At 36.6% G+C, this 144,179-nt stretch overlaps 11 protein-coding genes across 17 annotated transcripts in view; 7 read left to right on the top strand and 4 right to left on the bottom strand.

Annotated features, from left to right (window-relative positions):
• Positions 1–5,117: 5,117 nt before the first annotated feature.
• LOC133870916 (transcription termination factor MTERF2, chloroplastic-like) lies at positions 5,118–8,046 on the top strand. Of its 2 annotated transcripts, none has more exons than XM_062308192.1 (2): positions 5,118–6,386; positions 6,464–6,582. In XM_062308192.1, the coding sequence occupies exons 1-2, from the start codon at positions 5,493–5,495 to the stop codon at positions 6,467–6,469; spliced, it is 900 nt and encodes a 299-aa protein (XP_062164176.1). In that variant the 5' UTR covers positions 5,118–5,492; the 3' UTR covers positions 6,470–6,582. The 2 variants fall into 2 exon arrangements, with proteins under 2 accessions (XP_062164176.1, XP_062164175.1); XM_062308191.1 differs by adding an exon at positions 7,513–8,046 and having other exon boundaries at positions 5,120–6,816.
• A 4,011-nt stretch (positions 8,047–12,057) lies between these two features.
• LOC133870984 (F-box protein AUF2) lies at positions 12,058–13,375 on the bottom strand. The gene has a single exon (XM_062308305.1). The coding sequence runs from the start codon at positions 13,251–13,253 to the stop codon at positions 12,171–12,173; it is 1,083 nt and encodes a 360-aa protein (XP_062164289.1). The 5' UTR covers positions 13,254–13,375; the 3' UTR covers positions 12,058–12,170.
• Positions 13,376–18,616: 5,241 nt separating this feature from the next.
• On the bottom strand, positions 18,617–20,335 carry LOC133871630 (uncharacterized). The gene is made up of 2 exons (XM_062309058.1): positions 18,812–20,335; positions 18,617–18,715 (listed from the first exon to the last, which is right to left on the bottom strand). Exons 1-2 carry the CDS (start codon positions 20,333–20,335, stop codon positions 18,617–18,619), a joined length of 1,623 nt encoding a protein of 540 aa, XP_062165042.1.
• A 15,786-nt stretch (positions 20,336–36,121) lies between these two features.
• LOC133871629 (NDR1/HIN1-like protein 13) lies at positions 36,122–36,898 on the top strand. Its single transcript, XM_062309057.1, has one exon. The coding sequence runs from the start codon at positions 36,122–36,124 to the stop codon at positions 36,896–36,898; it is 777 nt and encodes a 258-aa protein (XP_062165041.1).
• A 5,855-nt stretch (positions 36,899–42,753) lies between these two features.
• Positions 42,754–45,404, top strand: LOC133870940 (probable trehalose-phosphate phosphatase D). Of its 2 annotated transcripts, XM_062308237.1 has the most exons (12): positions 42,754–42,853; positions 42,937–43,175; positions 43,259–43,399; positions 43,520–43,591; positions 43,691–43,783; positions 43,886–43,942; positions 44,043–44,144; positions 44,288–44,365; positions 44,500–44,569; positions 44,716–44,786; positions 44,911–45,003; positions 45,108–45,404. In XM_062308237.1, exons 2-12 carry the CDS (start codon positions 42,963–42,965, stop codon positions 45,177–45,179), a joined length of 1,062 nt encoding a protein of 353 aa, XP_062164221.1. In that variant the 5' UTR covers positions 42,754–42,853; positions 42,937–42,962; the 3' UTR covers positions 45,180–45,404. The 2 variants fall into 2 exon arrangements, with proteins under 2 accessions (XP_062164221.1, XP_062164220.1); XM_062308236.1 differs by having other exon boundaries at positions 43,691–43,942.
• A 33,468-nt stretch (positions 45,405–78,872) lies between these two features.
• Positions 78,873–98,322, top strand: LOC133870766 (uncharacterized). The gene is made up of 13 exons (XM_062307972.1): positions 78,873–79,279; positions 80,212–80,285; positions 80,604–80,687; positions 80,997–81,077; positions 82,649–82,729; positions 83,478–83,570; positions 92,482–92,661; positions 92,806–92,873; positions 93,010–93,061; positions 97,258–97,311; positions 97,401–97,493; positions 97,653–97,719; positions 97,831–98,322. Exons 1-13 carry the CDS (start codon positions 79,138–79,140, stop codon positions 97,920–97,922), a joined length of 1,161 nt encoding a protein of 386 aa, XP_062163956.1. The 5' UTR covers positions 78,873–79,137; the 3' UTR covers positions 97,923–98,322.
• Positions 98,323–100,684: 2,362 nt separating this feature from the next.
• Positions 100,685–113,025, top strand: LOC133871211 (pentatricopeptide repeat-containing protein At3g18110, chloroplastic). 4 transcript variants are annotated; one of them, XM_062308609.1, is made up of 5 exons: positions 100,685–104,386; positions 104,462–104,662; positions 104,962–105,052; positions 106,885–107,684; positions 112,547–113,025. In XM_062308609.1, the coding sequence occupies exons 1-4, from the start codon at positions 100,731–100,733 to the stop codon at positions 107,446–107,448; spliced, it is 4,512 nt and encodes a 1,503-aa protein (XP_062164593.1). In that variant the 5' UTR covers positions 100,685–100,730; the 3' UTR covers positions 107,449–107,684; positions 112,547–113,025. The 4 variants fall into 4 exon arrangements, with proteins under 4 accessions (XP_062164593.1, XP_062164591.1, XP_062164590.1 ...); XM_062308607.1 differs by having other exon boundaries at positions 106,885–107,689; XM_062308606.1 differs by having other exon boundaries at positions 106,885–107,689; positions 112,542–113,025.
• Positions 113,026–115,171: 2,146 nt separating this feature from the next.
• On the top strand, positions 115,172–118,562 carry LOC133871063 (large ribosomal subunit protein eL13z). 2 transcript variants are annotated; one of them, XM_062308415.1, is made up of 5 exons: positions 115,172–115,327; positions 116,644–116,759; positions 116,932–117,065; positions 117,840–117,998; positions 118,084–118,562. In XM_062308415.1, the coding sequence occupies exons 2-5, from the start codon at positions 116,651–116,653 to the stop codon at positions 118,303–118,305; spliced, it is 624 nt and encodes a 207-aa protein (XP_062164399.1). In that variant the 5' UTR covers positions 115,172–115,327; positions 116,644–116,650; the 3' UTR covers positions 118,306–118,562. The 2 variants fall into 2 exon arrangements, with proteins under 2 accessions (XP_062164399.1, XP_062164400.1); XM_062308416.1 differs by having other exon boundaries at positions 115,181–115,327; positions 116,649–116,759.
• Positions 118,563–120,831: 2,269 nt separating this feature from the next.
• On the bottom strand, positions 120,832–125,080 carry LOC133871002 (protein AGENET DOMAIN (AGD)-CONTAINING P1-like). The gene is made up of 3 exons (XM_062308329.1): positions 124,565–125,080; positions 121,980–122,432; positions 120,832–121,284 (listed from the first exon to the last, which is right to left on the bottom strand). Exons 1-3 carry the CDS (start codon positions 124,994–124,996, stop codon positions 121,270–121,272), a joined length of 900 nt encoding a protein of 299 aa, XP_062164313.1. The 5' UTR covers positions 124,997–125,080; the 3' UTR covers positions 120,832–121,269.
• Positions 125,081–127,398: 2,318 nt separating this feature from the next.
• On the bottom strand, positions 127,399–135,259 carry LOC133870440 (SWR1 complex subunit 2). Its single transcript, XM_062307565.1, has 10 exons — positions 134,867–135,259; positions 134,545–134,616; positions 134,389–134,429; positions 134,061–134,307; positions 131,917–131,992; positions 131,662–131,781; positions 131,464–131,532; positions 130,621–130,663; positions 128,465–128,530; positions 127,399–128,223 (listed from the first exon to the last, which is right to left on the bottom strand). Exons 1-10 carry the CDS (start codon positions 135,005–135,007, stop codon positions 128,025–128,027), a joined length of 1,074 nt encoding a protein of 357 aa, XP_062163549.1. The 5' UTR covers positions 135,008–135,259; the 3' UTR covers positions 127,399–128,024.
• A 1,734-nt stretch (positions 135,260–136,993) lies between these two features.
• The window catches only part of LOC133870441 (uncharacterized), a 13,397-nt gene continuing 6,211 nt past the window's right edge, over positions 136,994–144,179 (top strand). The window contains exons 1-2 of the mRNA XM_062307566.1: positions 136,994–137,472; positions 141,743–141,796. Of these exons, the coding sequence (XP_062163550.1) occupies positions 137,110–137,472; positions 141,743–141,796 (417 nt within the window). The 5' untranslated portion in view covers positions 136,994–137,109. The remainder of the gene's footprint in view (positions 137,473–141,742; positions 141,797–144,179) is intronic.

Below are 144,179 nucleotides of genomic sequence, written 5' to 3'. Positions count from 1 at the left end.
TACAAAAAAAAAAAAAAACATAAAAAAAATTACAATTTAAAAATGATGGAATTTAGAGCAAAGATAGACGTGTTGATCTATGCCGCATAACACGAAAGAAAGGGTAGGGGGTTAAAACCGATGTTCGAATGCTCACAAGAACACAATTTCTTATGTTTAAGCTCATGTTAAGCGGAGCCACTTTAGCAACTACAGAGTGACTTAATTATAAATTTCTTTCTTTACTTGTAGTGGGGCAATTCAAATTTGAATGTCAGGTTCAGATCATGTTGAAACATGTGTATAAAATTATATACGTTAATTTTAACTTGAATCTCTTAACTAAACGAGTCGGACTCTACAATTCTAATCCAATAATTTCATATTGAGTTAGTGTTAAGTTTGCACATCAGGTCCAAAATTACAACCCATACCTTGACCACATATAATGGGTCACCATTAGAACATAATGGGGGTTGCTCAAACTTCTAACATTAGTACTCCTATTATACATATTTGCTTTCTCATAGTAATAGCATCGAATCATCCATCACTAGTGCGTGGCAAGGATTGTGATAGGCTTCTTCCACACTAGGCAAGGTCTATAAGTTGTTAGGCCAACCTTATTGTGGCATGACAATTAACAATTGCAAATTCCGCCGGATCGCTTCCTTTATTTGTGATCGATTGCCTTTTATTTTCTTGTAGCTTTAAGAAAAAGCTAAAAGAAAAGCATGCAGGCCAAGCCAAGCTAACCTCCATCTTGATTGCTCACTCCCATCTGAAATGGACCACTTCGAAGATATCAAGATATGTTAACTCTCGTCCACACTTTATTTAAACGGGTTGTTTCCTCTTAGTATTAGAAAGTAGGATTTGTTGAGCTTTTTCTTCCTGTTGTTAAATACGTGTTAGGCTAAAAGATGTCACACGTGAGGGGGCGTGTAAAAGTATCCCATATCGCTAAAAGATTATTGACCTGGGAAGTTTATAAGTGATGAACACCCCTCCTCTCTCAATACATCTTTTGAGAGTGAATAAGGCCCGGCCTATGGACTTTTACATGGTATTAGAGCGGGTTCTTTGGACGATGTTAGACATTTCCCTCCCTTTGTTGAACATGTGTTTGGCTAAAAGATGTCACACATGAGGGGGTGTGTTAAAGTGTTCCACATCTCTAAGAAATTACTGACCTGAGAAGTTTATAAGTCATGGACACCCTTTTTCTCTCAAGACGTATTTTGAGAGTAAACAGGAACGGAGCCAGAAGTTCTTATGGGCAGGGGCCAATGGCCGAAATTTTTTTTTGGGTAGGGGCCAAGAAAGCTAAATTTTCTTTTTTACCTTAAATTTTTTAGATTATTTTTTTTTCTTACCTTAAAATTTTTTTTTTTAGAAAATTTCGGGGGGGGGGGGGGGGGGGGGCATGGCCCCTGCCAGCCCCCCCCTCCCTCCGTCCCTGAGAGTAAGTTAGGCCTACATATTTTTACAGGATTAAGATCTTCTCAAATTATTTGTCTGAATTTAAAAGAATTCAAACAGATGATTGTGAGAAACTACTTATAGAACCCACCACTTATCCGGTCAGATAGGTTTCATAAGTAGTGTTTCACAATTACTTGTCAGAATTCTTTCAAATTTGAGCAAATAATTTGAGAGGATCATAATCTAAAAAAGTCTTCTCGATTTTTTTTTTTTAATTTTTTCATCAAGGATTAAGAATGTTAAAGATCTCATTATAATCATCATTTTCCTTTCCCCACATCGAATTATAAATAAATAATAGTAATGTACTAGTGCGTGTGTCCAACCCTTCATATAATTGAGAAATGCCCCCCTCATAAAATAAAAATAAAAATCATTGAGACATGTAGAGTGGGGATTGAAGATGCCAGAGGATGGAGAAGTTGAGTTTTAAATTAAGTGTTCATATGTGGGAGCTGAGTAGATGATCAAATCAAAGATAAGTACTCCATTTCTCTACCATGTTGGCAGCAGCCCTATTCCTTAGTCTTTTCATTATTTAGGTCCATAGGACCAATTTGTCAAAAGTATATTTGTGTTCTCACTGGCACTTTAAAAGTAAATGAAACAATGCCTAATAAATTGATTTTCACTCAAAAGTCTTTAACCTGCATATAAAAGAGAATCGAGTCACAATAGCTCCACCTAAAGCCAAAAATAACTGCAGCTCATGAGGAAGTACCATTTAGGGTGGTGGTTGAATAGCTCAAGGAAAATTTTCAAAGTAGTTATGTTCATATTAGGATATAGTTCAAATCCCGTAAAAAAAAAAAATTTATGTTTGATTAGTGTAAATTACCTTAGTTCTCATTGATGTTTTAATGAAGTTGGGTCAGATTATGATTCAGTTACACTTGAGGGAGTGCATGTGGTTCTCACCATATAGATTCCTCCTATGCAGCTCCCACTTGGTAAGTACTGTCATAGTCGCACTCAAGTAGAATAACTACAATTGATCTCTCATGTTTACGTTTTTTTTTTTTTTTAAAAAAAAACTAGAGCGTCCTCAGGGAAGATACATATTTATGAGAAATGCTAGAACTCTTTCTAGTGTCCTTCTGAGATCCTTCCATACTAACATGACACATTATTTCTAATAAAGAAAAACTATAGCTTGATTTCTCTTTGCTTAGAAGGTATATATATATATATATATATATATATATATATATATATATATATATATATATATGCTTAAAATTTTGTACTTAGTGCGCCCTCTATACATCTATATGTACTGCATATCTTCTTGTTCTGCTTTCAGGATCAGTCATTAGGGTCTACATTTCACAATCTAAACCTACTTATTATAAAATAATAATAATTAAATAAAAAAACCTACTTGTTATAAAATAGTAATGCACGCATCATGTTGACATCACATTGTACGATATGCTCATACATGTATATATACACTAATTTTTGTTCTTTGCGGTTTTTTTTAGGAGTGGACGTCGGTTCGGTTAAGTCGGTAAAGTCGGTAAAGTCGGTTTGGTTGAGTTAGTTAAGTGAACTTTGCTGGTAGGCGGTCGATGTCGATTCAGTAAGCGGTCGATATGCGGTAGTCTGATAATTTGCCCACACAACGTTCGGTAGTCGGTTAAGTCGGTTCAATTAAGTCAATTAAGTCAACTTTGCTGGTAGAGCCGGTAGGCGGTCGATGTCGGTTCGGTTGCAGTTCATTAAGCGGTGGGTAGGCGGTAGTTGGATAATTTGCCAACCCTTAGTTCTTTTGATCTAAATATGAACTTCAACATCGCGCTCAACATACTTGTTTTTATAGCGCTGGGAGTGTTATTGTATCCTAACAATCCTTGATCTCATGACTTTTTGATTCTGATATCATTTGTCGGGCCTTGAGCTGCATTTTAATTACCTAAAACCAAATGGTATTAAAAGAGACAAATTCAAATCTTTTATCAACATCGACATCGCGTCTAACCGACCTGTTTTTAGAGTAGTCGCAGAGGCGGCGTTGTGTCCCACCGCCACTTCATATTCTGTGTATTTTTTGGGGCAGTAAGATATATACAGTATACTTTCTCTAGGGCCATTGTTTCTAAAGCAACGCGGCTGGAGACCCTACAAGGAACAACTCAAATGACCCCCACGCAGGAATAGACATGTAGATAAAAAGCAAATAACATAAAAGGCCTATATGGATTGATCATGTCCATATAATTCTCACACGAATATAATCAGTTTTTTAGCCGACAAATAATGTGTTATAATTATTGTGATCCTGATCGTGATCGTGATCATGCTAATGCTGCGATTGATTTTAAATTGGATCCAAATCATTTCGAAATTTATTCTTCCTAAAAAAAAAATAATTAGGAAATTATATGAGCCATAATAAGTCGTTTTTCAAACTTTTTTTAAATTTTTTTTATTTATGTTTGTCCTAGTGTGACTATTTTTTTTATGGGGCAACCTGACTTTAATCGGTTTTGCTTTTATGGTTTGAATCAACAAATGATGTCCATGGTGAATATAATGATTCTCAATGCTTTCACTCTGTTTTGAATTCGAATTAAATGGACAGATACTAATTGCCAGTGATGATTGTAATTTTAAAAATTGTGTTGCAGGTGACCAATACCGTAACGCATTCTCATCTGGTTATCTAAATTTATTTCTTATTTTAACTAAAAAAAATACATTTTTTTTTTTAGCTGCCTACTTCTTTAAAGCACATATATCCAACCCAGCAAACTAGGGATTCGCTTTCACTATTCAATTTAAGTATTAATTTTATAGATTTTTTTATTATTATTTTTCTAACATTCATATATTTAAAAATTGGATTGTGATTCTTACACAACAAGATTTATACAACACACTTACATGGGGTGGAACCCATGTGATGGGTCCCACTCACATAGTCACATGGGTCCCACCTCATATAAATGTGTTGTGTAAATATCATTTCTTTTAAAAATTTGTCTTTTCCTAAACGTCATATTTTTTAAAATTTGTATTTCTGTAATGATCATATTTAAAAAAATAATAATTGTATTTTCCCAACGGTTATATAAATTCAATATAAATAAGAAAATTTTCTCCTCAATTTTTATTTACCTCAACCAAAGTTTCTTTTTAAGAAAAAAAGGAGATAGAGAATGATCAAATTTAATGTTTTTTCAACATTTGTGGAGTGGTTCATGCTCCCCAAAATTTTCACCAAATTAGGGCCGGTAGCTCCAGCCTTTTTGATAGACGAGTGATTAGTGCACAAAAGTTGTGCAACTGTTGTGTACCACTCTAGAGACATAAGAGACATAGGATGGGTCCCATGTGGAACCCATGTGGTGAAACCCACCACATGTTTCTAAAGAGTCATTTTTCTTTTTGATAAGTCAGTCTTTTTGTTTATTTTCCCTTAAAAATTAAAAATTGATAAAGACCATCACTATTTTGTGATTAGAATTTTAAGTAAGTGTGTTTAACTGTATACATATTTTACATTATTTAATTTTTTTAAAAAAATATATCAACAATAATTTTATAAACACTATTAAATCCATCAACTTTAACCAACTTCATCCTGACAACAAATGGAAAGATCATATTCCTTAAAAACAAAGCAATTACAATGAAAAATGGAAACTGGATAGAAGTTTGGGCCGAAGCCTTGTGGGGTGGTCAAATTTTGAACCCGGAACATGTAGCTTTATCAGGGTTTGCTTCAATCTAGGCCTAGCCCAGAACAAGTCAAGTGAGAGTGTCGGCTCCAAAACCCTAAAATCTACACAGGTTTTAGGACATCAAACAGAGAGAGAGGTGCATGTGGGTAATCTCAGCAGGGAGGGAACGACATATTGGAGCCTTGAATTCTGCTTCGCATCACTGTAAAAGGCAAGCTTGGTTTCATTGTTTGAGTAAGACCCAGAATTTCATGTTTTATGCTTTACATTACGCTCGTTTCTCTGTGATTGTTGTTATTCCAAGAGTAGCTTTTTAGTATTTAAAATCCTATAGGATTAGAGATGAAACTAGCACAAATCTGCAAGACCCTCATCTCACTCTCTCACAAAAACCCTCCACATCTCAACAAACCCCCAATTCCCCATTACTCAATCTCTGTCTTATGTTTCTCCTCCTCCTCCATACCCAATGGCAAAAAATCGAAGTCCGCCATAGCTGTCGTGGACTACTTGATCAACCAGCACCAGTTCTCCCCTGAAGCCGCTCTTAAAGCCTCATCAGCAGTAACTTACTTGAAAAAACCCGAAAAGGCAGATTCCATACTTTTGTTCCTCAAGGAGAGCGGTTTCTCCAAAACCCATATCGAGCAAGTTGTTAAGAGCCACCCCAGAGTTCTCTCTTCCAAACTTGCCAGTACCATCCAACCGAAAATCAAGGTTTTCCAGGACTTGGGCTTTACGCCCAATGACATTGCCGAGATCATATCAACTGACCCGTGGGTTCTTAGACGGAGCGCGGATAATCGGCTTGGACCCTCAATCTTGGCGTTGAAGAGTATTCTGGGCTCCAATGCAGGTGTTGTTAAGGTCTTAAAGATTTCTGGGTGGTTTTTGAAGCATGATTTAGAAAAGACTATGATGCCCAATATCGAATTTATGAAGCGTTGTGGAATTAGTTCTTCGCAGATTGTTAAATATTTGTTCAACTTCCCAAGGTTTTTTCTCCTTAAGCCAGAGAGCATTCGGGATTTCGTTAAAACAGTTGAAGAAATGGGTTGTGATAGGAAATCTAAGATGTTTCTTTCTGCTATTCGGACGGTGAGTTCAATGACAGAGGAGAATTGGGAGCTAAAGTTGAAGCTTTTTCGAAGCCTAGGGTTTTCAGAAAGTGATATTCTGTTTGCATTTAGGAGGGTGCCTCAGGTTTTTGCTGTATCTGAGAGGAAAATCAAGAAGGTAACGGAGCTGCTGCTTAGTGCGTGGACCATAGATATGTCTTATATAGTTAACCACCCGGAATTGCTTATTTGCAGCATTGAGCGCAGGTTAAAACCCCGGCTACAAGTGTTGGAGATTCTGGAAAAGAAGAATATGCTTAAGAAGAAACCCTGTTTGACCACAGTCTGCAAAATGACTGATAAGAAGTTCTCAGACAAATATGTGCTTCCTTATTCAAAAGAACTCGGGGAGCCAAATGTGGCTAGAGGGAATTCATAGAAATTTTCTGGGAATTCCTTAGCATCTAAAAGAAGCCGTTATACAAAATCACTGTATAATCTTTGATGTCCCTGGGCAATTCATCAATTAATAATACTTGTAAGTGGAATGCATGAAGGGTTAAGTTTTGGAAGAGCCATGACAGAAATTGGAAACATGGTTATTCAGGGTAATTTTTTTTTTTTTTAAATTAATTTCTCACCTCTATTTTTAGCATTTTATATTTATCTGAAAGACAAGGAGATAACTTTCATGTTACTCTTTTTTTGTCAATTGAGTTATAAATACTTGCTCTGTTTTCTAAATCACTGTTTGAGGAAGCAATTTGCCACTCAAAATTTATACTTACTGGGTGTTTTGGGCATCAGGTACCCAACATAGTTTATTATCTTCTGTTATATGTTCTAGGACTCTAAAGAAGGGCATCTATATGGTTGGTGACTTTAGTTTTAGCACTTTGCATATATGTCTCTATGATTTATATAATATTTTGTTTCGCCAAGTGAACTATATTATAGCATGCAAGAATTTCCTGTTTCTACAATGTCCTACCTGTCAAGAATACAAGTGGTTCCATGACTTGACCTAATTGATTATAGGATAGACAAATGCAATAGCTATAGCTATTATTCAACAAAAGTAGGGCGTATGTAGGTTGAGAAAACTTATTAATTTAACTATGATCTTCTCTGGTTTGATGTATGAATTAGATATTGATAATTGGTTTTGAATAAGGTTGTCGCTTTACTGTAAGAAAACACCCAAGAAATAAGGAAAGAAACATGTCCTGAAATTTTAATTGTCATTTGGACGGTTCTGTGAAAAAAGCAATTTTTAATTGATACTTAATGCTTTTGTTTTATAGGATTATAGAGCAGTATGAGGCAACTAGGCCTTTGGACCAAATGACATCTCCTCCTGACAATTAATAAGAGGTGGAGGGTGAAGTCAGGTACAATCTCCTGTGGGTGGGTGAGTTGTGATACATAGAAAAAAATAATGGTAAAATATGACAACTACATGAGTTTAGATCAATCAATGTTGTATTATGTACAAAATAAGGATGCTGATAAGAACCATGGTGAAAGGAGTAGAATGCTTCTTTTGAAGCTGGATACTTATGGTTGTCGTACTCTATCCTGATGTTATTTCTGTTCAAAGGTTATCCATCTTCAGTCCGAGTGGGGTTTCGTCATTTTCCTCTTTCTCTTTTGTCACTTTCATTTTCCTCTTCAATACTCCCAAGTGTTTACTCTCAAGTGTTCACTCTCTGATGCGGCAGTGAAAATCATTATTGGATGAAATAACAAATGAAAGTACGTGTAGCATCTAATGGTAATTTTTACTGCCACATCAGGGAGTGAGCACTTAGAAGACATGTCAAGAGAGTTGTTTGGTATTCAATATTACAACCTTGAATCTGTATTCACTTAGGATCATGTGCACCAAACTAGTGAGCACCGTCTCAACTGCTGACAGGGTAGATAGAAGTTCAAATGCATACAGAAAGAAACACCTTGTAATGACATGTGCACAAGCTCAGTTGATTTTGATATTGGGTTTAATATGGGAAGCAATATTTATGTTACAAAAATTGCAACTACTTTGGTTATTTGCTTCCTGATTTAAGCCTTAAATCATTGCTGCCTTCGGTTTGGTCTCTTCTGCATGTCATCCCCTAGGCTTCACTGGTAAGAGTACGGTAGCTGAATTCGTCTCTGGGCATTAGCTGCTTATCGGCATTGTCACAGGGTATTTATCCCATGTGACCTTGTCCATGGTAGCTCCCATCTGCATTATCTCTTCTCTATTTAATTGAGAAACCATGCACTCCACAATGGGCATTTGGTATATTAGGCTAGTAGGTGAGTTCATTGGTTTTCTCAACATGGTCCCAAGTTTTTTATTTATTTATTTATTTATTTCTTTAATTATTTCGCCCTCCTTGCTGATGTTAAAAGCGGCAATATTTGAACTAAAGCTCGTGGGATGAGCTCTGAAGTCGATGTATGTACTTCCCATCATTCCCTTAAAGGCCCTTCTTCCTTGGAACATAGTGTCAACTTGTTTGTCTCTAGATTAGTGTCCTTATCTTAGTAATCTTCAGAAAAACAGAACCAGGAACCCAACAATACTGTCCACCTTCCGCTTGTTATGCAGATTAGCTGGTCAGTCGCACTGTTGAGTTCGGGACCGCGTAGAATGATCTAAGGTTGTACTAGCTCACACAGGAATAGCCCCAATCCGGCTGGCCTATCTATTCATTGTACAACATTTGATTCGTTTGGTTCTAATTTATTTCTAGAAATGTTAGGTTTACACTCAACTCTCCACACCCATTTACGTACACCGTAACGTGGCATTACCACATCAGTTTTTTTTTTTTTTTTCTTTGAAAACAATGACCCCAACGCACTCTCTCTCCCTCTCTGGGGTTGGCCGACTTGTTTCGCCAGCGCTGTTTCCACCGGCTGACCTTGACTTCTGATGTCCCAGATTTGGTTCGCCTCTCTTCTTCACCAGTCGAATGTACTTCTCGGCCTCCTCCGAGTCCATGGCCGTTCTGGAAGCATCTCGCTTGCTATAGTCCCGGCGATCATGGCGAATCCTCGTTCCGCTATGAAATGGGATCTAGGTCGGGCTCCATCTTCTTTCTTGGTTTGGCGAATTTGGAGGGTTTGGAGACTAAGAGGCCCTGGGTGTAGACAACCTTGGTGAGTGGAAGCAGGGGCAAGGGAGATACCGGACCTCGAGATTTGGGTTTTGATGGTAGCCGGTGGGTGGTTTCGACTGGAGGTGGGAGAGAGAGGGAAGATGGAGCGCGGGAGAGGTGATGAGGGGGGAAAAAATTTGGAGAATGAAAAATGTTCAAAAACAAAAACAAAAAAACAAAAAAGAAGAAAAAAAAAATGATGCGTAATGCCACATTTGAGTGTAGGCATTTGGGTGTGGAGAGTTTTTTTTTTTTTTTTTTGTAAGTACAAATTTTTCATTCAACTGGAAAAGATACAAACATGAAAGTAGGGGATGGGTTCTCCGACAATAACCCAAATCTGAAAAAAGTAGCACCAATGTGAAGAGTAACAAAGTAACCAAGAGGGAATGGTGAGTTTCCAGATTCCAGAGGAACTGAAAATGTTTCGACCCTATTTACCTTGAACAAAGCCAAGGCTTGGTCCGCACAAGGCGGATTAAAGACCAAATTAGTGGTGAACAGGGGCATGAGCCATGCAGAGGACTTCAACCCGGTCCAAAACAAACCCTTTGAGAGGGTTGGGTAGCCACTAATCTGGATATGAAAGAGGATTGGCACCACAAATAACAGAACAAAACGTCCAGTGAACGGATCTCCAAAAGAGACTATAACCCAGCAAAGATAATTACAGATAAGGAAAAAGATAAAGCAGAAATATATCACAAAGCATCGGAGATGAAGAAACTCTATCGGAAATCGTTCTTGGTAGCAGATAGCGGTGTGAATCAGCGCGCTCAATGTCTAGATCTAGCGCGTGGGCTGCACGCTCTAACGCCGGAGGGCCGGGCGAAGAAACAGCTGACAGTGGGTTGAAGGGGGAAAAGCCGTGGTTCCGATGGAGTAGGTCGCTTGGCGGAGAGGCCTTCTGAAGTTAGAAGATCTAAGGTGAAAAACTTCAGATCTAAGAACTTCAAAATACCGGGGGATCCACGGCCATGAACGGGAGGAGGCACACCAGATCGATCCGGTGGAGGAAAACCCACCAACGATGCTATAGCAACAATTCTGAGGAGGGGTAGCTCTCTTTTATTTTTGGTTTCTTTTTCCTATTTTCAGCTGTGCCTCTCATCCGCCACACAGTTGTCACTATGGAGAAAAGCCCCTTCTAGTAGCTGTAAACAACTATTTTCATTTCTGTTTTTTTGCGCGGTAGTGAAATCATTAGGCCTCGTTTGGTTCACGGAATGTCTATTCCATTAGGAAAATGAATAACTATTCCTGGGAATAGATAAAGGTGGAATGGAATAATTATTCTTATTCTTTTGTTTGGTTGTAACGGTGGAATAAAACATTGCATATTCTTTTGTTTGGTACAGTGCAATACATTGAAGAATGGAATCATATTATAATCAAATTTCCTAAAACACTCTTATAATACAAATATAATTTATATTCTTAAGGACATTTTTTTCCTTTATTTTAGAAACATAAACAATCATACTATGACTTTTTTTTTTTTTCATATACAATTACGTTACAAAATGATTTTTTTTTTTTCATATACAATTACGCTACAAAATGATTTATTAGGAAAAAAAAAACAACACACACATACATAATCATCATATCACCATCATAAAAAAATAAAAAGAAAAAAAATAGATCATCTGCAAAGCCCTTCTTATTTTATTCTTTTTTATTTGTTTTCCAGTAACAAACATTCGTTATTTTGCTTACAAAGTAAAATCATTTATAAGAAGAGAAAAAAAAAAAAAAAAAAAAAAAAAAAAAAAAAAACAGAATCATCATATCACCATCATAAAAAAAAAATAGATCATTTGCAAAGCCATTTTTATTTTATTCTTTTTTATTTGTTTTCCAGCAACAAATATTCATTCTTTGCTTACAAAGTTTTTCCCAAGCCTCCGCAAGGCAATTAGAGTCCCCCTCGATATCAAGAGGTACTCGTTTTACTACGTCTAAGTGCATTCTGTAGGCTACATCACAGGAAAAAAGAAAAAGAAAAAAATAAGTAACCCACAACAAATTAAGTTGGGTTGAGAAACATAGAGATGGAGATGAGAATATAATTGTAGAGATGGAGAGAGATATTGATAGTGCATTTGAGTGTTGAATTTTTGAAATCAGAATTAAATTCTTATTCTGTTTGAGAATTTTGAGGTTTGAATTTTTAGAAATAGTTGAAAAAAAATATGATTTGTTTATAAAAAAGTAGAATAAAATATTATTTGTTTTTTAAAAAGTTGAATAAAATATGATTTATTTTTTAAAAAAGTAGAATCAGAATTATATTTTATTTTTAAAATTTCGTATCCAAACACACCATGAGTTGAGAAACAAAGAGAGAGAGAGGGATAAGAGACTTGGGTGTTGAGAGGGTTGAGGCTTTTGGACAAAAGACGAATTTTATTTATTCTCACAGGAAAGGAATAGGTATTTCACTCATTTTTTAGTGGAATACATATTCATCTTCGTAAGGGAATAGCTATTCCGTGGAAATAACTATTTCCTTAAATAATATACAATCAAACAAAAGAATAGCTATTTCGTAGGAATAACTATTCCTTTCTATGGGTTTAATCCGTGAACCAAACGATGTCTTATTGTTTGTCCGAGGCGTAACTGCAATTCTTTATTTCATTTCAAACCAAAAAAGGAAAAAAGAAAAAGAAAGAAAGAAAAAAAAAAAAAAAAGAAAAAAAAAAGGCGTTTATTTACAACCTTTTAGTCTTAGATAAAGGAAAGCAAAGGCCAATTAGACATACCCAAAACCGGTTCATTTAACCACTTTTATGGTAAAACTAAAATTAAAAGGAGTTCATTTCCAACAGGTAGCCACGAGTCTTCACCAGGGCTCGAACCGCCTCCCCGTACACGCCTCCCCCGAAAGCCTCCAATGCCAACTCAGCGTCCTTCTCCTCGTCCCCCTCCACGTCAGCCTCCATCGCTTGCTGCTGGGGCCCCCTATCGTCGCTCGTACTTGAACTCGTGGGCTTCACGATCACAAGTGTCGCACCGCTCATCCACGCACCCCCTCCCTCCACCTCCAGCTTCAGCACGTGCCTCATTCTCAGCCTCACGCTCGGCACCGTCGTCCTACCGCCCATCTTCCTCTCCCACACCCCCTGACCCTGACCCTGACCCTGACCCTGACCACCCTCGCCTCCGATCACAACGCTTAGGTCGTCGCTAACCTGCAACTCCGCCGTGTCCTCCCTGAACTCCCTGAGGCCGTCTTTGTCCATCACCACCGTTCCCTCCCCGTCCTTGTCCCTCAGAACCAGCCTCTCCAGCTGCGTTTGCTCCTTCACCACCTCCCTCAGCAGATAGTGCCTCGACGAAGCCTCCACCAGCGCGCTTATCGTCCACACCACCCTCAGCTTCAGCCCTCCCGCGAAGCCCACCTCGCCGAAGTCCGCCGGAATCTGCGACGGCGGCGAGCTTCGGAGTTCGCGGAACCCGAATATCACGCAGCTCCTCAGGTTTTTCCCGAACTCCGCTCTCCACTTGACGGCTGTGTTTTTCTCCAGCTTCAGATTGCCAGAGGGCAGCTCGATTTCCAGGTCTCGGATGGCCTGGAAGCCGCGCAGGATTTGGGCGGGCGAGTTTTGGAGGGAGCGGTGGGTCCGGGTCGGGTGGGGCTTGGGCGACACGAGGCTGTGCAGCAAGTTCTTGAGGAACGAGGAGAGGAAGGTGAGGGGGGACGAGTCGGCGTCGCTGGACTCGGGAGAGATGAGACAGTCGACTTTCAGGAGTAGCGATTCGGCTTGAGAGACGAGCGAGTTGAATCGCTTGGAGACGGCCCGGCAGCGAATCAGGGTCTTCACGTCGGAGACGAAGTTGAAGATGAGGAGGACCAGCGAGTCTGGGATTGGATCGAAGCCGTCCATTTCTTGCGCTCTGAAACTGCTTGGAGAGTCGGCAACGATGTGTGTGCTTAATTTCCTTGAGTCGGGATAGAGCTCATGATCTTGAGATGACAAATGAGAGCGTTTGACCGATGACACGAAGAGTGTGGGACTCACACATCTTTCTCGTCATTTATAACTTTTATCATTTTGTATACGGCGATGAGGACTAATTGGGTCTTTAGGTGACTAAAATTTTAAAGAAATTTGTCTTTTTTTGGGGGTCTAATTTGGGTATTGTGTCTACTTTTTGGGTTTAATTTAGAATTTTTTAGCTCTTTAAAAAAAATATTTCAATCTTTTTTGGCTTAATATGTTGGCTTAAATTGAAATGGAAGTAAAAATGTAAAACCTGAAATTTTATTATTTTAATTTTTTAATATATATATTCGGTTACCATTTATAACTGATTTCAATATTTTTTAAAACCTGTAACTGTTCCGGTAGGGTCAGTTATCAGTTATTTTCAATTGGGTATGAAACCGGTTGACCGATTACTCGGTTGGTATCTCGTCATCGCTAACCTGCCGACTTTACACTCCTACCTCTAAGGGGTTTCTTTTTTTAATTATTATTTTAAGATTATTTTGATTATTATTATTATTAAAATTAAAAAATTACTATTTTAATATGATGTTGCAAAAATGCTAACGTAGCAGTAAGGGGTGGTACAAAACTGGCCGAAAAACTCACGAGATGATTCATTTCAAATTCACAACAAACTTAAATAGTAAATAAATAAAAAAAAAAAAAAAAAAAAAGCTCAAATGGCGCGTTGACTCAAATATTTATCTTAAATTTACCATAATTTTAAATTAATAATTATGATTTTTAAATATATATATATATATATATATATATATGATAAAATATTTAAAAATTATGCTTTTGTTTCGTCTTTCCACAATTTCTTTCTTTTTCCTTTATGAGTAGGGGCAGAGGCAGCATTTGGGATTTAGGGGGCAAAACTATAAAAATAAAAACTTTAAGGGTAAAATTGTAATTTTAAGTTTTTTTAGGATTTTTTTTTTATTATTATTTATTTAGGAAAAAACCTTGGTGCATGGAGTGGCCCAAGCCCCCCAAACCCCAAGATAGCTCCGCCCCTGAACATGCATGATACTCACTAATAATCATCAACAGAGAGCTTGTTACTCTCTTAATACAATAGCATAGATACATTTCGGTATCTCATCTAACTACACTTGATCTATGACATGTGTGGTAGTTATTTTGGCTAATCCATGTGCAGTAGAATGAGCTTCCATTTTCACATGGTAAATTTGCCAACGTCGCAATTTATTCAAAACATTTCTTATACCATCCACAATATATATGTTCAAATTTACTTTAATTTATGCTATTTGCCTTCACAGCATTCACTATATGCATTGAATCTCCCTCTAGTATAATTTCTTATAGACCCAAGTTGCAATTGAACTCTGTTGAATGTAAAGTAGCCAATGCTTTCACTAATACTAACTCTATCAATATATTTTTAGTAGTACTTCTTGCTTTTTAATACAAATCATTCAGAGTCCTCTACTTAGGGGTATAAGATGAGCCCAACCGCTCGTGAACTCGGTTCGGTCTCGGTTCGAATAATAAATGAGTCATTCATAAACACAATCATATGTTCGAATATTAAACGAGACATACTTTTATAAACTCGGCTCGACTCGGATAAGCTTGTATATACTCGTATAACTTCATTTTTACAATTTTTTTTGTATTATTTTTATTTGTAATAAGAACATCTTAAATAACATGATAGATATAACTTAAATTATTGTTGTAAGTTTAGTTTTATAGATTTGTGTGTACACGAAAATGTTTGTGAATATGTGTATGTATGCATGCACGTAATTTGTGTATGTGCAATTGTGCGTAATGAATTTATATACGTATATATAAAGTCAAGATTATATTATTTAGGGAAAACTTCAATTTACCCCCATGAAGTTGTCACCAATTTGCAATTCTACCACCAATGTTTCAATTTTGTTAATTGCACCCCATTAAGTATAAAAAATTTTCAATTTAGGGAATCCGTCCAAATCGACCGTCTGAATTAACGAAATTTGTCTCACGTGCTGTTCACGTGCCTGTTAGTGATGTAAACGGACGAGAATGCCCTCATTTTTTTAGCCATTCTTTTTTCTCAAATAACTATAGAACCCAACCCGTTTCCCTCTCGTGCCCTTATTTCATACTGAGAGATTAAGAGAGGAGAGAAGAGAAAATAAGAAGGGAACAAATCGGGGAAAAGGGTAGGGTTTCGCCCTAGCTAGTTGAAGGAGACGATGGATGGCTCGAAGCAGGGCTCGTCCGGCGACCCAATAACCAACTCCAATGGGGATTCAAAGGAGAGGATAGATGCAAGCTCGGAGTCCACCCAGACTGTTGCATTGTTTTCACGGCAACGAATATGCTACTGCGAGCAGCCTATGAACGTGAAAATGGCACACACCAGAAAAAATTTCGGAAGAAGGTTTATGGGTTGTGAAAATTGGAAGGCAAGTGCTAATTATTCTCTTCAATTTTAGGGTTTCATTATACATTTGGGTGATCAAAAAATTGTAGGGTTTTTTGTGTGTTTTTTCCAAGCTTATAGTATGATTTTGTTTAGGGTTTATAAAACTGAGTTAATCACTTTAGGGTTCAAAATTTTAGGGTTTCGTCTTTGTTGAAATTTTTAAAGTGTTTGTAAAAATAATTAAAGAAAAGAATGTGATATGAGTTTTTGATACTGCAATAGTATTGGCTTTGTCATCTCAATTATGTTTCACTTGTGCTGAAATATTGAACCTTGATATGTAGATGAACCTAGTATGTCAACTTTTGAAATTTGATTTGTGTTGTTTTTTAGCAGATTAATAGGGATTGTGGTTTCTTTGAGTGGGTTGATCCCAAAATGTGTGAACATGGTAAGAGAGTTGTTGATCGATTGTTTGAGTGGCATGAAGGTTTGGTGGCAGAAGCTAAACGATGTGAAGGCATGGTTGAAGTAAAAGTTGGGAAGGTGAAGGCCGAAATGGAGAAACAAGTTGAGGTTGTGAAGACTGAAAATCTTCAATATCGTAAAGAAATCGAAATTTTGGATATCAAACATGGAGCAATGAAGAAGAATTACCATACAATGCTTGTGTGTTCATGGATTATGTTTGCACTGTGCTTTTTCTTCAGATATGCAGCCCAAAACCAGCAGGGTAGTACAATTGGTCGTTTGAGGTTGCCATGATGGATGCAAGCGTGGAACAGTGCATTTTTTTTGTTGAAAGTTGTTTTGTGTTGCGGTGTATTAAGTTGGAACATGTTGTGGTATCAAACACTCACAAATTTTTGAAGTAATGTGTCAAGTTGTTTTGTGATCAATATGTATGTCAACTGAATTATTTTGAAAGAAATCCGATTGTGCTGTATTAAACCTGAAATGCACAAATACATTGTTCCACAAATCATTCCAAGCCAAACGTTCCAAGCATGTCACTTTCAAAGCACACAAACTGGGCACATAAATGATATGTGTTACACAAACTACGCGCATAAATGGCTGTACATTCCAAGTGCATGTCAAAATCGCAAACATTCCAACTACATTTAAAGTGCAAAAAACAATCCAACTACATATGTATGTCAAAAGACCAACATTCCAACTACATTTAAAGTGCAAATGCTTGACACAAATGCAAAAACAAATTCAACTACCTAACATGTGCATTAAACAAAAGACCAACTGCACACTAGACCAACATTTAAAGTGTTGTTCATAAAAAAATTTTCAAAGGATTGTCTATGAAATTATATCTTCCAATCTGGCTTCCTTCTCTTCCTTTTCTCTTCAACAATTTCAATTGCTTTTTCAACGGTTACAACTATACGTTTGCCTTTGGTTGCCATATCAGCAGTTGGATTTGCACCACCTCTTGATGCTGCCCCACTAGTTCCACGACCTCTGAATGCATGTCCACCTCGGGTTGCTGCCCCACCTCTAATTGCTTGTCCACCTTGGGTTGCTGCACCTCCTCTTGCTGCTGCCCCACCTCTGATTGCATGTCCACCTTGGGTTGCTGCACCTCCTATTGTTGCTGTCCCACTATCTGACCCACTCCCAGTTAGATCAATATGTATGGTGGGTTTGGATGCAGTGGTCCGAAAAATACTCTTGGTCCTTTCGGACTGTCGAGTCCTTGAACCCTTACACCAATAACAAAACACAATAGCATTTATGTAAGCATAATATACGAAGGAAAAAACTAACAAAAAAAAAAAAAAACACCACAGAAATCAATGATGCCCCCCGATGCTAGTACCTTTAGATTGGCACCACCTCTGGTTTTGGGATGTGTACGAATGCTGGAGCTAGTACTTTGTGTCTGCACAGAATCAATAGCAAAATGTGTGAGCCAATCAGTTTGCATGTACTACACAATAACAACAAGGATAATAAGACCAATAGCAAAACTCACACTTGCTGGAGGTGGGGTAGGCAACTCTTGACTTAATTGACTCATACTCATTGGACATGCCCTTTTATTATGCCATTTTCCCTTGCACTTAGAACATGTCATCCTTGCTCCAAACTTCCTAATTCTGAATTTATTTTGCGGATCTCTACTTTCATTAACTCCTCTTTTTCTTAACTTTTTTGGTCTACCTGGGGTCACTCTAGCCACTGGGGGTTCCAACTCCTCATGCTAGGTTTTTATCCATTGCTCCTCACTGAGCATTGGATATATAACTGGCTCGTATGCTTTCTTGTACATCTCCAAAGAATAGAAGTCATCAACATAGTCTGTTGCATCCTTACAACTATGTCGTATAGTAGCACATGCATGCACACATGGGATTCCAGTCATTTGCCAAACCCTACAGCCACATGTTCTTCTCCTCATGTTCACCACAAATTGTTTGCCAGTTGGACCACTCACTTCAAACATGTCATCACCAGCATATAGGGCAACACAGTCCATTGATTCATACACTGATGCCTCCAACTTCTTTGCAATTTTAGGAGTTATCTTTCCAGTCAGCTTTTGAATGCCCTCCCTTTTAGCTTGATATCTCCGCATCAATTTTCTCCTTATCATCTCCAGCATGGTCAAGATAGGCTTATCACGAGCCTTTAAAATGTATGAGTTAAAACACTCACAAATGTTGTTCTGCAGAAGGTCAGACTTTGTATCCTCAGTAAACCATGCTCTGGACCATACACTTAGGTCAATTTTGTGCAAGTACTCAAAGGCATCATTGTTCATATTCTTCAGCTCATCCATTACACTCATAAAATCTCCTTCAGTGTATGCAGAAGCTGCAGCCCATAACTTCTCTTTCAAGGCCACTCCTCAATGCCCCCCAATGTCCCTGAAGTTGGCATACAAATGCCTGACACAAATCCTATGGTCTACATTTGGGATGACCACCTCAAATGCTGGCATTAGCCCCTACAAAAATTATAACAATATATTACATTAAGATTGTACAACATTGTACATTAACAATAAAAAATGAATGAAGTGTAATCATGTACCATAACTTACTTTCTGTCGATCTGAAATAAATGTTGGCCTGCTATGCTGCTCATGGTTTCCAAGATCGGATACTAAGGTTTCCAAAAACCATATCCAACTGTCCTTGGTCTCAGCTTCGATTACAGCATAGGCAATTGGATACATATTATCATTCCCATCTCGTCCAACCGTAGCTAGGAGTTGCCCCTTAAATGGACCTTTAAGGAAGCACCCATCCACCCCTATAACAGGTCTACATCCTTCTAGAAAGCCTTTCTTCATGGCAGCCAGGGAACAATACATTCTTAGAAACTTTGGATTGACCTCAAGCATTGGCCTATCCACTTTCATCACAACACAACTTCCCGGGTTGGTTGATCTCAATGTCTCACAATAGTCCCACAACTTCACATATTGAAGCTCATGCTTTCCAAAAAATTTTCTATTAGCCTTTGTTCTTGCCCTATACATCATGCTTGGATTTACATCCACCCTCCACCTTTCTTTCACTTCATTCTGAATCGCACCCAAAGGCATGTTGGGCTGAACTCTAAACTTGTCTATGAGTTTGTCAGCAATCCAAGTGGATGTGACAATTGAGTTCTTAAATTGCCTGCAACACAAATGTTCACTTTGCATAGACCTTATCTGAAATGTCTCTTCATCAGGCAGCTTTCTGGCATATACTCTATAATTACAATTTGGTTCCTTACACACAACTATACACTTTTGTCTCTCATTCCTTTTAAATGTGATGTCCTTCCCCCTTTTAAGATTGAACATCCTAATAGCCTCCCTAAATGTCCGTATATCTGGGAATTTCATCTCTAGTTCCAAAACTGGATCTCCCATGTCAACTGAATGGAACTCAGGCCCTGGAGAAGAGGTTATTTCACATTCTTCATCACTAGGTACTGGTGAGACAAGAATGTCACTTCTACCCATATCAGAGTTATAGTCATCATCAACATCTTCATCAACATCTTCATATGTTATTTGGTCAGCTTCAGTGTGGTCCCCATCTTCACTATCATTATCACTACCCTCTTTACTACTCTCTTCACTACTCTCAACCCTATGATTATCAGGTTGTACATTAGATGGTCCAGCACCCGCACCAACATCAACATCAAATAAGTCTTCATCTTCACTTAACTTATCTGCCCACCAAGGATCATCAAAATTAACCCTCCCTCCGTATTCATCATCGTCTTCACTATCCTCTTCACCACCCCCTTCATTCCCAAAAGACACAATGTATAATTCCAATATTACACGCCCAGTATGGCAAGCAGACAATGCAAGTACATCATGGTCTGAAGTAATTAAATACAAGCCATCAACAAGACTCTTCCCAGGATCTTTAAAATACATTAAATCCCCTGGCCTATACCCATATTTCTTACATATACCTTCAATTTCAAAATATGATAATTTATCAAGGTCAACCTTCTCGTGATGCACTTCAACTTCACCACGTACATACACACAACCAAACCTCCGATCGAACCTACCCCCATAATGAACCTCAACCACCAGTTCACTACTTCCCATCCTATGAGGTCAATGATATAAAACACAATAAGTCACATATATAGTGGAATTAAATAAAAGGGAAGAGTCTTGATAACATCAACCAATATATATATGCATATCAAATCCTTTGGGGACCACTTACAGTTTTTACACCCACATGTCACCAACCAACAAAACACAAAGCACTTTAATTTTGAAGCAGCTAAAACAAGAGTCTTGATAACATCAACTAATATATATGCATACAAAATCCTATGGGGACCACCTACGGATTTTACACCCACATGTAACCAACCAAAGCAAAACACAAAGCATCACATGTCTAACAAAAACCAAACACATAGACTCAGTAAAGGCAAAGCACATGGACCCAACACCACAGAAATTCGTAGCTGTATAAACCCTAAACAAAACACACGGACCCACGGACCCAATAAGTGAAACCAACTTTCGACCTTGAAAAAGACACCCAATCATTGAAAGCAAAATCTGCAACTAAAAGAAAGGCATAATAAACTAACTTCAAAAGGAATTTGATATTCCATAACAAAATACGACGGAATCTCAAATTGCACAAAACCCTAATTTGAAAAGAGGAGTCATTTAACATACCTTGGAAAAAAACACCACTTCGATTTAATAACGAAACTTTCCCCAACAGTGTCGATTGTCGTTTTGCTAGTTGAAGAAAACCCACACAGGAAGGCGAAATCACGAAGGTTGAAAGGAACACGGATAAGGTGTGTATAAACCCGAAAGAAGACGACGAACGGGTCTGTGCTTTTCGGCTCCAACTTTTAAAAATGATGACTTTTGTTCATCTTTTTTCATACAAGTGTAAAAGACACATGTGCGTTGAGAAGTAGGGCATTCTCGTCCGTTTACATCACTAACAGACACGTGAATGGCACGTGAAACAAATTTCGTTAATTCAGACGGTCGATTTGAACGGATTCCCTAAATTGAAAATTTTTTATACTTAATGGGGTGCAATTAACAAAATTGAAACATTGGTGGTAGAATTGCAAATTGGTGACAACTTCATGGGGGTAAATTGAAGTTTTTCCTATTATTTAAGATTCAAGTTTATTTATTTAATTAACACAAATGATAAAATTTTAACAATACTTAATTAATTAATGATTAATATAGATTTACAGAAAGGTAAAAAATCATGATATTTATTTTATATAAGAAATGAATAAGTTCGTGATAAGATCGAGCTCGAATCATATTCAAAATAAAATTAAACGAGCCAAGCTTGAACAGAACATCTAGCTCGGTAAAGTTCGAGCTCAACTCGTGTTGAAATAAAATTAAATGAGTCAAGCTTTAACATTCAATACTCAACTCAACTCGACTTGGCTCAAATACAGCCTTACCTCTTCTATAATGCCAATGCCTATGTAACCATTTGTTTTATCTAGTGCAACATGCTACTAAAAAAATGTCTTTTACGAGCGCATATTTTCCCTGAGCTCTAAATAAGTGTCAATATGTGTTGTTTTTATCGGCGCTTTTTCGAATGCTGATATTTTGTGCTGTTAAAGCAAAAGTTGATTTATCAACAAAATTCCTCATAATATATAGTTTTGAAAAAAAGGAAAGGAAGGAAAAGAAACTTAAATCAAATGGTAGAGCCTCCACTCTATCAATCAGTGTTGAAGTTAGGGTTGGCAAAACGGGTTATCATGTTAGGTTTGGGTCAATCCGGTTGGCCTGACAACCCGTTTAGGCCAACTCGAACCCAACACGATTAGCTAAACGGGTTGGGTGGGTTACCCGTTTAGCTAATCGGGTCATAAACGTGTTATAAACGGGTTGGCGGGTCATGAATGGATTAGCGGGTCAACCCGCGTTTGACCCGTTTATAAACGGGCCAACCTGTTTATAACCCGAACCCATTTAGCCCAAATTCAAACCCTATAACTCAGTGTCGTATTCATGTCGGATTCGTAGATTGTGTCAAAAATTACCAACCTTAGCTGAAATGCTAGGGTCTGATGGTGTGACTCAATTAGGTTTATTTTTTAAGTATATATGTTTAGAGTTTTTTAATCAAAGGGGGTGTAGCTCAATTGGTAGAGCCTTTACTTTAAGCTAGGTAAAAGGAACGAGGATCGATACCTTGCATCTCCATACCCTTTTTCTATAATAAATATTGGAATGTGGAGATCGGGCAGAGCCAGCATTGAGGATTTGAGGGGGCAAAATTAAAAACAAAAAATTTATGGGTAAAATTTTATTATTATTATGTTTAAGAATTTTTATTTTTATTTTTATTTTTTAGAAAATCTTGGGGCTAGCTCCGCCCCTGTTTATGAGATGTCTGTCTTTTAGGAGGTGTAGATGTGTACCAATCATGTTCACAGCCCACTTGATCACCATCTGATTTTTTGGTTTCAAGCATTAGTTTAGTGAGCTGGGTCGAACCCACACGAATGGCCACTTTGTTTTTTTTTGTCCTTACTAGATTTAAGCTTCGAGCTAGCTGATGCTAAGAGCATTCCTAGTAACCTCATTAAATTTTCCTATATATATTATTTTTTATTTTTTATTTTGGTGAGCCACTTTTTTAACGCACCCCATAATAACCTTTTTATTTTAACTATTCACTATCACTATTCCATTTAAATAATACGTTTTCAGATTTCTTTATTCTTTCTCTATTTAATCTTTATAAACTTTCGTCATCAAAATCTCTTATATCTCATTCCACTAAAACATAAATTACAGCCAACCAAGTTGAAAACCATACCAAGCCGTATGACCGACCAATAGTTGGAAACCTCTAAACTAATGCATTGAAGAATTGATGAAAAGCCAACCCTAAACCCAAACCCTAAATCCTTGTAGAAAATCGTCGTTGAGGAGAAATCCTTATCCAAAATCATCATTCTAAGAAATACATTATCCAACCCACCATTCAAGACAACCTAAATCATAATAAAAATCCTCAATCCAAGATCACCATACTCTCCCCATTATCGGCCAAACCAGAGAGAAAGGTACCGTGAAGACTCAATGACATGGGACTTGATAGACGAGAAGGTAATGAGGTCCAACCAGCTATGAGTAATTAATTTTTTTCTTTATTTATTTCTTTCTTTTTAATTATTGCAGGTCAAAATGATATTAACCACCAAGATTTTCTCCTTATTTTTAATATTTTTTTTTTCTTTGATTTTGATAGATAACAATATAATGTCAAAATAAACTAAGGGTTCGTTTGGATTTGCATTTTTTAAAAGTATGGTTTAAAAATAGCGATTTTAAAATGTGATATTTGAAAAAATGATTTTTAGAAACACAGTTAAGCGTTTGGTAAAATCACAGTTTAGCATTTTAAAATTGTGCGTATTCAAAAAAGCACACATTACCTGCAATTTGAAAATGCAATTTTTCTGCGTTTTCAAATCGCAATTTCTTAAAAAGACAATTCCAAACGATTCATTTTTTTGTAATTTAGTTTAAAATTGCACTTTTTATTTATGAAATCGTAATTACAAACGCACCCTAAAATAAAAATGATGTTGTAGGCACAAAGATTTTTCTCACAAATCAAAAATTACACCGCTCTCTTTTAAGCAAAGTTGGAAGGCGAGGTAAACTTTATAATAAAAGCATGTTAAAAATAGAAAATCAATAATTTCTAAAATTTAAGGGAAAACTACAAAAAAGTCTCTCAAACTACAAGTCGTTTTTAAAGTAGCCTCATGAACTACCAAGTGTAGCAGTATGACCCCCCCCTAAAAAAAAAAAAAAACCTACCAATCTGTTCCAAAATGGCCACTCCGTTAGGTCTCCCTGTCAAATTGGATGGAAAATGCACCACGTGCCGTGCGCGTGACAATCCCTGACTTGAACTTTCCATAATACCCTTATCTTACACCGTGAAATTCCTAAATGGCCCGTGGAAATAATGCACGTGTAATGCATTACAATCTAACACCAAAGTGAAAGCAAATATTTCCATTCTACCATTCGGGTAAGACATAGCATTTTAAGCAAAGGGCGGACCAACGTTGGTGGATGGGGGGACGAATGTCCCCCTAAAAATTTTAAAGGGAAAAATACAATTTAACCCCCCAAACTACCATCGATTCTCCAGATGGCACTCCAAACTACCAAAGCTTGGATTCCGGTCACTCAAATTACTTAACGCTTGTATTTTGGCCCCATCCATCAGCTTGGGCGGTCTAACTGGACGGAAACCGAGTCACATGCGCGTCACGTGACTTATTTAACCAAAAAACCCGAGATTACCCTCTCTCCACGACTGAAATTCCGAACGTTGTAGCTCTGTTGTCTTGTCTTTTTTCCCAATCTTTTCGCAATACAGGAGAGGAGAGAAGGTTGCACAGGTTAGGGCTCAGATACATCGCAGGTCCTAGATCGAACTCGCGGCAGTGGCTACTGATCGAACTCGCCTTCCGGCGACTCCCATCGTTCCAGCATCCGTTTTCTCCACTGCCGACAAAGCCAAACGAGCTCGGGTTACCAACATTCGATTGCTCCTCTGCCAACAAATCCAGCAACCGTTTTGGCCGCAGATCCCTAGTAACCCCATTTGAAATCTCAGTAAGCCGTTCAATCTTGATTTTGTTTTGTAAAAGTGGATTAATTTGTATTTTTGAATCAAATGCCTATAAGAGATTGAAGATAAAGGGGGGGGGGGGGGGGGGGGGGTTAACTGAATGAAATTTAGAGCAAACCATGTGTTGTACATAGTGGGTGTTTGATGAAATGCCTAAATGGTATATTGTGCAATGTTTTTTTTTTTTGCTTGAATTTATGAGCTTGAAGAGTAAGGGGTAGTTAACCGAATGAAATTTAGAGCAAACCATGTGTTGTGCATAGTGGGTGTTTGATGAAATGCCTAAATGGTATATTGTGTAATAGAAGAAGAATTACCGAGTTGGTGTTCGATGAAATGCCTTAATAGGAAGTGTATTTAGGCTTTATGGTATATTGGTTTTTTTTTTTGGCTTGAATTTATAATCTTAATTGTATGGATCTATTATTGTATTGGGTGGAAATTCGAAACTTAGGTTGCTCTACGTTTGGGCCAAACTTTAGGTTGCTCTAACTTGACCTAGCTATGGAGTAATATGTTATTGTGCTAATATATTACATGGATAATCAGTTAGATTATGCATGCCATTTGTTGGTATGTTATAGAATTCTATTATGAGTGATATAAGATTCTCTTGTCATGTGCTTTCCAATGTAGGAACGCGTAAATGTCTACAATGAGTGACTTATCAAGTGGTCCGCCATTATGTAAATGTGGAGTACCTGCACGAGTGAGGTACTCTTGGACCTCGTCCAATCCCAGCAGAAAGTGGCACGGATGTATTAACTATAAGATAATTTCTTTCTGAAAGTAGCTTTGTGTTATATTTCGTCGTTAGTAGTTTATGACATTTTTTTTTTTTTTTTTAATGCAGAAAGCCAGCGATTGTGATTATTTTGATTGGGCTGATAATAAAATGACCGCATACGATGAGGGATTAATGAAATATTTGAGAGGAATGGAGGAGAGAAGGATTGTTGAGAAGGACAAAGTCGATGAATTGATTGAACAAAAATGAAAGGAACATGCCGATAAACTACGTCGGGAGTTAGGGTTGGGCCAGAATAATGGCCAAAATAACGATAAGATGTTTAGGGCTACGTTGTTAGTTGGCATTTTGGTGTTATGCTTTTATTTATTGGTTATAGTGGACCTAGAAGTACTAAGTTGATGTTAAAATGACAGTTGTGGAAAAAGTTCAATTGTATGTTTTCATTTTGGATGTTATGCATGTATAAAATTACTAAATTGATGCCTCTTTGTTTTGAATGTTAGGTATATTTCTTTGTCATGGTGTTATTAATGAGATTGAGCATTGGCTATATGTATTGACAAGAACATGAGTTGTGTATTTAATTTAGTGAAAAGTGCTCAATTTATACAAATGTGTAAACAACACCTGCTCAATGAAAAGTGCTCATTGTCAATCTCTAATCCATTACAACTCAACATAACAATCACCTAAGTCATAAAAACAGCACCTATTTGTCATAGAATTACTTACATCCAAACATTTAGACATCATCCAAGTCATCAAAACAATTCCATAATAACACATGCTTGTCCAAACATATCCATCACCTAAATCATCAAAACAACACTTACTTTTCATCAAATTACATTCAAATACATCCATCATCTAAGTCATCAACACAATTACATAATTACACATGTTTGTCTAATCAATTACATCCAAACATATCCTTCACTTTAGTCATCAAAATAACACTTGCTTGTCATCAAAACATTTCCACAATAACACATCCATAAATTGTTTATCAATAACACAACAACCCTAATATTTTTGCCATTTCGGCTTCTTCCTCTTTCTCTAATTAGCCTTAAGTACTTCAATTGCCTTCTCCACTGTTGGAACAATCTTTCGACCCCTAGTAACAGGCTTTGATGAAGACCCTATTGGCTGAGAAAATCCTCCTGGTTGAGAAGACCCTATTGGTTGAGTAACTGTCAATGCCTGAGAAGATCCTATTGGTTGAGTAGACTCTCCTGGCTGAGAGTTTCATGATGGTGTAGGGGGTCCATACAATCTAACCTTGTTGACAATACCTTGAAACTGTAAATTCAAATTAAATTAGTGATGTGAGTAAAAAATTTAAATAAAATTCAAAACATAGATAACAAGTGTTTGATTGCTCACAATAGTTGCTGGTTGTGACTGTGATGGTGTATGGGGTCCATACAATCTAACTGTGTTGACATTACCATGAGACTGCGAAATGTTGTTAATTAGGTTATACCAAAACTTACATAAAGCAACATATATAAAAGAATGGTGGATTGAGTGCTTACAAAAGCATTTGTTTGAGGCTGAGGCTGTGACTGAGAATGCAGTTATACCGACGAGGGTCCATACATCCTTACTGTGTTCCCAGTCCCTTGAGACTATAAAGACACAATAATTAGTGTTGAACATAGTGCAATATAAAAGTTTAAAAGTTCTATTATAAAAGAGTGCTCACAATAACATTGGCATGGGTGACTGTGAATGCGGTCCATACCCCCGGACTGTGTTGACGGTACTTAGACACTGTCAAGACAATAAGTTAACAATAAGTTTGGGTGGGGTTAACAATAAATAAACAAGTAAAATATGGGTGTTTCCAGTACTCACCCAAGCATTGGTATGAGGCGAAGGCTGAGTCTAACGATGGGGCAAAGGCTAAGACTGACATTGAGACTGAGGCAAAGTATGTGGCTGTGGCTATGGCTGTGGCTGACCTCTACCTCTACCTCTACCTTTACCCCTACCACTGGTACCCCTACCCCTTTCCCTCACCCCTTCCTCTAGACGATGCAGCAGTGGTCTTTGAGGTGTGATGGGCAATTGAGGGCTGCAAAATGGATGTTCACCTTATGAGGGTTAGTGGCAAATGTAATGTAATTGATGGAAAAGTTATGACATGAAAAAGTTACCAGTTCAAAATCAACTGTAGATTGGGGATTCGATTCAGTGTCAACTGTAGAATGGAAATTCGGTTCAGTAGATTGAACCTACCACATTAAAAAAACAAATGTCAACATAATGATTAAGTATCACACTGAATACCAACAAATAAACCCTAAAATTGTCAAAGGAATTTACCTCACTCCTACGAGGTCCTCTATAATTAACTGCTTCTATTCTTATGCAGGGACATGTTCTTAGGTTGTGTCCAGTACCCCTACATCTGGAACATCTTATAGTAACCCTACCCTTCCTTATCATGTATTGATTTTTTGGCTCCTCCAGTCCTCTAGTCCTCACTACTCTCGGCCTTCCAGGTTGTATTCTAACCATTGGTGGGTCTACATGCACGCCATTTGTCTTAGTCCACTGTTCTTCACCTGGCATGGGATACACAACATGTTCATATGCCTTTTTAAGCATATCCACAGTATACCAATCAGAAACATAGTCAACAAGTTTTGCACTATCTTTCCATATTACACATATTGCGTGTGCACATGGGAATCCCGTCATGTCCCATTGTCTACACCCATATGTTCTTCTAACCAAGTTAACCACATGTTGTTTCTGCTTGTCTGTCACTTCAAAGAACCCATCCCCAGCATACACGCCATTGCAATGACCAGCATCTCGTGAGAGTTCATCTAACCGTTCCAAAATTTTTGGACAAATCCTGCCATCCATTTTTATGATGCCTTCGCACTTCTTTTGGTATCTCTTCATCAATTTTTTTCTCAACATTTCTATCAACGATATTATTGGTAGGTCACGTTGTTTCACAATCCAAGCATTGAAACATTCTGAGAGGTTGTTCACAATTAAATCGCACTTGGGGAAGGTACTGAACCAAGCCTTCGACCAAGTACTTGGGTCAATCTTGGACAAGTAATCATACGCATCCGGGCTTATCCCCTTTAGCTCCTCCATTTCTCTAGACCACTCAGCCTCTGTCTAAGCGGCAGCCGTGCTCCATAGCTTGTCCTTCAATGCCAAACCTCTGTGACCTACATCTCTGTAGTTTGCGTACAAATGCTACAACAAATCCGATGCTCAGCACCAGGAGCCACCACTTCACAACTCGGGACCAGACCCTGCGCAGAGTAAAATTAAAATGTCAGACATAACATTGATTGTATCATAAAAAATAAAAAATATTGATTGACTAAAAGAATATGCAATTGGTACTTCACCTTCTAATGATCAGAAATAAATGTTCATCCCTCCGCCCGCGCACCCGCGCGGGGGGGAGGGGGGGTGTGTGCCAAGATCCAATAGCAAAGTCTCTAAAAACCAAGTCCAATTGTCTTTGACTTCTGCTTCTACCACTGCAAAAGCCACTGGATACATCTGATTATTTGCATCCCTCAAAACGACAGCCAAAAGTTGGCCCTTATGCAGACCTTTCAAGAGGCACCCACCAAGCCAATGATGGGCCTACAACCAGCAAGAAAACCTCTTTTCGTGGCAGCTAAGAAGAAGTACAACCTTTGAAATTTTGCGGGCTTATCAGGTAATGACCTCTCTATTTTCATCATTACACAACTGCCAATATTTGTTCTCCTAATTGTCTCACAAAAGTCCCACAGCTTCTTGTATTGGTCGTTTACTTTGCCACGTATCTTGTCTTTTGCAAGTCTTAGAGCCCGGTACAACCTATGCTCTTTCACATCTACACCCCATCTTTCTTTCATTATCTCTACCATTGCCTTTACTGGCATGTTGGGTTGTGCTCTGAACCTCTCAATCAACTTATCCACAATCCAAGACGATTTCAAAATAGAATTCTTGTGTTTCCTCCTACAATTGTGTACGGACTGAACTGATCAAACTTTAAAGGATTCCTCATCCTTGCATTTGCACCCATAAATCCTATATTTGCAACGCGTAAGGTAATTCCTTCTAAACTTTACATCCTTTCCCCATGTTTACATTAGTCTTTCCAACTTCATTTCTGAAAAACCTAGATCGACGAAAATTTTTGACCCACCACAAACTCTGTGTTACCCATGTCAGCCATTTGGAACTTAGAAAGCTCTATCACATGTCTCCTCCGACTCTGGGAGGTCACCTCATACTCATCATCACTTCTGGGAGGAGATGTAAGAATGTCACTGCCTGGCATGTCTGAGTTTGCATCTTCATCATAATCAGATCCACTGTTAGAATGGTCGACTCTTAACCTACCTACATCTTCATCACCTTCCTCTTCACTCTCATCACTTTCATCGCTTTCTTCACCCTCCCCACCACCATCACTTTCTTCCCTACCCTCCGCACTGATGTATCCAACCTCTCCAATGCCCCCCCCCCCCCCCTCCCCAGTAGATGGCCCAAGAACATCATTATTATCCACAAACAGATCCGGTTCATTTGCCTCATCCCAATATGGATCGTCCCGCTCGATCCTAGAATACCCCCTCTCATCATCATCATCATTATCATCTTCATCTTCATCTTCATCATTACCCTCATCAATGTCAGGTATGGACTCACTAAATGAATTGATGTACAACTCAACAATTGGTAAACCCAAGTGGGCCTGAACCATTTCATTTACATCAAAGTTCGATGTGATTAATTTCAACCCATTTCGAATAGTACACCTCTGCAGTAAGTAATAAATCAAGTCTTTGTACCCATAGCTTTTAGCAATATTTTCTACAACTGAAAATGACACCCTATCATGCTGAATGGCATCCGTGTACACATCAACATCTCCCCCAACATATGAATTCATGAACCTCCTATCTATGTGACCTCCATAATGCACCTCAAACACGAACTCTCGTGTAGCCATCTTCACAACAAAACATAATAAATAAATGAACAAGCAAATTGAATATCAAGTGAAAAGATGTGCGTATATGAGTGACAAGCCATTTTTCAAACTATTCTAAATCAAACACATTGAGTTATTATTATTTTAGTTATTATGATTTTTTTTCCTAAGTCTTTTTTCCTTTTTTCTGTTTTTTTTCCCATGTTTTCATTGTTTTGGTCAAAAACTTCAAATCAGGTATCCTAGACTAGATATCAGCCATTCATCAGGTCTCATAATGTAAATGGAAGGTTTCAACCCAATTTCATAAAATACAAGCAAACTTATCATAACAGATAATCACAACTACATACTATATCCAAATTATAAATTAATACATGTTGCTGTACATCCAAATCATAAACCAATTTAACCGAATTGTTTCCATAAGTTCATTTTGACATCAACTTACTACTTCTAGATCCACTATAACCACTAAGATAAAATAATTAAAGCAAAATGATTACTGCTACCACAGCCCGAAACGTCTTCTCCCTATATTGGTAGAGCTTCCCATTAGTTTGACACAATTCTAACTACCGCCGAAGTTTAACAGACTAATCCATATTCTCCTTGTATTTTGTTTCTATCAATTTCTCAAGTCTATCAATATCGGCCTGTCTTCTCTATTCCATGTCTTTCAGATGTTCCATTAATTTCTTTTCGCAAGCAGTCATTTCGTTATCAACTCACCCAAAAAAATCACAACCACCAACTTTCTGCGTGAAAAAATAGGAAAAAATGTCATAAACTACTAATGAAAAAGTATAATACAAAAGTTAATTTCAAAAATTACATTGTAGTTATCCAGCCATACCATTTTCTACCGCAGTTGGAAGTAGTCCAAGAGTTTCTTACACATGCAAGAACTCCACAGTAACATAACGGACATCCACTTGACGCATCACTATCGCCGACATTTTGTCATACCTACGCAAAAGAGAATTTTGTGGAAATCAAATTTATTATTGATTTCGAGAACTAGTTGATTAATCTTTGGAAAAAATATAATTGAACCCCTCAAACTACTAGTCATTCTTCGAAAAGCCCCTGAACTACCAAGGTTTAGACTTTAACCTCCAAACTACCAAAACTTTTGAAAAAGACCTATTTTTTTATGAAATATGCCCATAATACCCCTACCACATCTCATTTTTCAATTAAAAATTAAAAAAAATTAGGAATTTTTTTTAAAAAAAAAATTAAAAACTAAAAAAAACTAAAATTTTCTTTTTCTTCTTTTTTATTTATTTATTTATTTTACTTTTATAAAAATATTGCGATCAACCGGAAGACGTACTGCTTCTTTCCAGCATTGTCGTTGGGTACGATGCACGCTTGCAATTCGGTGAACTTGTCCTCGCCTCTCCGAACATGGACATGTCTAATTTCCTATCCTTCAATGTCTATGATATTAATCTTTCAAAGGTTATGAACGATTCCAATTTGAATTTTGTTTTGTTACAAACGACGAGCAAGTCTATCATTGTTGTGAAAAACTTTGATCGGTTTTTTACGGAGAAATCAACGGCTGTGAACTTGTTCGTTGATGTTCATATCTATTTTCCTCTCTGTGACTTTTTGGCATTCAAAATGTTGGCCAATAGTTACCTAGGGTCAAGGATCACAAGCTTTTTTTACTTTTTAATTATTAATTTTTTTTTAATTTTTTTAATTGAAAAATGACACGTGGCAGGGGTATTATGGGGATATTTCGTCAAAATTGGCATTTTTCAAAGGTTTTGGTAGTTTGGGGGGCCAGAGTCCAAGTCTTGGTAGTTTGGGGGGTTATCCGAAGAATGACTAGTAGTTTGGGGGGTTAAATTGTATTTTTCCCTTAATCTTTTATAAGTAGTTGGTATTTTGCTAAAACAAAATCCATGCAATTAAAACAAGATTTGTAATTATTATCTAGTACATATTTTTTTCCTTTTTATGTGGGCTTCCAATCTTCTAATATTTTTAGACAAATGGCATGGTGAATCTAAGCTGCAACATTCAACTTCATGAACCACACTGCCTGTCAAAAATTCGACTTGATGTAAAATGAAGTGTTTTGCTTCCCTTAAAAACAATTTGTCTCTTGAAAGTACATATTATCATTGCTAGCTAATAAGAACTTCTAGCTCAACTAAATGAAAAGCCAAAAAATAAAATAAAAAACTCTAAAAATATAATATTAATAGTAATAATGCATTTGTTTTTATATCTGTAATCAACAAAGCTAATGTTGTTCTCAAGTTTTAAACATTCTCTTACATTTATTTCATGTCTTAATGTTTACATTCTGTCAAAATACACGACTTTTCTTAACTAAACTAAGGTACCCCAGAGTTACCCTTATTAAATACGACGTGACAAGCTAACGGAATCTGTTAACTTGGTGAATGGAAAACGGGTTTAGGGAGTGATTCGTAATTATAGTTTACCACAGAGATCTTCTATGAACTTTTTATACCACAGGGAGTGATTTATAATTTAGGCCAACCCCAAAGACCAGTGATGCAATTATCCCTTCTTCTTTTTTTTTCTTAGATCCACATTTTATTTGCCAAGTTGTTTGTAGAAATACAGATAAGAATTTCCTCCCGCCACCAAATCAAAGCAGACAGCATCGTACAACATCGCTGGTTTAAATAAATGAAAGTCATTGTCGATAATTAAGAAGGGAATGGTCACTGGGGCGGAGCTAGCATTTGAAAGTTAGGGGTCAAACTGAAAAAGAAAAATTTTGGGGGGGACAAAACTAAGAAAAAAAAATAAAATTAGGGGTAAAATTTTAATTTTTTTTTCTCTTTTTAAGATATTTTTTCCTTTTTCTTTTTTTGGAAAACCTTTGAGCTTGGGGAGGGGGGAGGCCCTCAAGCCGATTGGTAGCTCTGCCCCCAAATGGCGGTCCAAAGCACAAAACGGCAACGATGCAAAATATGAATGAATTGTTGCAAAGAATGATTCCAAGAGGGATGGTGCATGTTAAATGTCCCCATGTCAGACACATGATTCTGCTCTGTTCAGTCACTTGCCAAACATACCCGTTAATTATCGGACGCCGACAGATGAGTAGAAGTGAAGAAAATAGATGAAATCAATCACTTAACATGGTTTGTTAGCCTGGAGCTCTCAAAGTGAAAAGTCCCCACAGAGTATTTTGTTGTTAATTTCTAGGTATCTCAATTACTATGCTTCCTATATATTTAGATGAGTTGCCGCCTCTGGCACATCTCAAAGCCTGTAAAGATCCTAACATCCGACTGAGACAATAGAGATGTGTTATTTTTATATATATATTTGATGTGGGATTCATGGATGTGAGATGAATTTTATATGCTTGGATACTACACCAAATGTAAATGTATACAATGTGTGTACAAATATCATTTGCCGAGACTAAATATGCACACACTTTGAAAGTTGGTGGGACATGGATCCCTTTTACAAATATAGAAAATTGTCACGTTAGTAATGTGGAATAAAAATATAGTTTTTAATATTAATACTTATTTATTAAAAACATGAATTCAATCTATAAAACTATTATGTGTCACTTAACATGTAAGAAGTACATAATTTTTTAATTAACATTTGAGAAGTGCCCAATTTAAAAGAAATTTGTGTCCATTTATTAAAGCCTTTTGCTTTAAAAGTTATTTCTTTCTTTATATATGAATCAAAATCAAACTCTTTATTTACTACAAAATGGATAAGAGATGACACGCATGATTTACACGTAAATATTTTAGATTTCAAAATTTCAAATGCCTAAAAGGCTAAAATAACAACTAAAATGACATTGACAACCTTTCGGAACATTACCTGCATCTTTCGTTGTTGGTGGGCCTAACTGCTTTTCTGTCGGGGCAAGATGATGGGCCATGTTCGAACCATATATCCGTTGTCAAAGGTCCACTAACCGTCTCAGGCCTCATCCATCAAGACCACTGTTGAACTCTTAGTCTTCAATTATTAGGTCCAGGTTCAAGCCCATTGTCTAAAAACCAATGTTTTGAACTTATGATTGTTTTTCTTTTTTCTTTTTTCCGGTAAATAAAATTGAAGGAAAAAAAAAGGAAAAAAATTATATTTAGCCATTAGATTTTCAATTGATTTGGATTTAATTCTTTAAGTTTTCAATTTAAAGAATATGATATTTAGGTTTTGTTCAAGTTAAAATAGATCCATCTATCACTTTATTGTCAAACTTAATAGTTTGTCCACATGTCAACACCACAATGCAATGCCACATCAGCAAGTACCAAGTCATCCATTAAAAAAATAATAATAATATTAAAAAAAAAAGAACCCCACAAAAACTAATCGATCTAACCGTGAAACTTAAAAAAAAAAAAAAAAAAAAAAAAAAAAACACACACACACACACACACACAAAATCTGATAACCTAAAGAGCAACCCCACAATAACAATTTTTTTTTTTTTTTAATGAATGATTTGGCACTTGCTAACATGATGTCATTACATTCAGGGATTAACATGGATGTTAGCGTGTCAAATGAGATACGTGTGACACGTTAACTTTGACGATAAAATGACAGAATGACATAATTTAAATTTGGGTAAAACTTAAGGAATGCATTTTCGAAATTAAAAACTTAAAAACTAAATCTAAATTAGATGAAAACCTAGAGACTATATATAATTTTTCCCAAAAAAAAAATCACCAAAAAGATGGTTACCCCACTTGTATCTTCTTCTGTAATCTAAAGAAATATTTGTTTTCATATTTGATAAATATCTACAACATGACCCTGATTGCCCAAAATTAATATCTGCAACCCTACTTTTCTTTTCTTCCTACTGATATCTGCCACTTTCCTTGTGTTAGTTAAAAATATTGTGAATGAATTCTAAAATAATGTTCCTGCCACGTTGTTTTTTGAAAATTTACAATATAAATTACTACATAGAAAAAAATTAAAAAAAAAAAAAAAAAAAATACCCAAACTGAAGTAAAAAAGTAAAAAGGGGTAAATATACTTTGCCCCCTCAACTAACAACCATTTTTATAAAGCTCCACAAACTACATGTATTACAATTAGACCCATCAAACTATCATTTTGTTACAATTAAGTCACTGTCTTACTCTTTTTTTTTTTTCCAAAAATATCTATATTTAAAAATAAAAATTTCATGCGAATTCTTTCGAAGTAGTACGTGAAGCCGAAATCCAGAGTGACAACTATTTGGTTTATTTGTCGCGTAAAATCATTGTCTGAGAACCACCCGGCCAATCATCCATTTGACCCTGTAAACCTCCTCTAATACTGGAGACTCTTTGAGGCCCAAACCTAGCTACGCTTTCTCTCTCTCTCTCTGAGCCTTCCTCTTCCCATGCATGCAGGCGAGGCTTCTCCATCCTCCATTAATTTGCACACCAATACACAAACCCCTCCCTTTATTTCATCACCGCCGCTCCCCATCTTCCCATGGCGGAGGGGGCCACACCATCTCATGATCATCATGACACACCTTCATCTGATCAACAAACCCAAGCAGCCCAACCAGCTTCCGCAGCCTTCCACTCCGGCACCTACGTCGTCCAGGTCCCCAAAAACCAAATCTACCGCGTTCCGCCCCCTGAGAACGCCGTTATAGCCGAACGCCACCGAAACCCCGCCCACAACGCCACCAAAAGGCCGTGTGGTAGTTGTTGCCGCTTGTCATGTTCTTGTGTCTTGCCTCTCCTTATTCTAGTCCTTGTTCTTGGCTTAATAGCTGGCATTTTCTCGGTCTTGCTCAGGCCTAAGGACCCTATATTTAAAGTTGAACGTGTTGCTTTCAATCGGCTGAATTCCTATCCGGAGTATGATATCAGGTTAAGAGCCAAAAATCCGAACAAAATATTCGGCATTTTGTACAAGAAAGGTGGCGTTGCTTCCCTCTCTTTTAGGCAACGAGAAATCGCGAAAGGAAACTACCCAACTTTCTACCAAGACCATAATAATTCGACCGTTTTTGGTATACTTTTTCGTGGCTCCAACAATGTTGTGTTGCCTACGGAGATTGAGAAAAGCATGAAAACCCAAAAGCCGAAAGTTCAAGTTTCTTTCTCTATAAAGATGGATGTCATGGCACGAATGAGAATTGGGTTGTTGAACAGCGGGAGCATGAAATTGGCTGTTGCTTGCGATTTGACGGTGGATACATTGGCTAAGGATACTCGTATTCTGACACAGAAATGTCGTACGGAACGCCGGCTGTGAAGGTCATAGCTAGGTACATATATAGGAATGATCATGTCATGGCTGCCTTAGCGAAAGTTCTGCTAATTAATTCCAAGAATGTCTTTTGTGATCGTCGATCGATTGATGCATTTGTTTCCTTTGCATGCATGCCATTTTGTTTCCTCATTGATAGCATGGTGATTGAGAAAATAATTGGTAACCTTAATTATTATAATTTCTCTCAAGTACGTAGGAGTATGACTAAAACTGGTTCGATTCATTTCGGTTTTTTTTTCTTCTTTGGCTCCTTAGCTATTCATCATTAGAGTTTTCTTCTTCTTCTTCTTCTTCTTTTTCTTTTTTCCCTCAACGTAAACATGTTTGTCCATGTACGTTTTACATTAAGGGAATTCTAGCTACTTTGTTCATGGCTAACAATGAAGTAGCTGGAGATACAAATGTGGGAATTGAAAATCCTATTAACCAACGAGATTTTAAAAGTCGGATATCCAAAGGCTCTCCTCAAAGGTATGTAAATTATTCTCAAGTTTTTACCATTCTAATTTGGTGATGAATTCCTCCCTAGTCCCTGCCATTCTCAAGTTCGTACAATGCCAGCTAATTAAACGAGTGGAAATGGGTTTTATTTTAAGAGAAATGATCATTTTACTTCTCTTATATACGTGTATGTAACATGTCTTTTATTTTAAATCCTTCTACATAAATCCGCAATTAATTACCCTCCCGAATATACTTTTTCATACACGAGTAGAACTCCAAACTTAAAATAGGAAAATGAAATTTGAAGCAATAGTGTTCATTTTATCCATCTCTTTTTTGTTTTAATGATAACTATTATTTTGTAGATTAGATTATTGAGGTTAACTAGATAAGAATTAACAAATATTCTAGACTTGAATTGATTAGCATGCAAGAGTGATGTTAGCATTACTGAGACCTTGTTTGTTTCCGTATAAAATATTTTTGTTGGAAAATGTTTTTAAATAAACTATTTTTTAAGAAAATTATTTTATCTAAAAATATATTTCGGTGTTTAACTTGAACGAAAAAAATAAACAAATATATCTTTTATTTTCATTTAATCATATTAACATATAAATATCAATTTATCACTATCTCATAGAAGCCGATTCTTTTATTTTAAGTCTCTAGAATCCTCCCTAGCTTATTTATTCTAGTCACTTAATGAGATCGATCCCATTAAGTACATTTTTTTTGAAACATTTTGTTTGGAGAGCACTCCGTGGCCAGCGGCTATGTAGAGTATTTTAGGGTGAGAGAAATTTAAGAAAATAATGTTATACTAAATGCTTAATATATGGGATCTCTAAGCCCACCTACTTAGACTTTGCCTAAGGAATAGGATTAACCTCCGCTAAAATAGGGATATTACAGTCAATCTTAATTGCTCAATTTGCTCGTGATAATTAAATTAGAAGAACTGTAGAAGTGCAAAAGTTCGTGAAAAAATTATTAGAAACTATCTGTTGTAAGCGGGAGGGGATGGAAGCAAACAAACTTGCTGGATTATTAACTTAAAGTTCAAACAATAAAATTAACAAAATCATATTTTTTGTTCTCTTATTAATACGGTACGTGATCTAGGTTGGATGACAAAAGAATAATGGTCTGTTTGGGTTTGTGATTTTAAAATGTTCAATTTGAAAATATGGTTTTTAAAAACGTAGTTAAGCGTTTGGCAAAATCGCAATTAGACTTTTAAAATTACAGTTTAACCTTTAAAATTGTGCGATTTAAAAAAAAGTACATAATTGCTTGCGATTTAAAAACACAGATTTTTGTGTCTGCGTTTTCAAATCACAATCTTTTAAATACGTAATGTCAAACAACTTATATTCTGAGATTTTGTTTAAAATGCTTTTTTTTTTTTTTTTACGAGAATCCAATGTCAAACGCACCCTATCTCTTGTTTGATCATCTCTCAAATATTTCCAAATTAAGTTTAAGCAATGCATCCCCTCCTACCACCCTCTCTCTTTTGTCTGTTTGGAATAATGAATACAATAATTAATACAATATCATCCTAATTAATACAAAATATACTTTATGCACCTGCCAACTTGTAATTAGATTATATATATTCCATTCATAATTGTTTCTTGGGCAACCTGAAAACTACGTACTCCGTGAAGCTAGAATGAGAGAGATTTGTTGTCCGAATAATCGAGAGGTGACGAATTAAAGTTTCTTAATCAGAAAGTTATTCCCTACTTTGGGGGCATGATTCAAAGATTCATTTCTTTAATCTGCCTTTAATTTAGCGAACCTAACTCTTCTCTTTTTGACAAATCTTCAGCTATATACCTAGTTAAACTTTGAAAAACCCTCTCGATCTATTATATCACGTGGGTTGGCTTTAAAGCATCTCCAACTCCCCAAGCTAGGCCTCTGGTTTCAACTGTATATGAGTCATGAGATACAAATTAGTACAAGGAAGTCGAAAGAACAATCTAAGAAATGTACTCTTTTCTACCAAATAAGAAAAAAATATTCGGTTCTAACAAAAAGAGATTATTAAATATAATATTGGGCATTCAATTAATGAAGCCTATTATGGAACTTGGTCGGTCGTTAAATTCCATGGGACTCTGTCACATTAGTGCTGCTGGTCCATCTTGGAGGCCGGCCGGCGTTCAATATTCCCCATGCGAGCAAATTAATGGTGTGTGCCAATTATTTTAATCTAATTTATACTCAAAAATAAACACCGAAATAAGAAAATAAGAAAAGCTAGAACACAATTTTGTACAATTGTTTGGAAACTTCGAACGAACATGCATTTTTGTGCACAGATCATGGGCAAATTAAGAGACTGAAACCGGTAATGGAAAGTGAAACTATATATTCTCAATTGTCAAACAATAAAAGGTTTAATTTCACCCTCCATCGATGCATATATAATCAATATTTCAACAATGTCGACTCGTGGCATGGGTAATTATAGAATTCAAAAAGTTCTTAATTAATTAGTGTAGATGAAAAAAGTGCTAAGTGACTGAGTCAAGTGATCTAATTAAAGAAATTAATAAATGATTAAAAAAACTTACGTTAATGTGGCTCTTATTCTCCTATATATTCTCTCCTTAAAAATTACAATTAAACAAACAGAAATAGAACTGGAATTATAAGTAGAAATAGAAATCCATAGATTGAAAGAGATAGAAACACAAGAGATGATCGATGTCAATAGAACTGCCTGCATCCAACCATAATAACTGTAAATTAATATATTTGATCACCTAATTAAATATCATATACAGATACAAACCCTGGCCTTTTTTCTTTCGGTAGGTATTTTTGTATGCAAAAAACAACACCATATATTTGGTGACAACATAAAAGTAGAAAAGGCAAAAGCTGTTTATGTTCGTAAACATGCATGATATATGCAACGACGTAGACACAAATGTTTGTGTCAAATATATATTACCTATATTAACCAAACCAATTAAGCGACGCTGCTGGTTTTGTTGCAAACCTAGCTTGTAGGGCGGGTTGGGTTCGAGCTGCTAGTTTCACTGAACTTTACAAGGGGCGCCGGTGTGACGGTTTTGCCATCATTGGGTCCGCAAGAGTGCCAACTTTTTCGAAAATATATAATAGGGCATTTTAAGTCTAATAATATTAGTCAAACGTTTGATCACATGCTGGGAACTGAACGATCGAGTCTTTCTTTAATTCCCTTATTCATATACATATATATATATATAGTTCATAATTAATGGTTTCCCGGCCTCTCCGATCCCTTTCCTAATGACATGATGATCGATCTCAGTATTATTGTTGTTGTGCTATGACAATAATTGCATGCAGAAACTCCAAAAATAATAGTTAGTGTTGGAGCATATATTTGTAAATGAGAATAATGAGAATAGATAATTAAACTTACGTAGGATAGTGATCATAAAAACAAAAAGTTGATATTGAAAAAAGAGATGGTCTCTCATCCTTTTTCTATTCTAAGTCTTTGCTGACGTGTTATTGTCAATTTATAGATTAATCTAAATTAAAAAATAAAATCTAACGGTGAATTGACAATGACACGTCAACAGAAGGAAAAAAAAAAAAAAAATGACAAGAAAATACAAAATAGTATTTCTCTTGAAAAAAATCGTCTTGAGCCCGATGTCTAACAAGCCAGATATTTTCTCAACCTTAATTGTCACATATATAATTCATACTAGTAAAGTTTACTAGTATCGACTTTAAAGCCAAATACTATAAATATATAGAATCACCAAAATCCAAACAAACAGAAATAAAAGAACGAGCTAGCCGGCCCTAAAGGAATCCATTAATATAGACTTAACCTTTTGCATTAACGTTCCTATCTCACAAAATATATAGATGCCATGCATATATATATTTACCTTTAAAAAAGAAAAAAGAAAAAAGAAAAAACACAGACACGCACATTATATATAATTAGTTCAATATAATTGACATGCATGTCGTTTTAATGGTAACGTGTGACTAGTCGTAAACAAACGAAATCACAACTTGCAACAATAATTACACTTGGCAAGTCTTTTTCCCTTTTTCATATTTAGGCCAACTAAATTAACTAAACAGTGAGGAGTGGGGTTCAAGTGGTCCTTCCGCATTTTCCTGCTGGCTAATGCTCTAAGACAGCGCCACAACGTTAACTACCCCAGCAGTACTACAGAAAATTTCACTTGGACTTGAACGGTCGGCCCAAAAGGATCTTCTATATATCAATGTTTTATGTTTCATCACCTTCGTGACTAGAGAAATTAAATTATATATTTTCTTTTTCTTATTCTTAAGTTTGATTTCAATTGGTGGCCTCACGAAGAATTGACTCGTGTGAACAGGATCTTCTCCTTCTTCACTTGAGATGGAGATGAATTATTTCAGGGTTCAGATAAGATTTTTTAGTAATTAACGGTGTATATGTTAATTGTGTTGTCACGTCATTTAAAAATTTTAAATGACACGGACCGTAAAATCTAATACGGACCATGAAACGGAGAGGATCCTATTTCCCTCCGGTGCCACTCTTTCATCTCTTAATTTACTTGTTAAAGTATGGATTAAATGATTAAATTTACCTCTTTTTATTCGCTTATAACTTTTAGGATAAGTGGTGATTTAACATAGTATCAGAGATCGAACTCTGACTCTATCATTCATCTCTCATTTCAATTAAATATTTCACATGTTAATGAGCTTCACCTATTAAGAGGGAGTTTGAGCCAACATGTAAAGGAGAATGTTATAATATAAATTAAATAATTAAATTTATCCCTTCCTATTAGCTTAACATTTTGGTTTTGATTTCGAACATTGACTCCATCATCTACCTCTCATTTCAATTAAAGTTCACCAAATCTGATGTGGTTTGGTCCCCAAACAAAAACCCCCGTTTCCATCTACCAAATGCTATAAGCAACTACTTCAGACCAAATTTAGTGGATAAGAAATAGATACTTTGAACATTATGTAGCATTACAAAACAAATGGATAATTTGTGACTGGACAAGCCCTAGAACTTTTGGGATAACAGTGATGATTTTGTTTGATTATTAAAAATTAATAACAATGTAAGGAATAATTAAAAAAAAAAAAAAAAAAAAAATGGTGGTTTGAGGATCTCTCTGGTCCTTGCTCATGTATATAGTATTGTGGTCGAAAAGTACAAGGGCCAGAAAAAGGGGTGGTTGTCTTAGTCGGTTAGTGCCGTGAAACCCAGTTTTAAATTGACCAGACTACCCCAGTTGTGACATGTGAGAGTGAGTGCGCGTGTAGATTTCAACTTTTTTTTTTCTTCTTCAACTTTTTGAGGTTTCTATAAGACCTCTGTTTCAGCTCAATAACTCACAAATTGCAATCCCTGTTTTTCCTCTGTTTCATTCTCTCTGCTCACCTTTCATCCCCTCCGCCCTCTATTATTCCTCAAACTTCTCCAAACGTTATAACACCCTTCAACAGGTTTGCTTAAACCTTTTCAATGGCCTTGCCTTCGGCTTTAATTCTCTTGTTACTGACAATTAAGTTTATTGGTGTTTAAACAGGGGTTGGAGACTTGGAGGTAGAGAAAATGACGAAACAGAATGTGGTGGTTTCAGATTGCACATCGCGTATCGGAATGGTTAGACTGACCGCGTCCATGTCGTCGCTCTTCTCAACGGCGGTGCCGGAACCACCGGCTGCACTTGTCAGTGCCTGGGTTGATTCAATTAGAGCTTCCTCGCCTACCCGGGTCAAATCTCCGGCTTCTCTGCCTGAAACCGAAGAGCAACGCTCTTGGACTGTAAGTGTCATTCTCTATCCATCACTTTATTGTAACATTACTATACATATATAATTTTGTTTCTTAATTTCTTTCTTCAACAGCTCCGCCATCCATCGGCGTTACAAAAGTTCGAGCAGATAGTGTCAGCTTTCAAGGGGAAGCAGGTTGTGATGTTTCTGGATTACGACGGCACCCTCTCTCCGATTGTCGAAGATCCAGATCGAGCATTCATGTCCAGAGAGGTTTGTTATTAAATTCATTTCCAAACTTTTTTTGTCCAAGTTCATGCATTTTCATGTCTTCCGTTCATATTCGGTAAACTTAATGTCATCCACATTTTCTTCCGTGCTTCTTTAAACCAGATGAGAGAAGCTTTAAGAGATGTTGCAAGATTTTTCCCCACTGCCATAGTGAGTGGGAGATGCAGGGATAAGGTGCATTTTCTACAGCTAGAAAATTGTAGAAGTTGCCTCCTACTGTAATTTTCATCTGATGACTATTTTGGCTTTGGTTTTTGTAATCAACTTTTGCAGGTTTATAAATTTGTAAGATTATCAGAGCTTTACTATGCGGGTAGTCACGGAATGGACATCAAGGGACCATCCAAACGCCGAAAATGCAACAAAGTGAGTTTTAGTGAAGAAAAAGAAGAAGAAGAAAAAACTTGGTTTCTTGTTCTTTCGCTGTGTTTTAAAAAATTTCTGTTATTAATTATTCGGCTGATTCAGGGAAATCAAGCAGTCTTCTTCCAAGCTGCTACCGAGTTTCTACCCATGATTGATGAGGTTTGTTTCCTTTTTACTCTTAAGTAAAACTGTAAAAGCAACCAAATATAAAACAGATATATGTATATATGAAGGACTAATTGTGAAATTTTTTTCCCAGGTGTATAAAGCCCTGTTAAATAAAACAAATTCCATTCCAGGAGCTAAGGTGGAAAATAATAAGTTTTGCCTATCCGTACACTTCCGCTGTGTTGATGAAAGGGTAAACGAAACCGACCCTTCCTTCAATTCTTTTTCCTCATATATATATATATATATATATATATATATATATAAACAACACACATTATAGAAGACTAATAAAACTTTACATATCTTCCTCTTCTCCTTTTTTTGGTTGTATAGAGATGGGCTGCATTAGCAGGTCAAGTTAAATTGGTGCTCAGTGCGTATCCAAACCTAAAACTGACTCAAGGGAGGAAGGTAACCACTCGTTCTTCTTCTTCTTTTTTAAGGAAAAAAAGAAAAAGAAAAGGAAAATCCTTCAGAAAAAGTTATTTGGATTTTTGTAATGGTCAAAGATCGACAAGCTGACCAAATGTTGTTAAAGCATGCAGGTGTTAGAGATCCGTCCAACAATCAAATGGGACAAGGGCAAAGCCCTTGAATTCTTGTTGGAGTCACTAGGTGAGCGAGCAATATTTTTTCTCTCTGCGCAACAGGCTGGAATAATCTCTCTAGGGGGACCAAAAAATTGGTCTTATTATCCAATTCTAACATTGACTTCTGTATATGCATGATGTCTCTCTCTCTCTCTCTCTCTCTCTCTTTAGGATATGCCAATTCCGATGACGTTCTGCCGGTCTACATCGGAGACGATCGAACAGACGAGGATGCATTCAAGGTATATGTATATATATATATATATATATCTCATGATGATCTTCGATCTTTACAACATAATTCTCCTTGCAAGTTGTCGTGTTAAAATTAACCCATTTGTTTATACACGTACGATAATTATATAGGTTTTGCATGATAGAGGACAAGGGCTTGGGATCCTTGTTTCCAGAGTTGCAAAGGAAACATGTGCAACTTATTCCTTGGAAGAACCATCCGAGGCAAGATTAATGTTAATCCAAAAATTATTGAATATTGTGAGAATTATTTGATTTGCATTTTTGCATGTTAGCTTAATATATATTTCGCTATATATCCTTCGCAGGTTAAGGAGTTTTTGCTGCGTTTGGTGGAGTGGGGTAGGGGGCGCGAAAGATTGTCACAGCAGCAAGGCTAGCTAAATAGCTGGTGTAAACATGTTCATCAGCAATAATGATCCCATAAGTTTTTAGGTGGGTTCAAATTTCGCTGCATGTTTGCATGCGCCCTTTTTAATTTTTTACATAGAATAATATTAAGATCGAAATATTGTATTTTCTTGTTTAGAGATTGTAGTTTATCAAAATAGGAAAAAAAGAATTCCTTGGAATGTCGGAAAATAATATTGTTCAAATTCTCTCTCTCTCTCTCTCTCTCTCTCTCTCTAAGTTGCTTTTTGGTGCAAGCACGTATATGCACATTCTATCTCCTGCCTGCGTGCATTTGTGTTTGTGTGTGTATATATATACCTCAAGAGGAATTGGTTCGAGGTTCGACTCTCTTTAATACAAATAATATTTTAGAATTACGCTCGCAACAAAAATTTTAATTTTTTCCGACTCGCGTGAAAATGGCGCTTTCACTACAAAACAATAAAGGCATTTACATCCTTTTGATAAAGTTTCCAACCAAAGAAAAATGATGTTAAAGCAGTCTATGACCTTTTAAACTAACACGTGTACCAATCCTTTAGTCTTAAAAATAAAAAAATAAAAAATTCTTTGATATAATGTCCCGAAAATCTAGCCGGGATGAAACTTCGGATACTCAGAATATAAATAAACAAATAAATAAAAACTCTAAAAGGAACATCAGTGGGGTATGTTGCTAACTTAATTAAGATGAGCTTAGAAATACGAATTAAGTAGTATTGAAAAGGTGACCAACTATGCCTAAATAAACATATATATTAAGAAACAACTACAGCCAGCACTACAGACTGATCATCTTCTCATTGATAGCAACCAAAACGACATTTTGACAACTATATATATATATATCCCAGTAATACACAATAATTTGCACTTGAAATCATGAATTGGAAACATTTACAATAATTTAATTTTGTCAACAATTAATGCATATATAGTTTAAAAGCTATAGAAGCTGTTTATAAATAGCAAGTTGCTTTATGATCTTGGAAGAAGACACACATGACTTGCGCATTCTCGCTCGCACGCACGCACACACTAGGAGGAGACCCACATCGATCATTCCCAAAACCATGGAGGGCAATAATTAAGGAAGTTACAGTTTTCGGAAACTTCTAATTAATCCAATTACTATAGTATTAATTTTGTGGGTTACAGTCTGTAACGGGAGCCTTTACATAAATATTGTGCATTAATCCTGAGGACCACATTTTTTTATTATTATTATTAATTTGTTTTACAGCTACTAAATAGGTGTGGATATATATACAGATCGACTGTTACGCAGTCAAAGAACAGAATGTGAATTCTTGGAGTACTGACTGCTTAACCACCACCTTGTCCGGATGCAGTCGCATGAAGCCATGAAGTGCATGTGTGTTAACCTCTCAATAATGGAAATTAAAGCATCTCTAACAGTTGTAGAGAGAGAGAGAGAGAGAGAGAGAGATTAAAATACGTATATTCTCTCGTATTAAAGGGTGTTTAGCAATATTAATCTTAATTAATATTGAGTAAAGAAACCAAGGAATAATTAATTAGCTTTCCTTTTTGACTTATTAGAAAGGACATGCTGTTTGCCAAACTCTGAGGGGATCGTGCATGATTAATCCAACTGTGAATGCAAAAACTCCATACTGATCCCTGTATAACTGCATTAATTCATGTATGTACGTACGTACGTACGTACGCATCTTGTCCACATTTGACAATTATGCAGTATATACGCGCGTTAATCACCTAATTGCCATTAAGGGACTCGATCGCGAGGGATTTGATTCAGAAATTTCCTCATCCGTACGTAATGGAGGAGTAACATAAAGCCCTAGTGGATCCCTAGAGAAAAAGCCTTGATTATTGGTTAGGGGTTAACCGTACCAACCTAGCTAGCTATATATATATTCAGAATATTACAAAGCCATATATGTATATGTGTATGTTGATCATATTATTCTCATTCTAGAGTTAATTAATATGAATAACATCTTATATATGTATGCATGTATGTATGCATGCAACATAGATTTCATGACCAAACATCTTATCCAGATTTCCACCATAACCACGCTTTATAGCATTCATTCCAACTCAAATAATTGTTGAAAACAATATCTTAAAACTGATTGATGTGATTTGAGTTCAAAATCTACACTCTTCTAATTAATTATTATATATACACCTTCCTCTTTTAACTCTTATTGCTCCTCCCCCCACACACGCATATATATATATATACACACACACACTATGTGTAATATATATCTTCAATATCCTAGTCTCGGACAAGAACAGGCCAGGGACACAGCCATGTGGGCGCGCTGTAATTAATTAGCCTCAGGGGGAGAGAGAGAGAGAGAGAGAGAGAGAGAGAGGGGTGCCAATATAGGGTACCAAGAACATATTTTAAGAAAATCCAGACCTACATTCGACCGGATAAGCTGATGGACCCTACATTTTCGAACCCCTACCTTGACATGGTTCAGTAGGGTCACTCTGGCCCATGAGATGGGCAGGCTGAAATTTTTACAAAACTCCGATATCTACAGGTCGGAAATTGGGTTTAGGTTGTCGGAAAAATCCTAACTGTCCGGCCCCCTCCCCTTTTTTTTTTTTTTTATTATTATAACATTAAGGTAAAGAAACCCTTATCCCTCTCCTATTTTCTTCTTTCTTTCTTCTAATTTCTCACTGCCGCGCCCTACTTCTCTCTATACTCTCTACCGATTGATCATTTCTTCTCTGTTCTCGTTGCCATATATACCTAGTGTTTACTGAATATATTTATGTGATGTGACAGGAAATTCTAGTGATAATTTGTCGAAATTTGGGCACAAATTTATTTTTTTTTTAAGTAATTAATTTATAAAAATTTGGGACCAATGGGAGCATATTCACATAAACAAAATATTAAAATATTTATGTACATAAAAGAATATTTAATGTGATTCTCTTAACTCGATTACCTGTATCCGCAAGCAAGTAAACCAAAATCCACTGTTTTCTTATATATCGATTGCAAACATATATATATTCATCCAATACTCACAAACCACACTTCTATAAACACATTCAAATCCCATTACACTCTATTTATTGAAAATCTTATTCTTAAGTAGTAAATTTAGCAACCTTATATACCCAAAACCTGATAGAAACCCCCAGACTTTTAATAGCAGAAAAAGAGAAACGCTACATGCTATTACATTCTCATCCTACTGAGTTACTATGGCATGCCCGTCAGTTTTTATTTTTTTATTTAAAAAAAAAAAACAATGACTAGTTCAAAAGATGATGATTGCTGGCACATTATATGGCCCTAAGGACATTTAATGATTCTCTTCTTATGAAGGTGTATAGGATAACTAAACTTATATACCTCTTTACTTGTGTATTTTTTAATACGAGCTAGATTCGTTAGAAATGGAGTCAATTTTCAAAATTTAGAAGGCTGAAGCAAATAGATAAGATCCTTGAGTACTTTAAGATAGATAGTACTAGCTAGCCCCTAAATGAGTGAGAACGACAAGGCCATTGCTATTCATCAAAGAGAGAGAGAGAGAGAGAGAGCATTGCATGCTCACAAACAGATACAAGAGCTACACACGTACACCATTGGACACCTAGATTTGAGAGAGCCCACTTGAAACAATTTAAAAAAATCTAAGTTGCTTTTTAATGGAAGCAATTTCAAGATTAATGAGTTATTTTCAGAGGGTTAGGTGGTGAAAGGGAAACCCACTACTGGTGAAGAGGAATATATCCATGGTTGTGTCGGAGTTGGAATCCACTTAAAGTGCCTGAATTGAAGAAGACAAAGGATTTTTAATGGGAACACCCAACACGCTTCCAAGCCTTGGAAAACCCCTCCCTCTTTCACACGTGTAAAGAAAGCTTCCCCCACTAGATTCAACCCATCACTGCTGCCTCATATATAACAGATAACCTAAATCCTGGATCCTCCATTTATTGGTCGAAAGGGGCCACTTTCTTAACACCCTAATCTATCTATTTCTCACCCTCATCACTTCACACATTTCGCTCATATATATCATTATATATTCACAATATATATTACAAGTCTGTAAATAAACCTATTTATATATATAGGAGGAATGCTTATAACCATTTTTTTATTCTCAATCTTTTTATCTTCTTAAAGTCGGTGTAGTCTTCAATTAATCAAATGGTGATTTTAAAAGTCACATGTATTAATTTTAAGAAGATTAAAAGAAGACAAAAAATAATAATCCTTAGCATTACTATATATATATATATATATATATATATATATATATATATATGGTAGATCACGGACGCCGAAGTTGTGAAATTTTGCTGAAAGTTATCAGAAAAACTTTAAATTGTTGGAGAAGGGCCGATATCAGGTATCGTTGGAGAGTGCATGATATGGATATCGTTAAATAATATCGGATAATAGTACTTATATTGATCGCACAGAAAGATAACAACAAATATTTAATTCCATTACGCCAATACCCATGAATTAGAAATACTCTTAAATTAATTATCTGCTTCCAAATAATTTTCCTGCTTTAATTAGTTCTGTACTAGCTAGAGGAGCATATTCTTGCCATATATGAAGAAACTTACTAATATATAATGGCCAATTGGCCATTGATATACGTGCTGCTGCCCTAGGAAACTGGTTACAGCTATATAGAGCGCAGAAAACCAATAATACTACAGTTTTTACTCTAGGAACCGGTCCCCGTTTAGAGGGTCTATTTTGCAGGGGGTGTACGTAACCCTGCACCCTACTGGCTAGGAAGATAGGAATACCCGAAGCTAAGCGTGAAACTATAAAATTTTTTAAAGAATGATTAAGAGGAATGTTATTTAGTAGATTGTTATACGATTTTCATAAAACTTTTGCATCGTAATGAAAAGCAACTCATTGAATTAGCACTAAAAAAAAAAAAACACGCATACATATATGCGCATGCTATACAACCGGTCATAGTGATGTCACCTTTATTTGCTAAGTTATGTTACGATATTTTTGGCATTTGCTCTTGCTATTATTGTGATGTGACTTAGTTGTATGGCTATCTTACGGTGAAAAGAAATGTTTTTCTTCAACTACTTCCTTTGACCAGGGTCCCAGTAACTCGTCAACTTATTTCCTTGATAAATAAGCTTGGCAGTTATGGTGACGCTCCGAATTAATTACCAGCTAATTAATTTTGAGGGCATTACACCCGAAGTATGTATTGTCATGCTACAAAAGTCTTTATAAGGGTTAAAGCAATTCGGTGCATGTTGTACAATTATCTCATTGAATATATATTGAAAGAGGGATTTGGGAACGGTCCATTAATTTATCTGTATTTTCAGTAAGAAGTTAGCATCCAGATTTGTTATTATTACAGTATATATTGACGATTTAAATCTTGTTAAGACTCCAAAAGAGCTTACAAAAACCGCCACTTTTTTAAAGAATGAGTTTGAGATGAAATATTTTGGCAAAATAAAATGTTGTCTTGGCCTACAGATTGAACATTTTCCAAATTGAATTCTTATTCATTAACTAATTAACAAATACCAAAAAATTCTTGAAGCACTTTTATATGGATAAAGCTCATCCTTTAAGCACTCCAATGGTACGTTGTTCGATCACTTGATTTAAAAAAATAATAATAATAATAAAAAAAAATAAACAAAAGGACAATTTTCACCCTGAAAATGATGACGAATAAATCTTTGGTTCTGCTTTAATGTATCTTGCTAATCGCACACAACTCGATCGATATAGCCTTTTTGGTCAACTTACTAGCAAGATAACCGAAAAAGCTGATTTATTCACTAAAACATTACCAACTGTAACATTCAAGAGATGGTGCACATTATTGGAATACATAGACTCAAAGATCTTTCATCATGAACGATTGAAAGTCTATGTACTTATGAGGGTGAGTCAATGATTTAAGGATTTGTGTAGATTGTACTATTTTTCCTTTGCTAAGGTTTTTTCCCGCAAGGGTTTCCTTTGCAATGTTTTAACGATGAATCCTATAGCATTCAAGGGTACACAAGAATATTGTACTATTTTTCCTTCATAGTTTTTTTTTTAAAAAAAAAAATCACTTGATTTTTTTTTTTGTAAGGATTGAACGATGCATATTCTCATAATTGTATGGTCATCAAAGAGGGAGTATTGTAAATTTATTCATGCATATATGAGTGGATGACCACTTGAATTTTCTCTACCACTTGGCTTCCTACTATATTCATGTAATCACCCCTTCATATTTATTGCCTTTTGATTATTCTCTCATTAATTATGATTCTATGCCTATAAAAGGGACTATTGAGGAGTAATATAACATGTACACATACAAAAAGAGATGAATGATATATCATTCATGAAGATTAACTAATTTCATATAATTATTTTGTATTACAATTTCTCTATCTATCTTGTGATCTTGTCAGTTCTTTCATTTTAGAACACGAGATACTTTGATTATTTCAGAATTAACTCTAGACAAACACGACACGAGATCCTATATATGATCATTTTTGTTGGCTGCATGTGAGTCGTCGGGGGAGAAGACACTCAGTCGAAACACTTTGTATCAGATGCAAGCATGCAAAAAGAACTTAAAATTACTTTTTTAATTTAAAACTAAAAAAGAAAGAGCTAAAAACCAGGAGCTGCGTTGTCAGTAACAGTGGGCCGTACCACATTATACGACAAGGTCAGCAGCAGGCACTCAACAACCAAGTGATCACCGCTGGCCACTAGCTTGATTTCCAGTTAACTTTTTCTTTGTCTTTTTTAGTTAATAAAGCATATTTTTAGGAAGAGAATGCTACTCATTATATGTACCTAACATATTTTATTCTATTAAAAACATATTATATTAGTCTATGTAAAATTTGTGTGAAGAGTAATATTATTGAAAAACGAGTACAAGATTCATAGCCACGTGTATTTTCTATGTTCTAATATAATTACCACATGATTTTCACTAAGTCAGCTGATTCCTAGGAGAGGTACTTTTGTGTCTGATATCAGGGCCGGCTTAATAGATATTTAGGCTTGAGGCGACAAATTTAGGTGAAGCCTTTTATATTTATTTTTATTTTTTTCAAGCGGCTTGCAAAATTCTTCTCTATTATGAGACATTTAATTTCAACAGATGTTAATTTAGCGCAAAATGAAAATTACTTTATTCTAAAAAAATTATTTTAATGAACGAACTTAGTCAATATGTTGGTTTTAAGTTCATGTGAAATTATAAGTTTAGTAACTGTTTTAGGGCCGAGGCGCAATTAATGTAACTTTCAATTTTTCTTTATTTTCCTCTCTGACTAAATTTTTTGATATAATATTTTTTTTTTTTTTACCATAATTAGAGCCTTAATCAAAGAGCATTGAGTAACTTTTTTGTCATATTGGGGCTTTAATTTTTTTTTTTTTTTATATATATATAAAAGGAAATTTAATACATTATCACTACTATTTCAGGCCTTATTTAATTGAGGCTTTAGAGCACTAGCAGCAACTTCCTGTAAACTTTTTCTCAATTTAAAAAAATTGAACCACTTTTTGTTTCCCTATTTAAATGCAACTCTACAAGAACTTCCTTTATCATTTGAATATTCCTTAAATTAAATGTTAGGAGAAAGAGAAATGAAAGATAAATTATTTAAATACTGTTTCAAATAAATGCTAGAGGAATAAGATAGAAAAACGAAAGTTTTTTATATTAAAATAATGTTCAGGAACATACCAGTTTTGCTTCTCTAGATCTAGAGTACGTACAACTTTTAGTTTCCTGTATGTTTTCTTAATTAATTTAAAAAACAATAAGAAAAAAAAAATTTCCGACAACTAGAAAAGAGAATGAAATTTAAGAAAATTGCGGTTAATGCTCTAAGTAATTGCCTAATTTGCTTATGCATTCAGCCGGCCCTAATAGGCTAATATGCCTATGCCTATGCCTCAGCCGGCCCTGCCTGATATCGTGTGGCGGATCAAAATATATATTCTGCAATTTTTCTTTGTCTTCAATGGCTTGGAGGTTCGCAATAAATTATAGAATAAGCTATTTTTTCTGCGCATGGGGCTCCCTGATCAAGATTCGCCACGTTAATTCCCTTCTTAGCGGTTGACCACTTGGCTGGCCGCTTCGCTTGCATATGTCAGTTTCTATTTTTGGTAACGTGTAAGTCCAACATATATAAATAAATAATAATAAAAATAAAAAATAATAAGAGAGAGGAAATCCTAATTCCTATAATGGGTGTGTCAGTTTCCTGTCATATTGGTATTTTTATTTTTATCTTATAGCTCTTTAATTATATAAACTAAACTGATCATCAGTACGTAGATCCTTAATTATATTCTGACTTCTTTTCGATGAATACAAACCAAAAATCATTCATAATCTTGATTAGTTTAAATCTCAAGTTGCCAAAATGCATGGACCGATCGACGGCCTATATGGATCAAAGCTAGCATCTAATCTCCTAGAATTTATTCCTCTATTGTCTATGGTAAAGATCATCGATCTGTGGTATCTTCCGGGATAAATGTCATGGCCGGGGATCCTCTTAGAGGCTGCAAAGAATAAAGTTTCATTGGACCAACAATTACTACATAGAACTCCTTATTCCTTCCACAAATTAAGAATAATCTTGAAATCTTAAATCACGGAAAGTGATTAGCAAATCAAATGATGAACTTCATGAGGGGATTGATATACGAATAATATTGTTTCAGAAAAAAAGGAAAACAAAAGTATTATATAATTCTTGGGAATCCAAATCCAATACAAAGTTGTAATGGATCGATCGTGTTAATATTGTCAAATGTATTGGATTGCAAGTATCTGATGAAGGGACCCCATGAAATAGCAAGCAATGATGATGGCAGCTGACATTGATGTGAAAGGACAAAGTGGGAGATGTAGCATTCATAAGAAAAGACGCCATACATGATACATTGCTCTTGCATGAATTATTCTCAAACATCACTCAACCTGATTCTAATCTGAGATCGATAGCTCAGTACGTACGTGTACTACTGTTAATTAATTATAAATAAATAAATCAATGAAGCTGATTTACCCATATTTCTTTGGTTATATATATATATATAATAGTTAGCCTTTAGAAATTAACACTAAATATCTTCATTAAATGAATCATTAACACAAGTGATGTATGTCCCCGTAATGCTGTTATCCTCTTTAGTAAGTTATTGAGTAGAGAGATCTTAAGCCACTCGAGAAGATCTGGCCTAAAATAGAAAAAGCAATCTTGCAGCCACAGTAATTATAACGAGGAAATTAGAAAGAACTAGCTAATAACTGAAAAAACTGCCACATTTTAGGTATAGCAGATGGACCCCCTCGAAGCCTCGATCTCAACTCTCAAGGGGGGAAAAACCAGACGCTGCTACGTACGTACGTACGTACACCACCACCTCCACTTCCTCCTGCTTCTTCTTCTTTTTTCTTTTTTTCTTTTTTTTTTTAAAAAAAAAAAAAGGAAGAAGAAGAAGAACTTTTTTGAGATTTGACATGTCATGTTGCCATGGCAATGATTCTTCAGGGACCCGCAAATTATGCCGTAGTGGTAAGCCCACTGATGGCCATCAGTACCCCTGGCCACTACCAGCAACCTTCCAATAAAACCTGCATATATATGATCCTCTCGGAGTTTCTTTTCAAGATTTTATGGGGTTTAGTATATTTTGTGGAGTGGACAAAGAGAAGTTGCAGAGGTAGATCGATCAAAAGTTGATTATTGTTATCGTGTGTTTGGCGCATCTTGTGGGGGAACCCTTTAAAGGTGGCACGCTTTACTGATATTATGGAATTATTTTGGTTCACTACTCGACCCATTCTATTCCTTTTTCGAGCAATAATTATGACATTATCGTTCACAATTATTGATGTTGGAATCATTATAATTTATAAAGCATGTTGTTATTATCGTTATTAGTTATTAGTTATTAGTTATTAGTACCGCAACTTAATTATACTTCCTCTCATGCATTCTTTCCAACCAAAAAAATTCAAGACAATTGATCTTCATAATATTGATTATCTAATTAAGCAGATATATTGAAAGGTGTCATGCTCGACCTACGACTGCTAAGAGATTGGATCCATATATATATTTTAAAGAATTGAATTAAATTTTTATTGCCAAAACATTATTTTGTTTTGTGGGTATTTAATTAATTGCTACACTTATATGATCTCTAGATTGTTTAAACAGAGGAGAACTAAATTGGATGCAAGATCCACAAAGGGGTACGTACAAGTTGTTGGATCCTACCGACTACAAAATTATTATTAGTCGAGATGTTGTGTTTGAAGAAGATTTATTAATTAATTACTACAGAAAGAGAAGCCAGCTAGATCCAATTTATAAATTTAAAATATAATAAAAGCGGAATAATAGTAGAAGCAAGATAGAGAAAAAAAAGAGACAAAATTTATGTATAGTTTGATCTATGACATACGTCCACAAAGTAAAGCTTAAAGAACTACGTACATTATGCTCAATAACTTTAATTGTTTACAATACATAGATTTCTTTTTATAGTTAAATAAACCGGCCTATACAAGTAAACTTAAATCCAGTTATACAAGAAAGCATAAATCAATTTACACTATAAAATATGAACCAATAATATTATATTCAAAATATATTCGAATACAATTGATAAAAAGTATGAAGTTTAATCTTTTAAGAAAGACGTTTAAGATGTGACAGCTAGTGGAGATCATGAGTCAATTGGAGTTGGTGGCAATGTTGAGCATCGAGATATTTCTGGAGCTGAAACTTAGAGTGATCAAAGTTGTCCTAAGAGAGCTCAAAATTGCCATTGAAGAGTACTAGACGAAAGCTCAACATAAAAATAAAACTTGGGAGTTAGTTAAACTTGTTGAAGAAAGGGAGGCTATTAGTTGCGTATTGGTATACAAACTTAAAATAGAAGATAGGATTTTTTGAGCAGCTAAAATAACTCTTATTTCTGGAGATCCTATTAGATATCAAAATAACATTTTTGCATGAGTATCTTGAAGAAAAAAATTAATATGACTTAACTAGAAAGCTTTATTGAAAGAAAACAAGAAGCATCTAGTTTGTCAGCCGACCAAATCATTTTACGGTTGGTATAAGTGATTCGATTCTTTTATTATGAGCTTGGGTTTCCACAAATGTGAAACTCGTGACCGTTGTACGTGCCTATTTCCAGAGTTTTGGGTAATGGTAGTTTCATTCATTTTTTTTTACTATATGTCGATGATATAATTGTTGCAGAAACTAGCAAACAAAATGTTACAACTTTAAATCGTATATTTTGAAATCGTAAATCTAAACGAATCCTTAATATGTGTACATAAACTCTAATTTGTTAAGAAAATCCCACAAATATTTATAAAGTAAGGAAATAAAATCCAACATTTAAAAATACAAAAAATGTCAAAAATATGAATTAAAAATCTTCAAAAAAAAAAACAAAAACAAAAACAAAAAAAACTCTAAAACGTCCTATGTTACAAAAGGAAGGACTAGTCATCAAATCTACTAAATACTCAAACCACCTCGTTTGGACAACGTTTTTTGAAAAAAAAAAAAAAATTCTTTTTAGTGAAAAAGTAAGAGTTTTAATAAATAATTATATATAAATATAAAATATTGAAAATAATTTTTATCTTTCCGTCACATCATAATATATATTTAACTAAAATTATAAAAAACATCATCTAGAACATTTTGTCAAACGAGGGTTCTCTTCCATTAAGGCCTAAGAGTGTACGTAGAGGCCACGCAAAGAAGACTTCGAGGCTTTTTGTTGCTACTGGACCTGATCAATTGATTAAATCAAGGATTGTTTAACAAAAAAGTAGGATCTTTTTTCTAAATGGCTAATGGAAGCTTTAATGATTTCCAGGAAGGTATAACCAAAAGTAGATTACGTTTTCTAGATGGCCATTAATGATGATTGTTCTACTAACTCCTCTAGCTAATCGATCAACTCAAAACTCTTAGAGGGTCCCTTCTTTTACATTTTTCATTGGGAAAAATTGAATTAAATGTACTTGGAAGGGACATCTAGAGAACATAATTATTGCCCTATTTTTGTATATATTAGGAATTCAGGGTAGGATCGCCCATTATTCTCCTAATTTGTCAAGATCAGAGTTCCCTATTATTTTATTTTTTGTAAGTGCCTGCAACACCATCCAACTATGATGCTCCAACATGGATTGTTTGGCAATAATAGGGTTGTTATTGAGCATGACATTAAATATTCAAACTTTGTTGGTTTAATTTCATTTCAAGTATGACTTGATTTCGAGTTTATCACTAAATTAGATAATTTGTTTAAGTTTAAGTAATTTATATATTTTTTAAACGAACTTGAACTTGTTTACGAGCTACTCAATTAATTTATTCATTTAAGAAAATATGCATGATTCCTTTTTCTTTTTCTTTTTTCGCAAATCCATAGTAACTATTGTTAAGATTTTATTAGTTGAGTTAATTAAACAATTTAACTTGAATCTTAAATAATTCAATCTTGAGTTTATATGTATGTTGTATACTATCTATATAAGTTTATTATGCGTGCACACACATATATTTATATCAAGACTCACAATAATATTATATAATTCAAGCTATATATATGTGTATTATATTAGGACAAAATTTTATTTTACTTAATATGTTCTAATTACTAAACTAAAATAATAGTATAAAAATAATAAAAATAAAATTGTAGTATGTACTAGTTTATACGAGTCGAATTAGATTTATACGAATATGACTCATTTAATAATTGAACTTAATTTTGTATTTACGATCAACTCATTTATTAAACAAATCGAATTCGACTTGAATATGTACAAATAATTATCGAACAGACTTATTCAATTACAGCCTTAGACAATAACATATATATATATATATATATATATAAGAACACATGCATGTTACGTCTCACGATGGTCCAAAGTGGTAAGGTTCGATCTGCTGGATCAACAGAAAGAGAGAGAAAATAAAAACAAAAAAATAAAAAGGAGGGTTCTTTTTAGCCCTAATTAATCAAACCCTACACTACGTACGTATACAGATATTTAAAAGATTAATTCAGAATGCAGTACGTATTTCTTCATGTATCATGTGTGTATGACAAATTGGTTATATTTATTTTATAAAGCTCATCGATCTGTTTCTTTAGAGATTCCAAATATATATATATATATATATATAAAAGAACACATGCATGTTACGTCTCATGATGGTCAAAAGTGGTAAGGTTTGATCAGCTGGATCAACAGAAAGAGAGAGAAAATAAAAACAAAAAAATAAAAAGGAGGGTTCTTTTTAGCCCTAATTAATCAGATCCTACACTACGTACGTATACAGATATTTAAAAGATTAATTCAGAATGCAGTACGTATTTCTTCATGTATCATGTATGTATGACAAATTGGTTATATTTATTTTATAAAGCTCATCGATCTGTTTCTTTAGAGATTCCAAATATATATATATATATATATATAAGAACACATGCATGTTACGTCTCATGATGGTCCAAAGTGGTAAGGTTTGATCTGCTGGATCAACAGAAAGAGAGAGAAAATAAAAACAAAAAAATAAAAAGGAGAGTTCTTTTTAGCCCTAATTAATCAGACCCTACACTACGTACGTATACAGATATTTAAAAGATTAATTCAGAATGCAGTACGTATTTCTTCATGTATCATGTATGTATGACAAATTGGTTATATTTATTTTATAAAGCTCATCGATATGTTTCTTTAAAGATTCCAAGTGTATACTTTTGAAGTCATGATATTTATATCCAAAGAAATTAATTGCATGGATATAACTCTAAAATATATAAAAGAAAAATCAAACAATTAATTTATAACTAAATTTTCAAGTTTTTATTTAAAAACATAATTTATGTAGCGCCTTCAACTTTTATTAACTGGTAATTAAATATGCGTCCGGTGCTACCAATATATAATCTTCCTTGGTGAAAAAACACTTAATTTTTGGAAGTGTTTTATGATAAAAGTTGTTTGTTAATGTTTGGACTTATTCCATAAAAGCATCAAAGTTCTACATGCAGCTCTTCCATGTAGTACTACAAGACTCATCCAAACATCAAATTTCCTCCCTGATCTTAAGCAATCTATAGTGAGAACGAAATCTGCAAAACATTAAATGTTAAACTACATTAATAAACCATTAATTTGTAATATTAATCTCTCTCTCTCTCTCTCTCTCTCTCTCTCTCTCTCTCTCTCTCTCTCTATATATATATATATATATATATATATATATATATATATATTCAGACTTTATTATCCTTCCTCAGGTTCTCCACATTTTTCATGTTTGAGGCCCAAGGACACTCATGCTATGAACTAAAAGTTGGTGAAAAGTGTGTCAAAGGAACCAATATGAGAATCATTGTTCACTTGAAAATTCGCTATACATATATTACCCCCCCCCCCCCCCCCCCCCCCCCCCCACGTCCAATTCGCACAGGAAGCCTATTCGACATAATAAAGTTAACTTATGATTTTGATTTGATCTCATTTCCTCTTGCGCATGATTTGATAAGATCACACCCCACTCAATGACATGACTGCCAGAATGAAAGTGCCATATTTGTTACAACATCATGAGAGGGATACCCACGTGCTAAAATTGCAAACAAAACAAAACAAAAAAAACTTCACTTGTCCACTCCAAATATAAGCGGTTTTATGATCATAATTTTAAACTTTAAAAATTTGTAATGTCGGCAGGTGTCACATGTTTCAGCCTTTATATTTTTACCAAAATAAAAAAAAATGAAAATTTAAAAAAACCTCCATACCCACTGCTGGCTGTGGGCGAGTCCAAAGCATTTTTGAATTTTTCCCCTTTTTTTGTTTCTTAAGAAGATGAGGCATTTTGGGCATTTTTCAAAAAAAAATATGTGAAATTAAAAAGAGATGAAACATGAGATACCAACGTTACAAAATTTTAAACCTCAAAATTATGATTACAAAATCATTTATACTTCGATCAAGATGTGTAATGAAATTCCAATATATATATATATAGGGACAGAGCTGGGGGTGGCCAGCAGGGGCCATGGCCCCCAGTTCATTTGAAAAAATAAAAAAAATAGTATAAAGCTTATTTGTGTCGATTGGTTCTTTGTGAAAAAGGTATATAATTTGTGGGGAAATATAAATGAATTAGAGTATGGGTGTAGGCCGAAAACAGATGAACAAATTTCTCAGCATATTTTTTTGGAGGTTCGTTCTTGAGTGTTGAGAACTTGGGTATATAAAGATTTAAAGAAAAAAATTTTTGAGAATATTGATCTTTGCAGGAGTTGGAATCTTAATAAAGAAATTTTGGGTTAATAGGCGGTTCAGCCATGCCATGAAAATCACTACTCCACCATGTTGTGACTAATATAACCTGTTGAATAAAATGAAATATTGGTTTGTGTTGTAGATGATGTAGTGTAGAATTGAGAAGAAAAAAGAAAGGTATTGTAGAAAAGATGCGTTTTTTTTTTTTTTTCCAAGCACATAATAGACTTAATAAGGCGTTAAAAACTTGAAGATGAAGAGATATCAAACCCACCCAATATATTTTGTATTTATACTTTGACCACATATTTTAATTTATTTTTTGTTTGGCCTCCTCTTAATCAAATATTTGGCTCCGTCCCTCTATATATATATATATATATATGGAGAATTTTTGAATGTTATGGTACTATAAAAGAGTATTTTTTGTCCAACGAAAATTACTGCTTCTCATAATTCTTATTAATGGTTTCAAGGGCCCAAGGAAGGACAGCCCCAAAAGATTTGTAGCCCTAGCGCGCAGGATGGGGTTTTCTTTTATTAGTTCTTAAGAATCGTAAGATTTCGAACGAATCATACGAACGTTTAATGCAGCTGATAAGCATATGATTTTCTGCATGACTTTCGAAACTTCTTCCTTGATTTTATTCTGCATATATAACTGCTAGCTAGTCCTCTTCTTTTTTTTGGAATAATTCTGACTTGTTGAAATTCCACATCCATGAAAATTGGTTCTCACGAGTTGCATAATCCATTCTCAAAATGCTAGCGATTAGTGACGGTTTAGGGCACGTTTGGTATTGTGATTTTAAATTAAATCAAAGAAAATGAATTGTTTGTAATTGCATTTTTAAAAAATTGTGATTTGAAATAAAATTTGATTTTTCAAATCGCATGCAAGTTTGTACTTTTTTGAAAATGCACAATTTTAAAAGCTACACTGCGATTTTAAAGGTCAAACTGTGATTTTGTCAAACGCTTAACCGTGTTTTTAAAAATCACGTTCTAAGTCTCCAAGGGGTAGCTCAATCGGCTGAAGACCACACCTCATGAAGTGGAGGTCACTAGTTCAAATCCATCATTCCCCCTCTTATGTGGACATGTCGAAAAAAAAAAAATCACGTTCTAAAATCACACTTTTTGAAACTGCAGACTCAAACGAACTCTTAATGCATTTTAACATGTCAAATTGCATATTGCCTAACTATTGGTCTAAAGAAAAAAAGAAAAAGGAAAAGGAAAGTATATTACGACTCTTTGTGTTTTGCATGGATCCTCTCCAGTTCAAATGAAATGGAAATGGACCGGTTAGTTTGGGTGAAATGGCAAAATTGTCCAAAAAAATATAAAAAGACAATTTTACCCTTATTTTTAAACTAACTGGCTCCTCTCCAGTTCAAATAGGATCCTTGTCCTTGTGTTTTAGCCTCTCTTTTTTTTTTTTAACATTTTGAGACCCAAGTTTTCAATTTAATAAATTGGAAAAACTTTGCTTATAATCCTTGATCTTTTATAATTACTTTTGGAAAAATGTACCCAAACTTTAAAAAGTGTCAATTTAAGGTATCCATCTTTCAATTCTTTTCAATTTCAACCATCTGATAAATTTTTTTGTTAAATCATATTAAAATTCTCAAAATACCCATGTGTTTATTTTTTTTTTTTAAAAAAAATTATAATAATTTTCAAATATTCAAGCATAGGTATTTTTGTAAATTCCGTAAAATTCTAACCAACACCTAAATTCTATCAATTTTTTTTTCTTTTTTTTTCCTAAAAAAAATAAGGGGTATTTTGAGAATTTTGACAGGATTTAATGAAAAATTCTAATAAATGGTTAAAATTGAAAAAAAATTGAAAGATTGATACCCTAAATTGATATTTTTTTTTCATTATTTTATTTCCGTGTGGGGGCACAATTGTATTTTCTTTACAGTTATTTCTACTATCTATTTGACAAGAAGTATAATAAAGATATGGATTTAGCAATGTTTGAAGCACATATCTAAAATTCATCAAATTATAAAGTTTTTGTCCATTTTGGTGTTAAGAAATTCAGGATCCATATTCCGGGCAAAAAGTGGACGCATGTCATTCTATTTCCTCTCTTGCGAATGAATTCCTAACGTGGTGATCCACAAGGAAGGCATCTGAATTGATCCTTATCATCCCCCAAATAATTAAATAAATCATATTTATCACCATTAACAAGAGATTATATAAATCAACATTTTGTATCTGCAATTATATCACCATTAACAAGAGATTAAGTAAATGGACCTCCTATTTTACTCTCCATAAGGAATTAAACATTTTAACGAACATTGGAGTGGGCCTGTGCTTGGGCCTAATTGCGTTCTATTCCAGATTATCATGTTAAAAGCCCTCTCGCTCTCAGGGTCCACACAGAATTGGCCTGATTGCCATGTAGCCCATTTCATTCCTATTATCTCTTGGTAACTGGTGAAGAGGCTTGCTACTACTATTTAACCAGAATAGTAATAAAAGTAATGTTATTTTGTAGATTATTATACGATTGTTATACAATTTAATAATTGATTTTTAATCATTGGAGTAGCACTTGTTAAGAAAAAAAAAAAAAAAAAACACGAAAGGATGATTTTTAAGCTTTCATAAAATCAATAAACAATACAACTCTTGGAAATTACAATATCATGAATGAAAGAAGAGTATTCTTCCATCCATATTTGCTTTGAGCATTGTTGGAGAGACGCCTTCACCAAATTATGGGCTGCCATGTTCTCTTCTCTTCTAATATGTGTAACATGCCATGACTGGAGACTATGTAGTGTTATCTTTGCATTGTCAATCAGATTACCATACTTGCACCAAGATTGATTTTCCTTTCGAAACGCATGTACTACCTCCATGGCATTATCCTCCAAGATAATATTATGTATTTCCAAATTTCTGCCAAATTTCACTACCTTCCATGTCGTAATAGTTGGTTTAATTATGTACGACTTTGAAGAACACATTGATGCTAACACCTGTCCCTCATGATCTATGACAATCACGCCTACTCCCACACTACAAAAAAAGCCACAATTGGCCGTGTGTCTACAATACCGGTTACTGTAAACACGCGTCCAGATAGCCACGTGTCTTTCTGACATGTGGCTAAGGGTATATACAACCCAATTGGCCGCATGTAATTAATCCACGTGGCCAATTGGACACGTGTATTTTATACACGCGTCCATATGTTGCCACGTGTATTTTATACACGTGGCCAACTGTTATTTTTTTCCAAATATATATTAAAAAAAAAAAATGTTTTGTGTTCATTTAAAAAAAAAAAAAAAAAAAAAACTCCTTATTTTATTAACTATATATCATAATCTTAAATTTGTGCTATATATATATAATTACGATGTACATAGCATATGCACATAAAGTTAGGTTTTAAGGCTATATGCTATATTTAAATTCTATACTTGGAGTTTACATGTTGAGTTCCGTATTTATATCTATATGCATAATTAAATCAAATTTGGTGCTCTCTCTCTCTCTCTCTATATATATATAATTAAACCAAATAGTTCAAATTAAGGTTTAGTTTTGTACACCATCTACGTTTAGAAACAAAAAAAAAGAAAAAATTAAAACATAACAAAGTTAAAAAACCTATAATTAATACTATATATATAGATATGCATGCATGTAAACGGTTTAGAAACTATATACATTTATAATGACTTGTATATATATACCCTAACCTTGCTATTTATGGCTATATATAGTAAATGCAATTATTTTAAGGGTTTCGTGCTACATAATAAATTAAATACTTATGGTTTAGTCATTTATATAGTACATACACTTTGGGTTAGCGTCCATTTGGCCACGTGTATTTATTACACGTGGCCAACTGTTTTTATCAAATATATATTAATTTAAAAAATGATAATTTTTTATTTGTATATGGCCGCGTGTATTAATACACGTGGCCAACCATTTTTAATCAAATAATAATATTTCTATATGCATGTATAATGACTCATTTTATACACTATATAAATAATAATATTTATATGCATATAAATCATTGTATTTAGGTTTTTTTTAGGAAAAAAAGAATAATTTTTTAACTATAAGTGTTTAGTTCCTTATAGGGTGTACGTGTTTAGTTCCTTATTTATGGTATACTTATAAATAAACTCTAACCCTAATTAAGGTTAGCATTTACATTTATGGACATACTATAAAACTATAATACTAATTTGCATATTGTATTATATACAAAACTAAACCTAATTTGGTGCTATATATACACACACACAATAATATATAGTATATATATATATATAATACATACACTTAGTGTTATGGTTTATAGCTATATATAGTATATACACTTAGGGTTATGATTTATAGATATATATATATAGTAGATACACTTAGGGTTATGGTTTATAGATATATATATATAGTACATACACTTAGGGTTTATAGTTATATATAGTATATACACTTAGGGTTAGAGTTTATAGATATATATATATATATATATATATATAGAGTAGATACACTTAGGGTTAGGGTTTACGGCTATATATAGTATATACACTTATGGTTTGAGTTTATGACTATATATAGTACATACACTTAGACTTAGGGTTTATGACTATATATAGTGCATACACTTAGGGTTAGGGTTTATGTACATATATAATACATACACTTATGTATAGTACATACACTTATATATTTATATAATTATATATATTTTTTCAATTTTTTTATTAAAAATTTACAAATGGCGACGTGTATTAAAATTAAACGTCGCCATACAGGGACGTGGATTTATACACGTCCCTGATTGGCCACGTGTCCTTAGGACACGTGGCCAAATTTGAGCCAGCTGCAGGCGCGGGACAATTCCCGCGCGCCATCTGGCCAATTGCCAGCTGTAAACAAAAAAAAAAAAGATTAAAAAAGTTTTTTAAAAAAATATTAGTTAAATGGGTAGCTTTCAGAGGAAGCTATCCATTTTCGAGAAGAGCTCTCTCTCTCAGTATACTCTCTCTCTCTCTCTCTCTCTCTCTCTCCGTCTCTCTCTCCGTCACAGCTAGCCGCACCGGCCGGCCAGCACTCCGACCACCCGCGTCCTCTCTTCCCGCCGGTGACACGCCCTCCCTCTAGCTCTCTCTCTCTCTCTAATATCTCGCTCTATCGCTCTCTCTCTCTACAGTTCTCTCTCTCTATCTCTCTCTCTACATTTCTCTCTCTCTATCTCTCTCTCTACCTATCTAAACTCCGGCCGGCTAGCCCTTAGGGTAAGGGTTCAGTACCCTCTCCCTCTATCTATCTCTCTCTCTCTCTCTCTCTCTACATCTCCCCCTCTCTATCTCTCTCTGTCGCTCTCTCTCTCTCTCTCTGTATCTCTGTATAATCTCTCTCTCCCTCTGTCTCTCTCCCTCCCTCTCTCCCATTCTCCCTCTCTAACGTGTGGTTTTTTATTTTTTATTTTTTATTTTTTCTGTTATTATTAATTTTTTCCTCCCAAAAAATGCAGGTACAAATACTATAAGAAGCATATATTACACCACAGAGTACACCATTGTGAGTAATTTTTACATTTTTTTTCCTTAATTATTTGGCTATAATAAATTTGGTACATTTTAATGTATTTGTTTAGATATTTTTCCTAATTGTTTATCATTTCCTGTACATTGATATATTGTTGGGTTTGTATATATATTGTTGTGTTATTTTTTTGGTTTTGCTGTGGTTGGTTAATCTGCATGGGAAATATGTGTACAGTTTTATGTTTTTTGGTGATATATTTTACTGTGCTACGAATTTGCGTTGTTATTATCATTTTTAGCAATATTCAAAATCACTTTTTTTTAAATAAAATTGTGGAATTGTTTAAAATATAATTTAAACAATTATGTCGTACTATTTCAACATTTCAACAATTTGTGTTGGTATTATCATTTTTGGTCATTTCTTACAAAAAAACGTTTTAAAACAAACTCCCCATCATTTTATAATAAAATGATTGTGTTCGACAATTTCAACCAAAATTAAAATCAATAATTTATGAAAAAAAACCCCTTACAAAAAAGAAATACATAAACTCTAACCCTATAACAAAACAAGCAATCTAACTCTAAACCCTTTAAAAGAAATACCTAAACTCTAACCCTAAACTTTAAATCTTAAAATCATAAACCCTAAACTTTAAATCCCAAAAACTATAAACCCTTAAAAAAAAAAAAAAAAAAAAGAATTATAAAAACCATAAACCCTTAAGAAAAAACAAAAACCCTAAACTTTTTAAAAAAAAAAAAAAAAAAAAGGTCAAAAACCCTAAACCCTTAAGAAAAAACAAAAACCCTAACCCTAAATCCTTAAGAAATCCTAAAAAACCCTAATCCTAAACCCTAAACCCTAAACCCTACACGTTCTAAAAATAACAAAAATCATACACTTTGTAAAACTAACAAAAACCCTACACTTTCTAAAAATAACAAAAATCCTACACTTTCTAAAACTTATAAAAAACCCTAACCCTAAACCCTAAACCCTACACTTTCTAAAAATAACAAAAATCCTACACTTTCTAAAACTAACAAAAACCCTAAACTTATAAAAAACCCTAAACCCTTAAGAAAAACCTTAACCCTAAATCCTTAAGAAAACCAAAAACCCTAACCCTAAACCCTACACTTTCTAAAAATAACAAAAATTCTGCCCTTTCTAAAGTGGTTATTTGCATGTTCATGAGTTAATTTGCATAGTTAGGGAATATAAAATTCAAATTTTAATTAATTTGTATACGTTTGTTCGCAGGTATATACCTATGGACTAGAGACCCCCTAGTTGTGTACATCGGGCACCTCGCCTACCCGTGCCCCCCACGACCATGCCCGGGCACCCTATGACCACGCTGACAACTCCGGCGCCACTATATACTAGGGCGTTGCCGCACCATCCAGGTGGTCCGTATAGACTGTTGATGCCGGGTACGGTGGGCGCGACCATGTCAGCTCACGGGCAGACCAGCGGTGATGGATATACTCCATATTCTCTGCCATCGACGTTCTCGCAGATGGAGATCACCTTACCGGGTCATGTGGATTGATGGTATATGCGAGATGGTCATGCGCTCACCTCGCATTTGTACAATGTGGGGTACTACCAGTACCCTTTTACTGAACCTAGGCTGTGCGGATCGGACAGTGAGACACAGGATGACAGGTTCCCGTTGCCACAGTCAAGGGAGATGCAGATGCCGGTTGCAGGGCTGGGACCGTTGCTGGCACCGGCCGTGGCAGAGAGACATGGCCCGGGGCCTGTGGAGAGCCAGGTGCAAGTTTCTGGGGAGAGCCAGGTGCCGGTCTATGGGGAGAGCCAGGTGCCGCTTTCTGGTGAGAGTCAGGTGCCAGATACGAGGGAGAGCCAGATGCCTCATGAAGGGGACGGTGCGATGTTGGATCCCGAGCAGTTGGCCCCCGATAGCCCCCAGGATATGATTTCAGATGATGATCAGCAGCCTCCCCCAGTAGATGGGGTTGGCGAGGAGCATGCAGGCGACCCAGCCACCCATCACATACAGACTGATCAGATTCAGTTGATGGGTAAGTACATATTTATACATCATTGAAACTCATATTATGTTACCAATAATTAATATCAATCATTGGAAAAATTATAAATTTAAATAAATCATTTATTATTATAATTTATTTTTTTACTTGAAAAACAATTAAATATATATATATATATATATATATATATATATATATATATATATATATATATATATATATATATTTTTTTTTTTTTTTGTTAGGCTACAACCCGGACGAGAGCATCTACTATGAGGTGATTAGGGACTCCGAAAGGAATTGGGTGCTCCCAAGGGGGAAGAAGACTGTGTTACAGTACAATGCTACAACACAACCTGTAGGACGAACATGCAATCATTTTAGGAGTGCTACGAGCCTACTCATTAGGAGCAAGTCGCACATTCATATGCAGGACGAATGGGCGAGGGTAGATAAGGCCATTAAGAACGCTATGTGGGACACGCTGATGGTATGTTTATGAATTTAATTTATTTGTGTATTTAAATTGAACTTAAGATTAAATTTTAATTTGTTAAACTTTTAAAATTAATGCTTTAATTGAATGTGCAGGCGAAGTCTTATCTACCCCCATCCGTAGACGAGCGGAAGGCACGGCACGAAGCGTGGTCTGATATTGGCCGTAAGCACCGCTCGTGGAAGTCGAAGTTTAAAACCAAGCTGGGTATTCGAGACGGTGACACGCCTGAGCTCATACGTGCTAGAGTGCAGGAGAAGCTTTTCGAGAAGCGTGACGCAGCAGATGTGGAGTTCCTGCTAAGCGATTGGTGCAGTGAGCAAAAAAATGCAGGTAGATCTTTGATTATTGTTTATTTTATCAAAATTGAAGCTCATTTTTAATAACAATTCATTTAATTTTATTACTACTTTAAGTGTGTCAATGCTTACATTTTTATGAAATGTTCAATGTGTAGGCGACTTGTGAACGGATGAAGCGGCTCCGGGAGCAGAATGACCTTCCTCATTGTCTGGGCTCCAGAAGTTATGCCAGATTTAATCACGATGAGGTATAAACAGATATAAGTATATGTTTTTCATATTTGTTGCTTGTTTTTTTTTTTGTTAACACTATTTTTTTGACACTATTTTATATATTTCAACTTGATGGCGACAGGCAAGTACATTTGGCACGCCCCCCACTCGCGCCGAGTTGTTCGTGAAGACGCACACTCGGAAGGACGACACTTACTTGAATGAACGTATATGGGTCCTATGCGTATGCTACTGATCTATTTTTATAAAATTTCTAAGTTATGCGTGTATTATGACATTATTTAATACATGTGTACTTTATGTTGACGACGTACAGGAGAGGATGACGCAGGGTTTATCCAGTGATCCTGCCGCTACGCAGAGCGTCTCAGGAGACACGGTGCGTTGGGCACCGAATGATGCGTACGAGCAGGCGGTTGGGAGACCTGAGTATGCGGGGAGGGTTCGGCAGGTTGGGCCGAATGTCACTCCAGTTCGTGGGACGTGTTTCTTTTGCAGGTCTCGCTCACAGGGGGCTCCATCAGAGGGTACTTCCCGGGCTTTGGCTGAACATGCCCAGGAGGTGACGGATTTGCGGGCGAAGCTACGTGCCGAGAGAGAGAGAGAAATGACACCCTCGAGCAGCGCATGCGACAGTTCGAAGCATTCATGTCCTCTATGGGAGTATCACCTGGCACAGTAAGTGCTCAGTAGTCTTCACCTGCGAACGTAGGTAGCACGTTGTCTGTTAGTAGTGCATCTGCAGGTATACTTCGTATTGTGTCTACAATTTAGTTTCATTACTTGTTTAAATTTGCATTTATTATTATATATTAATTGTTTTTATTACTTGTAGGTAATGTGACAACGATTGGTACGTTGTCGCTTACAGGACGACAGCTGAGCCAGCACTCCCCTGTCACTACACCATCTCCTGCTACACCATTCTGTGCACAGCAATTGCCGGTTGGGGAGTACACGCCTGGGACGATACCTCCTGATCCGCCGGGGCACGCTCCAAATTTGTAGATATTTTGTGTAATTATTTTTTAGTTAGTAATTATTTTTGTAAATATTTTTGGTTTGTAAAGATTTGTGTAAATAACAAATATGTTATTAATTATTAATTTGTGTAATTTCATTTTGTGATATTTTGGGGTGAAATATATTTTGCGATATTATTGTCCGAAAATAACAAAATAAAAAAAAAATAGGTTTTATTCTCTATCTTATTTACTCTAGGGTTTCTTAGTCACTACTCATAGCCTCTCTATATATAGAGGTCTCTTGTAATATGTTATGAATATACTACTCAATACAATGTAGTCTTTAATATATTTCTACTCTCTCTTCCGCTCTTTCTCTCTTTCTCATATATTATTTATTTCAACATAGTATCAGAGCTATTTAACAAAAACGATCATTTTTCTAACGCAATAATTTGTTTAATGGCCAATGAAATTGGAAAAAGCTGTAAATGCCAATACAAATTTTTGTTGGCTTGTGAAGAAGTGAAAAATAACTACTAATTGATTATAATGATATAATCACAAGCAATCGTGAGAAAGAAGGGAAAAAAAAAAAAGAAAAAGGAAAAAGAGAGAGAAGGAGATAGGCCCAAGAGAAATATTTTAAAAAAAGGGAAAACTTCAATTTACCCCCCATGAAGTTGTCACTAATTTGCAATTCTAACACCAATGTTTCAATTTTGTTAATTGCACCCCATTAAGTTTCAGAAATTTTCAATTTAGGAAATCCGTCCAAATCAACCGTCTAACTTAACGAAATTCTCCTCACATGCCGTGCAGGTGTGTTTTTTGTCCCAAAAAAGACGAAAATGCCATCGTCTACATTGAAACACCGACCATCAACCATTCAAAAATGCGCAAATGCCCTCGTCTTCTACCTTTCTTCATGCCGAGCGTATTCTTAGAATCCCGTCTCCCAGCCATGATGAACCGCACCACCTTGATCTTGCTTCACTTCGCTCTCCGTCTCTGCCAACTTTTTTTTTCGATCAATTGGGCATCAATAGCCAGGCCGGCGTTCGAGGTTGCCTTATGCACCAACCTCGTTGACATGAGGGCATTTCCGGACACTTGAAGGCAACATTAGCGGGAAGTTGGAGGACTTCTTATCTTGCAGGGATGGTTTCTTATCTCAATGGGCTTTCTTTCACCTCCCCTGTTTTCTTCCACCTCTGCATGGCCAAGAACAGGGTTTGCAGCCACTCAGGCTTTGGCGCTGGTTGTGGCTGAGGTGGATGTGGGGAGGCTGGAGCCGAGAGTGGAGTGGCTAAACGGTACGGACTCCCATGGATGTCCCCTGGAGTCCAACGATTCGCCTATTGAGTTCGTGTACAGAAGACGGTCTTGGTTCTTTCTCCGCATTTCGTTGGCCTTCTCCATTACGTAGTCCAAATACGAATCAAGAATCAGCTTCTTGTCACGCTTCTTGATTCGGAGAGTGAAGCCTCGCTTTTCTTCCGACAAAGGGCGCCACAAGAAAGTTTGAGATTGCCTTTGGGTGACGACGTGTTCTTAGATGACGGTAACGCTGTTGTAGGTGTTGGCGATGCAATCATTGTTGGAGAGGCCAAAGGTGATGGCACTGGAGTTGAGCGCGCGGGTGAGGCTGAGGTCGCTGCCGGTGATGGAGACGAAGGAGCTGAGATAGAGCTGGACGGCGTTGTAGAGCTCGTTGGTGTTGACGCCGTTGATCTCGGTGATGTCGAAGTGGCAGTAGGAGGAGAACCAGTTGGAGATCTGGTTTAAGAGCTTGAAAGTTGTGAACTGGAGCTTGTTGAGGGGAGAGTCTTGCTGAGAAGCCGTGAAAGACAGTGTTGTACACGTAGAGCAGCTGGTGATCATGATGGTTGTCTTGTGTTTGGGCAATGTTTGTAGAACTGAGGGTTGTAAGGGTAGACGTGTACCAGGCTTTGATGTTGGATCGCTGCCACGCCTTTGTTGCTGCTAGATTTGCTGGCCATCACCATCGTCAGCCGGAGGTGCGAGGTTTCATCGGTGCGAGTGGCTAGGGCTTCCAGCAAAGTTGGCCACTGTACGTGTACAATACGTGTTGCTGAAATCAACTATATGTAACTTTGGCTCGCCTTCAAATGCTTCCATGAGCTACGTGTCCGAACGTAGTCCACGAGCTGATTGTCTCGTTGATTTGAAGGAGCAGGTTTTATCTGACGCGGAAGCAAGGCTATGGTAATAGCGCTCCCCAGAGTCTGCCATGCAGCTGAACAAGGCCTAGAGGAAGTAGGCGGTGAGCTTCTGGTCAGTGTCGCTGTAAGTCGAGCTGAGCTCGTTGAGGAAGTAGGCGGGGACATGCTTTTTACGTGTATATATATATACGATATATCATAGAGGAATTCAAGAAGCCACAAAACGCCCTATATATATTTTTGCTGAAGAAACGACGTTGCACCGCCGGCCACAGAGTTTTTGCTTATGTTTTTTAGTTCTTTGTCTTCCACAAAGAAGACGACGACGTTGATTTTTTTTTTTTGGTGTTTTAAAGAAACGATGTCGTTTTAAATGAGGGCATTTTTTGTAAGTTCTGAACCAAAAAAGTCATGTGCCTTGCACGTGGTCTCCCTTCCGTCACTTCAGACGGCAAAAATTGCTGGATTCCCTAAATTAAATTTTTTTGAAACTTAATGGGATGCAATTAACAAAATTGAAACATTGGTGTTAGAATTGCAAATCGATGACAATTTTATGGGGGTAAATTGAAGTTTTCCCTTAAAAAAAAAAGATACATTTGTGAATAGTGTAACTTTACATATGAAATTATACTATTCACAAATCTAAGACAAATCTATTTTGCATTTTTAGTGGATAATGAGATGGAAGCTTTTTTTTAAAAAAGATTTTTAAATTTTTATAATTTTTATAATTTTTCTTAGCTATTATAGCTAAAAAGATATATAATCCATTAAGAATGCTCAAGGAGTGGGAGTTTCGGTGCCATTAATATTAGGGATTTGTTACCTTGTGGAGGGTTCTTCTTTTGAAGGCTTGTGATTCACACTAAGCCTTACTGAGTAGGCTAGTCCGATGGGCCCTAGCACGATGGGGCTCTCTTTTGGTGACTTCGGAAGTCATGAGTGGTGCGGGCCGCTAGAGGGCAGGCCTTTAAGGGAATTGGGCTTCTATTTTAGTTTAAAAATATATGTGTTGGTACCAATATAATAAAAGAAGAATAAGAAATAATATTTCAAGAAAGTAGAAAAGATATTAGAAAATATATTGAAATGTACATTTAAATAGTAGACAAAAAAACTACTTCCAACAGCCTCATCACTTTAACTAAAAAGTTTTGGTGAGTGAAAATACTCACCAATTTTGACGAGTACTATTTACTCACAAAACCATTAACAAACTATACAAAATTATCATTTTTTTTTTGTTCATCTTTTCTCTCTTACACGAATCATAACACTTTAACCAAAATAGTGAGGCTGCTGGAAAAACTTTAAAAAAGTGGCTCATCTGAATAGCGAAAAGTAGTTTTTAACTATTTTGAGGAATAAAATTTGGTGAGGCTACTCGAAATGCTCTAGATAAAATAATTAATTTTGCTGGAAATGCTCAAGAGATAAAAAGAGAAAAAAAAAAAGAAAAAAGAAAAAAAGAGAAAAAAAGAAGCCTAAAGCAAATCCACTGTATAGAACACGCGTATGTATCCGTTTTCCTTAGACGGTAAAAATACAACACAATGGCTCCCCGACAATCATAAGAGCCTTTTCGCCGCCCTCTTCTCCCGCAGCTCGACCGAAGTCTTCAACGCGCCGGTTCTAATTGTTCCCAGATCAAAATCCCTCGCTAGGACCGACGGGGTGTTTAATTCTGGGTATTAGAATTTTCACTTTTCTTGTTTAGTTTTGATTCAATTTAAGTTCTTTAAGAGAGAGAGAGAGAGAGAGAGATAGAGATCAGAGGAGCAGAATGACCTTCCTCATTGTCTGGGCTCCAGAAGTTATGCCAGATTTAATCACGATGAGGTATAAACAGTCTAAACAGATATAAGTATATGTTTTTCATATTTGTTGCTTGTTTTTTTTTTGTTAACACTATTTTTTTGACACTATTTTTGACACTACGTTATATATTTCAACTTGATGGCGATAGGCAAGTACATCTGGCACGCCCCCCACTCGCGCCGAGTCGTTTGTGAAGACACACACTCGGAAGGAAGGCACTTACTTGAATGAACGTACACGGGTCCTATGCGTATGCTACTGATCTATTTTTATAAAATTTATAAGTTATGCGTGTGTTATGACATTATTTAATACATGTGTACTTTATGTTGACGACGTACAGGAGAGGATGACACAAGGTTTATCCAGTGATCCTGCCGCTACGCAGAGTGTCTCAGGAGACAAGGTGCGTTGAGTACCGAATGATGCGTACCAGCAGGCGGTTGGGAGGCCTGAGTATGCGGAGAGGGTTCGGCAGGTTGGGCCGAATGTCACTCCAGTTCGTGGGACGTGTTTCTCTTGCAGGTCTCGCTCACAGGGGGCTCCATCAGAGGGCACTTCCCGGGCTTTGGCTAAACATGCCCGGGAGGTGGCGGATTTGCGGACGGAGCTACGTGCCGAGAGAGAGAGAAATGACACCCTCGAGCAGCGCATGCGACAGTTTGAGGCATTCATGCCCTCTATGGGAGTATCACCTCGCACAGTAGGTGCTCAGCAGTCTTCACCTGCGAACATAGGTAGCACGTCGTCTGTTAGTAGTGCATCTGCAGGTATGCTTCGTATTGTGTCTACAATTTAGTTTCATTACTTGTTTAAATTTGCATTTATTATTATATATTAATTGTTTTTATTACTTGTAGGTAATGTGACAACGATTGGTACGTTGTCGCCTACAGAACGACGGCTGAGCCAACACTCCCCTGTCACTACACCATCCCCTGCTACACCATTCCGTGCATAGCAATCGCCGGTTGAGGAGTACACGCCTAGGACGATACCTCCTGATCCGCCGGGGCACGCTCCAAATTTGTAGATATTTTGTGTAATTATTTTTTAGTTAGTAATTATTTTTGTAATTATTTTTGGTTTGTAAAGATTTGTGTAAATAACAAATATGTTATTAATTATTAATTTGTGTAATTTCATTTTGTGATATTTTGGGGTGAAATATATTTTGCGAAATTTTTGTCCGAAAATAACAAAATAAAAAAAAATAGGTTTTATTCTCTATCTTATTTACTCTAGGGTTTCTTGGTCACTACTCATAGCCTCTCTATATATAGAGGTCTCTTGTAATATGTTATGAATATACTACTCAATACAATGTAGTCTTTAATATATTTCCACTCTCTCTTCCGCTCTTTCTCTCTTTCTCATATATTATCTATTTCATATATTTATTTCAACATAGTATCAGAGCTATTTAACAAAAACGATCATTTTTCTAACGCAATAATTTGTTTAATGGCCAATGAAATTGAAAAAAGCTGTAAATGCCAATACAAATTTTTGTTGGCTTGTGAAGAAGTAAAAAATAAATACTAATTGATTATAATGATATAATCACAAGCAATCGTGAGAAAGAAGGGAAAAAAAAAAAAAAAAAAGGAAAAAGAAAGAGAAGGAGATAGGCCCAAGAGAAATATTTTAAAAAAAAAGGGAAAACTTCAATTTACCCCCCATGAAGTTGTTACTGATTTGCAATTCTAACACCAATGTTTCAATTTTGTTAATTGCACCCCATTAAGTTTCAGAAATTTTCAATTTAGGGAATCCGTCCAAATCAACCGTCTAACTTAACGAAATTCTCCTCACATGCCGTGCAGGTGCGTTTTTTGTCCCAAAAAAGACGAAAATGCCATCGTCTGCATTGAAACACCGACCATCAACCATTCAAAAATGCGCAAATACCCTCGTCTTCTACCTTTCTTCACCCCGAGCGTATTCTTAGAATCCCGTCTCCCAGCCATGATGAACCGCACCACCTTGATCTTGCTTCACTTCGCTCTCCGTCTCCGCCAACTTTTTTTTTCGATCAATTGGGCATCAATAGCCAGGCCGGCGTTCGAGGTTGCCTTCTGCACCAACCTCGTTGACATGAGGGCATTTCCGGACACTTGAAGGCAACATTAGCGGGAAGTTGGAGGACTTCTTATCTTGCAGGGATGGTTTCTTATCTCAATGGGCTTTCTTTCACCTCCCCTGTTTTCTTCCACCTCTGCATGGCCAAGAATAGGGCTTGCAGCCACTCAGGCTTTGGCGCTGGTTGTGGCTGAGGTGGATGTGGGGAGGCTGGAGCCGAGAGTGGAGTGGCTAAACGGTACGGACTCCCATGGATGTCCCTTGGAGTCCAATGATTCGCCTATTGAGTTCGTGTACAGAAGACGGTCTTGGTTCTTTCTCCGCATTTCGTTGGCCTTTTCCATTACGTAGTCCAAATACGAATCAAGAATCAGCTTCTTGTCACGCTTCTTGATTCGGAGAGTGAAGCCTCGCTTTTCTTCCGACAAAGGGCACCACAAGAAAGTTTGAGATTGCCTTTGGGTGACGACGTGTTCTTAAATGACGGTAACACTGTTGTAGGTGTTGGCGATGCAATCATTGTTGGAGAGGCCAAAGGTGATGGCGCTGGAGTTGAGCGCGCGGGTGAGGCTGAGGTCGCTGTCGGTGATGGAGACGAAGGAGCTGAGATAGAGCTGGACGGCGTTGTAGAGCTCGTTGGTGTTGACGCCGTCGATCTCGGTGATGTCGAAGTGGCAGTAGGAGGAGAACCAGTTGGAGATCTGGTTTAAGAGTTTGAAAGCTGTGAACTGGAGCTTGTTGAGGGGAGAGTCTTGCTAAGAAGCTGTGAAAGACAGTGTTGTACACGTAGAGCAGCTGGTGATCATGATGGTTGTCTTGTGTTTGGGCAATGTTTGTAGAACTGAGGGTTGTAAGGGTAGACGAGTACCAGGCTTTGATGTTGGACCGCTGCCACGCCTTTGTTGCCGCTGGATTTGCTGGCCATCACCGTCGTCAGCCGGAGGTGCGAGGTTTCATCGGTGCGAGTGGCTAGGGCTTCCAGCAAAGTCGGCCACTGTACGTGTACAATATGTGTTGCTGAAATCAACTATATGTAACTTCGGCTCGCCTTCAAATGCTTACATGAGCTACGTGTTCGAACGTTGTCCACGAGCTAATTTTCTCGTTGATTTGAAGGAGCAGGTTTTATCCGACGCGGAAGCAAGGCTACGGTAACAGCGCTCCCCAGAGTCTACCATGCAGCTGAACAAGGCCTAGAGGAAGTAGGCGGTGAGCTTCTGTTCAGTGTCGCCGTAAGCCGAGCTGAGCTCGTTGAGGAAGTAGGCAGGGACATGCTTTTTACGTGTACTGTATATATACGATATATCATAGAGGAATTCAAGAAGCCACAAAACGCCCTATATATATTTTTGCTGAAGAAACGACGTTGCATCGCCGGCCACAGAGTTTTTGCTTATGTTTTTTAGTTCTTTGTCTTCCACAAAGAAAACGACGACGTTGATTTTTTTTTTTTGGTGTTTTAAAGAAACGGTGCCGTTTTAAATGAGGGCATTTTTTGTAAGTTCTGAACCAAAAAAGTCATGTGCCTTGCACGTGGTCTCCCTTCCGTCATTTTAGACGGCAAAAATTGCTGGATTCCCTAAATTAAAAATTTCTGAAACTTAATGGGGTGCAATTAACAAAATTGAAACATTGGTGTTAGAATTGCAAATCGATGACAACTTCATGGGGGTAAATTGAAGTTTTCCCTTAAAAAAAAAAAGATACATTTGTGAATAGTGTAACTTTACATATGAAATTATACTATTCACAAATCTAAGACAAATCTATTTTGCATTTTTAGTGGATAATGAGATGGAAGCTTTTTTTTTAAAAAAGATTTTTAAATTTTTATAATTTTTCTTAGCTATTATAGCTAAAAAGATATATAATCCATTAGGAATGCTCAAGGAGTGGGAGTTTCGATGCCATTAATATTAGGGATTTGTTACCTTGTGGAGGGTTCTTCTTTTGAAGGCTTGTGATTCACACTAAGCCTTACTGAGTAGGCTAGTCCGATGGGCCCTAGCACGATGGGGCTCTCTTTTGGTGACTTCGGAAGTCATGAGTGGTGCGGGCCGCTAGAGTGCAGGCCTTTAAGGGAATTGGGCTTCTATTTTAGTTTAAAAATATGTGTGTTGGTACCAATATAATAAAAGAAGAATAAGAAATAATATTTCAAGAAAGTAGAAAAGATATTAGAAAATATATTGAAATGTACATTTAAATAGTAGACAAAAAAACTACTTCCAACAGCCTCATCACTTTAACTAAAAAGTTTTGGTGAGTGAAAATACTCACCAATTTTGACGAGTACTATTTACTCACCAAACCATTAAAACAAACTATACAAAATTATCATTTTTTTTTTGTTTATCTTTTCTCTCTCACACGAATCATAACACTTTAACCAAAATAGTGAGGCTGCTGGGAAAACTTTAAAAAAGTGGCTCATCTGAATAGAGAAAAGTAGTTTTTAACTATTTTGATGAATAAAATTTGGTGAGGTTACTAGAAATGCTTTTAGATAAAATAATTAATTTTGCTGGAAATGCTCCAAGAGATAAAAAGAAAAGAAAAAAGAAAAAAGAAAAAAGAGAAAAAAAGAAGCCTAAAGCAAATCCACTGTATAGAACACGCGTATGTATCCGTTTTCCTTAGACGGTAAAAATACAACACAATGGCTCCCCGACAATCATAAGAGCCTTTTCGCCGCCCTCTTCTCCCGCAGCTCGACCGAAGTCTTCAACGCGCCGGTTCTAATTGTTCCCAGATCAAAATCCCTCGCTAGGACCGACGGGGTGTTTAATTCTGGGTATTAGAATTTTCACTTTTCTTGTTTAGTTTTGATTCAATTTAAGTTCTTTAAGAGAGAGAGAGAGAGAGAGAGAGAGAGAGAGAGATCAGAGGAGGAGCAATGGACGGTATAATGAACAAGCTTCGGAACCTGGACGCGTACCCAAAAATCAACGAGGATTTCTACAGCCGTACCCTCTCCGGTGGCGTTATCACTCTCGCCTCCTCCATCGTCATGCTCTTGCTCTTCATCTCCGAGCTCCGTATGCCCCAAATCAATTCTCTTTACACATCCACGTAGTTCTGCGCGTATATCAAATTCTGTGTTTTGCTATGTTTTCAATTGTTTTCTCTATATATTGATTAAGTAGTGTATATATTTCGTGTTTAAATCATTAGTATTAGACAGGCCTTGAAATTGATAATCTGGTACCTATATTGTATCAACTTAGAGGCTGAGGCATTGAATAATGAGCTAGGACCCGGAAAGCTTCGCTAGGGTTTGTCCTTGCCATTTTTTTCTAATCTATTTGGTGAAGGTTTATTGTTTATGAAGAATTTTGGATTAGTTTGAACGATGTAGGAAAACTAGAATGTTTGAATTATAGTTTTGGAGTAATTTCCAGTTCTTATTTTTTATATTTTTATTTTTAATTCCTTTCGGAAATGTTTGGCTTGGGAGCTTTGGTTAAAGAAATTAATTAGTCAGAAAGGTTATAAATTCTGGTTGGTTCTTTACCTCGTTGCATTCAAAATGGATCGAGGATTGTAAGAATGTTTTATTTGGTACATTGACGGCGAATCATATCCCTTGGCTGGCTGACCCATGTAACTGCTGCATTTCCTTGCATCTCGGTCATCAGGGTGATGGGGACAAATCAAACTGATGAAATTTACTTATGCACAAATATGGCTCTTATGGTGATTAATTCCATAGATAAACCCACCAGTGTCTAATTTTTCTGAAGTCTATTTGCGGGTATCCTAATAGCTTTGCTAGTTGTACGGCTAGTTCAGCAGTGTTATTTCAAAGTAGATATAACATAGAGATTTTGTTTCCTTGAGCGCTATTTTTTTTTTTTTTTTGGCTTTATGAGTACCTTCAGTGAAGGAACAAAGTTTTAATTTTATGTTTTCTGAGTTGCTAACTATGCTTCTTATTGTGAATCAATATGTATTTTCTGCTTGATTACAGGGTTGTATCTCCATGCTGTAACTGAAACAAAGCTTGCCGTAGATACTTCCAGGGGAGAAACTCTACGTATCAATGTAATGTTGCATTACTTTCTGGAAAAACAAATCAAGTTTCTTGTTCTCTTTCTATAAACCTCAGGATTTAGTACCAACTTTCTTCTAGGTGTTGCCATAACCATTTTGGATTACATGGGAGTTCTTTGTCATTCTTGAGAGCTCCCGATTCTGTATTTTGAAACTGAGTATATCTAATTCAGGAGACTATGATGTAGCATCTACGCTAGATTTTTTTCCCCCGATAGTATTTATTTATCCTATGAAGTTTGTACTTCTGTGATACTCTTTGATTGTCCACTAACTGATTCATGTTCTTTATGATATTTGAAACTGCAGTTCGATGTCACATTTCCTGCCCTTCCGTGCTCTATACTCAGTCTTGATGCCATGGACATCAGTGGAGAGCAACACCTTGATGTGGTATGCCTTGCAAGTAGTATTTTTTTTCACTTTACATCAATGATTATGCATGTTGGAATCAATCTATGTATGTTTCAATATTATTTTTTCCTTTCAAAATATGACTTTTAAATTCTGGTGTTGCTAACTAAGTTTCTCCTCAGCTTGCCTTCCTCCCCGTCTCTCCCTCTCCCTCTCCCTCTCTCTGTCTCTCTCTGCACACACACCAAGATGCTGGAAAACACGAAAGACAACGCTTGATGCTTGTGATCCTGTGCTTGTAGTTAAAGTGTGGATGGCATTAATTTTTGTGACTTATTTAATTTGCAGAAACATGACATAATCAAGAAAAGATTAGATTCTCATGGAAATGCCATAGAATCAAGGCAAGAAGGTATTGGTGCTCCTAAGGTTAGTGATGCAGTATTCCTTGAAGTTCATCTCTTAATACTCAATTTTTTTAAACTGAACTTTACATTTGGGCATCTTATCTCCAATGCGGGATTTTTTACTACTATAGTGTGCCTGGAGTAGTTTTTTTTTAGTTGTTTGTACCCATTTTCCTTTTTACCCCTCCTTTTGGCCAGATGACCGGGAAGTGAAACTCTCTATATATGGTATGGTGTCTTTGGTTGCCAAACCTTGCCTTGGCACTAGGGCCCCAACAGAGTGAGTTATTTTTGCACAAGGCAAGAGAAATTTGTATTTGTTTTGTAACTCATGAGAGATGATGGACCTACTAATTAGAAGCTAAGGTAAAATATATTGACTGAATACGCTACAGAGAAAAACGATAATGAAATGATATTCCCCCCCCCCCCCCCCCCCCCCCCTTTTTTATTAAAAAGGAGCTGCATGACCCATAATTGAACAGTAATTTAAATTACGGATATTAGTCTAGAAGCAAAATTGTAGCAATTGTTTTCCATGTCCATGGACAAGGAAATCAAGCAGCAGATTACTTTGCTAGATGGGGGCATCTCAGGATAGAGTAGAAAGCTTCAGAGAGCGAGATTTTTTTTATGGATTTTGATATAATTACTTTTACCCATGTGAGAGATGCAGGATAGAAACCTCCAACTAGTTATTATTATTTCCATCAATATCGGGTTTTTTTCTTCTTCTTTTCTTTATTATTATTTCCCCCTCTTTTTTGGTTTATACAGTAGAGCGTGATGAGATTGCATTGAAAGGAACTGAAAGGAAGTTGAGAGTTGGCACTGTATACTATACAATACAATGATTCTAAAGGATCTGTTTGGCAGATGATTTCCTGTTCATGATCAGGCTGTTGTTTTACCTGCACAAGTTTCCTTGTCTTGGATCAGCGAAATGTTGATTCCTGACTTTGGAATTTGGCTACTTTCAGTATGGTAGATGATAAAGAGAGGCACAAGCAAACCCTTCCACACATAAGAATGGCGGAGTGTGAGGTTGCGGGTTCAAGTCCAATTGGGTGTATGAGTAATTTAGAATAATAATACTAAAAAAGTAAAGGTTATCAGACCAATCACGAGGTTAATAAATTGTATAATCTGATTTTATTTTATCTAATGTTTTTGAGAGTATTCTCTCAAGATTTTATGCTATTCAAGATGATGGAAGAAGCAGAAAACTCTCATGATAAATTCTCTATTTCGTATGCACTCGGGCACTCTGGTTCTTGTTAACTAAACTTTCTTGACTTTGATCTTATGTGGATTTCTTTACCAGTGATAATATGTCTCCCCAATTAGTCCACTAGTAGTGCATCTCTGTTCTTTCTGCAAATTCGATAATAATTTTCCTCTTCTTTTTTTTTTTTTTTTTTCAATCTTTTTTCTTTTATATTATGTGGGATTAAGTGAAAATTTTCCTCCCAAGTAGTCCATGGTACAGCGACTCTGTTCTTTCAGCCAATTCAGTAATAATATTCCTCTTTGTTTTTACCTTTTTTTTTTTTTTTTTTTCAATCTGCTAATTTCCTCTTCCAATTGTTTCAGATTGAGAAGCCACTACAAAGACATGGTGGCCGGCTTGACCATAATGAGACATACTGTGGCTCCTGTTTTGGTGCAGAAATGGTATACTTGTCTCCTGGACCCCTGTGCTGATAAGTTTTTTAATTTAATGTCCAAAGTTGTATGTAGCCTGTTGAACAAAAAATGTTGGAAGTTGTTTGTATGATATGAGTGTATTACCACATGGATTATTATTATTATTTTTTTTATAAGTAATTCAATCTTATAAGAAAGCGCAAGGGGCGCAACCCAAATATACAAGTAGTATACAAGAGAGACATATTACCATATAGATTATTAGATAAATGTTTGATAATTGTTCAGTATTTTAGTGTGTTTCCCTAAATTATGGACGCTCAATTACTTTGTAATAAAACTGCAATTTGATATAGAGCATTGTTAGTAATTTATTTTAATGAAGCATGCCTTTTGTATTATACTTTTGGGCTCATGTTTGTGCAATATTTTCAGCTTAGTTTTGTGTAAAATGTTGAACTATTTACAACGTTTAATCATCCAGCTGGAAAGGACAAAAAGCACAACCTTAATCAACTACTCAACTTGATTTGAAGTATTTGTATGCATTGAATTGAGGCTTTGACTTTGATTAGGCAGAAATTTTTGTCCCCACCCCACCCCACCTTTAAGTATTCCATTTTGATTTTGTTATGCTGTATTGGTGAATATGGTTGCAATTTGTGCTATATCATAAATGAAAAAGTGAGTTGTATCAAAGATGTTCCTATCCAGAGAGATATCTGCTACTTATTATTTTTGTTCTATCCCCATCCCCCTGTTTTCATTTCTCCAGTCAGATGAAGATTGTTGTAATTCCTGTGAAGATGTTCGGGAAGCATATCGGAAGAAAGGTTGGGCACTGTCGAACCCTGATCTGATTGACCAGGTTTGTCTGCATAGAAGCTTATTTATCACTATATCCTGAATATACAATTATTTTAGAAAAGTAGGTTGATACTGACAAAAGAGCACGGATATTAGATATTTTTACTGTATTTGATGTGTATATCTTTCAATTCCATCTTATTGGGGACTTCTGTGTTCAGGTAGAGATTTTTTTTTTTTTTGCTTTAATTTCCCCAATATTGGATTAAGCATACATCTTAGTATTTGATTCTTTAGCATGATATTTTAGAGACTGTAATGCTTGAGATAGACAGCTCACTCCCACTTGGCATTCTCTCTCTCTCCCCTACACTCACACAAACACTCATTCATTCTAAGTAAATGGAGATGATTCAGAATTGTTTCCTCTACTTTGTTATTGGAACCTGGAAGGATATCAAAGAGCTAACGAGTGAGGTTGAATCAAACATTCTTCTTGTAATACTTGGGTGTTTGTGAAAATACAAGGTCTAAAATATGGTATTTTAGTAACTAAATTCTCTCATTCTGCGTTATGCACACCTCATAAGTATGGCCTTTACAAGCATAAACGAGCTGGTTATTAATTATACATTTCCTAGTTTGGTGCTCTCAATACTTTCTACATTTGATCAACACAAACATTACTTGTTATTTATTGCATCTCCACACTTGTCAAATTTAGGAATCCCTATAGTTCTTTCTGGATTTTATCCACTGGATTATCATGATGAAAATACTCCTTAAAATATTGAGGATGGTTATGTGGCAAGTTTAGTTGTTTATGAAGCACATACATGTTCTAAAAAAGCTTAATGCCATTTTTTAATCTGTTTGGGTCCTACTGATTTGAAACTTTCCACATAGTTTGAAGCCTTTTCCATTGTCTGGTAGGTTAAAATAGGCAACTGACTTCAAATCAGACTAGATTTGAAATCTTGTTCTTAAACATCAAAATCCTGTCAAAACAGCTTGGATTTTTGATAAATTCAAAATTTCTAAAAAGTGTGGGCCTATGAGCTGATAAGCCTTTAAATTAATATGACTTCTATTACAATTGAAAGCAAGAAATGTTTGACATTAATTCTTTTTCCTTTCTAGCACCAGACATCAATTGCTGTCTCAAAATTTGGTTCCAGAAACATAGGGTTAGAGAATTGTAATCTAAATACTCTCTTGTATACTCTTCGTGTACGAGGGCTTTGTCCTTTTCTTTGAACAATAATGTTATTATTCATAATAAAAAAGAATTGTAATCTAAATCCTTGTATGGAAGTTAGAAGAATTTTTTTTTTTTTTTTTGAAACCATGGAAGTTAGAAGATGGTGACAAATGGGAAGCGTGCCAACTTGTTAAAGCACCCGGACTCTTATCAAAGAGTCTGAGTACTAACGGTCTCTTATCCTCAACTGAAGATTTTTTTTTTTGAGAAGTAAGAAGATTTAATAAAAAAAACGTAAAGCGCCTTAAGTACACAGGAAGTATACAGAGTCCGAGTACTAACGGTCTCTTATCCTCAACTGAAGATTTTTTTTTTTGAGAAGTAAGAAGATTTTAATAAAAAAAGCGTAAAGCGCCTTAAGTACACAGGAAGTATACAGAGGAACAACCCACCTAGCCCACAAAAACAAAGGAAAGCCAAAAGACAAAGAAAAGCTCCAAAAACCCAAAAGACAAAGGTAAGCCCCCAACAAACACCCAAGAAGCAAAAGAAGCACCCCAAAACCACAAGAAACCCAAAAGAACCCAAAAAAAAAGGTAAGCCCCCAACAAACACCCAAGAAACATAAGAAGCTCCCCAAATACAATAACAACCCCTACCAAGCACCCAAACCTGCCTCGAAAGCCCCCAAACTAAAACCCCTACAACATGAGAGCTTTTCCTTTCCAACGCTTGGAGGAAGTGCTAGCATCGCCATAATTGATGGAGCTCTTCAAATTCAATAGCTCCCTCTTGCCTTTTGTCTTCTGGCGAGCAATCATCTTGTCCCGATGGATATCTTCTTCCGAGGCATCCAAGATAGCTAAAGACTCCTCAACTTATCCTCAACTTATCCTCAACTGAAGATAAGAGATAAACTTCTAGTTTTGAATTGTAAACAAACCGGTTAGACTTAGAGTAGAACTCTAACCAGTTGTATCTGTTTTAGATTAGAATTGATTTGAATTATCCTTATCCTATAGTGTATTTCAATTTTTGTAAACACTCCTAGATAGAAACTCTTTCTATCTCAAACTCTTGTAATCTATTCTCTATATATACGAGCACAAGCAACCAGTGAACAACACGGTTGAACAACAATTCAGATAGAAATCTTTTATGGTATCAGAGCCACTACAAGACTAAACGTCTCTTCTTATTTTTTCTTTCTCCTTTCCTTCTCTGATTCAATGGCCGAATCCAGTGTTACAGCTGATTCCACTTCTGCTCAACCCCCTTCTATTTTTAATATTCCGCACATGAACCACTCTCCCTCTATCAAACTAGCCAAAGACAACTATATGGCCTGGCAGTTTCATCTTTTGGCGTATCTCCATGGTCAAGATGTTTACGGTTTCATTGACGGCATGATTCTTGCCCTTGCTCAATTGATTGCCAATCCCGCTACTGCTCCTGGCTCTCCTGCCATGATTGCCAACCCAGATTACCTCTCCTGGTATCAAAAAGACCAACTTATCATCAGCATCCTGGTCTCGACTTTATCCGATTCTTATGTATCCCATGCTGTTGGCTGCACCACTTCTCGTGCACTATGGGAATCATTGGAGAAGATGTTTGCTTCCCAAGCGCATGCTCGCATCATACAGGTGCATTTTCAGCTAGCCACCCTGAAGAAAGGTGATTCCTCTATCACTTATTACTTTCATAAACTGAAGAATCTCAGTGACACCCTTGCTACTTGTGGTCAACCCCTCAATGATTTTGAGGCTGTGCCTTTCTTGCTGGCTGGTCTTGGCTTTGAGTTTGATCCCCTGGTTACCTCTGTCACCACTCGGGTCGACCCCATCTCCCGTGATGATATTTACGGCCTGCTTCTAGCTCATCAGATGCGACTCGAGCAGCAAATGGCCACCACGGATCTCTCCAATGCTGCTGCCTATGTTACTGCTCGAAATCATAACCACTCTGGCCAGCGTGACCACAACTTCAATGCTGCCCGTGGTCGTGGTTTACCCAATGGTTGAGGCTACCGCAGTCCCTTCCCTGGTGGTTGTGGTTCCTCCTCTGGCCGACGTGGCCGTGGTCAGCATTTTCATGGTGCTAGTTCATCCAGACCCCTCTGCCAGATTTGCAACAAACTTGGTCATTATGCCAGCACTTGTTACCAACGCTTTGATCAAGCTTCTTAGAATGAATCTCAGTCTCCACTGCAGGCCTTTTACTCCTCTTCCAATTTACCTACTGATGAGAGCCGGTACCCTGATTTAGGAGCCACTCACCACCTCACTCATGACTTGAACAACCTCACCATCTCCTCAGATGCATACATGGGTCCTAACTAGATTCGAGCACTAATGGTCTCTTATCCTCAACTGAAGATAAGAGATAAACTTCTAGTTCTGAATTGTAAACAAACCGGTTAGACTTGGAGTAGAACTCTAACCGGTTGTATCTGTTTTAGATTAGAATTATCCTTATCCTATAGTGTATTTCAATTTATGTAAACACTCCTAGATAGAAACTCTTTCTATCTCAAACTCTTGTAATCTATTCTCTATATATATGAGCACAAGCAACCAGTGAATAACACGGTTGAACAACAATTCAGATAGAAATCTTTTACAACTCAAGCTCTTGTATTTGAATTGTTATCTAAAGCCTTTTTCTTCAAAATCCTTTATCAGTGGACACCAGTTGTTTGTCTTCATTCTTCTAGCTTTCAAGATTTTCTTTATCTTTTATCTTTTTTTGTTTAGGTCTCTCTTGTATACTTTCTGTGTACTTGATTTGTATCCTTTCGCTTTTTATAAAATTTTGATTACTTATTAAAAAAAAATTAACTTTCTGATTTTGACAAATGGGAGAATAAAGACATAAAGTCGTGGTTTTTCTACTTTGATTGCCTCTTCTTGTCGAGTTCTGTTAACTGGTTTGTAATTGATTTGAGAGTAATATTTATGGGTCTCTCTCTCTCACATATGCATTTGGGTATTAGATTAATTGTATTATACCAAACAAGAAGTATATAGTGTAGCTTTTCTACCTTCACTACCTATGCCTACCTACTTGGGGGATTGCAAGTGGATCAATGCAATACTGGTACTTTTTTTTTTTTTTTTTTTAATGAAATTCATGTTTTATAAGTGATTGAATTTCATTAAAAAACCAAAGGGCGCAGCCAAGTACACAGGAAGTATACAAAAAAGAAAAGTCATGAAACTTGAAATATGAAAACAATCAAATGCAGCCATCCAATGGAAAAATGGTATTGAAGAAGAAGGCCTTTAACATTGCTACTGTCTTCAAAACTTCGGTCATTTATTTCTCTCCAATTACTCCATATCAAGCAAAGTGAAATATGATTCACTTTGAGGACTACCAAACTTCCCTCTCCAGCAAGCGCAAAGATCTCTCACTCGACGAGGCATGACCCATGCTAAATCGAAAAAAAACCGAAAATAGAGTTCCGTAATGGAGTAAAAGGTGGTTAATGGTTTTTCCACTCATCTTAAGTTATCCAAAGTGAGGATATTACCTAAAGCGGCCGACCAAGCGAAGAAAGCTACTCTCAAAGGGACCTTACTCTGCCAAGTACACCTCCAAGGGGAGTACTGTCATGGGAGTTTAAGACATTATAGAATGATCCTACATCAAACAACCCTCTCTTGGAGGGAGCCCAATAAAGCTTGTCTACATCACCCTTCTCAATTTGATGGAATACAACTGGTCAAAAAACAAAGTAAAGAATTCCAACTCCCAATCATGCGTCGCTCTTACAAAATTAACGTTCCATTGAAGAGAGCCACTAGAGAATTGAAGATAATATGCCACAGATGCATCCTTAAAGCAGGCAATGCTAAATAACTTTGGAAAAGCTACCTTAAGGGCTACTCCTCAAACCACACGTCATGCCAAAAACTAATCTTGGAGTCGTCATCCGTCTCAAATCTATTAAATTTGGAAAATTCCTCCCAACCTCTCCTAATGAATTTCTAGAGACCCACCCTGTACGACCCATTGACTCCATTAGAACACCACCACCCCACTAACTTCTATATTAAAGTCCACTACCAATCTTCACATAGCCTCTCTCTCATAAGCATAGTGCCATAACCACTTCCCCAGAAGAGCTCGATTGAACATAAGCAAATTTTGAACCCCAAACTCCCTCATAGATAGGAGAACCCACCTTGTACCAGCTTATTAGGTGAAATTTGACCCCTTCACCCATACCTCCCCACAAGAAATCCCAATGTGACTTCTCAATTCGATTGGCAACTCTAGTAGAGAGGGGAAACAAAGACATGAAGGAAGTAGGAAAATTAGACAAGGTGCTCTTGATCAAGGTAATTCTACCCCTTTTAGACAAGTACAACCTCTTCCAACCCTTCAAATGATGCTCGATCTTCTTAATAATGCCATCCCAAATAGATTTTCCTTTAAAAGAAGCACCCAATAGAAGACCCAAGTACTTCATAGGCAGAGTGAGGAGACCTTGCATCCCAAAATACGAGCGAAACTTTCTACATTATTGAAATTGCGAGTACTTATATAAAAAAATAAAAGAAAAGAAGAAGAAAATTATTGACATTGCCAATAGGAACCAATTTGACTTTTTTTTTTTTTTTAAAATAAGTAAGAAACCAATCTCATTAAAAGCGTAAGCCGCCCATTAGTACAATAAGAGTATACAAAGGAAACACCTAATTAAAACGAGAAAAGCGAGCAAGAAAGTCATCAAAACTAAAAGACAAAGGGTGCACATAAGCCGTAGTCCAAAGGTTCAGTGTAAGGTAAAACGGGGATAAAATGTCCTCCAAGGTGCTTTCCAATTCTCAAAGTTCCTATTGTTCATTTCCCTTCATAAATACTAAAAGAAGCAAATAAGCGCCATTTTTCACACTGTAGCACTCCTTGGCCTTCCAGAGGACCACCAACAAGCAAGCAAGTTGATAACCCGTCTGCGCATAACCCAAGACATCTCGAAACGAATGAAGAGAGCACTCTAAAAGCAGAAGCCACATTTCAGTGAAGAAGAAGATAATCCACGGACTCCCCAGTCTTCTTACACATATAGCATTTGTTTATCACGATAACATGCCGCTTCCTGAGATTGTCTAGGGTAAGGATCTTGCCAAGAGCTGTTGACCACGCAAAAAAGGCCGCCCTTGAAGGAGCATGAGTGCGTCAAACACTTTTCCAGGGAAAGCAACTACCTTTAGAGCAAGCCAAGGAGTAAAAGGACTTGACCTTGAACAAACATTTTTTGGAGGAGACCTACCACATCTTGTATTTGCTACCTCTTCTCACTTTAACTGAATGCAATGCTTGGAGAAAAGAAGCAAAAACATCCACTTTCCAATCATGAGCCTTCCTAGTAAAGGTCACGTTTCATTGGTTGGAATCGTCCAAAAACTCCAAATTATCCGCAACAAATGCGTTCTTCAAATGAGCAAATACCCAATAAAGCTGAAAAAAAAAAAGAAAAAAAAAAGCTACCTTAAGAGCCGTGTCCCCACACCACAAATCATACCAAAAGCTAATCTTAGTTCCATCTCCCACAACAAATCTTGTGAAGTTTGAGAAAGAATCCCAACCTTTTTTGATGTTCTTCCACGCCCCCACCCCAAAGGCTCCTGCCGACTCAAGAGAACACCATCCGCCCCATAAGCTGCCATATTTGGAGTCCACCACTACTCTCCACCATGCATCTCTCTCAATCTCATAACGCTTCTACCATTTACCTAGCAAAGCGCCATTGAACACCCTCAAATTTCTGATCCCAACCCTCCCTCAGAGATCAAATAACAAATCTTGGCCCAGTTAACTAGGTGATATTTAAATTATTTGCCTATCCCTTCCCATAAAAAGTCTCGTTGGAGCTTCTCAATTCGATTGGCCACACTAGCAGGAATGGGGAAGAGAGATAAGAAGTACATTGGTAGATTGGAAATAGTGCTCTTGATAAGGGTAACCCTGCCACCTTTAGACAAATACAACCTTTTTCCAATTGGCCAACGGACGCTCCATATTTTTCACAATGCTATCCCAAATAGACGTAGGTCTTGTAACACGCCCCTAGCGGCATACTAAGATACTTCAGGGGCAAAGAGGAAGTCTCGTAGCCCAAGATGTCAGCCAACTTAGCCACATTATCCACGTTGCCCACAGGGACCAAGACTGATTTGGACAGGTTAACCTTTAAGCCAGATACAACTTCAAAGCATAACAAGTGGACACGCAGATAGCGAAGATGATCAAGGTTGGCCTCACAAAAAACCAAAGTATTATCTGCGAACAACAAGTGTGAGATATTAACCACGGGAAGCCTAGATCCCACATAAAAGCCTGAGAGATGACCCCTGTCAACAGTAACAAAAAACATTTTGCTCAAAGCCTCCATGCCCATTACAAACAGAATGGGAGATATAGGATCGCCCTATCTTAGCCCACGAGAACTATTGAAGAAACCGGACGGAAATCCATTAACCAAATTAGTCTTCAAACTCGAAACAACTTCAAAACATTAGAACAAGCGTCACAAATGAAGGACGTGATCTGGGTTAGCCCAGTTGAAAATTAAAGTTTCATATGCAAACAAATATGAGAGATTCAATCCCACCATCATGTTAAGAGTCCCACATTACCAAGGTATGCTTGGGTTGTGGGCTTTATAAGTCTTGAGCAAACCTCTTCCCTTTAGGTGCATTTTGTAGAAGAGTGAGGTTCAATAGAATTTATCCTGGTATTAGAGCTTTAGGGACTTGGACAATGTTGGGTCTTCCCTCCCGTTGTACACGTGTTTGGACAATAGTGCCACACTTGAGGGGGGCGTGTTAAGAGTCTCACATTGCCAAGGTATACTTGGGTTGTGGGCTTTATAAGCCTTAAGCAAACCTCTTCCCTTAAGGTGCTTTTTGTGGAAGAGTAAGTTTCAATGGAATTTATCATGGTATCAGAGCTTCAGGGCCTTAGACAATGTTGGGCCTTCCTTCCCATTGTACACGTCTTTGGACAATAGTGCCACACGTGAGGGAGTGTGTTAAGAGTCCCACATTGCCAAGGTATGCTTGGGTTGTCGGCTTTATAAGCCTTGAGCAAACCTCTTCCCTTAAGGCGCCTTTTATGGAAGAGTAAGGTTCAATGAAATTTATCACATCATTCCTAGTCCCCACAGAAAAGCTAGATAAAAATTCCCCCATTCACTGCCGCAGAGATCATCTTACCTAGTCTCCATAACAATGCCAAACGACAATGGAGACAAAGGGTTCTCTGTCTCATACTATGAGAACTACTAAAAAAACCTGGTGGGAGGGCTATTCAATAATTGTAAAAAACGTACTGAAGAGATACAATGAGCTATATAGATACACCATTCCCCCCCCCCCCCCCCCCCCCAAAAAAAAAAAAAAAAAACCGCTCCTCAGCATTTACAACAGAAAATCCCAATTTGCAAATCACACACGGCTCTCCAGATCTGATTATGTTATCAAGGCATTCATTAGCAATGAGTATGGGATCTAAAATCTGCCTTTGACTGTGCAACATATTTATATCTAACACAGAATACAGGCATTCGTGCAATGACTTATGCAAATGTGTAGACAATGAACAAGCTATAGTTTTGCCTTGGCTTGGTGCATTGACATCTCTGCTTAATATTATGATGATATTATCCATGTACTTGTTTTGTTAAATTTTTCTGATGGCAGCATTTAATTATTGTTTTGATCTTATGATGTTAATGGTGTTCTACTCTTGTGACATTCAGTGCAAAAGAGAGGGGTTTTTACAAAGGATTAAAGATGAAGAAGGTGAAGGATGTAATATTTATGGGTTCTTGGAAGTTAATAAGGTGGCAGGAAATTTTCATTTTGCACCTGGAAAAAGCTTTCAGCAATCAGGTGTTCATGTACATGATCTGCTAGCATTTCAGAAGGATAGTTTCAATGTAAGTTATGATTTTGATGCTTTTGATTTATCTATTTTCGATAATACTACATGCAGTCCGAGAAAGTAAATTCATCAAGTTTCATTTTACTTCCTTCATCCTGCTTTCTGATAAGCGTCTGATAAATTCTTAAATGTGAGACAGATAAGTCACAAGATCAATAGAGTAGCTTTTGGAGACTACTTCCCTGGTGTTGTGAATCCTCTGGACGGGTAGGCTCTTTTCTCTGTCCTTGCACCCAAGTCCAGTGAGCCTTCTGTTGTCTGGAAAATTTATATGATCGTACTTAATCTATTCGTGACATAGTATACATTGAAATATATTTCTTCTATTTTGTGCTACTTTCAGTGTGCAATGGATACAACAAACTCCAAGTGGGATGTATCAGTATTTTATCAAGGTTAGTATCCTGGATGATTGCTCCATTTTCTCATATGAGGGAAACCAAGGCATTGTGATGCCTCTGGATTTTATTTTGAGTATCCTGGATGATTGCTTCATTTTCTCATCTGAGGGAAACCAAGGCATTGTGATGCCTCTGGATTTTATATTGATAATTATAAGGTCTCTAGATTATTTGCCTTTTGTTACTTCTTTTTAACTCCAGAAATTTCTTCTTTCCCTTTAGTTTCATAATTCACTGTTTTGAAAGACAATATGTCCCTTAATCCTCTTGGAGGAGTCAGCACAAAATTCAATTCCGAAAGTCATGAGCCATAAATTTTTTTAAAATGGGAGTAGGTCCTTTCTCCCCTTCGAGTGGATGCTTAAATGGTTTCTCCGAATCCCGAATTTGGCCAGTCTGTTTTGATCATAACGGGGAGATTGTGGTGTGGGAGGAGGAAGAAGATGATTATTGGGGTGGTTTGCCCTTAGATTGAGCGATGGATGGGGATTTTGGGGAGGAGACCATGGCTATTTGGGATGCCATGGAAGAGGAGTTCTAGTTGATTGCACGCCAGAAGTCTAAAGGAAAAATGGAGCTCCTGAATTTGCATAGCTCCATCAATTACGGTGACGCGAAAAATCCCTCTAGGCGTAGGAAAGGTAAGGCACACATGTTGTAGGGTTGTTGTGCCTTGGCAGGTAGTGGGTAGTCTTTTTCTTAATTGGGTCCTTTTGTAGTTTGTTTTTGGTTTTTTCGTTTTCTGGAGCCTTGGTGTTGTGGGTTTTTGCGGGTTATCTTTGGTTGTTCCTGTGTACTTACGAGCGCCTTACGCTTTCTTTAATAAAGTTTTTCTTACATATCAAAAAAAAAAAATTTAATGGGAGTAAATCACCTGACTTTCCTCAAACTAAAGCCAAAGTGACAAAATCTTCCCTTTACAACTCACGTCAACTAGGCCTTAATTTTAAATTTTTAATATGCTTGCTCCTAGTTTGTGTAATTAGTCTGATCCCTTATTAGAGCTATTGGACTAACGTTGTTAGCTAAAAAATACAATTTTCACTACTATTATAAACTCATGTATAAGTCATATATTGCTTTTCTAGACATGTGAATATATTATTTTGGTACCATTCAAGCCCATTCAAGCCTAAACGTGCCCTTTCCCTTCCTCCTTACAGCCATATACTTCCCATCAAGATCACCTGTTAAGGTCATCTCTCTTATTCTCTCTCAGTTTTTTTTTTTTTGGTAAGTAAATGAAATTTTATAAAAAGCGTAATGCGCCCCTCAAGGTACACTGGAAGTATACACAAGGAAACGCCTAAGAAGGCAAAGAAAAACGAACAAGAAAATCAGAAAAGCTAATGTTGCGTTTGGGTATCGAATATTTCGAATATGAATAATATTCTGAATCTGATCACGGATTTCAAGGTAATGAAAATGTGTTTGGATGTTGAATATAATTTTAGATTCTTTTGAATATGTGTTTGGGTGTTGAATTTGAAAGATTGGAAAAAAGTGTTTTATAATAGTATAAAGTAATTGGAAATGATTGGATTGTATGAAAAGTTGTGTATAATGATTGGTATGGTAAAAAATAATAATAAAAAATGTATGATGGATTTTAAAAAAGTGTTTTATAATAGTATAAAATGATTGGAAATGATTGAATTGTATGAAAAATTGTGTATAATGATTAGTATGGTAAAGAATAATAATAAAAAATATATAATGGGTTTATTCAAACTATTCAAACTTTATTCAAGTGACCCATGGGTTTTATTCAACTTGGATCCGGGTATGGGTTTTTGAATAAAAACCCGGTTCGAATATTGAACAATGTTACGAACCAAACGCACCATAAAAGACACGGGTGACAAAAAAGCCTCCGTCCAAAGATACAACATATGAAAAAACGATGCAACAATATTCTCCATGGAATTCTCCAAGTTTTTAAAACACCTAATATTTCTCTCCTTCCAAACACACCAAAGAATGCAAATAGGCACCATCTTCCAAACTGCAGCATTCCTTGACCTATCCGCCTTCCACCAACATGCAAATAAATCGACAACTCTCCTAGGCATAACCCAAGACATACCAAACCGAGAAAAGACATGATTCTACAAAGTAGAAGCCACATCACAATGAAGAAGAAGGTGGTCTACAGTTTTCCCGTCTCTTTTGCACAAGTAGCATCTATCCACAATGATGATCTTTCGCTTCCTGAGATTATTCGCTGTAAGAATCTTTCCAAGGGCTGCCGACCATGCGAAGAGCTCCGCCCTCGAAGGAGCCTGAGTCCTCCACACACTCTTCTATGGGAAATGACTACCCTCACAGCTGGCCATGGAGCTGAAATACGACTTAACCTTGAACACCCCTTTCTTGGAAGGGACCCACCTAAATGTATGAGCACGATTTCTACTCACCATGGCTAAATGCAACACATGAAAGAAGGATGCTAAGACGCCCACTTCCCAGTCGTGCGCTTCTCTAACAAAGCTCACATTCCACTGGATAAAGCCGCCCAAAACCTCCATATTATCCGCAACGGAAGCATCCTTCATCCGAGCAATACCAAAAAGAACAGGAAAAGCTTCCTTCAACACCCTATCCCCGCACCACAGATCATGCCAAAATTTTATTCTCTCTCAGTTGCAGAAATTATAAAATAGAAAAGAAAAAGTGAATGCTTATTTGTAATGTATTTTATGTGAGAAAATGTATCTCCAAGATGCCATCTTTATGTGTCTTTTTGCATGTCTATGGTGGAAAAAATCGACTCATTGGTATTCTTTTTTCTTGAGATGGGCTTGGGGGTTTACATTTGCATAGAAAGAACATATTCCTTTTTATCATCTCTCCTACCACCTTATCACAACATAGCATGTCATAGCTTCAGCACCTAACATCTTACCCCAATTTCGCTAGGGAAAACTCCAGGTAGCATTAGACACAAAGTGGGCGGTATTGCATCTCAGAAATTGAGTATTTGAAACCTGAGTTTATGTTTAGTCCAAAAAAATGAGAACATTTTTAAATACGGAAAGTCATCTATCAGAATCTCTTGGTGGATTTTAGAAGCGGGCTGATATATACGGGGTGAGAACTAACCCATATTTGTTAGTATAGGAGAACTCTGGTTTACCAAATTGCCCCTATTAACTCCTTTAGTTTGTTTTTAAAATACAACTGGAAGCATTTGGTCATGAACTCTAGATCAAATGGCACCTCCTCTCTCTAAAAGAATGGGGTGGGAGGTGTGGTTGTAATTTCAAGATCCATGGGTACTCGGGTAACTTTTTTTTTTCCTTATTTTTTGGGGGGGAGTGGGGGGGGGGGGGGGGGGGGGGGGGGGGGTGTTTAGTAAGAAAAAGTTATCAATATAACAAAAAAATAAAACTGGAGATGTATTCTATGGTTGTTTTGTAATTTAACGCTTCACTTTTTTGTATGTGGTGTTGTGTTGGAATTATGGAGTGTTTCATTATAAAAAGAATAGATTTCATCAAAATTCTCTCTCCACCTTGAAAATACTGTGAATGGATGTTTCTCATTTCTTTCGCTTTTATAGAATCATGATTGTTCCCTTGTTAAGATTTTTAAGAAATAAAGCATGACTGAGTTTCAACAGATCAGCAAAATGATCACTACTTGAGCCTTAACCTTATTTCACATGTTATGATTGAGTTTCAACTGATCAGCAAATGATTACTACTTGAGTCTTTGTCACCTTCTTTTATATGTCCACTTAATGTATCAGGATTATTTAATTTCAGCTATTTGTAAAGAAAAATAAAATAATTTTGGTAGAAAGTATTACTAAAATTAGTCCTTGTTTCCATATCCATAGAATTTATTTTGGATCACTTGAGGAATCTGTGCCTCCCTTTCTTTGGGGCAAGGGCAGAATCCTTGCACCGTATTTACAAATTCATTTTAGTTATTTTCATTGTAACTTAAGATATTTGCTTCTGTTGTGCATTTATGGAGTTATGTGGTGTGATGGCCCTTGGAAAATTTTAAGAGAAAAGTAGATGGTTACTTGAAGGGTTTCAAGGCTTTTTTTTTTAAAGGTCTGAAGCCAGTACTTTCTGTTTTTCTTTTTTCTTTTTTTAACTGTAAAGGAGCACACGTGAATCCATGAAATTATTGAGAAACTGTCAGTTACGTAATTTGACAGATTTGCTATTATTTTGTAGGTTGTACCTACGGTATACACAGATTTGAGTGGGCATACAATCCAGTCAAATCAGGTGCAGCAAAACTCATAGAAGGCATTATTTTATGAATTTCATGTTGTATATAGAACATGACATAAAACGCTTAAATTTGATTTTTGCAGTTCTCTGTAACTGAACATTTTAGGAATGCAGAACTAGGCCTCCTTCACTCCCTTCCTGGAGTATTCTTCTTTTATGATCTTTCTCCAATAAAGGTGGGGTTTTCTGCTCATGGCAATTCATAAGAAAGATCTTTCAAGTTTTCAAATATACTTGCGATAATGAAACTATTGTTTTGAAGTTCTCCTGGGCGATTTTTAAGCATGGATTTTTACTTTTGGGCTCATTTTTATTGTATGACTTGCATACCGTAGGTGACTTTCACGGAGGAGCATATCTCATTTTTACACTTCCTAACGAACATGTGTGCTATTGTTGGAGGTAATTCCAAAACATTCACCTCACTCACCTTGTTGAATTTATTAACGAAAGTTGTTTCATTTCTAATATTTTATTCGATGCATAACGATGGGTTTTGGCCGTTGCGTACAGGAGTTTTCACTGTTTCAGGAATATTAGATTCATTTATATATCATGGTCAAAGGGCGATCAAGAAGAAGATGGAAATTGGTAAATTTAGTTGATGATTGATCCAGGGTTTGCTTTGCCAGCAAATGGCATTATGGAGAAGAATCAAATTAAGAAAAGAGGAACCATCCAATGGATCTCAGCGCTTATGATAGCAATTTGCACTGAACTATTCTCACTATATCTGTTTTGTCACTGGAGGTTGCATCCCTATCTGACATCTCCTCTCTGCCAGTTTTTATCAGAGTTTGTAACTGCTCTTTTGAAGTGATTTACTGTTTGAAAGTTTAGTAGGGGCTTTTCATTTCTTGCCAGGGAAATATAACAGAAGTTTCCTAGTGAGACATCTTGAGGATAAAGCAACGCTTTTCTGGAAGATTGTTGTGAATTATATAACATGTTCCTGAAGGAGAGAGTACATGCAAGTGAGCAATAGTTCTTTCCGCTTTATTGACATTTTGGCTTGACATTGATCACCCTCATTTCAACATACTTACGTTCTTATATTATTCATAGGCATTGCTAGCAACTCCAATCCGCTTGGTTCAATTGGCCACTGGATTTGAAACATAGTCTCTTTTTTTTCATTTTTTTTTATTTAATGTTGTACTCGTTTATGAATGTCGCATTGTAACCCAACCTGATTGACCAAACAGTTACTCAAGCTCACAAAGCACCGGCACTTTTCAGTTACTAGTCTGAAGCAAGTGCGTCTTTCAATGGGGATTGGGGACATTATGCATATAGCTCAAACAGGAACCGTGCACAACTCTGCATTAGGTTAAAAATGAAACGAGTATCACAGAAATAAGTTCTACTTGGTCTGATCTCCAGATCTGTTAAGGTTGTCTTGGCAGTAGTTTGATTATGTAATTGCTGATCTCCATTTAACTCATATTCATCATATTCATGGAATCGCGTAGACAACTAGACATGGTGTATGCGCGTGTTTTCTCCTAAGCCAAACATTGGCCGAGAATGCAAGCCGGGCTTGAAAAATCATTGGTTGGTGATTCCGTTCTATATATATATATATATATATATATTAAATGTTATGTTCCATTCCTTAAGATTGATAAGGAAAGTCTATGGTATCCTTGGTGCAGATTGATATTTTTTTGGCTTCGAAGCTAGATCTTTTGATCTTTTGATCTTTACTCTTTGATGTTCAAATTTTTGTTGAAAAATTTCATAAACATAAAATTGAGGAGGTAAATTTTTTGCCTTTGCAAATATAAAATTCTTCTTCTAATAAATCAGATAAACTGAGAAAATTATTTACTTTTCTTGAAAGAGAAATGCCAGATGCTCAAATTCTATTTAATATTCATTAAATAAGGCTGACGTGAATCACGTGATGCTCTCAAGTCACAACTGACACTTTAGATCCTCACCCAGATTTGGATCTTAATACTAAGGTGGCTGCTCTAATTGACCAAAATACGGGTTGATGGAATTTTGAGGTACTTTCCAGTTTCTTTGACCCTGGAGAAGTGGCTCGGATTGAGAGTGTGCTGATTAGTCATTTGATGAAACCTAACCGGGTAGTGTGGCATGGTACTTCTTCAGGAGTTTTTACAGTCATGAATGCCTATCTGTATATGCGAGAAGGACCCAAGCTAAGGGAGAGTTCTAGAGGAGTGGCGGTTGACCCACTGTGGAATCTGATTTGGAGATTGCAAGTCCCCCTGTGGTTAGGCAATTCTGTTGGTCTGTGTGTAACAATGTGTTGCCAGTGACACAAAATTTGTTTGCAAGGAAAATTACTCCTTGCTCGGATTGTCCCATATGTTTTTAGGAACCAGAAATGGTGGTACATAGCTTGTGGAGTTGTCCTTCAACGATGACTGTTTGACAAGAAGGGAGTAGATGAATCCAGAAATTAGCTTTGGTGGCTAACGATGGGATGGACCTTGTAAGACAATTGTTTGCTAAGTTGAGTATAGAAGAGGTGGGAGAAGCACAGACTGATTTGGTTAAGGAGGAATAAGGCTGTTTTTGAACATAGTTTCTCTCCAATTTTTGTGATTGAGAGAGCAAAGTAGGATATAGCTGATTTTCTAGAAGTTTTTCACAGTCGCAATCGACCTCCCGAGGAGACCCCAACTCTCCCTATCAGATGGGTTCCGCCACCTTTCAACGTTTGGAAGATTAATGTGGATGCTTCAATTAATAAAGAGGGATTAAAAATGGGAGTGGGTATTTTTATCGAAATGGAGAAGGTGAGATAGTGGCAACAAGGGCTCTCCAGATCCCTTTTGTGGTTGATCCTATGTAGGCTGAGGCTTTAGCCTCGTGGTATGGGGTTTTTTTTGACAGAGAAATGGGGGGGACTAAGGTGATTTTGGAAGGAGATTCCTTGGTGGTAATGTCGATACTGACGTGGAAAGAGATATGTAACCAGGCTCATGGTCTACTGTTAGAAGATATACAGTTTACCTTTTCTTCCTTCCTCTCCTTGGAGGTCCATCATGTAAAGAGAAGCCAATTTGGCTGTCCATGTGTTAGCAAAGAATGTTTTGTCTCATTCTCTAAATAAGATCTAGGTGGAAAAGTGCCCTCCCTTTATCCATAGTATTGTACTCGCGGAGCAAAAATTTTTATTTGCATAAAGAAGTTCAATCTATTTCCACTCAAAATAAAAAAAAAAAATATTGGTAAATAAATAAATAAAATTAATAATTAATTTGAAGTGTTACGTTTGCATTTGAAAAAAGAAAAGAAAAACACTGGTGTGTACTGTCTCGGCTTTAACGACTTCAAACCCGCCTATCCAACTTGACCCGAAGTCCAATAATATAACTTCCGCAAGCTTCAACACTGGAAGCGTTGAACCGAACCGCCTCAGCTGACCGACTGCGGCCATGGCTTGTACAGGAATGCTGGGCTTTACCTCGTCACCCTTGATACTGCACTCTGCAGACTCTTCTTCTTCTTCTTCTAAGGTATGCAAATGCAAAGGCAAAACCACCCCTTTCTCTTGCTTTTCCAATTCTGCGACTTCTGCTGCTACTACTGCCACTACAAGCAATTCTTCTGACCAAGTGAATGTTAATAATAACAATAATACTCAGAAATTCAAATATAGCAGAGCCTCGCCATCAGTGAGATGGCCCCACCTAAAACTCACCGAGACTTACCCATCCTCTCAGACCCAGTTCACTGTTGCATCTCCTCCTCCGACCCATGTTGTCGAGGATGTCGGTTTTTCGCTAAAAGCCTCGGATTCTGGGGCCAAAGACGAAACCCAGGAAGGGGATGATGCGGAATCTTTGCATATGAATGTTAATGATGAAACCCAACAAATGTTGGGGAGGCCTAGCAAGACTAAGGCTAAGAAAATGACAAAACTGGCTCTCAAGAGAGCCAAAGATTGGAGGGAGAGAGTGAAATTATTGACAGATAGGATTTTAGGATTGAAACCGGAGGAGTTTGTGGCTGATGTGTTAGACGACAAGCAGGTTCAGATGACGCCCACCGATTATTGCTTTGTGGTGAAATGGGTGGGCCAATCGAGCTGGCAGCGAGCGTTGGAGGTGTACGAGTGGTTGAATTTGCGGCACTGGTACTCCCCGAATGCGAGGATGCTTGCCACCATCCTGTCGATTCTTGGCAAGGCTAATCAAGAAGCCTTAGCAGTGGAAATCTTCACCCGGGCGGAGCCGGCAGAGGGTAATACTGTCCAAGTTTTCAATGCCATGATGGGTGTGTATGCGCGGAATGGCCGGTTTGATAAGGTCCAACAACTGCTTGATACGATACGTCAAAGAGGGTGCGAGCCAGACCTCGTGAGTTTTAATACTTTGATAAATGCCCGTTTGAAGGCGGGTGCTATGGTACCAAATTTGGCTATTGAACTTTTGAATGAAGTGAGGAGATCAGGGCTTAGGCCAGATATAATAACTTACAATACTCTTATTAGTGCTTGTTCACGTGAATCGAATTTGGAGGAGGCTTTGAAGGTTTACATTGATATGGAGGTGCATAATTGTCAGCCTGATTTATGGACTTATAATGCCATGATTTCAGTGTATGGGAGATGTGGACTGTCTAGCAAAGCTGAGCAGCTCTTTAAGGATTTGGAGTCAAAAGGATTTTTCCCTGATGCAGTGACGTATAATTCTTTGTTATATGCTTTTGCAAGAGAAGGGAATGTAGAGAAGGTGAAGGAGATTTGTGAAGAAAAGGTGAAAATGGGATTTGGTAAAGATGAGATGACATACAATACTCTTATACACATGTATGGGAAGCAGGGCCAACATGATTTAGCATTACAGCTTTACAGGGACATGAAATTGTCAGGCCGAAATCCTGATGTGATTACGTACACTGTTTTGATTGATTCACTTGGGAAAGCAAGTAAGATAATGGAAGCTGCAAATGTGATGTCAGAGATGTTGGATGCAAGGGTAAGACCCACTTTGCGGACTTATAGTGCTTTAATTTGTGGGTATGCCAAAGTTGGGAAGCTAGTAGAGGCTGAAGAAACGTATGATTGCATGCTTAGGTCTGGGATTAGACCTGATCATCTAGCTTACTCAGTTATGTTGGATATCTTTCTGCGATTCAATGAGACAAAGAAGGCCATGATGTTGTATCAGGAAATGGTTTTTGATGGCTTCATGCCGGATCATGCTCTTTATGAGGTCATGCTCCGAGTGCTTGTGAGGGAAAACAAATTGGAAGGTATTGAAAAAGTGATTAGAGATATGGAAGAGATATGCGGTCTGAATCCACAAGTTATTTCTTCTATTCTCATTAAGGGTGGATGCTATGACCATGCTGCTAGAATGTTGAGATTGGCCATCAGTAATGGCTTTGAACTGGACCGTGATAGTTTGTTATCTATCTTGAGTTCATATAGTTTGTCTGGCAGGCACTTAGAAGCACGTGAATTGCTTGAATTCTTGAGAGAACGTGCTCCTGGCTCAAAGCAACTGTTGACTGAAGCACTGGTTGTCATACTGTGCAAGGCTCACCAACTGGATGCTGCATTGGTGGAATTTAGTAATACTAGGGGATTTGGTTCATTTAATGGAAGTTCTACCCTTTATGAAACCCTGATTCAAGGCTGCGAAGAAAATGAACTCTTTGGTGAAGCTTCTCAAGTCTTCTCTGACATGAGATTCTTTGGTGTCGAACCTTCTGAATATATTTACCGAAGTATGGTGCTAATATATTGTAAAATGGGCTTCCCTGAGACAGCCCATCATTTGGTTGATCAAGCAGAAAAGAAAGGCATTTCGTTTGACAGTGTCTCAATATATGTTGATGTTATTGAGGCATATGGGAAATTGAAGCTATGGCAGAAATCGGAAAGCTTGGTGGGGAATCTTAGGCAAAAATGTACAACAGTGGATAGGAAGGTTTGGAATGCTTTAATACAAGCTTATGCTGCAGATGGTTGCTATGAACGAGCCAGGGCTATTTTTAATACAATGATGAGAGATGGCCCTTCCCCAACTGTAGATTCCATGAATGGTCTATTGCGAGCTTTAATTGTTGATGGGAGATTAAACGAGCTTTATGTGATAATCCAGGAGTTGCAAGATATGGGTTTTAAGATAAGCAAAAGTTCTATTCTGTTGATGCTTGAAGCATTCACTCATGCCGGAGACATTTTTGAGGTGAAGAAAATATACCATGGAATGAAGGCTGCTGGTTATTTTCCCACCATGCATCTTTACAGGATTATGATTGGGTTATTGTGTAAGGGAAAACGCGTAAGGGATGTTGAAGCCATGTTATCTGAAATGGAAGAGGCAGGATTTAAACCTGATCTTTCAATATGGAATTCTATTCTAAAGCTATATGCTGGAATTGAGGATTTCAAGAAGACTGCTCAAGTGTACCAGCAAATCCAAGAAGCTGGAATTAATCCAGATGAGGACACTTACAATACTTTGATCATAATGTACTGCAGGGATCGGAGACCGGAAGAAGGTTTGTCACTGATGCTTGAAATGAGAAGGCTGGGTCTGGAACCTAAGTTGGACACTTACAAAAGCATGATTGCAGCATTCGGTAAGCAGCAGATGCTGGAACAAGCCGAGGAACTTTTTGAAGAGTTGAGGTCAAATGGATGTAAATTAGACCGCTCCTTTTTTCATCTAATGATGAAAATGTTTAGAGATTCTGGAAATCATTCCAAAGCAGAAAAGCTAATGGGCATGATGAAAGAGGCAGGAGTAGAACCCACAATTGCTACAATGCACCTGCTTATGGTTTCTTACGGCAGTTCTGGGCAGCCCCAAGAAGCTGAAAAAGTGCTTAACAATTTGAAAGCAACTGGCTTAAATCTTGATACACTACCATATAGTTCAGTTATTGATGCGTATCTCAAGAATGGAGATTATAATGCTGGAATCCAAAAGCTCGTGGAGATGAAGGAAGTTGGTATGGAGCCAGATCATAGAATATGGACATGCTTTATTAGGGCTGCAAGTTTGTGTGAGCGTACAAGTGAAGTCCTTATACTCTTAAATGCACTCCGGGATGCTGGGTTTGATCTTCCAATCAGGTAGTTTAGTTTGTCAAATGTTAATGGAATTTTGTTGTCCTGTTAATCTGTTTCTTAATGAATCTTGTATTGTAGGCTTCTGACAGAAAAATCCAAGTCACAAGTTTCAGAGGTAGACCATTGTCTAGAGAAACTAGAACCTATGGAAGACAATGCAGCCTTTAATTTTGTCAACGCCTTGGGGGATCTGTTGTGGGCATTTGAACTCCGGGCTACTGCTTCATGGGTTTTCCAATTGGCAATCAAGAGGAACATTTATCGCCATGATGTGTTCAGGTAGGTGCTATGAAATCTAGGTCTGAGCTATCTATTCTTGTAATTTGTTCATCTAGTTTAGAAACTGGTTTTTGCCAAGAAATGTTAGAGTAGCTTGGGAGTAACCAACTAAATGGGAAGGAGCTGGATATGCAGAAGTGAATGAACAAATTTGTTGTATGAAAGAGCCATTCCTCTTTGGGTGAAGTGCAAATTAATTCATTGCATATCCTATGAAAGGATTAGTTTCTCTTATCATAAGTGTATGCATCCCCTAGTTTCCATTGGTTCGCTTATACCTCTTTGTTTGTCAAATGCAGCGTAGCTGACAAGGACTGGGGGGCTGATTTTAGAAAGTTGTCTGCTGGTTCAGCTCTTGTTGGTCTTACTTTGTGGCTTGACCATATGCAGGCAAATTCTCCTCTCTTTTTTTTTTTTTTTTGCCTATCATGTTTAGCTCTGTCTTGGGGCTGCCATGTCAAAAGTTTAGAATACATCTTTATGGCCATTGTTAAGAATGCTGTTATACTGTTTTCATTATTACTGCTAGTGTGTTTTTCTGGATAACTTTCCTTCACCAGAATGATCATGTTGTTGTTGCTGCTGCTGCTGTTTTTTCCTACAAGATCAGGAATGATTCAGCAGCTTTCAGGACCTATGAAATAACTCAAATCTTGAGCTTCAACACCCTCTTTTTCAGAGTATCTTTAATTATGATAATGTTTTTTGAACTTCTGAATTTCACAAAGTAAACATCTTTGTCCTTCAATGAGTACTGGAACTTGTAGAATGTCACTAGTATCAGCTCAACCCATCTTAACTAAACTCAAGTAAGCCTTAGTTTCAATTAAATAGAGTTTGGCTTTATAAATCCTCTTCGATAGAAGTCTCTGCTTATAAAAAAAAATGAATCCTCTTCATTGAATCAGGGTCGGCCGCATATTCTTCTCTGAATCCTATGTCTGCCACTTGTAGCATGTCACTGGAAGATTTTATTTTATTTTGGTTATTTCTGACTTTTTGAACCTTTGTTTTTCCTTTTCTACTGAATAGAGGATTGTCTTGTATACTTTCCGTGTACTAGGGTTGCACCCCTCTACGCTTTTCAATGAGATTAAATTAATTATAAAAAAAATACTAATAGTAGCATGCAAATGTTTAATATCTTGGATCTTAGCTTTAGATTTTCTTCATTGAATGCTCTCGAGCCAATTCCACTCCCTTTCAAATTTTTGTCTATTTCAGCTTCAGACAGGATATGAAGTAGATCGAGTCTACCATAAGTCACACATTATCTTGATTGTGATGATTCTCTCCAATGAAATTTAGTAAAATTCTATGAAATGTGGAAAAGAAATGGAGGATCTAAAGAAATCCGTTGTAGATGACTTTTATGCACCTTATCAAACTGAATACATGTGATCCACTATTTTTTTTTCTTTCAAATTTTTAGTTTCCCGATCAATATTTACATGGTTAGTTGTGATCCTTTTGTGGGATTACCAGCCAACTCTTGTTCTTTGACCAACTTTTGATTAATTACAATACGGAATCTTGTTGGAATCACAATAGAAAAACAGAACTCATTTCTTTTTATTAATTTGGGATTTATTGCACATCTATTTTCTGTCTCCCACACGCCCCTCTCCCCAAGAGGGCCAAAAAAAAAAAAAAGACAGAGCAGTCATGAATACTTTATTCTTGCATTTCTTTGAAATAAAAAGAATAAAAAAAAAAAAAAAAGTTGTTTTGCAATATCTTCTTGGTTAAGCACCGAGAGAAGGGGGGAAAAGCCAAAGGACAAAAAAAAAAAAAAAAATACAAGCAATTTCACAATTCAACAGAATTTTGTTAGAATAGCAAAAGCATAAAACATTACATCTGCATCTTTGGGAAATAAAAGTTTAACCCAATGTTGGTTAGTATGTAAAAGATGTAACCTTGCACTAGTCTGTACATCTATACCTGCATAAATTCAAGCACTCTAGCACAATTGCACATTCGTGCACATGCATGAACACACATGCACACACAAATGATCAAGATCTGATTCATATGTGAGCTTGGTAATATAGATATACATGCAAAATCTGAGAAGGATGCAAATGGAACATGTAATTGACAGAGGATAAGTTTAATCTGATTTCTGGGTCTGCTATAAGAGCCATTAGTGTCACTGGACTTTTGAGAAGATGATTACTATTATTATTGTCTCTCACATAAGGATTCCTATATTATGGCAGGACGCATCATTGCAGGGTTATCCAGAGTCTCCAAAATCAGTTGTTCTGATAACAGGGACAGCAGAGTATAACATGGTTTCCCTTAATAGCACATTGAAGGCTTGCCTTTGGGAGATGGGATCCCCTTTTCTGCCTTGTAGAACAAGAAGTGGGCTCCTTGTGGCTAAGGCACACTCTCTTAGAATGTGGTTGAAGGACTCCCCATTTTGCTTGGATCTTGAGTTGAAAGATGCCCCATCTCTCCCTGAATCAAACTCAATGCAACTCATTGAAGGATGCTTCATTAGACGCGGACTTGTTCCTGCATTCAAGGACATAACTGAGAGACTTGGACTAGTGAGGCCCAAGAAGTTCGCCAGATTGGCTTTGCTATCGGATGATAGAAGAGAGAAAGCCATTCGAGCTGACATAGAAGGGGGGAAAGAGAAGTTGGAAAAAATGAAGAAAATGGTTGAGCTTGGGAGAGATAAGAAAACCAAGAAGTTTAGAAATAGGAAATATATTGGGAGAACTCTGCTGTCAAACGTTGAAGAGATTGGATTGGAAAAACAAGCTTGGAAATAGAGTTGCCAAATGAAAAGGATGGCATGACTGTCTTTATTTTTTAAAATTATTCCTACTTCCATTTCACTGATATTTTGGATGGAATCAGCAAGTTGTGGCATCCTTGGATACCAATTTGCACTAGCACTCCCGGAACAAGTCATAGAAGATTGGTATTATGCTCAGTTTATGCCTCAGCATGCTTGGATGATAGCATCTTATTCCATGCAGATCATCACAGACGCTCAGATTCTAGTGTAAGGTACTTTGTTTTGAATTTTTTTCTCTAAATCTTTTTACTGATTTTTTGCACCGTCTCTTGATATTTGCCATTTATCTTCCTTCACCTCTATTACATGTGATTGAACTTCCTTGAGGCAAGCAAATTTAAGGAGGAAAAGTGGTTTCACTTTTATTTCTTGCAAAAGTTCTTTCGAAGTTTTTCTTCATTTTCTGCTTTTTTGTTTTTTTTTTTTTTAAGATTTTATAAATTAGCTTTTCTTATATTGCCTTCTCTTCTCTTTGGATTCTTCCAATGCAAATAGGTTGTGCCCATTTGCGTTTCTAATACCCCTTACTTATCCTGAAGAAAGGGGAAAAAAAATTACATAAAAATAATCACTTTTTGAAGCATAGGAGTAGTCCATCTTATTTTGTTACCCCAATAGAAGATCTTTCTCTGTTATATCTTTCATTGAGGAAACAAAGAAGACAAAAACTGCCCTGTCCCTTGTAATTCCTATTTATCTGCATCATTTTCAGTGAAAATCAACGGTAAGGTCTCCGAGAATGCTGGTGACATGTGAGCGATGGTAGTTTCCATGTTTTGAGCTCCAGCTTTACTTCCCAACTTCTTGTTCTTTGCAAACTTGGTCTCCTCCTCCTCCTCCTCCTCCTCCTCCTCTTAATCTTCTTCTCCTGCTGCTGCTGTTGCTTAATATGCTCTCTCTGTCCCATTGAGATTTGGTTTAAATTCTTGGAATGGTTGTTAATTGACAGGAAACCAGATATCTTAGGATAAAATTGTTGATAAAACTACAATATCTTCCTAGTTTGGTAGAACTTTAGTATATGATTCATTTTGATTGATCAATTTAGGATCCACGATTCAATAATTTATTAAAGCATCAGCCTCTTAATTGATAAGCTTATAGGCATTTCTCTAAATGCAAAGCCAAACCAGCTATGTACGCTCTAGAATCAGCTAGTACGATATATCTTAGTTGAATTGTAATATATATATTTTTTATTTTATAAGTAATTCAATCTTATAGAAAGCACAAAGGGGCGCAATCCAAGTATACAGAGAGTATACAAGAGAGACACCCGCTAAGGGGGAAGAAAAAGAGCACAAATCCAAATATTCTAGAAAATTAGAGAAGCGAGAACTATTGGCAGTTACCATTCACCCATAAAGGGTTTTGAACAATATATCTTTTAACTCGACCACTGTTCTTACACAATCCCAAAATTTTCCAACACGCCAATAGCTCCACCACCCATTGGGGCATTATCCACTCTATCCCCGTTAGACGAAAAACTGAAACCCACAAGTTTCTAGTTACTTCACAATGGAACAGAAGATGATCGATGGATTCCTCACTCTTCATACACATGCAACACCAGTCCATTACTATGACATGCCTTTTTCTTAGATTATCCAATGTTATGAATCCCCCTAACGCTACTAACCAAACAAATTGAGTCACTCTCGAAGGCGCCTTGCTTCCCCAAGTGCTCTTCTAGGAGAGCGGGGGACTAAACGCATGATAAGAAGATCTAACCTTAAAATTTTGTCTTTTGGAAGGGGTCCAATATGTCCTATCTCCAAGCCTCCTTGTCTCAACATGATAGAGTACAAGAGGTTGAAGAATGAAGTGACCAATTCCATCTCCCAATCATGCACAAATCTGATGAATGTAACATTCCACTGACAAGTGTCATTTGAAAACTGCATGTGGTCTGCCACCAAGGCCTCCTTAAAGCAAGCAATGCTAAACAACACCGGGAAAACTTCCTTCAAGTTCTTAGCTCCAACCCACACGTCATGCCAAAGCCAAATCCTAGACCCGGCTGCCACCTCAAATCTCACAAATCTAGAGAAATCCCCCTACCCCCTCCTATTGTTTTTCCACACCCCCACCCTGTAGGACCCGTGCACCGCATTGGGGCACCACCCACCTAACAAGCTCTCGTATTTAGCTTCCACCACTGCTCTCTACAAAGTCTCTCTCTTTGTGGTGTAATGCGAAAGTCATTTCCCCAATAGAGCTTAGTTGAACAAAATCAAATTCCTAACCCCCAAACCTTCTGAAGACAATGGAGTGCAGATCTTGGACCAACTAACTAGATGAAATTTTAAACTCGTCATTGACTCCTCCCTTCAAGAAATCCATCTGAATTTTCTCGATACATTTAGCAACTCCAATTGTGATTGGGAAAAGGGACATAAAATAAGTAGGCAAATTGGAGAGTGCTTTTAATTAAAGTGATCCTACCACCCTTCAACAGATAAAGCCTCTTCCAACCTGCCAAGCAATGTTCCATATTTTCAATAATACCGTTCCATATAGATTTTGCCTGAAATGGAGCCCCCAAATGAAGAATCAAATACTTAATAAGCACAGAGGACACACTACAAACAAGGATACTGGCCAAGCCTCCAACATTATCTACGGCGCCAATGGGGACTAATTATGAATTAGTCAGGATCATTTTCAACCTCGAAACAGCTTCAAAACATAAGAAATGATATCACAAATAATGAAATTGCTTGGGATTAGCCTTACAAGTGAGCCAGCCAGTTTAGGCCGCCAATTGAATTGTTCTGAATAAAGATGAGTGTACAATTGTAGTATATTCTCACTTATTTATGTAGAATTTGAAGAGGTGGAGTCGTTAACCACTAATGAATCCACGGTGTTGTTCCTTCTATTCAAATTTGCCACACAGTGGAAAAACTTTGTATTCTTGTCTCCCTCCCTCAGCCAAAGGGCCCTCGATTTCTATTTCCAACTCACTTCTTTCAAAAGAGTAGTCCTTTCCAAATCATTGGTGGTCTCATCCTTTCTTTCCTTTTCCTCATATCTTCTGCAATAGCATCAAGATCATGGTGTTAAACCAAAATAGCCTTCTTCGTCTTCTCAACATTGTCAAACACCTCCTTATTCCATTTTTTCAAGTCAAGTTTCAAGGCTTTTAGTTTTCGAGCAAGAAAAAACTATGGGATCCTTGAAAGCTATAAGACGACCACCACTAATTCACCATTTTCACAAAACCTTCAGATTTAAGCCACATATTCTCAAGCTTAAAATACCCTCTACTCGAAACAACTCAACCCAATCAAGCAATAAAGGAAACTTTATGATAAAACTCTAGGGAGCCTTTGCGGAGAAACATAGGAAAGTGGGCCTCCTAATCAGGAGAGAGAAGAAACCTGTCTTAATTGACAAAACAAGCCAACATCTTCAACTCACGATGCCTTCTATTTAATACTTAGAAAGAGTACTAGAGGGACTAACCGGCCCATTGCAAGTTCTGCTCGCTTCAATGGCAGTAAGCAACAACAACAACTGTTCCTCAAGCCCTTTGCAAGACAACCCCACAATATGACAGAAGCTCTTGGCTTTCTGAACCACCCAGTCAAAGCCTTTGGAACTGGTAAAATAGGCTCTTCAATTGCTGCGAGGGTGAATATTAAGGGGCTCACTTTCCCTGGACTCGACCCGTTGATGAAGAACCAATTCTGAGGACAGGGATGTCTTAGCCTCACTGCAACTGGTCAGGGCTAACCCAAGCTCCCTGCCTACCGACACTGGACACTGCCAAAGCTCCTGCTCCTTACCCTTACTTTCTCCCAAACTCATTCCGAAAGAAGGAAAAAATGCCCCAGGACTAAAACTTGGGACTGCAACTCTCCTTCTGCCTCTGAGATCTAACACCCAATCCCCGACCTTAGGAAAGCCCAAGGGCTCTGTAGCTTGAAAAGGAGGATCGTCTGCCTCATCATCAGTAAAGGAACTTTGGGAAAGTGAGCCCAGAACCAATGACCCCTCAAACCGCATGCTAAAACCCTCAGTTCTGGCACCAGAAGCACATACAACGTGGTTTAAGAATCGTACGGGAACTCTGATGGAAAATGGAGTCGTCAGATGGATGATAGAGGGCTCCATAGTTGAGGGAGAGGTGCTGACAGAGTTCGTAGGACCCTCCCCGGCCCCCTCAAACCATCATGCTTCCTTGTTATAAGAAGGGCACCTTAGAATGCCTTTAAGGCTCTTCCAAACAAATATAAGCATAGGAAATCAGGAAAAGATCCTCTGGAAGTAGGAACTGTTAGAATGCCTTTAAGGCTCTTCCAAACATATATAAGCATAGTAAATGATCGTTACTAATAGCTTGATCTAACATTCATAATTAAATAACTGTTAATAATAAGTGCGATCGAACGATTAGAATTAAATGACTGTTAATAACAGTTAATTTTTGCTAATTACAAAATTAAGTTTCTGTTAATAAACAGACAAGAAAACTGTCTAGGTGAATTGCATAAAAAGACTCCATTTCTTCTATAAATAGCCCACTCCATTTGCAGAAAAGGTATCTACAAGAATCTGAAAAGTTATAATCTCTCTCTCTCTCTCTCACAAGCTTGATGACTTCTATCTTACACAATTACGTCACTGTTATATTCTAATTTTCTATTCTTGCCAGAATTGAAAATCTGAGAATATTCTGGTTTCACTTCGTTTCTGCATAACATAGTCAAACATCAGGTAGAATCTGGGTTTCATTGCATTTTGTAGACGAATTTGTTATAACCTAATGCACACCAATTAGCCAGAATTGGTAGGAGAAAATATCATCTTATGGAGCTTTTTACTAATATTTTTCAAATTGAAAAATAAAAAAAATTGCACCAACAATAGCTAATCTGAATCAAAACATAAGCTGACTCTTGGATGGCATGAGATGAAAAACTAATCCTTGGAGAATATGTACTGAATTTGATGTAATCTGCTCGTTTCGTTAATGATAAAACTTGCTTATATGATCAAATCTACTTTTAGTTGCTGCTTGTAGGTGAACTAACGCTGAGTTTCTGGCACCTTTAGTTCAGGGCGGTAAAGATTGGGCCATGCTCAAGCTTGGCTAAAGCTTGAGTTGAACTTTTTGCCGTGCCTATGTATATGGGAGTTCAGGGCTTTCGCTTCAAGTTAATTGCCACGGAGTATTTCCAAATATGCTTGGCATTGAGTTGATTATAGGACAGAGTGACCCATCATGGTCTGAACTGAAGAGTTGGAAGTACTTCAAAATATGCTTGGCATTGGGTTCTTGTCTCTTTTTTTTTTCTTTTTCTTTTTTCTTTTATTTGGGTGAGGAAAAGGTGAAGTGGTGGGGAAGTGAGGGAAGAGGATGAGAATCATGTGATGATAGAGAAAAGATTTTTCTTCTGTTTTCAGTTTTTATGTAATAATATTATATGGAGATATGATCTTTTACCTCCCCAAGACATAACTCTTGACCACCTTACCCATGTGGCAAGGTGGTCCCTTAGCAAGCTTTAAGGTTTTTTTTTTTTTTTTTTTTTTTTTTTGTATTTTTAATAAAATTAAATTTGGACCGTTGGTTATTTTACAAGAGATTTCATGTTTTTTTTTTTACAGCATCAAAGTTGGATCCTAATTGAATGAGCCAACTATTAAATCAAGCCCTCATGTTTCCCATTTGCTTCTTTCTTTCTTTCTTTCTTCTTCTTCTTCTTTTTTTTTTTTTGGTTGTGATTTCTTAAGCATTAATGGGAGGCGTCTCGTTATGATCGATGGATTTATTCTAAAAGAGACGTTTTCATCGCTTTCCTGCATTAAGGATTTTTTTTAGTTTGCCTTTTTATGTGTATTTCATTCTTGTATAATTGTATTGTTATTATTGTTTATGTTATATGCTATGTGGAACAAATAAAATAGAAAATAAAAGATGAGATAAAAGAATTTAGGTGCAAAAGGAAAGTCGGACGTATCCCATATTGATGGATTGAGACCGCTCAATATTTATGGCATTGCACGTTGTGCAATAGTTTAATTTGGGCTTTTTTATTTTAAATGAAGGGTTTAGATTTGCAAATCATATTACAAGTTTAAAACTATAAACTTTTTCTCTCTCTAGCAGCCTCACAGCCACTATTGGTCTCCCCCACCACCATTAGGGGTGGCCGATGTTGATGATATTGATGGATTTCTGATTGAAAGACTCAAAAGATGCATGAAATTGGTACATACGATACTTGTGATTGTGGATGGTGTGATCGTGAATGGGGGAGGTGAGGAGGTGAAAGAGGCAAGGGGAGAGGGGTAGAGGAGGAGGAAGGGGATTGGGATATGGAAAACTCACGCATGGAGGATAGAGGCAATGAGCGGGGAATCATCTAAGTTGGGGGCGGCCGAACCACCTCTAGTGGTAAAATGAGTGGTTCGACCACCCTAAATATCATTTTTAGCTTCTCCTTCTCATCAGCAATTTTCAGTACCATCGTATGCTCGATGGATCTAGAATGCATTAATTGCCTTAACTTTCAAATTTCAAACCCCTTGGCACATAAGTGGTTGGGCCACTCCCAAATAGCCTTTAGAGATGACCGAACCACCCATTTTGCCAAAATGGATGGCTCGACCACATTCAACTAGCTTTGAGGTGGTTGAACCACACTTTTTGACCAAAAGAAGTTGTTTGGCCACCCCAATTTCCTTTTCGGAACGGCCAAATTATCTCTTTTGTCCACACGAGTAGTTCGACTACCTCCAAAGTAGTCAAATATGTGGTTAGCCATGCCAGTAGTGCTGCTGGTAGGAGACTAAAAGTCAAAAAATTTAGTTAATGGTTTATTAAGTTTTTGATATATTTTTTAAACTAACTTAGGCCGAATTAAACCGGCCTATACATTCTAAGCCCATTACATTGGATTTGCCTAAAGAGTACTCTAGGCTTTGGGCAAAAGATGTTACATATAGGTAAAACTTCGTAAATTGCAAAATTCACAGTAGCATGTAAGTCTATACTTAATCCAAAACGACCATTTTAATATTAAACACTAAAACGAAGTTGTTTTGGTGAATATATTAAATATAGTGTATATATAAAATATATATTATATACAAAAGGTATGCGAGTGCGATTTTAACCCATCTACATATCTTAAAACTGTTATTCGCATATGTGGATAGTAACTTTTGTTAACCATATCTGCATATGCAGATAACGGAATGAAATAGTTAAATATCCGTCTGCCTGTATTTATTGTATCTTTCACCAAGTTGAAGTGTGATATATTATTAGGAGGACCATATCATGGTAGAATGTGTTCTTGAATTTAAAAAGAAATTATTATCATCCCTGAATGGATATCAATTCGACATCGTTAAATTTCCATTTCTATCAAATCTTTATTAATAGAATATGATGACAACATGTCAGCATGTTCATAAACTTGCCTCTTGCAGTACTATATGCAAAAGAATAATGCAAGAATATGAAATAATCAACCTAATAATTTTTTTTTAAAAAAAATTAATTAAAAAAAAAAAAAAAAAAAAAAAAAAAAAAAAACCTGCTTATATATACACAGTATTTACTTGCAAGTTGCAACAGATCGAACTTTCAACCGAAGTTGCGGAAAAATAAATAAATAAATAAAAAAGCCCAAGCTGCGGCCCAACTAACCTCAAAGAATTGGGCCAACAGGAGAAAAAAAGGCCAGAAAGAAAAGCAGCTAGGGTTTTCACTAGCTTTCCTCCCTACACACATATAAACCCAAGAAACCCTAACAAAGCTTCTTGCGCCCGAGCGAGAGAGAGAGAGACACACAAAAGGTTCAGCTCCATTTTGTCGGCAGCGCTGTAAGGTCACCACACTTTCTCATTCATTTTCGTTGCCATCATCTGTGTTCAATTTTCTATCTATCTATCTACCTCTGCCGCTCTGTTTGCTTGCTGAGAAATTAGAAAATTTGAGCAAAAAGACTTGTTTTCTGCATATTTGAGGGTACAACCGCGTATGGGTTTGCGTTGGTCTTTGGATTTAACCTATTTTTAGATCTCTGGGGTTTGACACTCTCCAGAGTCATAATTTTTTTTTTGAAAAAATATATTTATTATGAGTGCATTGATGCTTCTTTGTATGGGTTCCTTAGATTAAGTTTGATTTGTCTGCTTCGATTAGCCTCTGTTTGGTTGCTGAGAAAAATAAGGGAAGTAAATGGAAAGATGATTTTTTTTTTATTGGTAAGTTAGACACACCGGATGGGACTTGAACCCACGACCTAGCCCACAAAGGAAGTACCAGTTGAGCTAAAGCTCATCGGTGAGGAATTTATTTTTGAATCTAAAAGCTTAGTTTAACTGGTTCCATATAAGCGAGCTTGTTTCTATTTATTTTTCGTTTGCCCAAATAGTGAAATGAGCTTGTGAGTAAGATGTTTTCTTTTGTAGCAACGAGGAGAGAAGAAAATGCTTGTGTTTTGTCGAACGTGGAAAGAGTAATCTATTGTTGTGGTTTTCTTATTTTGACAAAGCCCGTTGTTATTTTCTGTTGGTGTATTATGTGTTTCAGTATTTTGTATACTTAAGAATTTCTTTTGTTGTGGTAGCATTCTTTCGTTTTGGGCCTTTGGCATGCTTGGCACAATTAATAGCACTTTGACTTTTGAAAGAGCTTCTGAAGAAGTATTTCGCATTTTCACTAAATAATTTTATATATTAAATTGTTGTGTAAGTTATAGTATAATTTGAGTTTTCACCCTTTTTTTTCCTCTTTAATGACCCAATTATTGCTGATATAAATTGTTTTTGCTTTGAATCGTTTTATGAAAAACTGGTATGATTTCATTCTTATTTAGGATTTGTATGGGATGTTGAGGACATTATAAAGAAAAAGGACATGATTACAAGAATGTGTTTGTTAGAGCGACTGTAAAAAGCATGCTTGGATTTCCCTGTGAGAGTGCATTTTAATGTCTAAGCAGTGACTTAAAAGATAACTGTATGCACCCAACATTATTTTTTAGAGTTTAAGAGGCAAACATTTATTTCCGAACACAAACAAAAAGAGATGTTTTGGTGCATTAAATGTGGTTTTCTAGCTTCAGTTTTCATGATCTCACAGTGACAACTATGTGCATATCATTTGAGGCTGTTTCTCATTCATTCCATGGCTTTACAGGTAAGAAATGGTGAAGCACAACAATGTTATCCCTAACGGTCACTTCAAGAAACACTGGCAGAATTATGTAAAGACATGGTTTAATCAACCAGCCCGGAAAACCAGAAGAAGAAATGGTGAGTATCTTATTTTCTTCCTTTTAGATTTGCCCCTTTTTGGGTCCTGCGATGTTACATTTTAGTTGTTAACATGTATAAACATGAGCAATGCATCCATTGAGCCAAATCCTTTTGGTGAGAGATTTTTTGACCGAGTAGTGATATGTTTACTTTTTTCAACCATTACCAGCTCGCCAGAAGAAGGCTGTCAAAATTTTCCCCCGCCCAACTGCCGGACCTCTTCGTCCCATTGTACATGGGCAAACATTGAAGTATAACATGAAAGTAAGGGCTGGAAGGGGATTTTCTCTGGAAGAGTTGAAGGTGGGGTGTTTTTATATCAACTTTATGGTATATGAAGGTTTTGTGTCCCGTATGCTGACTTCTAGCTACTTTGGTCAGTTTATTTGGATTATTTTAAATCTTGTCTACTGAACTTGGGGTAGAAAAGTTTTTGTTGGTGTTATATGCTACTACATTTCATATTTTTTTTTTCTCTCATTAACGATTTGTTTGATAAGTAGCGGCAATTTATTGAAAAGCACTGAAGAAGCAACCCAAGTACACGGGTCTCATTAATGATTGGACGCATCATCATTTTTTATTATTTATTTTCACTTGCAATTCTTGACGGTCTACTAGTTACTGTAGTTTGTAGGTTGCCTTCTACTTCCCAATTTAGATAATTTTTTTTCTTCAGAAAATGGTTATTTGAAAAATAGTCTCGAAGGACAAATGGTTGTTCTCTCAGAATTTGACTGAAGGTTTGATCCTTGTTTTCCTGTTCTTCTTTCTCAGTCATGCTGTATGGTACACCTTTAGCTTTATCTATTTTAGATATGTTCTTTTTATCACTTATACCTCACAATTGACAGAGTCTGTTGTGTTGGTGATTTAGAAATCTGGCTTTTTAATTCCATATGTTATCTATTAATATGTAGAGAAACCCATGCGTATTCTTTCTTGTCTATAGGATGAGTTTTATCTTTTGTCTGTTGGTAATCTGTCCGTTTTTCTTATCTGCTTGTATCATCTCCTGTTTTGCATTGGGTTTTAACGAGACTTTTTGTGATCGACTCTTTTTTCTTTCATAAACAGGCTGCCAATATTCCCAAGAAACTTGCACCAACTATTGGGATAGCAGTTGATCATCGGAGGAGGAATCGTTCTCTGGAGAGTCTTCAGGTTAATGTGCAGAGGCTGAAGACTTATAAGGCCAAGTTGGTTGTCTTCCCAAGGCGTGCTCGCAAATTTAAGGTTAGTTTAAAATGGTTAAAGTACGTTGTGGACTACGGTTATCTGCTTTGTTTCATGACATCTTATTTTCTTATTTTCGCTGCAGGCTGGTGATTCTGCTCCTGAGGAACTTGCAACTGCCACCCAGGTCCAAGGCCCATACATGCCTATTGTACGTGAGAAGCCATCTGTTGAGCTTGTGAAGATCACTGAAGAGATGAAATCATTCAGGGCATATGACAAACTCCGCATTGAGCGGACGAACACGCGCCATGTTGGTGCCAGGTTGAAGAGAGCAGCAGAGGCTGAGAAGGAAGAGAAGAAGTAGTTGGTCCATAAAGCAGCCTTCTTTACTTCTAATGTTGAAAGGGTTTTTGCATTTCGTTCTGGACTTGTTAAAACTTAATCCTAGCTTTTCTAAGGTCTCTGAATTTATGAATTTTCATTGCATGGTTATTTTGACCTCCATTCGGTTTTGGTTTGACTATGCTTCCTTTCATAGGAGTATACTTTGGTTTTACCCTATTTAGAATTTTGTGAGATTTATAATCTTTTTTAGATCGATATAAATTTTCAGTACTTTCAGATGCTGTTTGTTTGTAAGAACTTGGCAAAACCATTGTCTTGGGTTTTGGCCAGTGTTTTTTGGGAGTTGGATTTTGTCAAAAATTTCTACGTTCTCTCTGTTTTTAAGTGTCCTTCCTGATTGCCACGGCACAATTTATCTTCGATTAACTGCTAAGAGGTCGGAGACTTTGAACCAATTTCTGGGGGCTTATCCCCATCTGGATTTGATAAAAAAAATTCGATGATCTATCATCTCTCTATGTTGGAAATTCAAAAATGTCAAATTCAATGTCATGAACCTTTAGTTATGTTCCGGTTAGATTTCCTTGTTGGAAAGTAGCAGGGTATTTCTAAGCTCTTTGCTTTTCTGACTGGTATCAATTGAGATTTTCATTCATGTTCCCTGCTAATTTTTTTTTTTGAAAAACTTCATTTAAATAATTCATAATCTTTTATTACTTTTGAAAACAATACTCAAATTTTAAAATGTGTCAATTTAGGGTATTCATTATCTTATTTTATTTTATTTTATTATAATTATTATTATTTTTTTAATTTCAACAATTCGATTGAATTTTTTGTTTAATTTTATTAAAATCTTCAAAATATTCGTGTTTATTTTTAAATAAAAAATTTAAAGATTCAGACATTAGTATTTTTGTAAATTTTGTTGAATTTTTAGCAACACTGAAATCTTAGCAATTTTTTTTTTTCCTAAAAAAATAAGTGGTATTTTGACAGAATTTAACAGAAAATTTAATGTTGAAATTAAAAAAAATTGAAAGATAAATATTTTAAATTAACACTTTTTAAAGTTTAGGTAGTTTTTTTAAAAGTGATGAAAGATCATGAATTATAAGTAAAGTTTTTCTATTTTTCCCACGTAAATCTTATATTAAACTAATTATGTTAGTTTTACAAAAAAAGAAAAAAAAAAAGAAAAAAAAAAAAAAAGGGTATAAGCCCAAATAATCTTATATTAACTACCATGCAATTTGTAATTTCGTTCGAAACTTTTAATTGCATTAATGTCTCTTCTAAATTACCATTGAGTTGTAAAAAAAAATGGCAAAAATACAATTGGTAAAATAATAGAAAAAAAAAAATTTAAAAAGAAAAAACGAAAAGAAAAAGAAAAACAAAGAAGCAAAAGATTCAAAAAAAATCCATGAAAATTTATTCCTTTCCATTTCTTTCATTTTTAAAAATTTTTTATCTAAGGTTTTTATTTTTAGTTTTTTTAACCGTGGGTACGCACAATTGTAATGTAGTTTTGAGAGACATTGTTGCAATTAAAAATTTAGAAAAAATATTACAAAAATTGTTGGCATTTAGAATGGGGCTATAGCCTATATGTATTTTGCACTCTATATATATATACACACACGCGCACACACACAACCCAACGGAGTTAGGAGTGTTGATAACATTGGCGTTGCTAAAAGCATCCTCAGCATTTTTTCTTTGATTTTTTTTAAATTTAGAGAACAAAAATATTTTTTGTTTCTCTATCAAAATACACTCCACAATAGTTTTTCTAATATTTTCCAATACCATTAAAAAAATTATTTCTTTACAAAATATAAGTTTCCTATCTACCCTCACATTTTTTATAAAATTCCAACACAGCCCCTAATGAAAGGCAAAGATAAGAGAGAAAAATTTGTTTTGTTAAAATAATAGATAGAGAAGCTAAAGTGCTACCCAATACACTGGGATAGCCAAAGGGGGCTGCTTTTGCATCTCTCATAACAAGGATGACATAGCTGCTCTTTCCCATTCAACCAATGAATATCATTAGGGTTCCGACAAAGCCCAGCAAGCATGGAGAAACCGCTAGTTATTGATCTAATACTGCAAATTTTTTAGAAGAAGCTTATTGGCCTGTCAGTGGTCCTGTTACAGACTAGGATTCATGTATTACTAGGAATTTAATCTACTTATTCAGCTACTAAAATCTGAAGTATAACAATTATCAGGCAAGAACAAGCAAGGCCAGTGGCAATATGCAATCCTTTCTGCCATTGGCAGACACAATTTGATCACAAAGTCTTGCTAATTATTGGAAATTGAAAGTTCCTTCTAGATGAATGGGTTAGAAACTTAGAACTGCTAGTCATCCAATACAAGCACTTGGACTAAAATAAAAGTCTCTGTCCTAGGGCAAATCGACTAAGACATGAGAAGCAATATGACCTGCCCTAAGAGCCAAATATCTCTGTTCTCGGATGCCAAAAGATTCACTAGGGTTGATGAATAAAGCCGTCGTAATAAAGGTACAGCTGAATGGGAACAAATTTTTTATTTATAAGTAATTGAAATATCATTAAAAGCAAACACCGCTAAGTCATATACAGACGAAAAGTGAACAAATTTTATGTTCAACAAGATCAAAAGATGGTGTACACTCTACGAAGAGGCAACCATTACGTTCACTCTTCAAAATTATACATTTTAAATCACGTGCCTTTACAAATGAACACAAAAGGCAAATAACCATTTTTGAGTTGCAGGTTTACGCAAAAGCCAGTCAATTCAGTATCTAATTTCTGCAATTTGTAAATTGTTAGCCAAACATCCTGGTACATTTTGGTTTCTTGATCAACAAATCTGTACTGAAACACAAAAGGTAGAGAACACCTCCGTATGGAATGTGATCTGCGATGAATGTGAAGATGAATGAACCTATTTTCCCACTAACATTATATGATTCCGCTTTGATGAATCAGAACTTCAAGGCCTGAAAAAGGTTCCAAGTTAGTAAATCATAAGGAAGATCTTCAAGAAACAAGTACAAATATGTCAAATCAAGAACGCATATTTTGTGATAGTAGTTGGTATCACAAACATGGGAACATAAAGTAAATGATTGCCAGTGCAATTCAACTCTATGCCATGTCATAAAACTTTCAGTTTCCTTGCTCATTTGCTTATCCACATGGCACACGTTGAGTAATTTCTGATCAGCATATTGGCAGGTCTGTGAATTATTTTTTTATGAGCAAGTCTGTGAATTCACATTGCCATGAAATAGCCGATCCTCATAAGTTTTGATCACTGAATAGCTGTAACGATGGAGTGAAGCGGAGCTGGAGCAGTTGAAGACAATCTTTTTCTTGTGTTACAACTTGTCTGAATTGCCCAAGTTAAACAGAACCTTTAATTTTCTCTTCTTATGCCAAACAAATTAAATGCTAAGTTTCGTTAAACAAAATTTAGAAACTTTCACAACTATTCTCAATTAAATTCCAGCGCTTTTTCTAAACCAAGTTTTGACCAACCTCTTGTGAATTCAAAGGAAATTATTAATCACTTAACAATTGACAAGCCAAGTTTCCACCTCCCCAAACAAAATCTACAACAGCATGACAAAGGAAAAAAGGAAATAAAATTCATTGGTAAAATTTTTAAAGAAGGTATTTCAAAGTCATATACCTGAGAAGCCCTGACCCAAGTTCCTTCTATCCAATCTTGACGTGGTCTTAGGTCAGAGTGCTGAAACTCCACTTCGTCTTTTGTGCCTTTGAAGTAAACTTTGTACCTTGAGCCCTTAACAACCTTGGAAATCACACCCTCCCACCATCCATCATTGCAAAATGCCTCAACTTCTTCATTCAGATCGTAGCTATCAATCATGACAGCATTAGGAGGACGAGGCCTTATGTGCTGTATATCAACCTCTTCTCTCAAATAGTCCATGTCATCTTCAGTTCTCAGGCTCTTGTACTTAACGAGGTATTTGTCCTGTCCTCTAGCATTGATGACTGTTGCAGCAAACCAAGCACCTTGAAATCCATCTTCGTCACTGCTTACCTCTACTGCTGTTCCTTTGCTAAACTTATTCATCCTTGCTTTGCTCGAATTTGCTTCCGTTTTAAGGGACACTTCCTGCAGCCCAGTTTTGAGAAGATTGAGCATGTAAACTAAACAAGAAAGAGGAGTCCACAAAACAGGAAAAAAAAAAGAAAGAGGTTAACTAATATGAAAATCTGCAATGACTATTACAAAACATTTAGTTTGAAAAGATTGTTTAGTCTCTGCATTTAGTGTACATAATCTTACAGGTATCTTCCAAAAGATTCTTTCCTTGACCCTTCTAATGAAGTGGTGCATTTTTTTTTTAATGTATAAGAAACAAGAAAGAGGAGTCCACAAAAAACAAACAAACAACAGGCCATCCACTAACAGCACCAACGGCCAGCCAAAGAAAACAAAGGTCCCCAAAGGGCTAGAAAACCAACCCCTACAACACCAAACAAAGAAACGCTAAGCAACTCAGCCCAAAAGAAACAATTAAACATAATTCAAAACATCAGCAGCAAAATCCCAAGTGAAAGAACTAATTTGAAGAATAAGGATTCTTAAGCAGTGACGAAATGGTATATGTTGCATTAAGGCTTCTTAAGTTATTCTACTTGAGATATTTAAAGTTTATTATCATAAGTCCGCCTGAGACAAGTGAAAGAACTTTTTCTTACGCACAGAATGTGTCTCATTGCATCTTGACATGAAACAGCTACAAGACAGGTGGGCCGAGAGGAATAAAAAGAAGCTACAAGACTGGGGGAAAAAAAGAAAGAAAGAGACACACAACACACACACAAGCAAACACATTGTTATTTTAAATGTGCAAGGTTAATAATTGAGTAAGCCAAGAGTTAGCTCTTCTCACAACTGTTTAATTATTTCAATTCAAATCCTATATATGATATAAGCAAAATAATTTACCCAAGGAAAATTAATTTCTTATTGAAAGCCAACACCTAGTAGAGAAAAAGAAAAAGAAACAGATAAAGAAAGAATAATGAGAGTTGACAGGAAAATTGATCTTTATGATTTGATGTATCTCATAACTGTCGAGCTCGTTAGCCACTTAACCAAGCTGATCTTATTCAAGTTGCTCTCTAAGAAATTACTTTTTCTGCTCAACCAAATGAAACCATGAAAGGGGTCCCAAGTGATAAATAGATTCTCAAAATGAAGAAATCCAATTTTCTTATCATATATTTATCAAGGGTTTACAAGCTTAAACTATATAGTACAAGAAAGAAGAAACAAGGCCTCCAAGAAGCATTATTTCCTAAAAGAGAGTTAAACAGCAAACAGCATTGTTGCATTTTAGCAAAAGAACAAAAGGTTCCTCAAAATGCATTCCATTTTAAACACAAGTATCAAAATTATTCTTGCCTGCTTTACACATTCTGTTCATTTTTATTTTGCTCGCTCTCATCTTCTCACTACTTTCAAGAAAACTAAACAATGAATTCTCCAAATTTATGTTAATTGACAAATATCACCTTTCTCCCTAGCCTGGGCTAAGATTTTCTGAGAAGCATACTGCATAGTACTCCTAAGCCCAGAATGAAGAATAGATTTTCTAATAGCAAGGATTTCAAAAGTTATAAATGTATGTCTTACTTAGGGTTATGAAAGGCAAATATAGCTTTCATGTCTTGCTACTAAACAAATAAAAACATTTTTTTAAATCATTTTAAATGCCCGTATAGCCAATAAAAAAAAATTCATATACTTCTGCTATAAGACAAAATTTGTTGAATTTCAAAAGAATGTCGTGAATACAGCAACAAGCCCAACTTGTAATTGTGATACAAGAACGATGACCCATGCAGAGAATGGATAACAAAGCTAAAGCAACAATTATCACCCTTCCATATAAATTTTTATCTTTGATGGATATGTCTATGTATGCATTCTACCAGATGAAGTGTATGCTATTTAGGGTTTAAATAATATCATCTAATTTTTACTCACGAATGCCAGCTAATACAATTCAAGTTTCAATTTACCATTGATAACCCATCTCAGAGTATGAGTCCAACAAACAATACCCAACAATCAGCATTTTGAACAACAAACACTACAATACATATTTCCCTTATTAAAATATATTATTGTGGGTTTTTCCTTCAACTATTTTCCAAATCCTTCTGAATGTTGAAATAAAGCAATTTTAGGTTTAAAAAAAAAAAAAAAAAAAGCCAGAAACAAAAAATCCTTACCCTAGGTGGGAGCCAAGTTCCATTGATCCACTCCCTGTGAGGCCTCATCTCCGAAGGTTGAAAGTGAAACTCTTGTTTCGCAAACCTAAAGTAAACCCAGTACGCCGGACCCTCATCTACTTGAGTGATTATTCCCTCCCACCATCCGCCACTGAAAAACGCGTCCACCTCGTCGCCAAAATGGAAAGTGTGATCGTTTTCTGGTGGAGGCAAGGGCCTTAGTAGCACCGTGTCAACCGATTCCCTCAAGGGCACATCGGTGGCCTCTAGGCTTTTGTACTCAACTACGAACTTATTGGTTTTGCAGAGACGGGCTATGATTTTTGCGGGAAACAGCGTGCCGCGAAGGCTGTGGTCCGCACTGGTGACCTCGACCTCGTCTCCTATATTGAAGCAAGAGTGATGAGCCAGGTTCGGCTTCCCGAGAGCCATTGATCGAGAGTTTTAAGGGTTTTCGTTTCTTGTTCTGTTTCAGGGTTTCGAAATTGGAAGAGGGAGAAGAATAAATAACGTACGATGAGGGTTTGGACATATTAACCGACATTTCAAATAAATCGTTAAGTATTGTATTTTTTTTTTTTTTTTTTATGTCGTTAGTGTCGTATTCATTATTTAATGTTGGTGTCTCATGTATATTATTTAAAATTTAAATAATAAAAGACATAATAATATTAACTTTATAGGCATCTTATTTCATAGATATTTAAAATTAAGGAAATGCTCAAAATATTCATGGTCTACAACAAGTGCACTACTACAAGGCACAATAAAATGGGTCCCATTGTGTGAGGTCCACTCTATTGTGCCGTGTGCTAGTGCATTTGTTGTGCACCATGAGTGCATGTATCATTTTCCTTAAAATTAATAGGCTAAAGACCTATACTAAGATACTTTTTTTTTTCTTTCTTTTTAGTACATCATTCATTAAATGAGAAATGTTAGGGGCAACAAAAAAAAAAACCAAAAAAGAGTTTAACAAAGTAAACACTCCGGCAACAAATCCAAATAAAAAATGACGAATATGTAAACAACAAATAGAAAATGAGTATGTTTATAATCTCCAAAATGGAAATAAATATCACGAGCGTTTAAACCTTGAGCATAAGCATAAGCCAAATAAATAAATGGCAAAAAAGGGTATAAATACCATAACAAAGGAAGTTAAAGGGATGACCTTCGTGAGTTTCACCTCACCTATATATGATTTTACGGTCGAGATTCTAAAAGCAAAACTGAGCTTTGTTTTCTCAGTAACGTCAAACGTGCAGCCTGATAGTGACGCCTGACGCAACTGTCGATTAGAAAACCGAACTTTGCTTCACACGTGTTTCAACAAGAAAATAATCATGTGATTCCTGTACATGTGGTTCAACCAATATATATATTTTATTACTTTTTTTTTAAAAAAGTCGAATGATGAAGTAAACACATCAAACAGTGCATAATGAGAATGGTTTGTCAAACGAGCGATGATTCTCAATGACTCTACATCTCAGGAGCGGGAGCTCATTTCTGCTTTGCTTGGCTTTCACTTGCCATGATTAGATGTTTTGTATGTTATTTAATTTTTTTTTTTTTTTTTTTTTTTTTTAAAAAAAAAATCGTTAATATTAATCTCATATACACCGGTATCTTTTAATAGTAAATACATTAAATTCTAGCTTAATTTTTTTTAAAAAAAAAAAAATAAATGCAAAATCAATGTGGTTACACTTATTTGCAATAAGCTCCGTGTGATATCAAAATATTTTGAGAGATTTCTATATTATACCAAAAGTTCCTTCTATCAAATTCCGTCCAAAATCTTGACAAATTCTGTCAGTGTGTCACGTCGCTCATAATAAAAAAATTTATAAAATATAAAAATTATAAATATATAAACTATATAAAAACTAGGGAAAATTGCACCGTTGGTCCCTGTGGTATTTCATAATTATTTTTTACTCCCTGTGGTTTAAAAAATTACTGGGAGATCCTTCTGGTAGACAATAATTACAAATCGATCCCTGGCGTCAAATTCTGTTAAATTTTTTAACAGATTCCGTCAAATGCCACGTCAGCGACACGTGTCATCATCTTATGGCGACACGTGTCCATCTTAATAAAAAAAAAAATTTATTAAAAAATAAATAAAAATACTTTTTTTTTTAAAAAAAAAAAAAATCAAAAATCAAAAAAAAAAAAAAAGTGAACGGTTGGCCACCCATTTGGGGGTGGCCTGGCCGCCCCCAGCCACTGGGGGTGGCCGCGCGCCACCCCCAGAGGCCGCAGGGGGTGGCGCGCGGCCACCCCCAGTGGCCGGGGGTGGCGCGCGGCCACCCCCAAGCCACAGGGGGTGGCCCGATGGCCACCCCAGGCAACTGGGGGTGGCCGCGCGCCACCCCCAGACAACTTCGGGGTGGCGCGCGGCCACCCCCAGTTGCCTGGGGTGGCCATCGGGCCACCCCCTGTGGCTTGGGGGTGGCCGCGCGCCACCCCCTGCGGCCTCTGGGGGTGGCGCCGGCCACCCCCAAATGGGTGGCCAACCGTTCAGTTTTTTTTTTTTTTTGATTTTTTTTTTTAAAAAGTATTTTTATTTATTTTTTAATAAATTTATATTTTTTTTTATTAAGATGGACACGTGTCGCCATAAGATGGCGACACGTGTCGCTGACGTGGCATTTGACAGAATCTGTTAAAAAATTTAACAGAATTTGACGCCAGGGATCGATTTGTAATTATTGTCTACCACAAGGATCTCCCAGTAATTTTTTAAACCACAGGGAGTAAAAAATAATTATGGAATACCACAGGGACCAACGGTGCAATTTTCCCTAAAAACTAAAAACCAAAAATTAAAAATTAAAACTACAAACTAAGATTAAAAATTAATAAAAAAGGCTGGCCGAACCACAACTTTGCCAATGCACAAAAATTCTAAGAGTCGTTGACAACACACAAACACAGTTACCGAGCCACGAATTGTCTTCGACTCTGAGTTACTGCCCTCTCGGAGTTCACAACCAATTGAAGTGCCTTCTTCCTCATCAACTTCAACATATTCAGGAACCTAATTATTTCCTCGAAGATGTCCGGCAAGACTTGTAGAACCTCCTTGACTGCCCACGGCTTGGAAGCCCACCAACAAGCAAAAGGAGCGAGCCCCTTGGTGCCTGCCGCCTGGTGGTAGCAAACATTTTCAACTTGGAGAGAATAGTCGAGTATCAAGCTAACATCGTTCTAGCAGGGCCACCAATCTTCCTGTTTAATCTCCAATCAACCACCCTTATACTTGCACAATAACTACAATCAACTACTCGAATATTCAAATGCCATCTCCTTTTTCCTCCATATTAGTAACTATAAAACTATGGAACTACAATTTTAAAATATAAAAACAACTTCAAAGAAAATAAGAGCAATCACCTAAACAAGTTAATTTTATAACTAATTGAAATGTCAAATGTCAAATTTCCAAGTTTCAGTCATCATCTTCGTCAATATCACTTTCAAGAGCAGGAATTCTACGAAAACGAGCCGAGTATCGAGAATATGACACTTCACTTTTATTTGACGTCACTGATCTCATCCGCTTAGCTGAAAATCCTGTTCCAGTTAGCGAATCGAATAAATCTCCCATGTCCATTTCCTTTTGGACCCCACTCTCTTCGTTAGAAAAACTACAAAATCACCCATAAAAAACACAAAGTCAAGAAAAAATCAGGATCAATTTAGATAAGTATTAAAGAAAGAAATATACACACATAAAAAATTAAATATCTTTTTCCTTATGTTGGGGGTGGGGTGGAAGCATCAAAGTAAAGTATTCGAGAAGTACTACATTAGCCATATGAAAAATTGTTTTGGGTTTTCTGACAAAAATCCAAAACACAGGCTAATGGTACGTAAGGGAAGCCATACCGTTCACGAATTATTTTAAAAGCTTCTTTTGTTGCATAAGGTAGCCCTGTCTTTGGATCACGGTACCTACAACATCAAATGACAATTAATTGAGAGATGTGATGGTAGGATAAAAAAAAGATACAATTGTCAAAACAACTTCCATATCGAAGGCCAATATGAGAGAAGTAAAAATCGTTTTGGGGCTTCAAATGGCTCATATAATTGTAAGAAAAAGAAAGAGTCTGAAGAGTGAGGATATCAGGTCTAAGAAAGAGCCTGAAGAACCAACACAAGTATAAACCAAAACCCATTTGAACAAAGCCTTTACTCGCACTCTCCCACTTCTTGCTACTTTCGAAAGCCCTATTGTTTCTTTCCAGGCAATACATCACAAAGACATGATTGGATTACTCTCCATCGACTAGGCTCTTCACACACGCAACTTCCACCCCAAGACACTAACAATCCAACCACTTAATCGGGCATAATCCAATGGAATCTGACCAGAGTAAGGACCAAGGACCAAAGATCATGAACGAGAGTGCAATGGAGGAGAAAAAGAATCACGATTCTCCGTCCTGTTTAGATATGTAGCACCAAGGATAAATTTCCTATTATTGAGCTTGTGCAGTTCTCGGCTGTCAAAATGGATCCTAAGTTACGGTCAAAACAAGAAGAGAATCCTTAAAGGGGGTTCTGGCATGCCAAAAGCTTTTTGATGGTAAAGAACTCTGACAATTCCTTTTCAACTTATGCCAAATAGAAAATGTTGCTTTAAGTGTAATAGAATCCTTGTCCATAGCGGAAGAAACTCTTAATGTCAAACATACAATTCCTTCTTGACTTGTCTTAGAGTCTACCCCCCTCTGCCAACTCTGTTCACCTGTGAATCATGTAGAAATTGAGTAGGAGCATCTACTTATTCTACCTCCCAACCTTCAAAATCAGAAGAAAGTCATGAACCTCTAGTTCCAATACAACACTGCAACTGTCAACCCCATAAAATCAGCCACTGTTTCTACATTGTATATAGCAATGGAAAATAAATCGGGAAAGAGTGCTAACAGGTACCTCAGTGCATTATACATCCTTCAAAAAAGAATCTTGCTCCCATCCCCCACCTCAAAGCATATGCTATTAATTAAAGTATCCAACCCACATCAAACTTCCACAAACCAGGGACACCTAAGAACTGAAGTCATCCAGCTATCTTGACCCTCCCAAACATCAGAACTACCACTCTGCATAAATTAACCTCTCCACAAAATAACTCAGCCATTTTCCTAAGAGCACCATGCCACCCACAGGTTTTTACTTCTTATCTGGTTCTAACCTCATTAATGTTTTATCATTTATTCCATGGGCAATACGAGTTGCTTGTTAACCTCATGTCATTAAAATAACATGATTGTTAAAAAATCGTTTAGAGAAAAACAGAGTATTAATTACCAAAGAAAATGTTAAAAATCTCCATCACCGAGTCTTTCTTACTGATTTTTTGATTCTTACTAAGACCATTTTACTGACACTATGTTTGGGAGTTACGAGGATAGGGGGGAGAGAGAGAGAGGAGAAAAGAGGAGGAAAGAGGGAATGCATAATAGGAGGGGAAAGGGAAGTTGACACCTTCCCCTTGCTTGGTTGTCGGGAGAAAAGGAGAGGAAAGGATAAGCTCTTATATAAACTGACAGTGGAGTGAAAAAAGTCATGAAGGTTTATTTAGACATTATCAAAATTTTAACAAATTATTAAAATTTTAACAAATTATTAAGGATAAAAAGGGCTGTACAGAAAAACTCATTAAACAATATACTCTCTCTGTTTAGATTCTCCCAGTTTGCGAGAACTGAAAAAGAGGCTTTAAGAGGGTACAGTACCCCTCAAAACCCCCTCAAATTCTTACTCAATCCAAAAAAAAAAAAAAAAAATCTAAAAAGGGAGGACTGTAACCCCACCCCTTCCCCTGACTTTTCCTCTCCTCTCCCTCCATCCAAACATAGCCTAAATTAAGGGAAAACTATTGCCACTAGAACATTAAATTAAAAACCACAAGTTCTCCATCTGTACTTGCAAAGAGATCATCAACGATTTCAAACATCGCATTTGTATTTTGTTTCTGAAAAGAATTTCTTCTAAGAAAATCATTAACCACCAAAAGGAAATTGAGCTCTTACCTGGCTGGCAAACCAGTAACAGCACATACAGCCTTTTCTGGATCTGGAAAGAAATTTAAACAGAATAAATAAATCAATTGCATAGCCATAGGGTTCAATCAAGAAGTCCCTAATTGCCACTACAAAATGTGACATCATCTAAATGTGCCTCTAGATGAAAAAAGTTTGGCAACCTTTTTTTTTTTTTTTTTTCCTTTCCCATTCCACCCTATTAAACTTAATCCCAAGGATTAATACTTCCTCAGGAAGAAGAAAAGGCATGGGAAAAGAAAAGAAATTGGAAAGAGAGAAAAAAAAAATGAATTAAGGTTTTATAAAACAGGGTAAGACCTACTAATGGCTTTTCTGATCCTCATGGTTTTGTTGATCGCCTCGGAACTTTGCTACTGAGATCACAGCTGGGGTTCTAACGGTTTGTTTTAAAATCCCTGGCTCAGCGAGATGACTGGCACACAGGTAAATTATTACGATTTCTTTTGATAAGCAATAAAAATTTCATTTAAAGTTAAAAGAATTAATACACAGGATGATTGTAATGCATCCTCTCAGCAATTTAGACTGAGGTAAACTATTGATAGTGGCAGGGACTAAAAATAACACAGATAAAGATGGCAGGATATCAAACCACTATCGTGGTTATGGCAGGGGGTCTAAAGGATTCATCCCAATGGACTCTATGACTGAACGGTGAGGATAGAAACAAAATCCAAAAGAAAACAATGCCAATAACCATTAACAATTTTGGAAGGCATGATTTGTATTTATATCACATTCTGCATGAAGATACCCTCAGCAGTTTCACCAACACAATGTAATGCTCACAAGCACATAAAGTTAACTTACTTGGAACAGACGTTGTAGAAATCTCTGACTGAAATGTACATCCTTTACTGAATTCTAAATATGAAGAACCTGTAAGAAATTTACAGATTAACGTTAAATTAATCCAAATTGAATTAATCTTTCCAGAAAAATAAACCTTCGTGTATTCAGTTGTTTGGTAAAAACAATTTGAAAATTAAATAATGCTGGAAAGCTTGCCATCTTTCGAAAAATAACGTATTTGAGGACCACTGTACACAGCTTTATGCACAATTGCTCTTTTCTTAACTTCTTCCTCCCTTGCCAAAACACGCTCCAAGTTCCTCAAGTTCATGATTTCTGCAAAATTATAATCAATCCCATTCTAGTTGAGATTATACAGAAAATAACAGCATCACAACTTCAAACATCTATATTCAAAGTTTTCAGCAATTCAGAGATCAATTCCTAATACTGAGTGATAAGAGTCAAAACCTGTCTGAGCTGCTTCCAAAAGCATCTCTTCTTGGGTCATCCTCTTCTCCTCACCTTCCTTTTTCCTTTTTATTGGCTGCAATTCATTCGAAATTAGTTGAAAGTACCACTAATGTGCAGATTTTACAAGTAGTGAAATTTTAGCAAATCAAATGAACCAAGGAATGGTGAAAAATGACACCGGGATTACAATTGCATATTCACAAATATAATTCAGCTCATTCATCAGAATGTCAAAAGAAAATCAAATGGAATATTAAAACAATTTGGGGCTTTAGCAAAGCACCAAAAAAAAAACCATCTTGGACATATATTTGAGAGTTAAATAGTTCAATTTGGCCAACTTCAAAGCGAATTTCACTAAGACCTAAATTTACATCATATCTTTGACTTATTCCATCATATGAAGTGATGATAGTTTAAGGAGTATGGTCTCCACCAACAACTTCTTCTTCTTCTTCTTCTTCTTCTTTTATAAGTAAGAAAAGATTTATTAAAAAAGCGTAAAGGCGCCCCTAGGTATACAGAAAGTATACGCCAGAAACTCCCCAAACTAACCCACAACAACCAACAAAACCAACAGAAAAATCCCCAAAACCCAAGAAAGAACAACCAAACAACCCAAAAAGAAGCCCAAACAAAGTTACAAGAAAAAAACTCAACGCCCAAGAGACAGCTCACAACCCACCAAAACAACAACGTACCCTACAAAACGTGGGCCTATACTTTCCTACGCCTAGAGGAAGCTAAACCGTCACCATAATTAATGGAGCTTTGCAGATTCAGAAGCTCCCTCTTGCTTTTTGACTTTTGGTATGCTCACATTTTCTCTCTCAGAAACTTTTCCTCCATGACATCCCAAATAGCCAAGGCCTCCTCCTCAAAAGAACCATCCAAAGCCCAATCCAAGAGGAAGCCATCCCAAAACTCATCGTTCTCTTCCCAAACCACAATCTTCCCGTTACGATCAAAACTGACAGGCCAATTGGGAGATAGGGAGAAACCATTTCCTTCAGAGGAAAAAGAAGTGAGACAACCTCTCGGGGGGGATGAAGGTCCAACAATCCCCCACCCCCCCCCCAAAAAAAGAAAAAAGAAAAAGAAAAAGAAAAAAGAAAAGCAAATCATCTAAGAATTTTATTTATTTATTTATTTTCATGGGAAAACGGTTACAAGGAAAAACACAAACGAAAAGGGGTGGGCTCTCCAACATCTAAGAATTCTTTTTGATAATTAAATGAGATATCATTAAAAAGTGCAAAAGACGCAACTAAAGTACACAAGATGTATACAAAAGAAACACCGAGCTAGAAAGAGAAATAAGGTTAAGAAAATCATGAAAACTAAGCACATTAAGATCTAAAGCAGCTGTCCATTGTAAAAGAGTTTTGAAAAAGAAAAAATTTAGTTCCACTACCATTCTCTATGTGGTCTTCAAAACTTCTATAATTTTTTTATTTTTATTTATTTATTTTTGTTTCTCCAAAGACACCACAAAAGGTAGGAAAGAACCATCTTCCACACTGATACACTCTGAGGATTGCCGCACTATGCTCCCTAGCAAGCAAGAAGATCTACTACTCTTTTAGGCATAATCCAAGCTAACCCAACAGAGCCGAAAATAGTAGTCAATAAGGCACTGGCAATCTCACAATAGAATAGAAAATGATCCACAAGCTTTTCACTCCTCTTACACATAAGCACCAATCAATCATAATGACATATCACTTTCTCCATTGTGAGGATTTTCCCTAGCACAGTTGTGGCTGTCCAAACAAAATTGTCACTCTCAAGTAGGAAAGTGGAAATAAAATCAAATTAACTGAATCCCTTCAAGCAATCTGCCACAGAAGTATCTTTAACACAAGCAAATACTAATCCAGGAAAACTTCCTTAAGGGCCATCTCTCACCTCAAATCTGGTTTCTTTGCTTTTTCATTTTTCTTTGTTTCTTTTCAAATATATTTTAGTTCAATGATTCTGCAACTGAGTTGAAATGGATTCATCAAGTTAACAATGTATCATCACCGTTAAGTAAACGGCTTATTAATGACAACCATCATCCCATTTAAACAACAAGCAAGTCTTTAATCAGAAATGGAAGTATGCCCATAAGAAATGCTGAAGGAGGACCCCGAACTGACCTTCATTGTTGCTTGCAAAGCTGCACGTATTGCATCTCTCTCAGCTTGCCTAACAATGACCGAAGTTCTTGTAGATTTCCTCACCGTTCTCTCTCCTTCATGGACATCGTGGTGTTCAGGCGTAATAGACTTTTGAGTTTGTTTTTCATCCTTAGGATCAGCCTCTAACTTTGAAAGGTCTTTCTTTTTCTTTTTCTTCTTCGCCACAGGCTTCCCTGGGAATATCAGTCTCTTCTTTGTACGCGTCCTATAAGAAAACCCAACATTTAGAAGCACAACCAAATCAATAGTTTCAAGTATAACTCCCTTTAGCCAATAGAAGCTAAACCTGTCCTCGGCATCATTTTCTGCTGCTTCTTGCTCGGGCTCCTAAACAAGATAATGAAAGAAGTTTCAGCAGGACTAGACATGACAAATAGGAAACTGAATAGCATTCAAGATCTTATTGATATGTGAATATCTCAACAAGTAGTAGGAAGCTCACATCTTCATCAAAGTCGCTATCAAACTCATCAGCAACCTCTGCCTCTGCTTCATAATTAACATCATCCTCTTCCTGCAAAACACATAGCATGTACTTGTAACTATGTACGCAACTTGAGATGTTATAGATAGATATAGACATATTCTCTTCGACATGTCAATATTTGTACAACAGAAGCTTCTTAACTTGCAATTCAAGGAAAATTAAGGCTAAATACAGAGAAGATATGACAATTTTCCACATTAAACAGGACAACCACAAAACCAAAAAGAAAAGAGATATACCCAAAAGAACTGAGGCGCCAAGAAATAGGAGCATTTACCTCTTTAAGAGCCTCCTGGTTCCAGAACAACTCATCCTCCTCAACTTCCTCGTCGAGCAACTTGGTCATTCTCTTTCCTCTCGTTGGTCGAGTGGTGCGATCAAGAAAAACATGTGCTTCTGATTCTTTGGAGGTTTCCATGGCTCTACTTTTGCTCCTCTAACTCAAGAAATGAACGAATTGGAAATAGTAATAAACCCAAAACGAAGGAACTTCCTATTCAAGAGGTTTCTAATGAGCAGTTCTCGTCCTGGTGAGCGACCGTCGGGGGTTGCAGAAACGGTTGGCCGGAGGGTCTGTTCGTCGATGTCGGGTGCGGGACGGAAGCAAGGACGAATCTCACGTGCACAGTGTCGCGTTTTTAGTTTTAGCAAAAATGCTTTTCAAATGGGCTTCCGGGGTACGAAAGCCCTTCTAGAGATATCTGAATCTCATTTTATATCGAGCCTGTGCCAAAATTCAAGGGCCAAAGGGCCCAAAACTGTGGCTAACGTTGGGAGCGAAAGGTTGATGAGCTGAAGCCCGAGGCCGTAATGAAAAAGACAAAAATTTCTTACAAATCAGTTTGTAAGAGATTTCTTACGACCCACGTATAAAAATGACATGTGTCATTTAAACATGTGATAAGTACATTTTTGTCCTTTAAATCAGTTTGTAAGAAATTTTCTACAACACACGTATATGTGTCCTTTAGCATGTGAGAAACACATATTATTTAAATAGCATATGCTTCTTACATGTTTTTTATTCACATGCTAATGGACACATGTATGTGGGTTGTAGAAAATTTCCTACAAACCAATTTATAGAAAATTTATATCCTAATAAAAATGTGCAAAATCCACATAAATTTTTTCCAACTCACTTTTATTAAATTACAATAAATTTATTATGTCTTTTAACTATGTGAAAAATATTTAATTTTTAAATAATTTTATGTAAAAATATGCATTTTTCACGTGTTAATTAAAATATAACATGCTTCTTACATATTAAATGATACCAGTTTTATAAACTAGATCGAAAGAAACTTATGTTCGATTTCAAAATTAAAAGAAAAAAAGAAAAAAGAAAAAAAAAAAAAGGGTAAGCCTATATAATAAGCTTGTGACCTGTCCCACACTGGTAGCTTGAATGGAAGCCTTAGTGGTGTTATACCTCGAGGTCTTATGTTTTAGTCCGAATTTAAGCGATACATGTGGTTTGTATGCGGTTGCAAGTATTTAGAATTTATAATGTAAGAGTGGGTTTCAAAGGCCCTGCTTTACAGAGGTTTCAAAAAAAAAAAAAAAAAAAAAAAAAAGGGTAGAAGAAGAAGAAGAAACTCGTTATCTTGCACAACACTTACGAAAGTCAACACATGGGTGTTATGTGGATTTGGTAATTTTGACATGAACGCGACACGAATATATAAGGTATAACCCGTTTATGACCCGCGAATCCGACACGAATATCTTGGCAATTTTAGGCTATAATCCGTTTATGACCCGTCAACCCATTTATGACATGTTAATGACTCGTTTACGACTTACTAACCTGTTTATGACACGTTTATGACCCATCGACCTGTTTATAACATATTTTAAAGCGTTAATGACGTATTTTTTTTTATCAAATTAGCTAAACAGGTTAACACGACAACCTGAATTGCTAAGCATTTGTGCACACTACCAAGTAAATTTGAAATTTTTTATAATCTATCAAGTAAACATGAATGGGATGGTCTTTCAACTTAACCCACTGATCACTATGATGCCGTACTCATTAGTTACGACAAGTAGTTCAAGTTGCTGGATTCTTAGCTTGAACACGTGGGAAAGGCACAGGTTGCGACGATCTTATCATTTGTGATTGTGAATGGTAGCTTGAGAAGATCAAGTCACACGTGTTTTGTCATTAAGAATCAAGGTTTGTCCCAATAATAATAATAATTATTATTATTTTTAAGTAGATTTTACATTAATGAAAGTCGGTCATGCCCATAAAAAGGGCTCATCTTGATCTTACTAACATTATCCGAGGGTTTTCGGATACAAGTTATGTAACATTTCCATTTCATTTGTTCCATTTCGTAAATACAATAATTAATAAAGTTATTAATTGATATTTTTTAAAATATAGGATATAGGATTAGTAAATATCATCCCAAAATTAGCTTTAAGCTTTATATATAATATCGAATATCTTTCATACTTGCGTGTCCGAAGAGGAGGTATTATCTCCGTACGGAGTAGCCAACGATCATGGCCACAGCTCTTTCATGGCAACCCCCACTCCAGTTAAGGCCGCGTCAATGGCGTCATCATCGCCGCCCGGCCATCCCCGTCGGGGCCTTCAGGCGCAGCGACTTCGACGGCTTTGCGAAGCGAATGGCCTCGGGTGAGGCCTGGAGGGACGCGTGGCGTAGCGCCAACGACGGCTTCGATCAGCTCGTCTTCGAGGCCAAGAAGGCCGCCGAGCGCCTCGACCGCCGCTACTCCTTGTCCAACCGCCTCAGCTCAGTCGCTCGCTCCGCCGGCGACCGCGCCCGCGACTTCGACAGGGAGTTCGAGATCAGCCCGCGGTGGCGCACTTTCTCCATGGACTTCAGCAGGAACTGGCCGAGGGTTTGTTCTCTCTCCCTCTTTTAGATTGGAAATGAAACTAAGATTTTGGAGTTTTATGCTTGGTAATGCTGAGAGGGTTGTGTAGGTCTTTCTCTTTGTTGTGTTTTATCAAAATGCCCTTGTTTTTCTGAATTGTGCGTTCTGCTTGTTTGGCAAGTAGTAGAAATCAATAGTTTCAAATTCACTTTTGTTTTTCCCAGCAAAGAAATAGAGATACAAATAATTAGAAAATTTTATCAAACACTCACTCATAAATGTACATGTTTCGTGTAATGATAAAAAAAACTGTATGCTATTTTGATGGCGGAATATACTACGATGCAAAATGTGTGTTCATTGGCACAAATGTCTTGAATCAAATTCAGAAACCATATTTCCACGGCGAACACTACTTTGAGAAGTTCAAGTACGCTTCTAATCTTTCGTCCACTTTAGGATTTGTCAAAAAGATATCTTTGAATAAAAAGAAGAGAATTATCCGGCTAACTGTCTTCCAAATCTTCAATTCAGAGGTCCGCTTATCCTCATCATTTTGTTGTGATGATTCTTCCTTTATGCTCAGTAGTTTTGAGAACTCTTCTTGTATTGCATATTTTCATCTAAATTGCTAGCTGCCTGAATGCCACAATGAAGTAATGATCTAGGATGCCAAAACTGATGGGAGGATGGATTGCTCCATTAGCAATTTTGATGTGTTTTCTTATGAGTTGGCACTATAAATTGCCATTTAGGGTTGGCAAGTAAGTTGAAAGCTTTGAAAGTAGATTTGAAGAAATGTTTCAAAATGGAATGAAGAGGTTTTTGGTGATGTAGGGAAGAAGAAAAAAAAGGATTTTTTGGAGGGCATTCAAGAGCTGGATTTTATTGTAGAGGGCCGAGTTTTAACGGAGGATGAAAAGAGGAGGAAGGAAGATATGTCTAACGAATTTGAGAAAGTTATTCTTCTTGAGGAAAGGAGCTGGAGGTAGAAATCTAGGGCCTTGTGGTTGAGTGAGGGGGATAAAAATTCAAATGATTTTCATAGGGTGGCAAATTCCCATTGAAGAAATAACTTAGTGGACTTGTTAGTTATTAACGGATCCATGTCTTCTGACTCTACTGAAATAAAGGAGCCTATAGTGCAATTCTACAATCAATTGTATTTCGAATAGTTTACTTGGCGACCAAAGGTGGATGGCCTTTCGTTCATTTCCATTGATGTGGAAGAGAGTAATTGGTTGGAAAGAGATTTTGATGAGCAACAAGTGTGGGAGGTGGTGAGGGATTTGAATGGTGACAAGGCTCCGAGGCTGGATGGTTTCACTATAGCTTTTTTCCATAAGTGTTGGGAGGTAAGGAAAGAGGACATCATGGCAGTTTAGAAGGAGTTTTATAGTCGACAAAAGTTTGTGAAGAGTTTTAATGCCACTTTTGTTTCTCTTATCCCAAAGAAGGCAGTTGCTATGGACATTGAGTACTTCCGTCCAATAAGCTTAGTGGGTGGGGTTTATAAAATTATTTCCAAGGTTTTAGCAATCAGGTTAAAATTGGTGTGGGAAATATTATCTCTAATTCATAGAATGCATTCATCGGAGTTAGACAAATTGTGGATTCAATGCTAATTGTTAATGAATGTTTGGATAGTTTGAGTAGATTTGGGAAAACTTGGAGTGATGTGCAAATTGGATTTGGAGAAGGCGTATGATCATTTAAAGTGGGAGTTCTTGCTCTATTTGTTGAAGAGATGTGGATTTGAGAAAAAATGGAGGGATTGGATAGAGCATTGTATTACTACGATGTAGTTCTCTTAATGGTTCACCATTCGGATTTTTTACTAGCTCTCAAGGATTGAGACAAGGGGATCCGTTATCGCCGCTATTGTTCGCGGTGGTTATGGAGGCATTGAGTAGGATGATGGCTACTATAGTGGATAGGGGACTTATATCTGGATTTTTTAGTGGGGTCAAAGAACAATAAAGAGTTGTTAAGTGTCTCATTTACAGTTTCTGGTGTATTTTCTTATGTTTTGAAGTTGTTTTGGAATTGAAGATTAATTTAGCAAAATCAAAAATCCTTCTTGTAGGTGAAGTGGGAGATGTAGAAGGGTTGGCTTGTATTCTTGGTTGTTGCTGATGAGCTATTTGGGTTTGCTATTGGGTGCTTCTTTTTTTTTTTTGGGTGCTTCTTATAAGGCTATATCTATTTGGAATGGCACTATTGAGAAAATGGAACATCAGCTGGCTATATGAAAAAAGATTTATTTATCTAATGGTGGTAGATTGACTCTGATCAAGAGTACGCTATCCAATGTACCTAATTATTTGTCTCTTTTTCCTAATCCAATGGGGGTGGTTAATAGGCTTGAGAAACTTCAGAGAGATTTTTTATGTGGTGGAATTGGGGATGGGTTTAAATTTCATTTAGTGAATTGGTCAAGAATTTGTACTCTGATAAAATTAGGTGGTTTGGGAGTTAGAAATTTGATTTAGTTTAATCGAGCTCTTCTGTGAAAATGATTGTTGCGGTATGCTACGGAGAGAGAGGCACTGTGGAGATTGGTGATAGAGACTAAATAATAAATATGATAGTCTAAGGGGAGGTTTGTGCTCTAAGGAGGTAGCAGGGCCATTTGGAGTGGGAGTATGGAAACTTATAAGAAGAGGGTGGGAAACGTTTTCAAAATTTGTTAGATATGAGGTGGGTGATAGGTCAAAAATCAGTTTTTGGCATGATTTGTGGTGTGTGGATAGTCTATTGAACATATCTTATCCAGACTTGTTTAGTGTTTCACGTAGCAAGGATGTGTGGGTTTGGGATAGCTTGCAGTTTCGAGATGAGAATATTCACTGGAATGTAATTGTTGTTAGACCGGTTCAGGATTGGGAGGTGGAGGTGGAGGTGGTCTTTCTTTTTTTGAGATGTATTATTTCAGAGTAAAACAAGGAGATGTGGATAGAATAAGCTAGAGTCCTTTCAAAAGGAGCAAGTTGAAGTGAAGTCGTTTTATGAAGTGTTAACTAGTTTGAATGGATCCTCTTTTCCTTGGAAGAGTATTTGGAGAGTCAAGGCTCCCTCACGGGTGGCCTTTTTTGTGTGGACAGCTGATTTAAGGAAAATATTGACGTTGGATAATTTGAGAAAGAGGGATATGGTGGTGGTGGTGTGGTGTTGCATATGCAATAAGAGTGGGGAGTTCATTGATCACTTGTTGATTCATTGTGAAGTAGCAAGAGAGTTATGGAGCTCTATTCTTAATCTGTTTGGTGTTAATTGGGTTATGCCTAGACGAATGAGTGATTTGTTGGTGAGTATGGAGGCCAGGTAGGGCGTAGCAATATTATAGAAGTATTGAGGTTGGCTCCATTGTGTTCAACGTGGTGCCTTTGGATAGAGCGGAATGCTTGGAGCTTTGAAGATGTAGAGACTTCAGTACTAGAGCTACAGAGGATCATGTTCAACACTTCATATACTTGGATATCAGCAAATCATAGCTTGCTTGTTTCTGGTTTTGCAGATTTTTTGAACTTTTGTTCATCTTTTTCTTATAATTAGGGGGTTATCTTGTATACTTTTTATGTGCTAAGGTTGTGACCTATTGTGCTTATTTAATGATATTGAATTACTTGTTAAAAAAAAGAGACTTACAGAAGATTATGGATGGGTAAGGTAGGTTTTGAGGGTTTTAAAAGATTTTCTGTTTGAAGCTAAAAGTTGCAAGAGTTTTGGGAGTTGTCATGCAGAATTTCTGGCGGTATTTTTTTTATTGATTGATTTTATTCACACAAAAATATAGAATTGTATATATAAGTGTATACGCGTATATGTATATACATATATGCAAATCTTACCATGACTAAGCCTATCCTCAGGGTACCACATACTGGGTATAGGAGTGTACTGTGTCCCCATACCATGCCATATTCCGGTTATGTCCTGTGAAAAATAGTTCAAGAACATTAACAAGTCTGATTTTGTAAGTTTTGAGGCTAATCAATAGTAAACTGTGCTAAGTTTTTGTAGAGTAGGAATTCAAAATGGTGAGGGTTTTATTGGTATAATCAAAAGATTCAAGTTCTGGGTTGATCCAATACAAGACATGCTTTGGGAATCATACCTAGGTGTAGAGTGGGAATTTAGGAATAGTGTTACAGGAGTTTAATAATTGGTTTGTGTCTGTCAGGGATTTCATACTGACTTTTGGTCTTTAACTAGTGTTCTTGTGTTATTGGGCTCTTACATTTTCTGACATCTATGTGAGCACTCATAATTGTGTTCCTTGTCATCTATGCAGTACAGGAAGCAGCTCAATGGTTTTCTGGATACTCCAATCGGAAGAAGTTTCGCGGTATGTATCCCTCAAAATTATGCTGCATGTTACACCAAGTGTAGATGGTGTTTTCTATGATGACTAATGTGTAAGTACAATTAACTTGATACTGCAGATGCCCTTGATTGGTGTAGGGCAGCCTTGTCATTTTTCAATTTGTGGCTATCTTACGATGTAATAGGTGTTGGGTTATATTGTTAGAGATAAGTGTTTGCTCGAAATATTCCTGTCAGAGTCCAATTAGGGTTTTTAAGGTAGGTTTGGACCGATTAGCAGCTATTAAAAGGTTCAGGGAAATCTACTTATTAAAAAAAAAAAAAAAAAAAGGTTCAGGGAAATCTGGGGTTTAAGGGTTTCAAAAGGTGTGAGAGAAGGGGTATGATGGTGGGGTTGTAAATGGAAGAAGAAAACACAGAAGAAATTAGTAGCTGTTCTAAGCTATGTAAAATTGGCATGAATGGTGTAAGAGCTGATTATAGGTTTGAAAGAATCATGAAGGTGCAAGAAATCAAGATAATAAACAAAGAAAGAAGAAATAATAAGAAAGAGGAGCTTACAGAGTCACACATTGACGAAATAATCCTTAAATCTCTATAAAATAAGCACCAACTCCATCAGAAATTTACAATCTCATTATTAGAAGAAAACCTTAATGTAAGCTAGTCCTAACCAACTAACCCTCAGATCAAGTAAATCTTAAGCATACACATCAAACCCTACTTAAAATAAGGAAACAAAACTAACAACTATTTTTTTTTTTTGATAAGTAAATAAAATTCAATAAAAGTGCAATGGGTACAACCCAAGAACACATACAACTAATAAGGCCCAAACAACTACTTGGAACACTTAAACCCTAAACCAAAAAGAGTTTTTAACTGGCATGAGACTCTTAATTTGACATAAGGCACAAACCTTAGTCTTGGGCTTCAAAATTGGGTAAGTTCTTTTCTAAACGTGCTAGGGCTGCTGTATCAATTCTACCGCTCTGAAAAGAACCTGACTCCACCGAGTTTGGAGCATAACCAAGAATACCATTTCCATAATCAATGTGCTTTAAGCGAGTTAGAGAGATCCACTCTCATGGAAGAGGTGAATTGGAGGCAAAAATCTAGGGCTTTGTGGCTGAAGGAGGGTGATAAGTGTACGAAGTTAAAGTGACCCACTCCAACAAGAGGAAGAACTCCATTGTCTCCTTGTTGATTGATGGCACATTTTCTACCAATCGGGTGGAAATCAGTGAGCACATTGTTTAGTTTTATAAAAAGCTATATACTGAGCAATTTAGTTGGTGGCCTTTGGTTGATGGTCTTTCCTTTGATTCTATTGGTGAGACTGAGGCTAATTGGTTGGAGAGAAAATTTGAGGAAAGGGACATGTTGGAAGTAGTGAAAGCAATGGATGGAGACAAGGTGTGGGGACCTAACAGCTACTCTATGGCGTTCTTCCAACCTTATTGGGAAGTGTTAAAAGGAGACATTATGAAGGTTTTTCATGAATTCCATGCTAGAGGTAAGTTTGAAGGGAGCCTTAATGCTACTTTTATCGCCCTCCTCTCAAAGATTCCAGTGTTGTTGATCCCAAAGACTTTCTCCTGATTAGTCTTGTGAATGACATTTACAAAATTATTGTTAAGATTCTAGCAAACAGGCTCAAGATGGTGTTGGAAAAGATTGTTTCAAAGTCGCAAAATGCTTTCATTCGAGGTAGGCAGATATTAGATCCTACTCTTATTGCTAATAAATGCCTTGAAATGGCCCTTGATAGTAGATGAAGATCTGAGGAGTCGGGCATTCTTTGCATCCTAGACCTATAAAAAGCCTATGATCATATTAATTGGGATTTTCTATTGTACATGCTAAGAATGTGTGGTTTTGGGGGTAGAGCGGGTTTTGTTGCGAAGGGTGCTGGAATTGTTGACTAGCTGAGGCGATTCGTTTGGGTGTGGTCCAGCTAAGGAAGTTTGGCAGGAAGTTCTGTTGTGTTTAATGTGATGTCTTTGGCGTGAGAGGAATGTTTGGAACTTTGAAGACGTAGAGACATCGATGTTAGAACTAAGGAAATGCTACAAACATTGTTCATGTGGAGAGAGAAATTTCAGTTTATGCATGAATGTTCTTATTTTGAATTTATAGATAGGTGCTCTCTTTTTTCTTTGAATTAGGGGTTTCTTGTATACGTCTTGTGTACTATGGGTTGCGCCCCTTTGTGTTTCTTAAATATACTTATAAAAAAAAAAAAGAACCAATGAAGTTGTTACTTAACACGTTATATCTATGGATAGCGACACATCATAGCTTGAGTGTTTTTAATTATGCAGATTTTTTGAATTTATTTTCTGTTCTTTCCTATGAGGGGTTTTCTTGTATACTCCCAGTGTGCTAGGGTTGCGCCCCTTTGC

The sequence above is a fragment of the Alnus glutinosa genome, chromosome 6 (genome assembly GCF_958979055.1).
Source record: "Alnus glutinosa chromosome 6, dhAlnGlut1.1, whole genome shotgun sequence".
Taxonomy (NCBI): domain Eukaryota; kingdom Viridiplantae; phylum Streptophyta; class Magnoliopsida; order Fagales; family Betulaceae; genus Alnus; species Alnus glutinosa.
Note: the sequence above shows the minus strand (reverse complement) of the source record. Positions and strands in the feature narration are given on the sequence as shown.

Bases quoted from the DNA above. Each gene is read 5' to 3' on its own strand.
- LOC133870440 (XM_062307565.1), bottom strand. From the start codon at position 135,007: ATGGAAACCTCCAAAGAATCAGAAGCACATGTTTTTCTTGATCGCACC. The intron at 134,308-134,388 runs GTTTAGCTTCTA...GTTTTCTTATAG, and splicing joins GAAAATGATGCCGAGGACAG to GACGCGTACAAAGAAGAGAC. The intron at 128,531-130,620 runs GTAAGAGCTCAA...TTGATGTTGTAG, and splicing joins GTTACTGGTTTGCCAGCCAG to GTACCGTGATCCAAAGACAG.
- LOC133870916 (XM_062308191.1), top strand. From the start codon at position 5,493: ATGAAACTAGCACAAATCTGCAAGACCCTCATCTCACTCTCTCACAAA.
- LOC133871629 (XM_062309057.1), top strand. From the start codon at position 36,122: ATGGCGGAGGGGGCCACACCATCTCATGATCATCATGACACACCTTCA.
- LOC133870940 (XM_062308236.1), top strand. From the start codon at position 42,963: ATGACGAAACAGAATGTGGTGGTTTCAGATTGCACATCGCGTATCGGA. The intron at 43,592-43,690 runs GTGCATTTTCTA...CAACTTTTGCAG, and splicing joins GTGGGAGATGCAGGGATAAG to GTTTATAAATTTGTAAGATT. The intron at 44,570-44,715 runs GTGAGCGAGCAA...CTCTCTCTTTAG, and splicing joins ATTCTTGTTGGAGTCACTAG to GATATGCCAATTCCGATGAC.
- LOC133871063 (XM_062308415.1), top strand. From the start codon at position 116,651: ATGGTGAAGCACAACAATGTTATCCCTAACGGTCACTTCAAGAAACAC. The intron at 116,760-116,931 runs GTGAGTATCTTA...AACCATTACCAG, and splicing joins GAAAACCAGAAGAAGAAATG to CTCGCCAGAAGAAGGCTGTC. The intron at 117,999-118,083 runs GTTAGTTTAAAA...TTTTCGCTGCAG, and splicing joins GGCGTGCTCGCAAATTTAAG to GCTGGTGATTCTGCTCCTGA.
- LOC133871002 (XM_062308329.1), bottom strand. From the start codon at position 124,996: ATGGCTCTCGGGAAGCCGAACCTGGCTCATCACTCTTGCTTCAATATA. The intron at 122,433-124,564 runs GTAAGGATTTTT...ACTGGGCTGCAG, and splicing joins GAACTTGGCTCCCACCTAGG to GAAGTGTCCCTTAAAACGGA.
- LOC133870984 (XM_062308305.1), bottom strand. From the start codon at position 13,253: ATGGACGGCTTCGATCCAATCCCAGACTCGCTGGTCCTCCTCATCTTC.
- LOC133871630 (XM_062309058.1), bottom strand. From the start codon at position 20,335: ATGGGAAGTAGTGAACTGGTGGTTGAGGTTCATTATGGGGGTAGGTTC. The intron at 18,716-18,811 runs GTAAGTTATGGT...TAATTTTTGTAG, and splicing joins TTATTTCAGATCGACAGAAA to GGGCTAATGCCAGCATTTGA.
- LOC133870766 (XM_062307972.1), top strand. From the start codon at position 79,138: ATGGACGGTATAATGAACAAGCTTCGGAACCTGGACGCGTACCCAAAA. The intron at 79,280-80,211 runs GTATGCCCCAAA...GCTTGATTACAG, and splicing joins GCTCTTCATCTCCGAGCTCC to GGTTGTATCTCCATGCTGTA. The intron at 81,078-82,648 runs GTTAGTGATGCA...CAATTGTTTCAG, and splicing joins AAGGTATTGGTGCTCCTAAG to ATTGAGAAGCCACTACAAAG.
- LOC133871211 (XM_062308609.1), top strand. From the start codon at position 100,731: ATGGCTTGTACAGGAATGCTGGGCTTTACCTCGTCACCCTTGATACTG. The intron at 104,387-104,461 runs GTAGTTTAGTTT...CTTGTATTGTAG, and splicing joins GGGTTTGATCTTCCAATCAG to GCTTCTGACAGAAAAATCCA. The intron at 104,663-104,961 runs GTAGGTGCTATG...TGTCAAATGCAG, and splicing joins TATCGCCATGATGTGTTCAG to CGTAGCTGACAAGGACTGGG.